The 125,265-nt window shown below is 41.1% G+C and overlaps 1 protein-coding gene and 1 long non-coding RNA gene across 2 annotated transcripts; one reads left to right on the top strand and one right to left on the bottom strand.

The window, feature by feature from the left end:
* The first annotated feature begins 14,953 nt into the window (after positions 1 to 14,953).
* Positions 14,954 to 121,410, top strand: LOC121718450 (ethanolamine-phosphate cytidylyltransferase-like). The gene is made up of 13 exons (XM_042103464.1): positions 14,954 to 15,238; positions 18,170 to 18,258; positions 18,430 to 18,591; positions 19,969 to 20,035; positions 20,110 to 20,194; positions 20,277 to 20,318; positions 20,693 to 20,831; positions 21,007 to 21,089; positions 52,131 to 52,208; positions 72,366 to 72,431; positions 72,695 to 72,760; positions 113,301 to 113,389; positions 120,303 to 121,410. Exons 1-13 carry the CDS (start codon positions 15,126 to 15,128, stop codon positions 120,421 to 120,423), a joined length of 1,200 nt encoding a protein of 399 aa, XP_041959398.1. The 5' UTR covers positions 14,954 to 15,125; the 3' UTR covers positions 120,424 to 121,410.
* On the bottom strand, positions 96,020 to 115,416 carry LOC121718451. Its single transcript, XR_006033954.1, has 3 exons — positions 115,055 to 115,416; positions 112,453 to 112,455; positions 96,020 to 96,030 (listed from the first exon to the last, which is right to left on the bottom strand). It is a non-coding gene; the product is annotated as an uncharacterized LOC121718451 (long non-coding RNA).
* Positions 121,411 to 125,265: the final 3,855 nt, after the last annotated feature.

Raw genomic sequence — 125,265 nt, 5'->3', positions numbered from 1 at the left:
TTGTGACGGTCTAAGGCAGGACCTTTCTTGATGCACTTACAGCGTTAGTTTGAAGTGTTAGACAGACGTTGGAAAGTGGCAAACACGCTTGCTATTATACATGACTTATTGTTTTTAGCATGTGAGTTTAGGCCTACAGGCTACTGCTTGTGCTAACATGCAAAGATATCTATTAACCTATCGCATCTGCCAGTGCCTGTTTATCTAATCACACACACAAGTTGCGTCTGTTGAATCATGTCATCCTAGACTAACTTTCCTACCTGCTTATATTACCTAGCCTACCCAGTCAACATTTGCTAGGTCATTAAGTGTTAACTGTGGGCCTAAAAGCGTTTAATGATAATATTGTCCTAGTCAAGGTTTGAAAATCGGAGGTTCACAGGCTACTATGACCTTGGTGCCCCCTTCTTTTTTAATATTCTTTGCATCTGACTAATAGCGATTTCAAAATTAATTTAGTCTTTTACGCAGTGGAGAAAGTGACAGCGCACGCAAGAAAGAAAGAGCGTCCAAATTCACCCATTCTTCTCTGTTGAACTACCGTACTCGCGAAGTAGCCTACTCATCATCACACAGACATTACATGTATCACATCACATGAAAGAGCCTTTTCTCAGCTTTTCAAACGATGTTAGCCAATAGTTGCTGTGGTAAACGGTTCACGAGAAAAGTAACTTTAATTTAATCATATTATTATACAGTTCTGCGCCCATCTCCCTACCCATTCATCTCGGTGGAATGCTTTGCGAACTCTTCCCATATACAAACAATACATACAAACCATATATCAGAATAAACAGCGGACCTTACCGAACACAAAGGTGTAAAGCATCCCTCTGTACAGATAGCCATTCCAGAGTAATCCGGTTTTGAATTTGCAGCAAATTTCTACATGTCTCCAACTTTGGGCTTTACATTTCATAGCAGGCCAAATAAAACATCAAATGTTAAATATAGCCTAGATATTTGTAAATATTAAAATCAGAGGATTTACAGTTCTATGTAATATGTCATGTTTCATGTTTTTGTCATGTTTCGTACAGTGATGCAGGTCTACTGTACTGTTCATCAAGTTCACCCATTATAAACACTCGTCGCATAGGCTAGGCTACAGGTAGCTATAAGAATTCTGGTGACCATTCAACCAGTCAAGGATTTGTTGTGAAATATTTACATTTTGGGAAGTTTATGTAGCTTAGGCTAAACTGTATATTTCTTTCGTCCCCCATGCCTGTTTTATTCTTCCCGACCAGGAGGGATAAATGAAACATTGCACACTTTCCACTTTTGCTATCCTGAACGGTTTTGTTCAGAGCTGAAAGTGCAACTGTATTTGACAAAAGACGGATGTAAGTTATTGCTAGTGACAAAATATTAACTTTCGGTGTGGTCTCTTTCTAAATAACGTTTAATTAACATTGTGTTTTGATCGTCCCAGCTGTCCCCTACTGTATATAGGCTAGTGGTGTCCTATATCCAAGTGGAATATTCTCATCCCTATTGCCACTCTGTTTCGAGGGACAAGGGGTAGGCTAGGGGAAGGAGAAGAATGACAAATGGGATTGAGCCTTGGGGTCTGTAGCATTATAAATGTAACATTATGATTAGATTAAGGTTAGTCTTTAATTGGTGTTTATTTCATTCATGTTTCTCTTTGCCAGCTCAGACAAAAAAGCAGGTCAAATTATTTTAACAGCTACAAAAATAGATGGCCATAGATAGCCATATAATAGAATAGAATATATTTTAATGTCCCCATGATGGAATTTGTTTTAGCACAGCATAACCCATTGATAGACAAATTGATAGATATATTTGTTTATGTGTATCTGCATTTTATTCAAATACAAAAACATTTTATGTGAGAGTATGGTCTTTGCCCTTCAATTGATGAGTATGGTGTTTGGTGCATGGTTTTCCTAATGTATTTGTGCTAATTTAATATCTTGAGCCTGTTTCTGTTTATCTGGATGTTTTGCCTCTTGCCACCCTTGAATTAATCAGTGCCCCACTAGGGCCACCCTTGTTGAAAATGTCTAGAATCGCCACTGTTTATGTCAGACAAACATTCGCACCCCCAGTCAACAGTGAGATTAAATGGCAGATGAAAGATCTCCTTTCCTTTTCCCTTTCCTGCAAAGCACACAAATACACAAATGCCTCCCTTAGAGCTTTTAACATGAAAGTAATATTCCTCAGCAGGTATTACTCCGTCTGTGATGTGTTTAGTGTGTATATATATATATAAGCACAGTCAATTCAGTTGCTTTCTTGTTTTACTTTGTTGATGTGATCTGATTTGTGATGGATGGCAAATAACACAATTACCAGTTTGCAAGTAGCCTACTCTATGAATGATGTCAATAGTACAAGGAAATTATGTTGGAAAATAATGCCAGCGCTTTGTCAGAGAATTAGAGAGTTCTCTGACAAAGAGAGTCATAATTATAAAATAAAAAGTCAAAATTATGAGATGCTAAGTCATAATTATGAGATACTAAGTCATGAGATAAAAAAGTCAAAATTAGCATAGATGGCAGCTTTCATTGAAATTTTGATGTACCAAAAATGTTGGCTAAATGGCATTATTACCGACAGGGAAACAGTATGTGTTGTCATGCAGCTGTTGGACAGTGAGGGAGTTGACCTGAGGTCAAGAAATAGACTACGTTGGAGAATATATCAAAGCCGGGGTCCCGTCTTTGATATATGTCTGGCACATTGATGGCTATGATAAACTTAAACCATATGGGATCGGAATAAGTGGATGCATAGATGTTTTTTCTAGGAGACTCATCTGGCTGGAGGCATACAAAACTAATAATGATCCGAACGTCATTGCTGGTTATTTCATGGATGCTTTAAGCAGAAGGTTGCCCTGAAAGATTACGGGTAGATTTAGGGACAGAAAATGTCCGCCTGGCTGACATGCAAAGATTTGTGCACTTTTCAGAGGGTCAACTTGAAACCAAACATGTTACATATAAGTATATATACTCTTTTGATCCAGTGAGGGAAATTTGGTCTCTGCATTTATCCCAATCCGTGAATTACTGCACTCAGCACACAGCGAACACACAGTGAGGTGAAGCACACACTAATCCCACCGCAGTGAGCTGCCTGCAACAACAGTGGCGCTCAGGGAGCAATGAGGAGTTAGGTGCCTTGCTCAAGGGCACTTCAGCCGTTCCTACTGGTCGGGGTTCAAACCGGCAACCCTCCGGTTGCAAGTCCAAAGCACTAACCAGTAGGCCACGGCTGCCCCCTTTTGCTACATTTGGACCAAGCATTGGCAACCAGCGCATTGAAAGATGGTAGCTTACATTACGCAGTCAGTGCGCTCAGTTTTGGATGGACTTGACAAATTGAGATGTGATGGATTCTTCTCTGACACCTTCCTGGACAAAGTTCCAGTTCTGTTTTCTTCCCACAATTCAGGTAAGCATCACTATTACAGTTTTTTCTGAATGCTTAAACCCTAACCGTGATTATTATAGCACAATTTCTAAAACTATTAATACTTATTGCAAAACCACTCACTGAGTTTACAAAACAAACACTGCTTTGCACTCAGGTTGCAATTTTGTAGACTGATTGCAAAGTGAACTAATTATCTAAAAGAGTTTTCACATGTGACTGTGTGCCAGACAGTAATAGCCAGGCAAAATAGTGTAAATAATAGCCATACAGTGAGTTGTGTTTACAGTTCCGCAAAAAGAATGCTGTGCAGTGAATTGTACCTACAGTTTGTACAGTGCAATGTGAGCATTTCTGTATTATGTTGTGTACTTGCCTGCAACAGAATCGAATGAGACAAATCCACAGAGTCCCTTTTGAAAGAAACAGTGAACGCGATATGACTATGTGCAGGTAAGCTATAGTATCATTGGTACTGAATCTGGAAGTGCATACTGTAGTGCTGTGCATGGGGGCAGATGTCATGGGTCATGAGCTGCTTTTTGTGGATGAGGCAGGTTTTACAGTAATTTCACTAAAACAAGGAGACGTGGCAGACACATTACTGGACACCGTGCCATAATCAAAGTCCCAGGACAATGTGGTGGTAACATAACTATGTATGCAGCTATAAGTCAAAATGGTGTTGTTCACCATAATGCAACCCTAGGCCCATATAACACTGCACACATTATTACATTCCTGGACACCTGACATAACCTTCAACATGACATGCTCACTAATGTTCAGAGACCAGAGCAGACCAGTCATCATATAGGACAATGTTAGTTTCCATAGGGCTGCTTTGGTCAGCAACTGGTTTACAGAACACCCACTCTTCACGGTACTCAGAGGCGCACCTTGTCAATAGGCAAGGCAGGCAACTGCTTGGAGCCCGAGCTTCTAGGGGGTCCCGAGACCTGGTCTCAGCACGTTTTCCGGTGCACAAGCGAGAATTTCATCCAGTATGATGGATTACGTTATTTTACGTGCTCCTGTGCTGTTGTATAACCAGTACACCTGTACATGTTTGGCATATAACTTGAACTTGACACTCTGCTATCCTCCATCCCTGAGCATGACTGTCCGCTTCTTGTCCTCGGTGATATGAACATCCACTTAGATGCCCCAGGCTCAGCGGACTTTTTGGCCCTGGTCCACTCCTTTGACCTCGAACTGGTTCAAAGCCCACCGACTCACAAAGCTGGCAAAGAGCTTGACTTGATCTTCACTCGGAACTGCAGCACAGACACCCTCATGGTGACGCCTCTCCATCTTTCTGACCACTTCTTCATCCAGTTCAACGTCAGCCTGTCAGAACAGCCTCCGGCTCCTCAGCCGATGGTCACGTTCCGCCGCAACATCCGGAACCTGTCTCCAACGCACTTCTCCTCTGTGGTTGCCTCCGGTCTACCTCCACTCAACACCTTCTCCTCTCTGGAGGTTAATGAAGCCACTGACTCGCTCTGCTCCACACTGACCTCGTGTCTAGACGAGCTGTGCCCTCTTACCACAAGGCCAGCTCGATCCAAACATTCTCATCCATGGCTAAATGATACCCTCTACATGCCCACTCAACGCATCTGACTCAGATACCGCACTCCTACAACCTCTAGGGACTGCTGGAACTTCCTTTTCAGCATTCACGCCTCTCTCCGAGAGTGAAGTGTCCAGACTCCTGACATGCAGCCGTCCTACCACATGCTCGCTGGACCCTATACCTACGAGCCTACTTCAGTCCATCAGCCCGACCATCGCTCCAGCTATCACACATGTGATCAATGCCTCGCTAACCTCCGGCACATTTCCAACAGCGTTCAAAATGGCCCGGGTAACACCGTTACTTAAGAAAGCTTCTCTCAACCCTGCTCAAGTCGAGAACTATCGCCCTGTCTCACTACTGCCTTTCCTATCCAAAGGCATTGAACGAGCAGTCTCCAAACAGGTCTCTGACTTCCTTTCACAGAACAACCTTCTGGATCCAAATCAGTCTGGGTTCAAAAGCGGCCACTCTACCGAAACGGCTCTGCTGTCTGTAACAGAAGCCTTAAAAGAAGCCAGGGCGACCGCTCGGTCATCAGTACTCATTCTGCTTGACTTATCGGCTGCCTTTGACACGGTTAATCACCGTATCCTTCTCTCTATACTCGCTGACATGGGAATCTCCGGTTCTGCTCTCTCCTGGTTTGAATCCTACCTCACAGGACGCTCGTTTAACGTATCATGGTTTGGTCAGCTATCTGCACCTCACCATCTCACCACAGGGGTCCCCCAGGGCTCAGTGCTGGGCCCCCTCCTCTTTGCTATCTACACCACCTCCTTAGGACAGATTATCCGTTCGCACGGCTTCTCATACCACTGCTATGCAGACGACACACAGCTCTATCTGTCCTTTCCACCTGACGACCCCCTGGTTTCAGCACGGATCTCGGATTGCCTTTCAGACATAGCTACATGGATGAAGGCACACCACCTCCAGCTGAACCTCTCAAAGACTGAACTGCTGGTCATCCCAGCTAAACCTACCATACACCACGACATCAACATCAAATTTGACTCCCTGTCTGTTTCACCGACCAGGACTGCAAGAAATCTAGGAGTTGTTCTCGACAACCAACTAAACTTCTCAGATCATGTTGCCTCAGTCGCCCGGTCATGCCGTTTTGCACTATACAACATACGGAAAATCAGGACTTACTTGACTCAAGATGCTACCCAACTTCTGGTTCAAGCAATAGTCATCTCACGACTCGACTACTGCAATGCCCTCCTGACAGGTCTCCCAGCCTGCGCAGTGAAACCACTTCAGATGATCCAGAACGCGGCGGCGCGCCTGGTCTACAACCAACCCAAAAGGGCACATGTTACCCCGCTGCTCATCCAGCTACACTGGCTACCTATGGCGGCCCGCATCAAATTCAAGTCTCTAACGCTTGCCTACAAAGTAGTCTCCGGTTCTGCTCCCACCTACTTGAATGCCCTCATACAGACTTACACTACCTCCAGACCGCTGCGCTCCTCTGACGAACGACGTCTAGCTCTACCACCGGTACGCTCAAGCCAATCCAAACTTTTCTCATCTGTTGTTCCTCGTTGGTGGAACACACTGCCAGTTCCTACAAGGGCAGGGACATCCTTTTCCACTTTCAAAAAACTCCTGAAGACCCAGCTCTTTAGAGAACATCTGCTCTCATAGCAACACTTACAACAAGTCTTACTGATCCTAGCACTCACCAGCCGTTTAAACTGACAAGTAACTGTTAAAAACAGCACTCACCGACGCACTTATTCTTACTGTACTCTAATGTTTTTAAACTGTCCTAAAATTGTGAGAATTGTTCTAAAACTTACTGTTTACCATGTTGTTAGTCGCTTTGGTTAAAAAGCGTCAGCCAAATGTAATGTAATGTAATGTAATGTAATATAAACAGTGGATCTGTGTTCAAAAGAGTTCCAATATTCTGCACATATTAAGGCTATAGCCTACTGTGGTTAACGTCAGTCGAGGGTGTAAAGTGATGATAGAGCAACATTGGAGTTTGGCATTGATTCAATGAAGTTATAGTAATGCGATGGTTTGCTACATCTAAATGACAATATACTTGAGCTAGCTAGCGATAGTTAGGCCTATAACTAGTTAAGCAAGGAGATGGTTAACATTGTGCATTATTAATCGCGATGCAATAAGGACCAAGCATAATGTGTTCATTTTTTAAATCGCATTAATCATGTGCCACCAAAGATTTTTAATTTCATCGTCACTTGTTCTGTTATCAACAATTCTCTTTTGGCTGCTAATATTTTGACCCTTTGATGTATCGTTTCTTGTCCTCAAACTGACACAGACACTTGCTAGAAGATAATAAACATTAACGCAGTTCTGAACTCCTGGTCGGCTGAATGGGCGTTTTACTTTGTAAAAAAAAAAAAAAAAACTCCCTGTCGGCTCAGTCAACATGGAATTGAAATATAACTGAAACACCTCAAGTTTAAGATATAATCTACAACATGGGTCGGCAACAGGCAAATTAGGCCTATGGGTCGGCCTAGCCAAATTATTGTGGCAGTCCAATTTTTACAAATATTTTATTTTATTTACAATATCGATTTACAAATAGTCTATTCACCAATCAGACTGCGAATAGGTGCTTAAACAAATATTATGAGAAAGAACACCAGAACGCACTGGATCCTATAGCCTACTCTGTGCATAGCCCTCGGCCAGCGCTTCAATGTTGGGCTTTTGTGCCTCTGTTTGGAGCAGATAGACCACCTTGAAGGTGTTGCTGCGTTTTGTAATGCGGTATGATATTCTTTTCAAACAGCGACAGCGTTGTTGCATATCAGATACACAGGCTTTACATTTGTGAAACCAGGTAAGATGAACGCAACATTTTCTTTCCATTCCTCTTTATAGGCCCAGCTATTTTTCTCCCAGCTCCAACTCCTGTAGTTCGCTTCTCACTCTGCATGCTAATATTTCTTTTAGGCAAACAATAAACATTGTAACATTGTCAGGAGCTGGGTCAACCAAGTAGCCTATTTAAGAATAAAAGTAAGATAGACTTTAGCCAAAGAAGTCATTAGAATAAGTAAGGCTCCGTGCTAAACTGTCCATCAATACCAAACTTACAGTATAGTAGGCTAGACTAGTGCCTAGTGTTGTAGTGCCCACATTTACTATTCACAATATTGAAAGGGGAGATAAAATAGAGTTCATCAAGAAAAATTGATTACAACGAATTACTTTGGGTACTATAGGACCCAAATAAAACTATTTAATTTCTATACCTTATATTTTGTACAAAGTTCATATTGGAGTTTTAAAATATTTTTTAGTTATTTATTAACTTTTTTATTCTTTTACATTTATATTTTGAAAAAAACAATTTCATGTTTGGAACATTTGGAATATTTTCTTTCTTAAATTTTTCGTCGGTGTCAGATTATTTATAGCCTGACATACTTCAGTGCTCACATACTCTCCCTTGTGAGGCATGTGGGGATATTGACCAGGCATCATGTCAGGCCTGGGGCCTCATTTATAAAGTGTTCTTACGCACAGATTTGATCTTAGACCGTGCATACGCTCAAATCCATGCCAACGCTCAGATTTATAAAAAACGTCTTTGACGTGGAAAAGTGCTTGGCATGGATTTGAGCGTACGCACCTTCTAAGATCAAATCTGTGCATAAGAACGCTTTATAAATGAGGCCCCTGAATACGGCATTCCAGAAGAAATTTTCCCGGTAGCTTGGACTAGAGGACGTTGCATGTGATGTAAACAAAATTGTGTTGCCAGAACCCAGGGAGACGACACTATGTTTTTTTGTCTCAGTGAAATTACTATTTTGTGTTTCGACTTGTGTTCGACTAGTGTTTGTTTTGATGTGTGTAAATAAACACCAATACTTGATGTTTGGATCCCTATATGTTTACAGAACTATGACAAAAGTATGACCTCAAACTGACATAGCCTACCTTGTGCACAGAGAAAGCAAAAGCCAGATGTGTTTTTGTTCATACCATCAGTGTGTAGTTGCCGCATTGTGTGCTTATTAATGTGATGGCTTGTGTTAACTGTTTGATACGAAAATACAATTTTTACGAAGGTGTGAAGAGTTAAGCAAGGTAGCTTTTGCAAGAGAACTGCAATGTTTTTTGGTGAAAGGTTTTCTTATTTGTCTGTAGAGTTTTGCAAAAACAGCCAATAGTTACAAAAAATATAAGTATATATACTCTTTTGATCCCGTAAGGGGGGAAATTTGGTCTCTGCATTTATCCCAATCCGTGAATTAGTGAAACACACTCAGCACACAGTGTACACACAGTGAGGTGAAGCACACACTAATCCGGGCGCAGTGAGCTGCCTGCAACAATAGCGACGCTCGGGGAGCAGTGGGGGGTTAGGTGCCTTGCTCAAGGTCACTTCAGCCGTGCCTACTGGTCGGGGTTCGAACCGGCAACCCTCTGGTTGTAAGTCTGAAGCGCTAACCAGTAGGCCACGGCTGCCTCCGTGCTTAAGCAATCAGAAAAAACTGTAATAGACTATTCACTGTTTTAATGTTTCATGTAGTTTAATGCATACACATGCAGTAATGGATGTGTTGGATGAGGTTACACTTGCCTGGAATGAGCACAGGATGTGCCGAGTGCACAACTCACAAAGTCCTCATGGTTGGCCATTAGTGATGCGCGGGTCAGGGTTTTATATATCCCGCGCCCACCCGACCCATTTTGGAGATCCAATCCGCCCTGCCCAGCCTGACAATATATACGTTTAACATCAACCCAAAACTGACCCGACCTGCAAATTCCTAATTTTAATGATACATGGTTGCATCAATATCATGTAGCCAAAATTAATGTTAGCCTACTTTACTTTACAAGTCATACATCCCAGCAAACAAAATAAAGTCCCGGCGACATCCCCTACAGGTCCCCACCGAACGTCCCCTCCTCGACATTGTGTAGGGTACCTTGACGTCCTGCGGACGTTTTTTCGGGACGTCTAAACCATCATGCAATTTGCAGTCCCGGCATCATCCGCCGATCTGTTTGCCCTGTAGGCAAACTGCAGGGGATCCAGCAGGGGTCCTGTTATGTCCTTCAGATGGCTCAACACCAACCTTTCAAAGGATTTCATGACCACAGACGTCAGGGCAACGGGCCTGTAGTCATTTAATCCTGTGATGGAGGATTTTTTGGGGACTGGAATGACGTTGGAGCATTTGAAGCAGGAGAGCGCTTCACACAGCTCCAGGGACTGGTTAAAGATCCGCAAAGATTGGCCCAGCTGTTCAGCTCGGACACGCAGACAAGAGAGGGGACACCATCAGGTCCCTTCTTGATCTTCTGCTTCTGAAAGAGGAGGCACACATCCCCAAACTACGGCCCAACAACTCATTTTGGGTGGCCCCCCAAAACATGTCCGTGGTATATAGCATCTGGCCCGCACAGGAGTACGACATCGTCAAACTATAACCTCCGTAATTTCCCCATTCATTCTCAATGGCGAGTCTTAACAGTACACATGTAATACTCTTTTTGTCCACTGGTGGTTGTTTTGGCGCTGTTTCGCGTTTGCCATCGAAAACGGAATGAAATGTAGGCCTACCTGCAAACAATGTAAGAGGCCTATGCTGACTGCATCAGTGCTCAAAGTATTCTAAAGTTTATCAATTATTTGTTAATAACTAACTAACTTCTATTCAAGTCATATTTCTGGGACTTTCTGGGATAATTATTTCTATTTTTTTATTCACACGTTCAAATTTTCATACAGACTTCAAAGTTCTCATCAGGTGAGTGAAAGTTAGAATGGTGGTCATTTCAGATGTGTTTGCCAGCACTTTATAAAACTCTCATAGTTTGATAACTTTAAATTATTTGTAGGATATTGCTTGTTCACAACTTGAGCTATGTATGCAAAGAAACAAAGAAAAGAGTCTTTTTATTAGTATTATTTCATTTGAGCTACATTTTACACTGATATGGCATGGTGGCAACATAAACACAGCTAGCAATGGTATTAAATTGCAGTGATGATTAAATGTAATGGAATATTCAACTAAGGTAGACTGCTGTTGTTCACAGCACTAAGCTATTTATGGTTGATATACTCCGAGTCTCTGGCCCTCTCTTAGGCATAGTGAGCTGGCCCTCGGAAGAAAAAGTTTGGGGACCACTGTTCTAGCAGATTGTTAATGCAGGTGGGGGGAGGGGTTAGGAGTTGAGGGGAAACCTATTGTGTGTGAGGGGTGTGATAATGGATGCTTTTCAAACCTGCAGTAAAAGTAATTCAGGTCATCAGCCAGTCTGGGATTTTCTTCAGGATGGGGGGATGGTCTCTTATAATTTGTGACCTGTTGCAGGCCTTTCCAAACTGTTGCAGGATCATTGTCCGAGAGGCTATTTTTTTACTTCTCACTGTAGCTTCTTTTGGCTACCCTGATCTCCTTTGTCAGCTTGTTCCTGGCATGCTTCAAAGGTCACGTTGATAGCCTATGACATCACGTACCGGCAGCAGCGCAGGTGGACGAGGCTACCACCTTAACTTCTATATTACTTATTATATTCTCAAATAATTGATTCACACATTCATTTTTAAATGTTTATGAGTAATTTTACGAAGCATTGATAATTTAAATGACCACTCAAAAGGGCACTTTGGCCATTCCACTTTGGTTCCAGTTCACCCTAATAAGTTGTGAAATGTTTGTTCCTCTTTTCATTGTCTTCGTTTTCATTTTGTTTGTCCCAATGGGGCAAAGCCATGCACTGTATTGTTATTTGGTGGCTTCTTTTTATTATTACGTTTCCCTCTGGTTACCAGATATTACCATTGTGTTACTGACTTAATACTTTAATATACTGTACCTTCAGCAACAGTTCCCAGCCTTTGATCTGAAAGACCATATCTACATAAAAAAATATTCATGCTATGGCATATATTTTACATTGGCTAGTGTTTGCTAAAACATTAATCTTTTTACTAAGTAATTCTCTGACATTATAGACTTGTCTCAACTCAACCAGTGGGAGACACATACACCCTGAGGTGAAATGCTCTTGCCATTCCAAGAGCTGTCATAAAGGGTGTTTTCTGGCTCAGACTTAGCCACAGACTGTCACAGCAGGACAGAGAGGGCCTGTCCACACAAATAACACTAGACTATATCCCCCTCCATTGTGCAGAGGGTAAGAGGAGGTAAGAAACTGTCAGACTCATGCAGCTCTTTGCTCCTCTCATCTCACTTCATCTTTTCCCCCACTCTGATGTTTCCTTAATTCTGTTACAGAAAAGGCCCCATGCATCCCCCCACTCCTCCCATCCATTCATACATGCTAACAAACAAACAAACTACTGCAGACAAAGCACAGCAGACATACAGATATCTGCTTCTCATGCACATTATTTAACACGGATAACAAGGATAACACAATAAAGCTGAAAACACTGCTATTGTGATCCTCAACGGGGTTGGAAGTGAGATTGAAGGAGGGAGAAGTCAAAGAGGAACCATGACAGTGATAACCACATAGCACAATACATTATCACAATAAATATCACCAACCACAACATCAGCATTATCAAAAGATATTTTAGTAATGATTTACTATTAATAGCATAAATGACAATGACAATCAGTAAAATGTCCTGTTATTTTCAAGTCCCTAGGCAAACTGTTCCAAAGGACAGCTACAGAATATAAGAATGACTACTTACATGTTTGGTACAACATCTGTAGAGCTATGTCTAGTGGAATATAAATGTGTGTCCCAAAGATGGTCAAAGTAGCCCCTAACATAGTTGGGAATATCACAATACACAATCATATGTACCCAGTATACAGTAGTTTTATCTGCTTCACTCTGTCATTCACCTTGAGCCATATTCCTAATGTGAGGGTGTCAAGGAATGAACCAGTTGGGAGCCCTGACAAAAGCCTGACTAGCTTGTGTTATGTTTACAGTTTGTTCTTTAGATCTTTAGAGGCACTGCTAAACCAGGAACTACCAGAACAGTCAAAATGGCACTCTATAAGAGTACCTGATATTGTTTTCATGGCTCATTGTTCAACAAACTTGGATATACTGTCATGAAATTTTATTCTGTTGTTAATTTGAACAAAAAACATATGATCTCCAGACAAGTTGTTATCAAGCACACAACAAAGGTAATTCACAGATGTCTTTGCTATAATCAGCTCTGCAGTATGGGAAATAGGGTTGCCACATTTGATTTGTGAAACTCAAACTGTGACTCTGACTGGGCCACTCTAAAATATGACATTGTTCTCTGTTAACCATTTCTTGACTTGTTTGGCTGTATGTTTTGGATCATTGTTTAATGGTCCAATGATGCCTATTGGGGCAGGTCTCTTTGCACACTGCCTGATCTTTTCCTCCAGAATCTCAGTGTAGCCTCCTGCTTTAGTGGTACCGTTTACTTTGTGAAGGTCACCAGGTCCCCCTGGCTGAAAAACATCCCAAAAGAATACTTTTCTAACCCCCACAATTGAAATGTACATGGTGTCATTGGAATTTAATGCTTCTTTTTTATGGCAATCTCAGGCCATGTCCCTGGGTCAACAAAAAATCAGCAAAAGCTAAATTCTTTGTCCAGGTGTGCCCTTATTAAGGTTTAACTGAGTTGTGGATGTTTGGAGAAGAGTGATCCATGATCAGCATCCATGGTGACCAAGTGATCCATTTTGAGATGGAGTGAACATTTCAACCACCAAAACACCATCCACAATGTGGAGAATAGCTATAGAAATGTATTAGTTTTGGGTGTTTTTCAGACAATGGGACCTGGTGACCTTCTCAAAGTAAACATCTTCAGTATACCTTCCTCATGGACTCTACTTCTTCAAGGTTTTCAGATTGTAAGTTCAAAATGGCTTGAGAACAAAAATATGCATTTTCCAGTTGCTGTAAAACATATCTGGGTTTCTTTCAATAATACAACAGTGGTGGATAGAATAGGATAAGCAAAAACTGCTCATCTAACAAAATCTAACCAAGTGCTTGTTGATTATGTTTTCAGTATAAAGAGATTTACCTAGAGGTTTCTCATAGAATCATTTGATTTAAGAAGAGTTTGTCTTATTCTAATCTCATCCTGAAAACAAGCAAATATGTCTGCTAGTGCGTTAAGCAAATTAAAAATAAGTACATTTGTCTGCCAGTGTGTTTTTTCAGTGTTCTCCAGAGTGTACATTTTTGGCAAAAAATGGTTTTGCTGAGAGATGAGAGGAATATTTCAAAAAGTGTTAGGCTACACATATTGGCATTCAGTGCGGTTTTCTATGCAGTGTCAATACATAATTGAAAAGGCATATCTCAGCAACGAAATAAGGTGTCAGGCTGAGAGTTTACTATCATAGTCTTAGACATGGGGGACTGTTAGAACAAACATTTTAAATCTTAGACTAGGATGTCGAATCCAATATTTTTTTATATGAATTGATATGAAAAAAAAAAAAACTCAGGCATTATCTGAAATAAGAAAGTTCATTTGAGAGAGAAAAAGGGTTCTTTTTTTCCACATTTGAAGCTTTTTAAGAAATATTGTATATATTATATTACTGTATATAACGTACTGTGTAAATAAATGTCAAACAGGGAACTTGATGCATTTGATATTAATATTCAGCTTGAAACTAAGAGTAGCCTATTTCCTACATTTGCATGATTTGGGCCCATAGGGCAATAAGATTGTTATATGAAATTGCCATAGGCTATAATAGGAAATTGCCTAAGGCACCCTCCTAAAAAGTTACCCCAAGTCTACAAGATAAAGCAGAAAAAAAAAAACTTTATCCGACAAAACCAGGTTCAACCCCACGATTTCTGGGTTGAAAACCAGGTTCAACCCTATGGTTCAACCCCACTAAAAAACTGTTCAACATCTTTCAAGTTTTATTTGGAAAAAGTTTCTACTTTTATTTTGAAAACTAATCCGTCAAACTATCTTTGACGGAAGTTCTTCGTCCCCGGAAGCTCAGGAAGCTTGCCCTGTCCGGCTTATACATTTTCTGTGAACTTGAGTATAGTCTGACCAAACTTAAACCGAAAACTATTGTGTCGGTCGGTCTGGCCCATCTTACTTGAGTACTTATTTGTGTATTTAGAAATAAACTTAAACGTGAATCTGACAATGATCAAGAACGGCCATCACGGCGCTACTGTTAGCGAGGAGACAGTCGCAAATCCAGCAGTCACTGGTACTGAAAAAAGAAAACGTATTGTCCAGTTGTGGTGCGATGGTTGGTAAGTTACCTATGGCAGCTAATATCAGCTCTCTTACTAATAACTGTTAACCTTGTCTTGTTCAAGTCCCAAAATAAGTTGTGTTTATGTGTTGTTGTATGTTAACATTAACAGTTGCTATCGTAGCTACACCTTAATCAAGAATTTAGCTAGCATTCTAAAGCTGCAATCAGCGATTCAAATCCAGTGCAATTTGTTTTATAGATCGATAGATAGATAGATACTTTATTGATCCCCAAGGGGGTAATCAAGACACCACACACAACAACATAAACAAGATGATAAAATAAACGAAATCCACAAGACTAAAATGAACAGTAAAATGCACTAAAGATACTAAAACAAGGATCCTGAATGTACTGTAGGCTACTGAATGATGAATGTAAATGTAAGCATGTAACTCAGTAAGGTGTGTGTCATGGTGGTAGTGCAAATAAGTGCAACAGTGCAGGGTTAAAGTCTAGCGACCAGCAATAAATGTGGACAATATAAGAGACCAGTATTAAATATGAACAATATAATAATAAAAAATTAAGCATAGTAATATAACAGTTATAGTATAATTATGGACAAAATGGAGAAAAATGTAATAGTAATATAAGAATGATAGCAGCAGTGCATGGATAGCTTTGCAGTAATAGGGTATCAGCCATTGGTAAATGTGATGTTAGACCAATGGCTGATACCCTAGGGAGAGGGGTTGTATATGGGCTAATATAGCCAGAAAACAGTGTAGACAGTGTAACACAGTGGGCTAGTGGACAGTCAGTACAGTCAGAGGTCACAGAAGTGAAAGGGAGGTGTGGAGGCAGATAGACTATGCAGAGAAGTCTACCTCTCCTCTTCCTTTAAGTGAAGCATTGAAGAGTTGTATGGCCCTGGGGACAAATGACTTCAGTTGTGCATGGCAGAGCGTAGTCTCCAACTGGTCAGCTTTCCTTACCAGCCTGTTTAGTCGCCCAGCATCCTTCTTCTTAGTGCTTCCTCCCCAGCATACCACAACATAGAAGAGGACGCTGGCCACAACAGATCGATCGATAGATAGATTAGATATATAGATGGTATATATATATATATATATGGGTGGTTGACATGACATGGCCATTTTTTGGTCCAATGTGTCAAAGATAGCTAAATTATAAAAAAATATATCAAAAACAATGGTGATATTGTTCAGAAAATGCTGTTTTATATGAACATACAGAGCATTCATGGGATTAATCTTCCATTTTTTCACAATTTTCAGCCAAACCAGAAAAAGCTCATATGGAAATGTTCATTAGTGAACGCTTGCAGATTCAAACATGCGCTCTTCCTCCATGAAGAGGCGACTCGGAGCTCAAACACGCGACAGCACTTTACCTCGGGAAAGCCACTTTGCCTCGCTGTGAAACAGTACAGCCTTTTGGTCAGCTCCCATCTCCTCTCAAAGTGCGGAGAATAGACACGCTTTTAAAGGCCGGGTCTTGATGAAATATACCACTCTCACAACCTCGTTCAAAATCTCATTCAGGTCGGGACTAACTAAGCTGCTTGACACGAGCGCTTCCCTATGAATAACACAGTGCGTCCATTGCGCATCGGGTGCTACCTGGGCCTAGGCTACAGATAAAAAAAAAATAAATAAATAAAAATCCTGTTTTTCACGTCAGTTCGCCCCATCTGGCATGTCTCCGCGACCCACAGTTTGAGAAACGCTGTTTTACCCTCTCTGTCTCCACTCTCGAATATTTTGTTAATGCGGAGAAAATAAGTTTTTAATGTGCAGTGCAAATGCGGAAGTTAAGTTACCAACATGGGATAGAGAAAACGTTTAAAAAAAGGCATATGACTTAGATCTTTTTTCGTGTACCCCCTGAAATCAGTCCACGTACCCCTGGGGGTACGCGTACCCCAGTTTGACAACTGTGGGCCTACATCATCTGGGTGATGGCTTCGAATATGTGTAGCATATATTTCCACTCACATACCATATAACAACTGCTGAACAACGCCGACACACAGTTTCATCTTATCCACCACTCTCTCGCTTGTACTACTGTAACTGAAGTTCTCAAACTTGCGATCTTAAAGAGACCAGCGGATCCTCTAACTCTTGTGGGTCGCCACCTTAGTGCTGCTAATGACTGACTGACTCGACCGACGACCTGACAAAAAAAACATAGGCGCCAATCAGAGCTAAGGCGAGGCTACAGATTAGGTGTCGCTAAAAATGTCCCGTAACTCTCGCTACTTAACAGTAATTGCGCATGACATTAATTAATCAGCACACGAGTTTTATGTATTTTTATACCGTGTATTCTCCGTGTAAATTCATGCACCGAACCGTGACGCCCGTACCGTTTCGGTTCAATACGAATACATGAACTGTTACACCCCTATTTATTATATTTCAATACATTATATTTCAGTGTGAAAAAAAAAATGTATGCCTGAGGTAGGCAAATATGATTTTTTTGGAGGGTTATCATGTATTTAGTGCAATGGATAAATTGAAAAGAAGTTTACTTTTAATGAACATTCTGAAAATGTTGTGGAATAGTGGAAAAGGCACCCATTTCTTCGAATTACCCAGCATCAATTGGCGGGACAACTATTGATTTAGCTCAGTCACTTTAGGGGGGGGGGGGGGGGGGTATTTATGCAATGATTTATTTTGCATTACATATTTTTAATTAATTAACATTACTTTGTAGACATTTGCTTTGACTTTGACATTAAAGATGTGATTGTAAATGATTGTAAAAAGGCCAAATTAAATTGATCGAGGTTCCATTTATAAAACTGTAAAAGGGGAATTATCCAAGGGGGATGAATACTTTTTACAGGCACAGTATATTGTATGTTTGTATTTACACAGTATGTGATGCAGGTCATCTCTAGAACTTTACAAACTTATATCATTGTCACATACCCCCCATTGTTTTACAGTTACGACATGGTTCACTACGGCCATTCCAATCAACTGAGACAAGCTAAAGCCATGGGAGATTACCTTATAGTGGGGGTGCACACTGATCGTGAGTTATGCATCTTTGAGTGCTTACATATGGACATGCTCCTGCATTTGGTCCTCTCTATATTTCACTGTTCTTAATAAATACTTTGTACTGAAATTCACACTTTTTATCTGGAATGTAGTTGTGAATTATGTCTCCCACTCTGTTTCTTCCACTCTTTCGTTTCCACAGAAGAGATTGCAAAGCATAAAGGGCCTCCAGTTTTCACACAAGCTGAACGGTATAAGATGGTGCGTGCGATCAAATGGGTAGATGAAATTGTAGAGGGGGCACCCTATGTTACCACCTTGGAGACCCTGGACAAGTACAACTGTGACTTCTGTGTACATGGAGGTTAGAAAAGTCTCTGGATTTACACTTCTCCTCTAATTACACCATACCTCCCAAACACACACACCATTCCCAAACACCCTATTACCCCCCCCCCCCCCCCCACACACACACCAAGAAGAATATTTGTGTGTTGGTTGAGTTCAGATACCATCAGGTTTTCACCTGGATTGAGGACTGTACCATTAACATACCAGGGCTCTACAGTGCGCCCATTTCACTCGCACATGCGAGTAAAAATTATGCCGTGCGAGTGCAAAAAAATATTTAGGCGCACTGGTGCGAATGACTTCTAACCATGTCAATGTTTGTCTGCAAAATACACCGCAACATCGAGAAACATTACTGGTGCAAACCATAGAATCACGTCGCGAATGCAGCATAAAAACTACACCTCCCATCAACGTTAGCAGTTTCGCTAGTAGTCGCTTCTATCAAATCCAAGAGCGCGCAGAAAAAGCGGAAAGTTAGACTAGCCAGCCAAGATGCAAAGATTGAAGAAATTAGTTCTTCTATCCACCGAATTCATCGGATATCGGAGGAACAGGATGAGATTCTGAGAATGCAGTGAGAGAAGGAAAGGTAACCTAACATGCCTTTCAGCCCAGTTGACGTATTGGCTGCAATAAGCAAAATATAGCTGAGCGAACCGGCACAAAAGTAACCTCCCGTAATACTCCCATTTTATTCAAAGGTAGAACGCTACTGACAACTCCAGGCTTCCACGCATGCTTGTTTGTTTACACCGAATACAAGCTGAAGTGCAAAACGAAAGTAGGCCTAACATTTGCCTACTGCCCCTATCAATGCAGATATTTCAAATAAAAACTAAAAGTATAAAACATATATCCTTGATTAGCCTATGTTGGGTTTTGTGGAAGAGAAAATGGACTGTTTTAGTAGTAGTATTAGGCAGTATGCAGTCAGATAGGTCACCATGGGCATATTTGGTTTAGCTATAGATGGATTCACAAATAAATAAATTAGCCTACATTTGGCAGGATACTTGATGTACAGGCTAAATGCAAATATGGCAATGTATTATATTATTTTACATTAACAAAATGTAGGAAAATGAAACAGACTGAAAATAAAGTAGGCACTGATCTTTAAAATCCTGTTTCCTGTAGCCTAAATGTTGTCAGTCATCCTTAATGTGACTTAACTGACTGTGCGCCCAAATTTTTGTCTGTGCTCCTAAATTTTTTAACTTGGGAGCACAAGTGCTCCTGAAAAAAAATGTTAGTGTAGAGCCCTGCATACATCAAATGTGCATTTTTGTTGTTTTTTTTGGGAATGAAATGTCTTCTCCTGTTTAATTTATTTTACAATTATCATTCTCCACTGTATAAAGATTTATGCTATGCCATGTCTCCTCAGATGATATCACACTGACTGTGGACGGGAAGGACACATATGATGAAGTAAAGAAGATGGGTAGATACAAGTAAGGACATCGGACTAACTTTTTCATGGAAATATGCCATGTTATCCTAGGTAATGATTCTCCCTCTTCTGCAGAGAATGTAAACGAACCCAGGGTGTGTCTACAACAGACCTGGTGGGACGTATGCTTTTGATGACCAAAGCACATCACAGTAACATGGTAAGCAAGTGGTCTCTACTTCCTTATGTATGCATTTCTGCATTTGTTATTGCGTCATTCTCTGTCTCTGTCTCCTGCACAGGATAATTCAGATTATCAACAGCACACTGACAACTTCGGAAAGGTGACGTTTATTCATTATTTATATGATCAAGCTACGCACATGAGTTAAATAATGTTATTGTTTCACAACGCTACAGCCATGACTAGTGGATGTTAATTGGAATTGGATGTGACAGACATTAGAGGCTAGAATTTATTCTTGAGTAAGAATCATAATATATAAATAAACATATATAAAAAAACAGAGCATGACTGTGGAACATAGGATATACTTGATGTTGAAAGTAACTTTATGTTACCCGCATTGTACTGTACATCTGGTGCTGATGTTTACTTGTATATTAAAGTAAGTGAGTTGCTCTTATTGGAGGAAGTAATTTGTTATTAATTGTGTTCTGAAATGGTTCTGAGGTGGTTTTGTTACTATTTGCCCAGGGTCCTAAAGGCCACAGTCCATGGACAGGCGTGTCACAGTTTCTGCAGACATCCCAGAAAATCATTCAGTTTGCTTCTGGGAAAGAGCCACAACTGGGAGACACAATCATATATGTGGCTGGAGCATTTGATCTCTTCCGTATCCTTTTTATGGGAGGAGGGGGTCTGCTTTAAGTTTCCATTTCACGAATTTAACTGACAACAAAGGCTGAGGTGATTGTGAGTGATGTGGATCTGAGAGCTCTTGTAATGCATGTCAGTTCATTCTGTGTACCTTTGAAATTATGTAGCTTTCTTGACTGTAACATTGTGAGACATTGGTCATGTTGACTTCTTGGAAACTGTATACAAGCAGGCAGAGAGACCATATGTCATTGTGGGGTTACACTTTGATCAGGTAAGTTCCATTTTGGGTCAGTTTAAATGTATTATGAACCGGTTGATGACCCGATTTGAAAATGACTAATACAGGCCTGATTGCGCTCACCGGATTTCCGGCCGACCGCCGTGTCTGCGAAAAAAACAAAATCAGGTTCGCGTTCGCGTTCACGTGAGAAATGAGAAATTTCACGTGAGAAATTATTTTGTGTTTCCCATACACTACAAATGTGTTTCACACTGGCAACGCGAAACATAGCCAATGTCATAGAGTGCAACTTTATGAAGCCAGGGGAGGACACCAAACTTGTCGATAAAGGTAGGCTATAAAGGATAAATGGTGCTGGTCTGGGATAGAGGAGGTGGGTAGAGACGAAAAGCCCTTTTGAAGCTGGTGTCAAAGGCAACCAGGAGCATGTTTCTGCACTTTGTGCACAAGGAAAATATTATATGGAATTAGAGGGGAAAAGTGCTGCCACGTATGGCACGAGTTAGACCCTAGTCATCAAGCAGCTGTCCAAGCAATTCAACACACCTCACGTAGGTGGCTGTTTACTCGGCCGCTCCTCCGCTCGCGTCGGGTCGCTTGGCTCAATTCCGCTCCCTGCTTCACTTAAAAATCATCCCGCTCCAGTGAAATCGCTCCACGCTCGCTCCAGTTAAAAAGAGGGAGAAATAAATACAAGCCAAATTGTCACCTTAAACAGAAAAGTTAAACCCCAAAGAACTAAGAGCAACAGCAATTTCACTCATAGAACATTTATTTTAAAACACCGATCAACCAACGGTGCATCAACCAACAAGCTATAGGTAACGTCAATACACATTGCGTAAAACTAAAGGGATCAATTGCCTAAAGAATACAGGCTTAGCATCCAAGTCTTACTCTCAGCTTTCTACTTCATATGAAGCATATTCAAATTGCTCACGTTTTTCTTTGCTCTCCATAGCACACTCTCCGCGAAATGTGTCTTCGTGAATCTTTACTCACTGAAACAATGTCACCATGGTCTACATTGTATCTACCGTATTTTCCGGACTATGAGTAGTCAGGCGTGACTTATATATGAAATTTACCGATAACATTATTTTTTTTTTATAATTCCGAAATGAAAGAGGAGTAAACATTACCGTCTACAGTCGCGAGAGGGCGCTCTAGGATAACCAGAGACAACGTTTCGCCGGACCATATTGTCAACATGGACGAGGTCCCCCTCACGTTTGAAAAGGGCAAAAAAGTGTGAATATAGTGACAACTGGTCATGAGAAATCACACTTTACAGTGGTGTTGGCATGTTGTGGAGATGGATCGAAATTGCCACCGATGGTCATTTTCAAACGGAACACCATGCAAAAAGACGAATTTCCACGCTCAGTTGTCGTGACTGTGAATGAGAAAGGGTGGATGGATCAAGAAATGATGAACATCTGGCTTAACTGGTGCTACACTCAGCGTCCTGATGGCTTCTTTAAAACACGCAAAGCCCTGCTTGTGATGGATAGTATGCGAGCGCACATAACGCCACAGTTTAAAGATAAAATAAAAGCTTGCAACTCCATACCTGCCATCATCCCTGGAGGCTTAATCAAAGTACTCCAGCCACTCGACATCTCCGTGAACCGGAGCTTTAAGGCAGTCTTGCGTCGCCTGTGGGAGGAGTGGATGGTGGATGGAGAGCACAGCTTCACGGCAACCGGGAGGATGCGACATGCAACTTTCCAGCAAGTCATTGGATGGATCGACACAGCATGGGCTTCAGTGACCACGAAACCATCCTGTCGGGATTTAGAAAGGCCGGAATAACTCCAACTGATGCTGAGTCTGACGACAGCCCCGCAGAAGAGGAGACGGCGCTTCGTCTTCCTCAGGAGTTGGCGGAGATGTTCAGAAGCGACACGGAGGACGAAGAATTTAATGGATGGTGAACTGCTTGCCGGTGGCGTGTTATGTTAATTTATTAATATTAAATACTGTGATCTATTGTGTTTATCTTGCATTTATGGATTAAATGTCTGTTCTTCTTCTTGGATTAAATAAATGTCTAAATAAGCCTCCCGCGAGTATTTGATCCACTGCCGGCTTGAGACTCCACCTCGCCCAAAATGCTTGATTGCATTGCATTCTCCACATTTTTATCTACATTTTGGTGTACCACATCAGCATTTTCATTCAGTGAATATTTTGTAAATTGCTTTACAATTACCGTCGGGCCCTCCTCTTATCGCCTTACACGCCGCAGCTTAATTCATCCTTTGTGCACGTCATTTTAAAGGAGAATTCCGGTGTGATATTGACCTAAAGTGTATTGAAACATGATACCGAGTGTGAACGTATGTCTCATAGCCCATCTCGGCTTGTCCCCTGCACTCCAAAATCTGGCGCTAGTTAGCCGATGCTACCAACAGCTTTTTCAATAGTGGTGCTTCGGCATTGGGCTAGCCATGCAAATAAATCACTGTTTTACACCCATTTACGAGGCTCAATGTATCTTCACACTTCATTGGTAGACTTCCGAGGGCCCTGACATTTAAAACGAGACACTGAGAACTTTGAAAAAGCACTGGTAGTTTACTTACAAGACGATTTATACAGACAGTATCTTCACGAAGTTTAGCGTTTGCAGCCATCTTGAATTTAGTCACGATAAGTCGAGCAACGAGTAAGAATGAACTGTATGATAAGGAATCAGATTCCAAAAATAATTCAGTGGAAATGCATGGATTCCAGTTGCTGCTACTGGAAGAAACTGGAATCCATGCATTTCCACTGAATTATTTTTGGAATCTGATTCCTTATCATACCAGTTCATTCTTACTCGTTGCTCGACTTATCGTGACTAAATTCAATTCAATAAATGCAGGTAAGTGACTAGTTAAAAGCAGGGATGGATTAATGAACAGGCCTACCAGGCCCAGGGTCCCAGGGGCTCTGGTGCTCTAAACAAAGATGCTACTGTAATATAGGCTTGTATTGGGTTTGTTCATATCATTTCTGAATGATGTCCATATTTCCACAAAAGTCACCAGAATCTATCATCTAAGGGACTATTTATCAAAATCTTCTCCCAGGGGAGCACACCCCTGGATCCCGCTTGACAATTATGTTGATAAGTACAGGGTATATCTTGGTTTAGGGTCCCGCTTACCTCCCAGGGAAAAAAGTTCAGGCTCAGGATTTTTTTCTACTATCACCCCTGCAATCGGTTGCTGCTAAGCAGTCCTGCAGCTGAAAGCCTAACGTTACAAATTATGTTACTTTCATAATGATTCGACCGACTCTGATTTGTTAACACATCTATAGAGCATCTGGTAGCCTTTAAGTAGTGTCAACAAATTAGTTCAATTTGAAGCTGAATTTAGTGAAACGCACTGTTTTGCTCAACATTGGATGACAATGTATGTGTGTGTGACATTAATGTGTGTATTACAGTATCCTAAATTAAGTCATAAATTCAGTCAGTCTATGCTCCTTAAGCACTAGCCTCTAACCTAGCTTCTTAGGCTGCAACAAACACCCCTTTTCTGTGTAACTTTGCTCAGCCTCCTTCTGCATTCCCCTTCCTGTGGTGGTCTCTCCCTCGCTCCGGGGCACGGCTAAAAGGGGAATTCTGTCGATTTTTCACATAGATCTCCGGTTTTACCTTGCTCGAGTTGCAGCTAGGTAGCTACAGTGCTACACTCTGGGGGCATGGCGGCTCACGAACATTACATTACTCTGAGGAGTTTTGAGCTAGACTACATTTACATTAGCAACAGGCATGGAGCCACGTCAAAATAAACCGCTATTTTCAAACTACTGACATTGCTTAAAATAGCCTTACACTTTGGTTGTAGCGTGGAGAAGATCTTTACAGACAAATTGAAGTATCGACTTCTGGCAGTTCTGTGCAGATCTTTTTTTTAAAGTATATTTTTGGGCTTTTTATGCCTTTAATCAGATATGACAGCGGGAATCGAACCCGGGTCGCCGGCGTACGGTGCAGGTGCCCCAGCCAATTGTGCCACAGCTGGGGCCATTCTGGAGTCATTGGAATGGTTATATGACTTTTTTCGGGTTGAATGGTGGCCGTCTCGCTTCCCCCTAGCGCCTGTGAGTGGTAAAACCATCCTTGCAACTGTGGGCCGGCGGGCCGACGGCCTCAGTGTCAGGAAGTATAACGAGTATAACAAATTGCTTTACTGCATTCAAATACACACACCAGGCACCGGCTAGAAAAAGGAAGCGATGGAGTTTCTCAGACCTTTTAAAAGCAAGAATTTCCACAGGCTTATTTGAAACCGAGGGTTAAGAGAAATTACCCAACATACACCGCTCACACCGGAAAAAACAAGCACACGAGAGATTCATTAATGTAAAATGCCATTTTGCATTACCCTTACGTGCCCAACCGTTCTACCGGTCGAAATTTTAACGATGACCAAATGTGTTATATATCAGCCGTCCAATGACTGATTTTTAAGTGTGCTTGCAAAGCACACTTATTGTTCTTCTTAAGTTTTATTATGATTATTTTTCCCGTCTCCCTAATTTTTTGTCAGCCCTAGCGCCTAGGCCCTTTGAGACAGAGACACCGTTCCAACTTTAAAACGTCCGGTCAGTACCGGTGTAAGTTGCTCGCGAAGATGACGTCAGGTGGGCGTGTCGTTCGTCCGCCATATTGGATAGAACAAAAAAGCGAAACTAAATTTTCACAGGTCACAAATTTGGTCCGAACGCCACGAAACTTGACGTACATTATCCTTGGACCAAGCCTCGCAAAAGTTACCAGAAGGATTTTTGATTTTCGAAAGCGTTTGCCTGTCACAGCCAAACGATATCGGCGGCAAAGCTCCGAAACAGGAAGTCGTCCATATCTCAGGAACACTGTCACATATCGATACCAAATTTTGTATTTGAACCCGGGACTCCAATGTGAGGGTGCATAAGCTAAAAAAAAAGAAAACATTCCAAAAGTTTCCAGCATTTGGCAAACCACCCACCCATATTTGGTAACTATCACCTTCCACATTTGCAGTTGTACTGGTACATCTATCACAATGCCTTCCAAGTATGCACAATGTCTCTGGGCAGCCACAATGTCTCCGGGCAACCTTGCCCAATCATGAAATCCTTGCTCTGCCATGGGATAGTATGGACTTATGAACTGAAATGGTAAGGAGAACATTAGCTATTTATTGCTGACATAGTACAGTTATTTTCACATTGACGGTATTCAAATAAAATTTTTCATTATTGTTAAATATCATGATGGGAGAGTATTATTAAAAATGTTACAAGTATGCAAATGCATATGTTTACGGGCATTTAGGTTTTACTGTGTTGTTTTGTTATAAAGACATGCAAGGCATTCTGGGCCGTAATGAACAGTGGTCGGCAGCACTCCATAGGCTACGTATTAATATGAATAGGTGTTTCTGTAAACCTAGGGACAATAAACAGCTATCTCTGTTACAAAAACGAGCTGGTAATCGCTCATTGAAGAGGGAACTATGATAAAAAGATTGTTTTCCTAAAAACATGGAGTTGACGAAAGAATAAGCAAGCAATGTCACGTTAATGTTAAATAGCCTACATCTGAACGCTAGGTGGCAACGTTGTATTACATTTCACTAGTGTATTTGAAATACGGTGTGAGCTTCACAAGTAAGGAAGGTGCAAATATTATGTAATTTATCATGGGAAATTATTGGAAATGTTATTTCTTGTTTATTCTAATTGCAAACCACAAACATCCATTCGTAATCACACGTACACTTTTAATACCTTGAAAAGACTCTCATTTTGTTTATTTGATGTTGCCTAGCAACGGGAACAGACTTCAGAGCAAAGATTCTAGAACAGAGCTTCAGAGAGACACGTTTTGAGTTCGTGGCCAAGTACCTAAAATATCGGTTTCCATGTGTATGTGCTGGATGGTGTGCTTCCTTTATGAAAGTAAGTGTTTTATAGAGTTACAGACATAATGAGTCATGTTGTAGTGGTCCACATAAATGTGCCCCTTCTGTTATTAGAATGCTAAGCGGAGATTTAACATCATTCATTTCTTGTGTGGCTAGAAGCTAGCTAGCTAGGTCATAGGGAGGAGATGTTGCTGTAATGTTATGGGACTCACTGTATGGAAGTAGGCTAAGTAAAATAGAGATGTTTAAAATAAGATAAAGTTAGGATATGCCTGCTTGACAACGGCAGAGATAACTGGCCTTTGGCCGTAGCAACCATCCATTTAGAACGACTGGCCTTCATAGCAACCAAGGATCTTAGCTGTGATTCATGTAGCTACAGTATGCATGCAATGTGATGCAAAGTATAGAAAGGTGATGAAATATACAGAGACAGGTCAAGAAATATAGTGCAATGTAGACAGTAGTATACAGTTGATTTACAGAAGATGGTTTAGAGTAATATGAATTAAATATAAATATGTGCAGTGTATTAGCTGTTATCTCATACAATAAGTAGAATAATGATGTAGATGTAGCAGTAACATTATAAAAGTAGAAATAATAATATAGATATATACAGTGTATTAACAAAATATAATAAAACAGAATAAATGGATATTCAATATGACAAATATATAACAGATATGTACATAACATACAGCTATGTGCAGTGTGGAAACAGTGTCATTGTAGTGCAGAAACAACATTATAAGAGTAGTAAGAATAAGTCTATGTGCAAGATGAATAGTATAAAGATCAGTAGAATAACTATGTATAAATGTAATTACAGTAGGCCTATGTACATTTGTAAATAAATAGAAAACTATGGGTGAGAGGGATACATTAATTTTATTTAATCGTAAAAGTAAATTGCATTCAATTAAATTGCAATTAAAAATCTTTCTAGTAGGCTTTAATGTCACACAAAAAGTACAGCCAAAGCTGAGCTTGATCAACTAGAACGTCTAAAGAACCAGAACTTGAGTGTAGTTTTTTGCTGGGTCCCAGGCCATGTTGGTCTGAGGGGAAATGAGAAAACGGACAGTGCTGCTAAGCAAGCCACAGAATGTCAAATCCCTGCCCCAGACCTTAAACCTATACTGAATTCTTACATCTCAGATAAGTGGCAATCTGAATGGGATTCATGTACCAACAACAAGCAAGGAATGTGAATTCTGCACATTTTCATGATCCACTGGGTCTTTATGGGCCACACAAAATACGGTGTTGCTAAAATTACTCCTATTGTGGCTATTAGAGACATCCAGCTACATTCAATGTGTTAAGTAAAATACATTCACACATACAAAAAAAAAAACATCACTAATGTTGTGGACATTACTTTATTCTGAGATACATCAATAGGCTCACAAAACAATCCCAAACAGACATAAGGTCTTTATAGAGCAAATCCATATAGATTATTTGTCAAATAAACCTGTAAAACAGAATTAGGGGATGGAATATATAACATTCACACTCATAGCTCAGTGAAAAAGTATCCTGACAAACAAGCAGCATTTTAATGCCTTAAGTCATATTTCATAATTTCAAATTTTTCTCTAGGTTACCCGATAGCCCAGTTTGAGAGGTGCAAGACGCGTGACATTATTTATTTTTGCAGCCAATCACTGCTGTTGTTTTATTTTATTGATTTGATTTTAGTCATAGAAGCTAAATTCGAAGGCAGGCCACAGGTAAAATCCAACAAACCGCATTCACCCGGCAAGGCAATAGTTGAATAGAGCTTTTGAGGTATTGCCACTGCTCCAACACTGAAAGGCACTGTTAGAATGCTTGGATCAAGCCAGGTTCAGCATAGCGTATGTCACTGTCTGCTCACGTTGGTGACCGGACCAGGGCAAGCACACTTTCGCAGTTCCCGCCGGAAATGCAGTCTAGTTTTTTCTGAAATCTCCCCCCTAGTGTTGACAACATAAGCTTCCATTTGATATGATTTGTTAAGAGGTTTATGGCACATTTTCTCTTGGATACTTGAAGATGAGTCATGAAAAAATAGTGTCACTTCAGTCAGTACATTTGACGTGGACAGCCGGACACCACCTGCACTTCGTTGGAGTTTACATCGACTGAAAACCACACAGCTGGATAAATTGAGGTAATTGTTAATATGTTTTTACATCAGTTCTAGTTATGGTTTATCTTAATTTGTAGTCCTAAAATCCTTGTTGTTGTTTGTTTGACAGTAATATGCTTTCTCATCAGCGTCAACATTATGGCATAGCTTGGGCTAGTGTACAGTCATGTAAACTTTAGCTAGCTGCGTTACTCTGAACTGCTTGCAAAATTATTGTTTGCTTTTGATGTCAGTTATTTTCATTTAACAATTTCATTTAAAAAACTTTAGTATACTGTATAACCTGTACATTTGTTTTTCTAGTACCAATTCGCATGTTAGGTAGGCTAAGCATTATGTTAGTAAGTCAGTAGGCCTATTAGCCAAGCAACTCTCCGTTGGCTTGGAAAAACCAAACTCTGGTCAGGCCAATCACATCGTGTCTAGAGTCGATGGGCGGGCTTAACACATAGTTGCAACGGTTCCGTGTGAATTCCCTGCTACTTGAAAACAAAGGAGATGGCTGCTGCTGTTGGCGAACAGCGGTCTTTCGAATCGGCTTTGGCCACGACGCTTAAAGACTTGGAGTTAAGCTTTTCTTTGAGAAAAGAACAAAGAAAGGCACTGAAGTCATTCCTAAAAAAAGGTTGGTTTTAGCACTATCCTATTGTGTGCAGAGGGAATTTGAAAGATAACCTGCCCCTCGGATTGAGCCCTGCCAATAGTGTGTTCCCAGACCCAACATCTTAACTCATTAAATGCCAAGCTGTTTTCGGAAGCTTTGTCCTAGAGTGCCAGCAATCTAGACCATTGTTGATGATTTTTGTACAGCCACAGCATATTCTGTGTTATAGCTATGAACACATACAATGGCTCGTTTGAAAGGTGAGACTTTAAGCTCTCAGTGGGTGCAAACCGTGTTTGTTCCTGAGAAATCCCAAGCTAAACAGTGGCTAGTTTTCATCAAAATCGCTGTTTTTTTTTCTAGAAATGGAGATATAACGTCTTTCATGAAATATGAAGTGTTGCCTGTAAAGTTTCCGGGAAGTGACCTGGCGAGACTGCCACCTAGTGATAGACCCCCGAAAATGGCCTGGTTTTGAGCTGACGTGCATGCGTCACTGATTTGACCAAAGCGGCAACCGAGTTATGATAAAATATCCAGATAAAATGTCCAGATTGTGCGTTTTCATGAGTTTTCGATCGTCATATATTTAATTTCCATTCATCACAGAGTTCCCAAAATCACATATAAGGTGTGTTGGAGTGTCTAGTTTCGTAATTTAAAAAAAAAGCTAAAAACTTAATATTACGTTTTTGGCACTCAACGCGTTGGCACTCAATGAGTTAATGTGGGTCTGGCTTGCCAGGCTATAGGCCTATTGATGATACCTAGTTGATGTCACAGACGCAAGAATTCTAGTGTTGCCATTTTAGGAGTCAACTAAGCATATTGTAACTTAACTCCAAGGTTAGCGTCCAAGTTTAAAGGTCTCAATTAAATTTAGCCTAACTCTTTATTTTTCAACCGATTTCATTTTAATATGCTGTGTGCGTGCGCAGAGGTGTCTCCTTTGGAGTAGTGTAAAATCTATTTTAGAATTAGACAAGGCAATTGCAGCAGCAAATTCGTCACTAGGCTACCACAATTTTGTCAACTGTAATCTCTATATATATAGCTTACAGTGATAGAAAGCCTATCAAACAATGTGCTTAGAATGTATGACAGGGCACAAGGAAAAAAATTACTGCCTATGTTGCAAAAGTAAACATCCCCCGGCCCCCATGTTCGAGTGTGCAGTCATTTTTAGTCAAATATCAGAAATGTTGTCTTCCTGGCAGGAGGTAGCCTGGAGATTCCAGACCCTGGTAATCTAGAAAGATTAAGGGTCTGGCTACGAATAATGTAATGGTCCAACTCGAGGGGCGGCATAAAGCGTGCATTTGAAAATCTCACTGCACGAATTGGATAACACAATACGACCAACGTTTACTGACTGATTCCGGACTTCGACGCAATTGGATAACACTACAACTGTCATCTGTTTAGCTCGCCTCTGACCCGCCTATATCAGATACACTGATGTGATTGGCTCTCCACGATACAAGTGGCAAAAGTAACGTGCTTCATTACTTCTTGCCAGAGTGTCTCGCAGAGACAATTCAAATTGTGCTCTTGCGAGAACTCTGGAGTTTCCAGGGTATGCAGGAGGCGTACTTTTAGAACATTTCTGGGTCCAAATAGTCCAAATAAAACAAAATTTTGCTGCTGTTGCTATGATATAGGCTACCTGTGTTACAATAAATCGCGACTTTAGCCTAAGAGACATCTCTATGTTGCCATGGCGCCGCCGCGTTCAGACGCCTTTTTGGTTGCTCCGCCTAATTTGTGCTTATATTTACTCTTTTACCTTTTATTAACCCCTAATTTTTTGCACTTTTCCACTGCACTGATTACGTATAATGGCGTTACACTCAGAAACATCGGAAATGAATTGCCTTTTTTGTTTCGGGATGTTTTAATCGACGATTCTACCTGGCTGACTGAGATTCTCCGAGATGCATCATGGAACCATGGAGACGCATCTCGGCGCAGAAGGAAAAAACACAGAGGAAAACGAGCCGGGGCCCGTAACAGATTGAGGAATAAAGCTCATAGGCCTCCATTGCCTAGCATTCTCCTAGCCAATGTCCAGTCTCTTGTGAACAAGATGGATGAACTAAGAGCGAGAATACAGTTTCAAAGAGACTGTAACATTCTATGTTTTACTGAGACATGGCTAACTGAACTTGTACCGGACTGTGCCATCACTCCGGTGGAGTTTTTCTCTGCTGCTCGCTCTGACAGGACTGAGGAATCTGGAAAATCGAAAGGTGGCGGTGTTTGCATCATGACGAACAGCAAGTGGTGTGATCCTAGAAATGTCACCGTTCTCTCAAAGTCCTGCTCGCCTCATCTAGAACATCTAGCTATCGTCTGTCGACCCTTCTACCTGCCCCGTGAGTTTACTTTGGTAATATTCAACGCTGTCTACATTCCTCCACAAGCCAACACAGATGCTGCGGTTTCAGAATTGCAAGAAGTGTTAAATAGACAACAACACACGCACCCTGAAGCTGTGCTTATTGTGGCCGGTGATTTCAATCAAGTACATCTGAACCGGTCCATGCCTGAATTTATTCAACACATTCACTTCCCTACACATGGTGACAACACACTGGATCACTGCTACACACAGTTCAAGAACAGTTACAAAGCTAAGTCTCTACCAGCTTTCGGAAAATCAGATCATGCCGCTGTTTTCCTACTGCCTATGTACAAGCAGAGAAGTCAGAGGGACCCCCCAGTGACGAAGGAGGTCAAGCGCTGGACTGACCAATCGGAAGCCAGGCTACAGGACGCCCTTAGCAACGTTGACTGGGAGATGTTCAAGACGAACTCTGCTGACATCAATGAGTTTACGGAAGTATCATTGAGTTACATCAGTATGCTAACTGATTCCATCATCCCAACTGTAAAGATCTGAAGCTTCCCTAACCAGAAGCCATGGGTGGATAGAGAAGTGAGAACGGCATTAAAGACACGCACCATCACTTATAATGCTGGGCTTATTTCAGGGGATATGACTGATTACAAAGCAGCATCTTATAGTTTACGTAGAGCTATTAAAGATGCTAAGCGGCGCTATAGAGACAAAGTTGAAGCTGATTTCTTGGAGGGTGATCCAGCACGAGTGTGGAAAGGACTGGCTTTGAAAGAAAGTCCCCTCCTATGATGAATGTGAGTAAAGCCCTCCCTGATGAACTTAATGCTTTTTATGCTCGCTTTGACATGAAAAACACAGACTATCTTGCACTAGCTGCAGCATGTGAAGCAAATGAGGATGCACCTTTCTGTGTCTCTGAGGTCGAGGTCTGAGGTGTGAGCAATGCCTTTAGGAGGTTTAATTGTAGAAAAGCTGCTCGACCGGATGGAATTTCTAACAGGGTTTTGAAATCCTGTGCTGCTCAGTTAGCTCCTGTGTTCACTTATATCTTTAACACATCATTGGCTCAAGAGACAGTTCCTACTTGCCTCAAGCAGTCTGTTATTGTTCCAGTACCGAAAAACAAAAGTCCATCATGTCTGAATGACTACCCCCCAGTAGCCCTGACGTCTACAGTGATGAAGTGTTTTGAGAAGCTTGTGAAAAACATTATCTGCTCTTACAGAGCCAACAGGTCTACAGATGATGCCATCTCAAACCTCATGCACACCACCTTAACTCACCTGGAGGAGGGAAATGGGAATTATGTGAGGATGCTGTTCATTAACTTTAGTTCAACATTCAATACGATAGTACCTCTCACCTTGGTCACAAAGATGAAGGCCTTAGGACTGAACACCACCCTGTGTCACTGGATATTTGACTTTCTCACCAACCGTTCACAAGTGGTTAGAGTGGGGGGTCTGACATCTGACACATTAACCATCAGCACTGGTGCTCCCCAAGGCTGTGTTTTGAGTCCACTGCTGTACAACATCTACACACATGACTGCAAAGCCAACAGTAGTCATACCTCCATCATCAAGTTTGCAGATGACACCGTGATCTTGGGCCTGATTAGAAACAACAATGAACAGCTCTACTTGGATCAGGTTGATGTGGTGGCACAGTGGTGTCAATCTCAACAGCTTGACACTGAATGTCAATAAAACCAAGGAAATGGTAGTGGATTACAGAAGGCAGCAGCAGAACTACAGTTACACCCCACTAATGATCAGCGGGCAACCTGTAGAGAGAGTCACAAGTTTTAAATACCTTGGTGTCCACATTACTGAAGACTTAACATGGACTGTTAACACTCAATATGTTCTGAAGAAGTCCAGACAACGACTCTACTTCCTTCGTCAGCTAAGGAAATTCAAAGTTTCTACATCCATCATGAAGGCCTTCTACACTTCAGCGGTTGAGAGTGTTCTAACTGGTAGCATCATCACCTGGTATGGGAACTCCACAGCAAGAGATTGTAGTACTCTGCAGAGAGTAGTGCGCTCAGCTGAACGTACTATAAGAACTCAACTCCCTGCTCTGCAAGATATCTATTCCAGAAGAGTACTCCTAAGAGCCCAAAGGATCCTGAAAGACTCTTCTCATCCTAACAATGGATTATTCCTACCACTGAAATCAAGAAGACGCCTATGTAGTCACAAAGCCAGAACTGAGAGACTCAGGAGAAGTTTTTATCCCTAGGCCATCCGAACTCTGAACTCACACTATACTGACTTTGCACACATTCACTCCTCAGCACTCTCAAACATTTCCCAACTCTGAACTCACACTATACTGACTTGCACTCATTCACTCCTCAGCACTCATGACCCCCCCCCCCCCCCCCACACACACATACACCTACATTACTTTTAGCACTTTTACATCCCTCTCCCTATGCTACAGACTTTTTATTTATTTTCTTATTTCATCACACGTCAAAACACACACACACACACACACACACACACACACATCTGACTTTCTCCCACTTTTGCACATCTCCATAGAACTTTTTATTTATTATTTTTGATTTCTCCTCCATCTATCTACCCATGTCCTTGATTGCCTAGCCCAGGGGTTCCCAAACTTTTCCACGACAAGGCCCCCCAAATACTACTAGTTTCTGGCCAAGGACCCCTTGATGTGTTATTAAACCCATCAACAATACTACGGCAAATGTAAAATTACATTAAGCTAATTCTAATAATTATTTTAGCCACAAGCACTTTGCGATTGAGCATACAGTGTGTAAAAATTGCATTTGGAGCTTTCTGCTATATGAGAGCTATCACTCTACTATTATTCCCAGTCATTATCATGAAAAATATAATGTTCAGATATGCGACAAATTATTCTAATGGCATTGTATAACAACCCTCATAGTAATAGGTATATTTAAACATTTTCAAATTTATTTATTTGTTGCTTTTATTTTTCCTTCCAAATTGCTGAGGCCCCCACTTTGAAAACCACTGGCCTAGCCTTTCTGCCCCCCCACCCCCATCCCCAACACACACACACACAAAAAAAACAACACACTTACATCATCACTGTCATCACCACACATACATACTGTACAGCACACTGCTTGCTACAGTAAGCCTCCTCTACATACTTGCTGCACTGCCCCCCCCCCCCCCCCTACATACACAGCACATTGGGATCTTGGGATCTTCTCCAACACACATCCTCTACATACTTGCAGTACACTGCGCCCCCCCCCCCCCCCCCCCCCCCTACTTACACAGCACATTATTTCATCAGGAAGCTTCTCCAACACACATCCCCAACATACTTACAGCACACTGCCCCCCCCCCCCCCCCCAATACACAGCACATTGTCTCATGAGGAAGCTTCTCCAACACACATATTGCACACTGCCCTCTCCCCACATACACAGCACACTATCCCATCTCCCTTGTCATCCCCCCAACACACACCAAGACCCCTGGCAGTTGGGTTAGCCCCTTGAGCCGTGGATCTGCCCAAGGTTTCTTCCTTGGTAAGGGAGTTTTTCCTTGCCCCTGTTGCTCTTGGGTGCTCCTTGTTGGTGCCTCCCCCCCAATCCCAATCCTCCCCCACCTTTCTTATGCAGCCCTTGCCACTTAATCTACTAAACCCCTCTTCTACTGCACTTTTTACCCCCCCCCCCCCCCCCCTATAAATGCACAAATAGGCTGACACCAGACATAATTTCACTGCATTTCTTACTTCCAGTAACTATATGTATGTGACAATAAACTTCCTTGTATCCTTGTAATGGCATAAATCGAGGTGTTTCAAAGAATCACTGGCTTATTAATGCATCTAGGCCTAAGCTATAGCCTAATTAACTATGTATTAAGTAAATGTAAATGTTTGCAAACAAATAAATAAAGTGTGTTGCATACCATCTTAATTCATTTCAAAGACTATGATTAGGCGGTCTCTATGCTGTTTCCATGGATAGTTACAGGAATCCAAGTCGGTGTTGTTTTAAATATCGTTGATGGCACCAAATAAAAAGTATTTCCTGATTGGAGAAACTTTTAGTTTCTTTTCTAGTTGATATAGACGGTTTACTCAATTTAAAGGTAATTGATAACAACAACTGGATTGCAATAGCCTGCCCTTGCTAGCTCACTGGGAAAAAAAGTTAGAGGTATCTTACTCAGGTTCTTACCTTGTCTGAAAGCTAGCCAGCTGAGCTGACGTTCACAAATCAGTTCTAACAGCTGTTCTAGTGCTAACTAGTCAACACATTGTCAGTTTTGCCTAACAAAAAAATAGATGTAATCCGGATTTCACTTAAAAATCAGAGTAGCTCCCGTTGATAGGCCTACGTTATTAGCTGCAGACGCAGACAGCTGCAGACAACACGTAACAGTTTGCTTGAAGGATCCGTAGCCTAGGCGCTGCCAGCTTTGGATGTGACTTCGTCTTTGCTAACAGCCCCTCACATCGACTCATCCAGGCACTTAGGCACATATTTTGTTTATTGCTGTAGGCTACTGCCAGTCATGTTCAATAATGTGGTTACGGGGTCTTGGTGAAATTAAGAAAATGACAGCCTGTCCTCCGCTTCCTAGCATTCTCCTTGCTAACGTACAGTAACTCGATAACAAACTGGATGAAATCAGAGCCAGCCTGGCGTTTCAGCGGGAAATTAAGAACTGCAATTCATTTGTCTTTACTGAGACATGGCTGGACCCCTCAATATTAGACTCTGCCATCCTACCCCAGGGCCTCCTCATTCATTGACAGGACAGAACTACTGACTCGGGGAAGAACAGAGGAGGTGGTGTGTGCATCCTAATCAACAAGCTGTGGTGTGGATGTGCAAACATCATCATCGGGGTGCTCTCCTGACCTCGAACATCTAATGGTCAAGTGCAGGCCCTTTTATCTACCCAGGGAATTCTCTGCAATTTTTTAGTCGCCGTTTACATTCCACCGCAAGCTGAAAGGGGCTGCTTTCATTGTAGCTGGCGACTTTAACAAAGCCGACCTCAAGAAAGTCTTACCGAAGTACCATCTGCACGTTAACTTTCCAACTCGAGGTGAAAACATCCTGGATCACGCCTACACCCGCTCAGCCTTCAGCAAAACGGATCATTCCTCTGTCCTCCTAATGCCAGCCTATAGGCAGAAGCTGAAACGGAGATGCTGGAACGAAGTCGCAGATGGGACCTCTGTCTGTCTTGCAGAGGAGCTGAACTCTTTCTATGCCCCTTTTGAGACACCCACCATGTCAGAGGTACTGTTAGAGCAAGACTGCTGCCCTTTTCAGGTATCTGTGACCGATGTGTGCAAATCCTTCATAAGAGTGAATGCATATTCACAGACATCTTCAACCTCTCACTGGTACAGTCTGTTGTCCCCACATGCTTCAAGAGGGCCACCATCATCCTAGTCCCTAAGAAACAATCCCTAAGAAACAATCATTTCAGTCTAAATGATTACCACCCTGTCGCTCTGACCTCTGTTGTGATGAAGTGCTTTGAGAGCTTAGTCAAAGACCACATTACATCCTGTCTAACTACTGCATTAGACCCTCTCCAGTTTGCTTATAGGTCTAACAGGTCTACAGATGATGTTGTAGCTTTGACCTTGAATACTGCTCTCTCTCACTTGGATCAGAACAACACGTACGTACAGATGCTCTTTATCGACTTCAGCTCCGCCTTCAACACCATAGTACCATCTGGATGGATGGATGGATGGATATATACTCTTTTGATCCCATGAGGGAAATTTGGTCTCTGCATTTATCCCAATCCGTGAATTAGTGAAAGACACTCAGCACACAGTGAACACACAGTGAGGTGAAGCACACACTAATCCCGGCACAGTGAGCTGCCTGCAACAGCGGCGCTCGGGGAGCAGTGAGGGGTTAGGTGCCTTGCTCAAGGGCACTTCAGCCGCTTTCTACTGGTTGGTGTTCGAACCGGCAACCCTCCGGTCACAAGTCCGAAGCGCTAACCAGTAGGCAACGGCTGCCCCAAATCTAGGCTCCTCATGAAACTGCAAGACCTGAACATCAGTCCCTCCATGTGCAGCTGGATACTAAACTTCCTAACAGGCAGGCCACAGGCAGTACGGCTAGGTAACATCACCTCCTCCAGTCTAACACACAGCACTGGTGCTCCACAGGGTTGTGTGTTAAGCCTCCTGTTGTACTCACTGTTCACATATGATTGTGCAGCCACTGACCGCTCCAACACCATCATTAAGTTTGCTCATGACACCATCATAATCGGCTGCATCAAGAATGGTGAGTCTGCCTACAGAGCAGAGGTGGCAACAATGACATCTTGGTGTCAGGATAACAGTCTGCTGCTTAATGTAAAAAAAACAATGAGCTGATAGTGGATTACAGACAGCTGCAGGTAGAACAACATGCACCCATTCACATCGGGAGTGCAGCTGTGGAGAGTGTCAAAAGGTTCAAATTCCTGGGTATAAACATCAGTGAGAATCTGAGCTGGACACTGTATGTGACCCTGCAAGGCGAAACCAGTCAGTTTGAGCACAGTGCTATTTTGAGAAGATCCACGATAAACAAACGTATGGGATAAAATGTCGAATTTCACGTTTTCGCATTAGATAGATAGATAGATAGATAGATAGATAGATAGATACTTTATTGATCCCCAGGGGAAATTCAAGGTCTCAGTAGCATACAGACATCACACACACAATCACTAACAGCAGAAAAAAGTAATTAAAAGTATGTAATAAAAAAAACACAACTAAGCAATAAGGACAGTAGAAGATAAAGAATATATTAAATATACTAAAATACAAATTATACTAAATAACACTTAATCTAAATCAATTCTAAAAACAGTATCCACATAGTGGGTGATACATCAATCAAGAGGCGCTTGCAATGACTGAGGCAGGGACTGAGCCTGTGATTCTCTGTGCATAGTAAGGTAAGGTAAGGTGCTCTGTGTGAGTGAGTGTCATGGTGATGGTGCAAATGAGTAAGTCCAACAGTGCAACAGTGCAAGAATAAAGTCAATATATATCTGTATATCTATATATATATAACTATATTAAGAAAAGGTATAAGTGTGGCCACAGTTCGGCTGTGGCATGCGGGGAGGGTTATGCATATGTGCTAATATAGCACGCAACAAGTGAGGCAGAAAGACAGTGGTAAAAAGTGGCTAGTTGACAGACAGTATCCAAACATGGAGGTGGTGAAGAGGCAGACAGACTATGTGGAGAAGTCTATCTCTCCTCTTCCCTTAAGTGAAACATTGAACAGTTCAATGGCCCTGGGGACAAATGACTTCCTCAGTCTGTCTGTTGTGCAAGGCAGTGAGCGAAGTCTCCAGCTGATCAGGCTCTTCTGCTTAACAATAGTGCTGTGGAGTGAATGATGTTGATCAGTTTGTCAGTTGATAATTCGACAGTATACAGTGACAGTCTACACTTTCATATTGTGAACAAATTTCACGGATAAACATACGTTTTGACTGTTAAATCCTGACTTTATTTAGGTGAAGTCATTAGCAGTCATTCCCTTTGTCCACGCCGCTATAAAAATTTACTTATTACTTGTTACTCAATGTGTCAGCTCTCTATCGTTCTTGGCAGATGTAACCGAATATGAATTTGTGAAAGACTTGCACGAACGGTCAAAAGCACAAACTTGGACCAGTAGAAGTTTTCCATTGACGTAGCGCATTTTAAAAGTAGGCCTATACACAATCTGTGTAAACAGAACTCCCCTTACTTCCCCTGAAATACATTAATTATATTCTATAGTGACACCTAATGACCGTCCCAGGTATTAACTAGGGGGCAGAAAAAGACACTCATTCGGTTGATGAAACTGGACATAGTCAGTCAACCACTTCAAAGTCACGCTACCGTAAGGCTAATAATAGCGGTGTCCTCACACTATCGCACGTGACAATTTACTTTAAAAAGGTGATTTTCTCCTCTTCTGGCGTATTGTGTCAGGAGAACCATGCCAACTTTGGATGCGGTTATCTTAGCGATACTTTTTGCAATACCCTCGATATACATATTGTTGGAAAGCTTAGTTAATGGTCGTTCATGTGAGCACGATAACTTAATTTGGTAAATTTTACCAAAGCAACTGGTTTCGCCTTGCAGGGTCACTACTGGTGTGGTCACAAAGACAGCTAGACAGCGGCTCTTCTTTCTGCACCGTCTGCGGAAATTTGCCATGGACTACAAAATATTGGCCAACTTTTACCGCTGTACAATAGAAAGCATTCTGACTGGTGGCATAACAACATGGTATGGTAACCTGCACTGCCCAGGATTGAGAATCGTTACAAAGAGTTGTCAGATCAGCACAGCGCATTACAAGGACTGAGTTACCATCCATCCAGGACCTCTACTGCCAGCGCTGCAGAAGGAAGGCCAAGCGTATATTTTCTGACCCCAGTCATCCCAGCCACTGTCTTTTTTTACCCTCCTGCCTTCTGGCAGACGATACAAGGGCATAAGGACCCGTACCAGCAGACACAGGGATAGTTTCTACCCGTAAGTCATCAGGATGCTGAACAGTCCTTGGAAATCCCCACATAATGGCACTTAGTTTTTTGAATTTTGTTTTACCCTCTTCCTCCTTCTCTCTCCATCCTATTTTTATAGTATTTTTAAAAATTATTCTTGAAGTTGAATGGACACTTGAGCACAAGGAATTTCAATGCTGATAAATGCTTATTTATGAGTACATGATAATAAACTTGAAGTTGACATTGCTACAAATTTAAAACTGGATTACTCTGGAATGGCTAACTGTACAGGGAAATGCATTACACCTTTGTGGGGAATACTTTACACCGTTTACCACAACAACTAGCGGCTAACATTGTTTAAAAGCTGAGAAAAAGCTCTTTTGTGTGATGTGATACATGTGATGTCTGTGTGATGAGTAGGCTACTTTGCGAGTAGTTCAGCAAAGAATGGGTGAATTTGGAGGCACTTTCTTTCTTGTCACTTTCCCCACTGCGTAAAAGATTAAATTAATTTGCAATGTTAATGCTAACATGCAAATTATGCTAATGCTGCTTAATTTGACAGGCCATAGGCTAAATAAAAATTGCTAGTCAGATGCAAAAGATAATATTGAAAGAAGGGGGCACCAAGGCCACAGTGGCCTGTGAACCTTTGATTTTCAAAGGGGCATCACGGCCAACGCAAGGGGCCATGGCCGTCTGGCCACTATGAAATTCCCACCCTGCATACTTTGATAATAGATGCAATGTGCTGTTTCAAATTCAGTGCATTTTTTAACATGTCACGGCATACTCTCTGCTTGAGGCTAAGATTGTGTTTAACTAGTGTATTGTGTTTAAACTGCGAAGTGCCTGCACTGTCTGCAAACTTTGTGTTCCCCGCAGTTCTAGGGTAACAACTACAAAGTTCATGGAGTCTCCTTATAGTACCTCAACCAGCTGAATTCTCGCAGCCAGTCTTCCCATAAATGGTGGGTTTGGGCCTTTTTCACCACATAAACCTCTGACTCTGAATCATCATCCGACTGTGACACTGTAGACTCTAGTACTAGCACACAAACCGCAGGTCGGAAGAACGAGTCAATAGTTCGCTTGCTCATTGTTCAGACGCACATAGCAGGTTGTGATATCTGTCTCCTTCCCACAGACGTTTACGTGTGCTCGATTAGGACCCTCCTCCTCCACACATTAGCCACTGACAGAGGCCATTCCCTATCCTTCTCACACTCATTGGCCTGCCACAGATTCCAGATTCATTCCAGATTCAATAAATAAGGGACAAATTTACTAGTTGCACATGTGCGACTGGATTTTGGTCGCAAGATGCGACCATTTGGTCTCAGTCTGGAGCCCTGATCTGTAGCACCTGCCAGAGGGGAGGAGGTTAAAGAGGGTGTATGCAGGGTGTATACAGGGTCTTTGATGATATTCTCTGCCCGCTTCCTTGTCCTACCAGTGTACAAGTCCTGGAGGAAGGGCAGGGGGGCACCAATTATTTTTTCAGCTGTCCTAGTTATTTTGAGTAACTCAGAATGCTTCAATAGTTCAGGCTACCTCTTTGTGTGTGTGTGTGTGTGTGTATACGTGTGTGTATACACGCACGCATCTGTAGTTTTGGCATTTAATTTTTTTTTATTTAAAAAAGTATTACATTTGTATGGTTTTGCTGTTGTTTCAGATGGAGGATGACAAGACCTACACAGACCTTCTTGCAAGCCTGAAAAGGAAGAGGCAGCTGACTGCTGATGAGCTTGCGCTCACAATTCTGAAGACCATGAGGGGATGGAGGAAGTAGGTATAGATTTAGATGGTGTGCGTAAGGCAGTGCAGACTGCCACTAGACTTTTTAATGTTGTTTTTTACTCACGTTATTGTCCCAGGCATATGTGGTTTTACAAATCGGTAGGGGTGGGAGCTTGTGCTTAGTTGTGCGTCGTATGCAAACAGTGCAGGGGCATGGGATAATGAGAAATGTTTCTGGGATTGATCATTTACATGGGGTTCACTTCCCTCCCTAACGTCCATTGCTACTGGGGAACCAAGTCTCTGCAGGGATCGTGGGCCAAATTGTTTGCAGCTGGATGGCATTTTGCGTTCGCGGTAGCCTAATGGGGTTCTTTAGGCTACAGCCCTGTTACTTCAGCATTGCATCTCACTAGCCAGTGTGTGCGGCGCTACAAAGCTGCAGGAATTAAACATGCAATAAAGATACTGGTCATGATGAGTTGAAGAAGAGCTGATTAGTAATTGATCAGGCTATTACATTTACAGGATTTCAATGTGTGGAGGGTATTTGTCTACAGTAGTCGATCACATGAAGTTAAATGCACAACTTTAATTAACTTCAATTTAATGTAGGGCTGAAATATAGCCTAATGTGCCTGCTGGTGTCAGTGTTGGCCTACATTTTTTATGTATTATAAATACATAGATAAACTTTTAAAATAAAATTTTAAATAAAATTTGAATTCAAATTTCCCAACGACTGTTTCAAAAGAATGGATTTCTATTCTCGTAGGCTAGTTGATGTGATGTTTTAGGGAATATAAGGTCATGAAAATTTGTCAAGTAATTATGGAAAAGTCATGGAAATTCTCTGGTGGAAATGTGTACAAACCCTGAACAATGCTGTGGGGACATGAGGTAGCATAAAATAGAGGGTAATGCAGTACAGTGTAATTTCCACAATGCGAATGATTTGATTGACGTATTTAGACTAGTGAAGAAAAATTCAGTTTGGGACAAAAGACATGTACATCAGCCTATTGTGGTAAGTGATTACAAATACATGGAGGGCGTTGTGTAGCAGACCTCTACAGATTCTTTATAATAACATAACTATTACTATAGTATTCACTGGGCTTATCCAACCAGGTTTGCTTAAACGTAATTGGGGTGTTAACGTCGCAGTCAGCTGACAATAAAAGACTGCTTGGCCAAACCTACGTGGAGAGAGCACTAATTACCAGACACGGAAGCTCTATCGGAGAAAGTGGTTACTAGGAAAGAAAAGGTGGAAAATTTCCGAAGACTTTACATGGGAAGTTAAGATGGGGAATTTTGTAAATATTCCAAATTAGCAACGTTCATGGAATTAAAAGAAATTATGGGATTTAATGGGAATTTACGGGAATTAACTGGTAATTTTGGGTAATTCATACAAACTGTTTCATATACAAACATTAACATTTTGTTTTGTAATAAGGAATATGTTTGTTCATATTTTCACTTAGCTTAGACTACAAAGCTAGCTAGCATACTAGCGGGAATCCCATTCTCTGCCTAAGGTTTACTAGTGTGTTAAACTAGCAACATTGAAACCACTGAACTGCCCAAGATGCACAACGCCACTCAACAACAAAATCCGATTGGTTGGCTGACTATCACTTAAAATGGTAAAGCAAATAAAAAATACATAATTACGCTCATTTTCCACTTTCGTGGAATTACGCTCTTATTACAGTTTCGACCGAAGAGACAAGTTTTAAATAGGAAAATTAACGAAAATCTTTTAAGCGTGATGCTAGCAGGCGAGATGCTAATGGTCTAATCCGATTCAATGATCTATGCTAGGCTGGAGCTAAAAGTGGTATCGCCAGACTCAGAGAACGGCTGGATGAACTGGAGAAAGGTAAAAAGCAATTGTTTAACTCAGGGAGGTGGAAACTGGGCGTAATTCCCCAAATGGTGGAATATCCCTTTAATCAGACAGGCAATATGCACATATGGTTATTAATCGTCCCGTTAGAGTTTATGCAAAATTACGTACCCCCATTTGAATGAGCCCATAACTGGGCAACTGTGTTCGCAAACTTCCCCCAGTTTCAAATAGAAATTCGACTGAAACTGCATTAAATCAGGTTGTAACTATATTATGCTCCAAGATGGGGGCTACGTTTAAGTTTCCTGTTATAGACTAACTTGCCATATTAAAAATTCCTAGTTTATTCCGACGTGGCGGGAGCATTTTAAATAGAGTATTCACACTGGATAAGTAGATACATGCAGAGGCCTACTAGTTTCCCTGGCTAGTCAACCACTGGTAACGCTCAACACTAATCTCCGAGTTCACATTCCCTTTCCTCCAGTATACAAGCAGCCGTGGCCTACTGGTTAGTGCCTCGGACTTGTAACCGGAGGGTTGCCGGTTCGAACCCCGACCAGTAGGAAGAGCTGAAGTGCCCTTGATCAAGGCACCTAACCCCTCACTGCTTCCCGAGCACCGCTGTTGTAGCAGGCAGCTCACTGCTCCGGGATTAGTGTGTGCTTCACCTCACTGTGTGTTCACTGTGTGCTGAGTGTGTTTCACTAATTCACGGATTGGAATAATTGCAAAGACCAAATTTCCCTCACGGGAGTATATACTTACTACTATACAACTAATTTAAACTCTTCCACAACTCACTTTCCTTCTGAGACTCATTCTGACTTTCTTTTTTTTTCACCACCACCCCCCTCTTAGGAGGACAATCTTTATTTTTTATTCCATATAAGTACAAGTAGTAGGAGCCGCTCCAAATCCACCCACCTTAGTGTACAAGTACAAATCACAGGTGTGACTAAGGCACCGTTCTAATAAGGCACCGGTGCCGACGCAAACGGTAGTAACTACATCGAATAACAACATGGATTTTGGTGCCTCATTTTAGTGCCACTTAAATCTCTGCCGTTTTTTTTTTTTTAATACGAGGCATCACTGCATGTCATGTGCCATCTCTAAGGTCTTGCTCTGATAGCAACACATCCAGATACAGCTAACATAAACACTAGATGTAGCCTAAGATTAAACCAGAGGGGTGCACCACCAGGGGCGTCACTAGACCTTTCTTGAATTTCCCCTGGGGATCAATAAAGTATCTATCTACCTATCTACCTATCTATCTATCTATCTATCTATCTATCTATCTATCTATCTATCTATCTATCTAATTCACTGGGGCACGCGCCTTAGTAAAAGTCTCCAGTGCCCCAGTAAAATTCTAGCGCGGCTCTAGCTGGAAACGGCATTCATGAGCGCATCTCTGTGCCTGCTTTAATCATGGCTCGAGCCTGTCACTTACCAGCCAATAAAAGGAATAAAGAAAGGGGCCATAATAGCCAATCAGGAAATAGCACCTCTGTAGCTGGGTAAGATTGAATGCAACAACCAATGAAAATCGTTCACATGATTCTTCCGAGTGTTTCGTTGTACTGCACACACATACACTGTGGAATCCGCTGGAGTTCGTTACATCACTTTGAGCACAGAGTAAGTCGTCCCCTGTTTAATGTTACAACAAATTCACAACTTGTTTGACAGAAAAAAAGTTGATCGCTGTTACCCACATAACTAGCATCTGTTTTTCAATGCTTAGCGTCGTTGTAGCCTAAATTTAGCAACAGTTTACCAGCTTGTGCTCTCTCACTCACACACACACTCACACCATGCGTAGGCTGCATGCACACATGCAGACAATTAATAAGGATTTATACGTATACTGTAGAGATAGTAGAGATGGACATCAGAAAATTCTTCCTGAACAGAGGGAGAGAGGAACAGTGAGGAGGATGAGGGAGGTATGATTTTGCCCACATTAACGGTAACATTAACATTTATGCTGGTAATAGCCAGTGCTGTGATTTGATCAATGGTTTAATGGCAAACTTAAATAAGTTTGCTGCATTTGCAAATGTAGCCTATAATAATATGCACAGAATCAGAGTAGCCATCTATGTAGATTATTATAGGCTACATTTGCGAATTATCACCAAAAGTCAGTATGAAGGCTTTAGTAGGCTATTTAAGCTACAAAGAACTGCAGTATTGCCAGGATGTCTATAGGACCCTTGCCTGGGAGGGAAGTATATCTCAATTTGACTAAAAATAAGCTTCCCTTGTGTTAGTAGGAAAGCCTATTAAATTCATGCAGTGAGTATAGGCCTACTTATGCCTATGTGTTTGGATGTTGCTGGATAGTGGCTGCTACAACAATTGAGGGAGAGTGTGCTGGAGGAGGAGGAGGAGGAGAAGAAGGTCGAAGACAGGGGAGAAAGAGCACAGGCTGGGCAGTCCAGTACCAGGCAGGGGGAGGAGGAGGAGGAGAGAGACAGGCAAGAAACGGATGAGGACATGATGGGGGCTAGACGTAAAACTATTCAGAGTATGGAGGAGGATGTCTGTGACCTAGGGGAGATATGTGATGGTCCAAATCAGGCTAGCCATTTATTTCATATTGCGCGCACAGTTAATTTTTTTTCAAAGCGCTAGGTCTAGAATCGCCCCTCTGCACCACATAGGCTAGTGGACAGTATTTGACAGCTTGCGTGAGCCCAAGTAGCTTACTTTAAAGGGGAACTTGGCAACTATTTCAACTTAATAAACCCATTTAGAAATCATTTTGAAGGTTAAATGACCTGTTCCGGTGAAAATAGTGACTTTCCCCGCTCCCCTCGTCCCCGGGTGGAAAACCAACCTTGCAACATTGGGACTACCATCCCGGTGAGAGAAGTGAGAAACAAGAAACTTGTTTTAAATTGTGTTTCTTACCTTGTAACATCCACATTGTTCTGTCAAAGTTATGCTAACCGTTTTGCTAGCTTGTAAACAAATCCATGTCCTTTATCATTACCTTTTTCCACAGTTTGAAATAGCATAATGCACAACTCCAGCAGAGGGGGAAATATAGCTAATCCTGCCAAGTTTCTCTTTAAAGCAATATCACAAGCTCATCTCAAAAGCAGTAGGCCTAACTACACACAAGCAAAAGGCTATGCAACAACATCAACAGTATACTTATACAATAACCTTGCTTATACACTAACTGGCATTTATTACAGTGCATGAAAATGCACTGTACTGTTCTTCCTAGGCAACTTCAACAACTTCTTATTATTATTCCGCTTACCACTTTTTCCGTACGCAATTTCTCTTGAACAGTTTAACTTAGAAACTTCATTCAAACTTTGTAACGTAGGTCTTCAAACAGATCGGGTTGGTATGACTTTTCAACTTTGAAACTTTTATACTTTTTAAACTATTAAAGAAAAACGTTTTTAAAAATCCCCATAGACTTAACATTGCCGATTGTGACATCATAATACGGCCGTTAAGCAATTAGAATCCTATGGCAGGTGTTCAGGCATCCTGGATCAACTGCCAGTCTCAGGCTTTAAGCATACAAACTGGCCCTATTAAGACTACACATCCTGTTCAACTGCTTCCTCTGCCAAAAACTGTTTCAAAATAAAATTCCTCACTACAATATTTCACTATTAAACAATTTAACCCTTTAAACTACTGAACTTTTTAACTGTTCAGCCATTGTAACTGTTACTTGTCATCGACTATGACTCCTACCCACTGTAGCTAGTTAGCATAGTTAGCATCTTAGCATAGTTAGCATGCTAGTTAGCGTTTTTAGCAAAACTGCTAAAAATGATTAGCTAAGTTAGCTAAGTAACATGGTTAACATAGTTAGCATGTTAACATTGTTAGCATGCTAGTTAGCATAGTTAGCATAACTACTAAAAATGATAAGCTAGGTTAGCTAAGTCACATGGTTAACATAGTTAACATGTTAGCATTGCTAACATAGTTAGCATGTTTAGCAAAACTGCTAGAAAACATTAGTTAAGTTAGCTAAGTAACATTGCTAGCATAGTTAGCATGTTTAGCAAAACTGCTAGAAAACATTAGTTAAGTTAGCTAAGTAGCATTGCTAGCATAGTTAGCATGTTTAGCAAAACTGCTAGAAAACATTAGTTAAGTTAGCTAAGTAGCATTGCTAGCATAGTTAGCATGTTTAGCAAAACTGCTAGAAAACATTAGCTAAGTTAGCTAAGTAACATGGTTAGCATGTTAGCATTGCTAACACTGCTATAAAACATTAGCTAAGTAACATGGTTAGCATAGTTAAAAATCTTAGCATAACTGCTAGCAAACATTAGAGCCATTCCAATTTTCAGTTATCGTCAAATATCTACCTATACACAGCCATTAAACTATTTGAATATCAACATTCATTAAACTGCTAGAAAACGTTGGCTAAGTTAGCTAAGTAGCATGGTTAGCATGTTAGCATTGCTAGCACTGCTATAAAACATTAGCTAAGTAGCATGGTTAGCATAGTTAAAAATCTTAGCATAACTGCTAGCAAACAGTAGAGCCATTCCAACTTTCAGTTATCGTCAAATATCTACCTATACACAGCCATTAAACTATTTGAATATCAACATTCATTAAACTTCCAGTCTGTCAACAACTTTTAAACTATTTACCTTCAACTTTTAAACAGTCTACTTTTAAACTATCTATTAAACTATCATTAAACTATCTATTAAACTAGCTGCCTATCAACAACTTTTAAACTATCTACTGTCTATCAACAACTTTTAAACCATCTACATTCAGCTTTTAAACAGTCTACTTTTAAACTATCAACTTTTATTAAGCTATGCAACCACCATGTCTATCCTAGCATCACCGTAGTAACCATCTCTGTATTATCTGTTTTAACTATACATGATATTTTACATCACAACTTTAGCATTTTCATCCACTGGTAATTCCTTGGAATTGCATTTCTAGTTTTAAATGTTATCATCAAAGTTCTAATGTGAAAACTTTTTCACGGTGTGTTCCGAACAACATAATGACATTAATCATTCATGTGCATGAGGCCCATATAGCATCACAATGAATATGAAGATCATGCTAAAGGTTAGCTGGCAAAAACATAAATATGTAGATTACATACCGCATTGATATCACTGAGCTGTCAAGAGGCTATGGAACCATCTCCGTACGTTATCGCTAATTAAGCTGCTCAGCTGACGGGGGTATTAGCCATAGTTGCTGTTAAAATGCCTAATAGCGCTGGCAATCTAAACACTACAACACCGGCATATGTATCATGTTTAAAACTATTATGTGTTATGGGGGAAGACACCAAATTTCTTGAAGCATTTGGGAACACACTGAATGAACTTGAAAGCAGAGTCCCTGACGTTAGATTAGGTTGCTTGCAAATGCCGTTGTCCATGACCTGGCAGTTCCATGGCGGTTTTAACATAATTTATGGCAAACCACCTACACTGGATAAACTTGAAAGCAGAGCTTACCATTGTGAGTGCATCCATGGCAAGCTGTTTTAACATTTAAATGTATTATGCGTAGAAGCAATACGATATCGATAGTAAATTGAATAATTAACAGATAATTTAAAAATATATCAAATTGGTCTTATCAATAATAAAAAAGCAATTCATGCTGTAGACCATTATATTATAAAAGCAAAGTACCAGTTCAGGCACCGTTTTGGCACCGGCACCGTTTTAAAACGCTAAAACCCAAACAATATCCAACCCTATGTGTGACATACTAAGACAGACAGACAGACAGACAGACAGACTGACTGACTTTATTTTGTACAAAGTATATTTGCCTATATAAGTTGTTGTATGAATATTTTTGGTTTGAATTATTACAATATATTATTTGAAATTTATAAAAGTTTTTTTTTGTTGTTTGATTTGTGATCGGCTAGCTGTAACTGTGTCTTAAGGTTGAATTTGCTGCAAATACTGCCTGGCACCCCAGAGACCATTTCATCTCTAAATTTACGTTACAGTTACAGTTGATCAAATGATAAATACATATTGTGTACTCCAAAAAATACAGAAGTGGTGTAAAACACCTTTTTTCCATTTTGTGGACATTGCTGTTGTCAATAGTTTCATATTATTTCAAGTTTGGCAGTGCAATGCAGAATCTGGTGTTGAACCTAGGTTAGGTAGCTACAGCCAGATAGACTTTCGAGAAAATCTATCACGACAGCTGGCAGGCATTTTCTGTTGATATAGTTTTTCAGCCTCGCCTTCAGCTGCTCCAACTACTACTCTGTCATCTTTCCATCAAGTACATATTCTTGTACAGCAGGAGCCACAGAGAAATTGTTGGCTTTGTTATGAAAAAGGTTAAAAATGGAGTTTGTGTGTATATGTATGTGTGTATTCTCCACAGGTTTGTTCTACTATGTAATCTACTTTCAAATGTTTACAACACATTGATTTTTGAGTGATGTTGAAGTTGATTGTATTCCTAGCTTCTCATAAATAATAATATGTGTTATATATATATATATATATATATATATATATATATATATATATATATATATATATATATATATATATATATATATAGTTTTCATATTATACTGATATTTATATAAGGAAGTTGTATCTGTTGAGTCAAATGTATTTTATGTCTCTCTTCTGAAATGGTCTTAAATAAATATACAGTTTTCACTTCCTGTATTACTGGTAATGTATTTTTATGTCATTCTTATTGGCTGTATCATTTGCTCATATACAAATAAATGGGTTATTCTTATACACCACATAAATCTAAACCACTCTGTCTTGACTTCATTATTAGTATTTTTGCATACTTTTATGTTATTGGTGAGAAATATTCTAAATCACATTTCCTGCATTTTTTTACACTGATCACTAAATTTATCATAACATTTGAAAGGTTAAGGGTATTCCAATTCAGTTTTTTTGTTAAATAACTCACAACTTGCTGAACATGTTGTATATCAACATTATCATATGTATTTTACATCATTTCATAGATATGATCCTTCTGATTAAAATGGTATGTATATATATATATGTATAACACTACCGCGACCGTGATCTGAAATATATCATGTGTTCCTTCCTTTGTATCAGCAACCAATCGTGAAAGTTCAAAGGCGATGATTCTAGGCTGAGAACGGAATCTCATTGGCTGTGTTTCAAGGCTGTTTTCTCAAAATGAGACCGCTAAATTCTTATCATCTCAAACCTGATGTAAAGCTGCAGCTGACACATCAAGAATTAGAAAGAGGTAGAGCTGTTGGAGCCTATTGTAATAGTAACAGTAGCCTACCTATAATATCTGCATAAGGTGTGCTGTCATGGATAAATAATCATATAACAATATCAGTAGTTTATATAATAATAGTTATATTAATATAATATTATATATGTATAATGTAATTAATTAATATTATACAGCCACTACCCTAACTAACACATTTTCTGCGGGGAAACACTGTAATATGAAGAGAGAGCCTAATTGCTCGGTGTTCATTGATTTTCTTTCAGACTTATGTGTAGGCCTACATTTATTTATTTGAGTGTTTGTCATGGTTGTGTTGACATTTCTTCTCTTGTTTGCCTTGATTGATGTGGTAATTAAAATCAGGGGGAGGTTAAGTTTTAAATAAAAGTGTTTAAATTGAAAATTTTTCACTTGGTCCTTATTTCAAATTGGTAAAAAAAAGCATGATATGAAACAATTCTATCGTGATACAGTTTTCAGCCACATTGAGGCACTTGAGTGGAAGCCAGAGGTTTATTTAAGCAGCTGTGTGACCTGAGCCATTTTAAATAAATGTTATAAAGAACTCCTCACAATAGGAAATCCAACCACATTACATTACTGTATGGATATATATGTAATATTGTTTTCCCCTGTTTCTGTCTTTAGGAAGTGAATCGCTATAAAGGAAAGAATTATCCTATCATGAATATTCATGAAAGAACTTTGAGCGTGCTGGCTTGCAGGGTAAGACACACATGCACTCTTCCTGTCTAAGGTTTGCCTAACTAATACCTAATGTCCTTTGCCTGTATACATTCATACCTAAAGTTGTATAGAATATGGGTTGACCAGTTATTGCATAGGCACAAACATTCCAATCCTTTTGCCTTATGTAACCAACTTTAGATTGTGATTCCAAAGGCAAATGTGTTTACTTGGTACAATGATATATGAGGTAGGATAAGCCTGTATTAAACCAGTGTTTTTCAAAATGGTGGTCTGGTGGTCCACAAGCTATCCCAAGTGGCCCCTTAGCAGTGGGAAAATATAATATAGATGAGTTGTTTGCAATATTGAAACAACTTGTATTTAAATCCAGTTCTGCAACACTGCCTTTTGTGGATTTCCGGTCTACCAATGTCATGCGGGGAAAAAATCAGGTTTGCGTTCGCCTGATCTCATGTGAGAATTTCTTTTGTGTTTCCCCAAACACTACGATTGTGTTTCCCACACTGGCAAGGCGAAACGTAGCCAAACTCATAGGCCCCTATTTTGCACCCTGGCACATGGCGTAAAACTTGTTTTCCACCCGGCGCAAAGTTTATTTTCTTATTTTGCACGTCATTTTTTAAACAATGGGGGGGGGGTGGAAATTAACAACCATGGGAGTGGCCTAGCGCATTGTCTAAAAATCGCTATTGTACACCACCTAAAACGCATTACGCCACTGACAAAGAGAAACCTGGTGGGTATTCCATCAACCTCGCTAAAGGCCAAACCTGGCTTATTTCGATAAGTTTAGCTAATTTTAGTGAAATCCCGTTCCATTAATAAGGTTAACGTTACCCAGCTTGGTAACTATGGGAATTTATGCCACAAAACTAACCTGGTCCGTAGCAGGTTAACTTTCAAGCTAAATTAAGCTGTGTTGCAAAAAAACCCAATCACTCGGAAAACTAGTCAAAAAAGATGGTTCCGTCAACCTGTGCTTTCATCACCTGTAGCATACAACTTCAAAAATAGAAGTAGAAATGTTTTTTTTTCCAACAGTGTCACCAAGCATGGATTTACACATTCACTAGCTCCAAAGAATTTATGAAGATTATGTGACTGTGAGCGACCGAGGCAGCCAGCCCACCAATTGGGATGTGAGCTTGGGGTTGTAGGTGGAAAAGGAGGTGCAGGAGAGGTTTTCAGCGTGCAATTTCTATTTATTAAATAACCAAAAGAAAAACTTGCAGGAATAGCAATCGGCTATTATTTAACAAAAAAACACTTTCAAACAAACAAAACAAAAATAAGTTCCGTATTCCAGTTCAGTATTCCAATTATCAACAATTGCAGAGCATAAAGCTACAGTAAGTCTCTACCTCACAACAGGAGAGCTGCTCTCTCTTTGCTCTTTCAGGGGAACTGAGCTACCCCTCTTAAATAAGCCTACCAATTGGCCTAAATTAGCCCAAATGGGGATATTGGCTCAAACCACTCAACTAGGTAACCACTTTCACTGGACATTCACTATTATAACAAAATAACTACCTATTACAAATATATACAAAATGACAATGGTGCATATTACTATGAAAATACATGTTAATTACCATAACCAATATTCCCCACATACATAATAATAACAACAAGACGACCAACAGACAAGGCAAACACCCCTCTATCATAATGCCCCACTCCCTCCCCCTGTGGGATGTTGGTAAAAGCACTGTCCCAACGCGAAGCGCGCTTCCGCAATGGGACAGTGGCTGGGAAGCCGAAGCACCAGGAAGTGTTGTGAGTATGGTGAATGTTAACCGGTTTACAGGCGTTGTACAGTGAATGCAAATGGTAAATGGATTGACAGTGGGTACCACACTATGTGTTTAAGTTACCGGGAACAAAGAAAGACAGAACTAAAGGCAAAACTAAAGAAAAATCGCGGCAGACCAAACATTTGGTCTGACGCATGAATGAACGCCAAACTGGCGGCAAAACTCCCGACACTAACGATTAGACAAAACTATACACCAAACACACTTTACACAACATGAAACAATACTTCAAACAAACACACAACATCGTTTATACGCCAGGGAGATGTGGCGGGTGACTGTGTGCGTATGGGTGCATGTACTGTATGTGTGTGTGCAACCGAGTGGAGTCTCTCCCTCTCTCGCATTTCAAGAGTGCACCGAAACGTCTTTAAAGTCCGATATAGGGAGAAGGGGGAAAGTTCAACTTCTCACATTTCCCTCCACCTCTGAAGTCTCACCACCAGGGTGGCGAGACAAGAAATCCGCAACCACATTTTGCTTTCCAGGCCGATACTCAACCTGGAACCTGTATGGCTGCAGAGCCAGGAACCATCTGGTAATCCTGGCGTTAGAGTCTTTCATCCGGCCAAGCCACTGAAGAGCCTGGTGGTCAGTTTGTAGCAAAAAGTCTCTGCCGAGCAAGTAATATTTGAAAGTGTCTAGGGCCCATTTAATGGCCAAACATTCCAGTTCAACAGCAGCATACCGTGTTTCACGGGGGAACAGTTTGCGGCTAATGTAAGCCACAGGCCGCTGGTCCGATCCTTCCCCTTGGAGCAAAACCGCCCCCAGTCCAATGCCAGAGGCGTCAGTCTGGACTGTGAACGGCTGGTCAAAGTCTGGGCTCTGCAAGACTGGGCCCTGACACAGAGCCCCCTTCAGGTCATTAAAGGCCCTCTCCTGCTCTGCCCCCCACTGCAGTTGACCAGACCCGGATTTCCGAGTTAGGTCCGAAAGGGGTGCAGCGCGAGAGGCAAAGTCTGGCACAAACCTGCGGTACCAGCCCGCCAGACCCAGGAAGGACCGTACCTCCTTTTTAGTCTGCGGCTGGGGACAGTCCCGTATGGCTTGTACCTTGTCGGTCTGGGGCCTAATCAGCCCCCTACCCAGCACATGGCCCAGGTAACGGACCTCTGCTTTGGCAAAGTCACATTTCTTTGGATGCACTGTAAGTCCAGCTCTTTGGATGCGCTGCAGCACATCGGAGAGATGGCGTAGGTGGTCCGTCCAGCTGGTACTATAAATTACAATGTCATCCAAATATGCTGCGGCGAAGGATTCGGTACCTTCAAGAACACAGTCCATGAGTCTCTGGAATGTGGCTGGCGCCCCCTGCAGGCCAAATGGCATAACCATGAAGTGGAACAACCCTTGCGGAGTTCTGAAAGCCGTGTAGGGTCTGTCCTGCTTAGCGAGGGGCACCTGCCAGTAACCCTTGCACAAATCAAGGGTGGTAATAAAGCTGGCCTTACCCAGCCGTTCAATTAGATCCTCTAGCCGTGGCATGGGGTAGGCATCAAAATGGGACTGGGAATTTACCTTGCGGAAATCAATGCAGAATCTGATCGTCCCATCCTTTTTAGGCACCAGGACGACTGGATTGCTCCACTCACTATAGGACCTCTCGATGACCCCTAGGGACAGCATCTCCTCCACCTCTTCTTTAAGCAGAGGCAGTAGACACTCGGGGATTCGATACATCCTTTGCCGCACCGGAGTGGTGTCCTTCAGTGGGATGGAGTGCTCCACCACCGTGGTGAAACCCGGTTTGTCTTGGCACAGTCCTGAGGGAATGATGGCCGCTAGCTCCCTCTGCTGTTGTGGAGTGAGGTGCGCCAGGTCAAGAGCGGCGGGTGGTTGAGTAGCTGGAAAAAACTGCTCTGTACTGTCACTGTCTTCCTCTCCAACAGTTTGCACCAGGAGCTGCAGGCTACCTTGGGTGACCCGCTCTCGCCACTCCTTCAACAGGTTGACGTGGAACACCTGCTTTGTCCTCCTCCGGCCTGGCATGTTGATTTCATATGTGGCAGGGCCCATCTTGCGGGTAACAGTGAACGGCCCCTGCCACTGTGCAAGCAACTTGTTCTCCGACGTGGGAAGGAGCAAAAGGACCGTCTGCCCCGGCTCGAGAGTCCGTTGTCTGGCAGTCTTGTCATACCAGACCTTCTGGCGATGTTGCACCTGTTCCATGTTGTTCCGGACCAGCTCCGTCATCTCCTCCATTTTCTCCCTCATTTGAAGGACATGGGAGAGGATACTGTTGGTCTGGGGTGCTTTTGGCCCCTCCCAGGCTTCTTTTAGTAAATCCAAGGGCCCTCTCACTGGTCTTCCATAAAGCAGTTCAAATGGGGCAAAGCCAGTGGAAGCTTGGGGCACCTCACGGTATGCAAACAGCAAATATGGCAGCCAGCGGTCCCAGTCTTTCCCATTGGCAGACACATACTTTCGGAGCATACCCTTGAGTGTCTGATTGTATCGCTCAACCAGACCATCAGTCTGGGGATGATAGGGTGTGGTCCTGATCCCCTTAATCCCCAGTAAACTATAGACCTGTCTCATCTTTTTGGCTACAAAGGCTGTTCCCTGGTCAGTGATGATCTCTTGGGGTATCCCTACCCTAGAGAACAGCTGTAGGATAGCTTGGGAGATGGTGGTAGCTGTCACTTTACGAAGGGGAAAGGCCTCTGGATAACGGGTAGCGTAATCACACACTACTAAGATATACCGGTGCCCTCTCTGGGTTCTCTCGAGTGGCCCAACAATATCCATTCCTATCCGTGTAAAGGGGACTTCAATAATGGGAAGGGGCTGGAGGGGAAATGGACTAGTCTTCCGCTTACTAGTCAGCTGGCACACAGGACAGGATTTACAAAGGTCTTGGATCTCTTTATACATTCCTGGCCAATAGAACCTGGCAGCAACCCTCTCGAAAGTTTTGGCAGTACTGAGATGTCCTGCCCAGGGGATGCTATGACCCAGGGACAGCACTCGTTCTCTCAGCACCGTAGGCACCACTAGCTGCTCTGGCATATTCCCCTCTGACTGGTGGTACAATAAGCCATCTCGCAACACATAGCTTTCTCCAGACAGGCTAGCTGGAACACCCGTTGCCACACCATCCACACTGCTAACTTTGCCATAGGCCTCCTGCAATGTAGGGTCCTGGTTCTGTAGCTGTTCCATGTCCTCAGTAATGTCTTCCCAAGCTCCACCCCCTATTTGAATGTCCTCCCCATCCTGTTCATTCTGAAGTGTCCCCACTAGTCTCTCCCTTCGCCTTTGCCTGTGACTTTTCCTAGTCTTTAGCTTGGGAGGGGGTACTACCTCACTTCCAAAAAAGGGCATCTCTCTCAGGGAACCTGGTTCTAGGGGCTCTTCTGTCTGAGCTTTTGTCCGAGACCTAGTGACTACCACATTGACAGGCTTATTGGCTTGCACCAACTCTGGCAGTACCAAAATATCCTGTCCTAAGACTACTGGATGACTTAGTCTCTCCACAATTCCAACAGTTAGTCTATAGGTCTGACCATGCACTTCCACATATACTTTGGCCACGGGGTATTCATGTTCATCCCCATTGACACAAATTACTTTTAGGGTTCTACCAGATATACAGTCCTTTTTGTCCACTAAGTGGGGCTGAACTAAGGTTTGAGAGCTCCCTGTATCAATCAGAGCCCTCGCCACCTTACCACTCACTAGCACTGGGACAGTCTGTAACCTACCCATAACCCCCTGTTCTTGCTCCTCGCACCCTGGGAGACAACAGTGGCTACTACCTATGGGCTTTCTCGCAGGGCAGTCAGGCTTAATGTGACCTTCTTGGCCACAATGGTGACATATGACACGTGAGCGCTCTGGTGGGCGTTCTTTGGGGAAAGTGGCATGTCTAGGGGGCATGTAAGAACTTTTATCCCCCATCCTACCTCGTTCACTAGGTCTAGGACCACCCCCGCCACTAAACCCATCTGACCTACCACGGGTCAGGGGCCTGGAACTGGTCTCACTTCGGAAGTTCTTTGGACCTCTGCGGGCAGCGACAAAGTTCTCCACCAGTTCTGCAGCCTGCTGGCCAGTCCGTGGGTTGTGCTCTTTCACCCACACTCTGACATCAGGAGACAGAGTACGAAAAAACTGTTCCAAGATGAGGGCTTCTCCTATTTCTTCAACCGTCTTGTCCTCCGGTCTAATCCATTTACGAAATAAATCCTTCAGACGCTGGTACAGTTCTTTGGGGGACTCCCCAGGCCTGGCATCTGGCTCCCGAAACCTTCTCCGGTAGACTTCTTCATTTATTTCGTACTTTCCCAGGATTGCCTCTTTTACCTTGTGATAATCCATTGAGTCATTCATGTCCATGGCCACATAAGCACTGCGGGCTTTGCCACTCAGGTACGGCACTAAGTACACGGCCCAGTCCTCCCCTGGCCACCGGTAGGCAGTCGCAAGCCGTTCAAACGTAGTTAGATACTGCTCGATATCTTCCCCTTCTTCAAACTTGGGCACAGCAGCACGCGACCATGCTACTGGAGCGGCTGGATTTGCTGGCGGTGCCGGTGAAGCTGGCGGCTGAGCAGGCAGTGGCGCTTGTGGCTGAGAAGGCAGTGGCGCTTGTGGCTGAGAAGGCAGTGGCGCTTGTGGCTGAGCAGGCAGTGGCGCTGGTTGCGGCGGCGATGGCGCTGGTAGCTGCGGCGGTGGCGCTGGTGGCTGAGCAGGCAGTGGCGCTTGTGGCTGAGAAGGCAGTGGCGCTTGTGGCTGACGGCTTTCATCAAAGTCATCGCGGAGCTGGTTTAACTGGACCTGCACACTTCGCCAGCGCTGTTCCTGCTTAAAAAACTCTCGCTCATGGGACTTCAAGGATTTCTGCAACAGCGCATACAATCCGGCCAGGTCAGTCTCTGCTGGCACCTCTTCATCTGGCTGCCCAGACACTGTTGCTCCTAATGCTGCCTCTAGCGTCTCCTCCTCCCCCTGTGGGAGCTCCCCCTGGCCAGCTCGTACTAGCCGCCGGAACGCCATCCTCTGCCAAGTATGGCTTTGTTTGACACCCCGTCCACGTTTTCCACCTCGTCCTCGTTTTCCACCTCTCTTATCCAGTTTCTCAGGCGGCGCTACACATCCCACCGCTGCCACCAAATGTGCGCGACCGAGGCAGCCAGCCCACCAATTGGGATGTGAGCTTGGGGTTGTAGGTGGAAAAGGAGGTGCAGGAGAGGTTTTCAGCGTGCAATTTCTATTTATTAAATAACCAAAAGAAAAACTTGCAGGAATAGCAATCGGCTATTATTTAACAAAAAAACACTTTCAAACAAACAAAACAAAAATAAGTTCCGTATTCCAGTTCAGTATTCCAATTATCAACAATTGCAGAGCATAAAGCTACAGTAAGTCTCTACCTCACAACAGGAGAGCTGCTCTCTCTTTGCTCTTTCAGGGGAACTGAGCTACCCCTCTTAAATAAGCCTACCAATTGGCCTAAATTAGCCCAAATAAATATATACAAAATGACAATGGTGCATATTACTATGAAAATACATGTTAATTACCATAACCAATATTCCCCACATACATAATAATAACAACAAGACGACCAACAGACAAGGCAAACACCCCTCTATCATAATGCCCCACTCCCTCCCCCTGTGGGATGTTGGTAAAAGCACTGTCCCAACGCGAAGCGCGCTTCCGCAATGGGACAGTGGCTGGGAAGCCGAAGCACCAGGAAGTGTTGTGAGTATGGTGAATGTTAACCGGTTTACAGGCGTTGTACAGTGAATGCAAATGGTAAATGGATTGACAGTGGGTACCACACTATGTGTTTAAGTTACCGGGAACAAAGAAAGACAGAACTAAAGGCAAAACTAAAGAAAAATCGCGGCAGACCAAACATTTGGTCTGACGCATGAATGAACGCCAAACTGGCGGCAAAACTCCCGACACTAACGATTAGACAAAACTATACACCAAACACACTTTACACAACATGAAACAATACTTCAAACAAACACACAACATCGTTTATACGCCAGGGAGATGTGGCGGGTGACTGTGTGCGTATGGGTGCATGTACTGTATGTGTGTGTGCAACCGAGTGGAGTCTCTCCCTCTCTCGCATTTCAAGAGTGCACCGAAACGTCTTTAAAGTCCGATATAGGGAGAAGGGGGAAAGTTCAACTTCTCACAGTGACTTAAAATGTTTTCACTTGACATGCGTGTGGTTCTAGGAATCTCGCTACTCTGTGTCATAGTGTAACGCGGAGCGTGTAACGCGTAGCGAGACAGCATTTGAAAGGAATTATATTCTTGCATGTTCACAGGTTCGCTTCACATGGAGAGTATGTACAGTACTCTACATTTATCATCTTGAAAATGGCACTTTTAGTTATACTCTTTAATGAAAGACATTTCCTACTGTTGATAAAGGGTCATGCACATTTGTTTGGTAGGCTGTTCAGTGACAGTAACTTATGCTTTGCCACTGGGCTATATTATATCTGATGCAAGCCAAGATAATTCTGTAGCCTGTAGGCCTATAGGCAGCTAATAATTAAAACTGCTTCATGTGTCGACGATTGTTCATGAATGTCAAATCAACTGTGTGCTACACAGATTAAATATTAGGCCTAAATGACAACTTGAAAGCCATTGCATTTCAGATATATTTTTTAAACACTTTGGGACTTAGGGGAGACAATAGGCTATATTACATTGATACTAATTTATTTTATGACCACCTACACCTAGACAATAATTTGGAGTGAACCCTTTTAATCTTAGAACGTAGGCTATACAGTAGATAGTTTTGAATATATGCCAAAGTTGTTTTTGAGTTCATACTATTAATTCACTCGTTTTGTTCAAGAGTGAAGACAATCAAACTCGCAATTGATTTCAAACCATTAGCATTGTTTAAATGTATGCTTTCATTATTTTCCAATTTATGTAGCCTAGTCCTAGGCATAGGCCTATCTAATTGTTTTCTGTCAATGTTTAATTTGATGACTTTCGATGAAAATCCTGTAAATCGAACAGAAATCGTCTAGTATTGCCTTCATTTTTTTACGACACATATCCTCTTTTCGTCAATCTACTGTTTTGGTCTACTTTTCTACCTCGTGCACGAGCAGAGATGAAGCTGACCTAAACCAGAGAATGTCTAATAAGGGGGGAACCGCCACTCTCGGGAAACTTCTGGTTTCTGAACTGGTTGCAGTTCCTTTTCTGGTTCCACATGAGGGCGCTCACAAATAAGTGCAGAATGAATGGAGGTCTATGGAGCTGTACCCCTCAAATCCACTTCTCGGGATATCATTTTTTGCCCAGAAATTCAAATGTTGCAGTCGAAAGAGGGGGCAGAAAAAATACAAACCGCTGAGTATTATATTTTTTGAGTCACTTATTTGTTCTAAAAAGCCTTTCAAATGTGTCAATGATGTTATTCATTAGCAGAAAGCTAGTGTGTTGTGGGCAACAACGACCCAATCTGTAAGAAATCGAAAGGACATGACTACCGTAAAACTCATCGACTAAGGGTATCTCATGCTGCACGAGTCCAGTACACCCAATGTCACCATCACTCTGACTAAACACAGAACTATATTTGTGGAGGAGGGCCCTACCCTCCTGCTCTTGACTGTGACTGAGATTGGGCCAGGATACTTGTGATAGGTCTAGGGGACCACTCTGCACTTGTAATGACTGAACCTGAACAGTGCACCCATCCTCTCTCGACCTCTCTAGTGTGATTGTGTTGCTGTTTGTCGGTAATTGTGCTGCATACAACTCACCAAGGATGACTCGACGTGGAAGCCAGATATCTTCAGATGCAACATTAACTACCGGCACCCATACTTTCCCCTGTATTACTGAAAGAAAAGCCCTCGAAGCTAAAAGGCCATCTGGCATCCTGTTGATGGTGGGCTCAAACAAAGCAGAATGGAGAGCACGGCCAAATTGTTGAGTGCATGTGGCAGCAACCATTTTCAGTGACCCAGCTGGTACGCGGACAGGAGAGCGTCCATTCAATTTAACACATCCTAGTAAGCCAGATTCGGACAAACAGTCCAATTTGTGACACTCTGACAAAGCATCCTTCCAAACTTCGCTAGCTGTTTGTACAGTAGAAGACTGAAACAATGCTGAGCCATGCTGATAAAAGAGCTCCTCATAGCAACCACTTATCACATTCATGCCTAAGAGGCCAGGCACCTTGGCTTTGTTCGCTTGACTAACTGGGTGAGGGGGGTCGCGGACAACCAGGACACCCCTACGTGGGAGGGCCTTTCCTAGAACTGAAATGTCTAGCTCTAGATACCCCAGATATGGAATCTCTAGGCCATTAGCTGCCCTTAGTTGGAGCCAACTGCACTCTTGCAACTGTTTGTCACCTCAAGACTGAAAATGTTGTTTAAAGAAACTCTCTGATATAGTGGTTACCATTGACCCAGTATCAAGTAAGCAGGGAACTCTGACACCCCCCATCCCAATCTGTACCACAGGACAAGTCCCAATGAGTTTTAAGTGCTTTGAATTTACAACTGAGCCGTTGAAATCCCCTTCTGACGGCCGGCTCGCTACACCAGAGGGGAATAGTTTCCCTGTTGCTCGGAACCCTCAGCCGCTACACCCGTTTCCACCCCTTGGACAGCCACCCTTCCCCGCACATTAGACCCAGAGTTTCTAGGCAGTTCTACATGACAAAAACGGGCAATAGGCTGCTCACAAGTCAAGTCAAGTCAAGTCAAGTTTATTTATATAGCACATTTCATACACAGAGGTCATTCAATGTGCTTTACATAAACAAAACCAAACGATAATAACAAATAAAAGCATAGAAGGGCAATATAGTCAAAGAATAGTTAAAAGGTAAAGATCATAATAAAAAGAAAACATAAAACACAAGGTAAAATCATTTAAAAATAAAGAATAATTAGTAAGCAAAAACAAAGGCAAAAGTAGTAAAAAAAGTAATAAAAGACAAAGTAGAATAATTATCGAGGCAGATTCAGAATTTGTAACTCGGCACAGTTAGCAGAAAGCGTCTGAGAACAGTTTGGTCTTAAGTCTAGATTTAAAACTGGCTACAGTTGGGGCCTTTTTAATGTCATCCGAAAGTTGGTTCCACAGCTGAGCCGCATAGCAGCTAAAAGCTGCTTCACCATGTTTAGTTCTAACTGTAGGTTTTACTAGCAGGTTTTTCATCTGGGACCTGAGAGGACGAGAAGGTGTGTACTGCTGAAGCATGTCTGACAAGTATTTAGGTCCTGCTCCATTTACTGATTTATAAACAAGCAATAGTGCTTTAAAGTCAATTCTGTGACTTACTGGAAGCCAGTGCAAGGACTTAAGAATTGGAGTAATGTGGTCAGTTCTTTTAGTTTTTGTTAGAGTCCTAGCTGCTGCATTTTGTATCACCTGAAGCTGTTTAATAGTCTTTTTAGGAAGGCCTGTGAACAGTCCATTGCAGTAATCAACCCTGCTGGAGATAAATGCATGAATGAGTTTTTCTAAGTCATGTTTTGACATCAGCCCTCTGAGTTTGACAATATTTTTGAGGTGGTAAAAAGCTGATTTAGTTATCGCTTTCATGTGGCTGTTGAAATTTAGATCACTGTCAATTAATACACCAAGATTTTTAACAGTATCCTTTGCCTTCAACCCTTTTGTGTCAAGGAGAGTGGCAACCCTAAGTCTTTCCTCATTTTTACCAAATATAATTACTTCAGTTTTTTCTTTGTTCAGCTGAAGAAAATTTTGAGACATCCAGGTGTTGATTTGTTCTATACACTGACACATAGATTCAAGAGGACCATAGTTGTTTGGTGATAGAGCTAAGTAAATTTGTGTGTCATCTGCATAGCTATGATATGAAATCAAATTATTTTGAATGATTTGTCCAAGTGGGAGCATATAGAGGTTGAATAATAGTGGCCCCAAGATCGACCCCTGGGGAACACCACAGGTCAAGGACGTTGGTGTTGAGGTACAGTTTCCGATGGCAACAAAGAAGCTCCTTTCTTGTAGATATGATTTTAGCCAGCTGATAACTATGCCTGTAAATCCAACCCAGTGTTCTAGTCTGTGTAGTAAAATATTGTGATCAACAGTGTCAAATGCTGCACTAAGGTCCAGTAGCACTAGGACTGATGTTTTACCTGAATCTGTGTTGAGGCGTATGTCATTGGAAACTTTAATGAGAGCTGTTTCAGTGCTGTGATTTGCCCGAAAACCAGACTGAAAGTAATCAAAATACCCATTTGATGTTAGGAAGGTGGTTAATTGATTAAAGACTACTTTTTCAATAATTTTGCCAATAAAAGGTAGATTGGATATGGGCCTGTAATTGTTTAGCATGGAGGCATCCAGGTTATTCTTCTTGAGAAGTGGCTTTACAACAGCTGTTTTCAGTGACTTAGGAAAAGTGCCAGACAGCAATGATACATTTACAATTTGAAGGACATCCGCCGCTATGAGGTGAAAAACAGTTTTGAAGAAATTGGTAGGCAGAGTGTCTAAGACACATGTGGAAGGGCTGAGATTCTGTACCGTTTTTTCAAGTGTTTCGTAGTCTATCAAGCTGAACTCTGACATCAAGTTTAGTTTCCCTCTGTTTGTTGCTGGAAGTTCAGGTTGTTGAATTTGTAATTGAGCAGATATGTTGAGTCTGATTTTGTCAATTTTACCTTTAAAAAAAGATGAAAGCTCATTGCATTTATTAGTTGAGAGAAGTTCAGGCGCTAATTGTGAGGGGGGATTTGTTAACTTATCAACAGTTGAAAATAGAATACGAGTGTTATTTGAACTTCTATTGATAATGTTAGAAAAGAAAGACTGTCTTGCTTTGCATATTTCAGAGTTATATGTGCGGAGCATCTCTTTATGGATTTCATAGTGGATCTGAAGTTTGTATTTACGCCATTTTCTTTCAGTCTTCCTACACTCTCTTTTTAGAAATTTAACTGCTGGATTTTGCCTCCATGGTGCTTTCTGTTTGGCCTTAACTTTCTTGAATTGTAATGGAGCAATGTCATCCATAATGTTTGCCATTTTTGCATTAAAGTGATCAAATAAGTCTTCAGAGTCTGACAGTTGACTTGACTTTAGTGAAAGTGCTTGCTCAAAGAGAGCACTTGTCTGATCATTTATGATTCTCCTTTTTACCATCATAGCTGTGTTTTGAGTGTGTGGGGACATAGACACATCAAAGAACACGCAAAAATGATCAGATAAGGCCAGGTCTTTAACAGCTGTAGAGACATCGAGACCCTTTGTGATAACAAGGTCGAGGGTATGGCCGAGAGAGTGTGTTGGCCCCTGTACATGCTGTGTTAGGGAGAAAGTATCGATTAGTGCAATGAATTCCTTGGCATAATTGTTTTCAGGATTATCCACATGCAAGTTTAGATCCCCTGATATAATAAGACAGTCATACTCTATGCAAACAACTGATAGCAGTTCACCTAGCTCTTCAAGAAAAACTTTAGCTGAATGTTTTGGAGGCCTGTAAATTGTCAGTAATAAAATCTGAGGAGAAGACTTAATGCATGCACACAGATATTCAAATGAAGTAAAGTCACCGAATGACGACTGATTGCACTGAAAAGACGTCTTGAAAATTGTGGCTATCCCCCCACCTCTTTTATTTGCTCTGGTAGCACTCAAGAAACTGAAGTTTGGGGGAGCTGATTCGATGAGAGTAGCAGCACTGTTTGCTTGATCTAACCATGTCTCAGTTAAAAGTAAAAAATCAAGGTTGTGTGTGCAAATTAGATCATGAATTAAGAATGATTTGTTTGAAAGAGATCTGATATTTAGGAGTGCTAGTTTTGTTAGTTTAAGTGTTGGGGAAATATGATCCATGGGGGAAATCTGAGGTTGATGTGGTACGGGTAGGAGATTGGACTGGTTTACCCTATAAGCTCGATGCATTTGTGTTCTATTTCTTGTCAATACAGGAATAGAGAATGTCATGGGCTTACTGGGTCCCGGCATGTTCTCAAAACTACTGTCAGTACCATTTATATTGCAGGGACCCTGAGAATATCATGCAATACAGTCATCATATAATTGTCCCCTGCTGCTGCCATCTGTATTTTCCACTGCACATTCCATGCTATATGCCGGCTGAGAAAATGAACTAAGAGGTTGCTGCTGCTTAAGAGATCCTTCTAAACGGGGAGGGGGAGGGCGAGGGGGTGGAGGTGCCCTTCGCTTCTTTGGTGCTAATGATCTTGGGCTAGTAAAACTCTGCATGGCTACTGGTAGCAGTCTCTCCATTCTTGCAGGGAACATCATGTGCTTGGGTGGGGATGGTGATGGGTATTCAGGGGATCCTGTGGAGTTTGAGTGGGTGGTGGGATGAAGGGGTGGGGATGGGGATGGGAGATTAGGGGGGTTTGTGTGGCCTGGGGAGTTTGATTGGGTGGGGACGTGATTGGGTGTGGGTGATGATGGGAAATCAAGGAGGTTGGGGTTGAAAATTGATCCAGAGTCTCCATCTGCCTGCTGAGGTTCTGGGAAGTTTGTTGCAGACGCTCCGCTTTCAGCATGTATTCCAGTAGTGTATTCCATGTTGTTGTGTCTTTGTGGTGACAAGGAGACGACAGAGGTGGGGAGGGGTATTGGTACTGGTGTTACAACATGACCCTTCCTTTCTGATATCCTCTCAGCAGCTTTGATAGGTGCTATCTCCTCATGCTCATCACATCCATTTGTTTGCTGAGATTCCAGGGAGTTTGACGCCAGTGATTGACTTTGAGTCATTTTAGCAGCACCCATCTTATCTTGTCCAGTGGACATGGCTTGGCATTGTTGAGCTGGTTGTTTATGTTTCTCCAAGGTCTGCATTTCAGTGGAGGCTAGCGGGTGGTTATCAGAGGGCCCCACAGCAGGGGAGGTTGGGCATATCTCTGTTTCAGCCTGTGCAGAGTGTTTTGGTTTAGCTGAGTTGTTGATGTCATCCGCTTGTTCCGTCTGTATGGCCACTGAGCGCTTATCAGAGGCTCGGCTCAAGGTTGGCAGAAAAAATGTTGGGTGCAGGAGAGAGAGGTGATAGTATTCGGTTAAGATCTTGGCCCCAGTCCAACTCAGCTCTGTGCTATTTGGTCTGAAGTATTCCCTGCGATTCCAAAAAAGGTTAAAATTGTCAATAAAATTCATCCCAACTGAAAAGCATGTTTTTGCGAGCCAGGTGTTTAAACTGAATAGTCTGGAAAATACAAAGCTTCCCTCTGCTGGGAGTGGGCCACTGATGAAAATTTGTATTCCAAGCTCATATAGGGCCGAGAAAAGTTCCTTGAAATCTTCTTTGACATACAGCTGTTCTCTGTAGATGTCATTTGCTCCAACATGCACAATGATGCGCTTGATAGTTGCATATTTTGACACCAGTTCAGAGCAAGCCTTATTCCTGTACAACGTAAACATATTGGTTTACCATCTGGTTGAAAACTATATGGCCTACGAGGGGGTCCAGTAGGGTCCCGATTCAGCATGGTGGGTGAGTGGGAGGAGGCCAATTGTTGTAAAATAGCATCTAATTGCGTTTGCTGTCTCCGTAAACACTCCTTCACTCCCTCTGACAATTCATCACTAGGTTTCATAGTAACTGCATGGCTGTCAGCTCGACACTCACCCACCACCTGAGCTTGAAAGTCACAGGAGTAAGCACGAGCCCTTGGAGCACCAACCCGTTCCCCATCTTCCACCCAACGAATGGCTTCACTGCGTATTGTAAGAAAAGAACACTCAGGGTTAAGCCTAACCGACTTTTTAAGTTCTCGTCTTAGCAGCCCATCACGCACATGTTCAATGAATTGATCCCGAACCAGAGCATCCGGATTCGGGACACCTCTGGGGTTGCTACGTTTTATAGACTCCATCAATGACAATAAGGCATGAGAGAATTCCCGAATTGATTCCCCCTCTAACTGTTTACGGTGAAAAAATTGCTTCTGGAGAGAGATAAAAGATTGGGAACACCCATAAATTTCAACCAAAATCTGCAATACTCTGTCCGGGTCAACTCGATCAGTAGATGGGCGGAACCGAATTTCATTTTTTGCTTCACCATCCAACAAATCATACAGGAATAAGGCTTGCTCAGCACGAGACATATGTCGTACTTCTAAGGACCTACGTGCCTCTTCCACCCACTCCTCTACAGACAAAGGGTCAGTACTTTTTCCAGAAAATCGGGGACATTTTCTCTCTCTAGGCAAGTAGACATAACGTTCAGGCCTATCAGGTGCTATTGGGGCCGGAGGAGTACCAGACCCTGATGTAGTAGCCCCCTGTTCCCCTTCAGAGCTCATTTAGCAGTCTAAGCTGTTCTTCACTCTGAAAGTACAAACACAAATTGCCCACCTCAAGATAGAGAACACAAATCAGAGTTTGGTACAGATGAGCAGGTTTACTTCTTTGTCGTAAGCTGACTCCAATATCGTGTGGCTAGAGGGTCTTTCGTCGAATGGGGGTAACCACTGTTTTTCCCAATGTATTCCCACAAAACAAAAAGAAAATCAAAACCACATGCACCGGCAAAACTATGAGCTCTGAAAATCAGTGACAGCTGTAACCACTCAGTCCTGCCCGACTACGCCAAATGTGGCCTGTAGCATAATGTTCTAAACAGTGACTACGCCACTCCCAGTTAGAAGGGTGGGAGAGCCCTATACCATACACCTATGTCAATTCCCCAGCAAGTTCACTAAGAGAATAAACTGATCAGGATACAGCTGTCATGTATTCAAATTCTTATTTATTTCACAAAGTTGTTTTTATACACAAGGAAGACAATGGGCTATAAATCGCCACCAGTAAGGGTAATAGTAGGCAATGTGCAAAATGCAATCTCAATATTGTGCAAAATGGCAGTAAGTAATATCTCAGATATTGTGCAAAATGGCATGAAGTAATAAATATGGCAGATATTATTATGCAAACTAGTAAATAGGAACAATAACTGAAATAAGTTACTATTAAAGGATTATAAATTACATCCAACAGTCAGACAGTACACTGCAAATTCGCAATAGTCCAGGACTTCAGCTCAATACAACCAGTACTCAACAGCTAGTACTGAGGCTCAGAGATGTAGTGATGGTACCAACCAATAAGACACACCACACAGCAAAGATGTTTCACAGCAAACACTAAACAAAATCAAACAAAACACCTAATGTAGGCTACAAATGAAAATAAATGCAGCTGTCACTTTAAGAGAAGATAACTTCTATTCAGAGTGCCCAAGATACACAGCACACAAGGGTGAGAATAACTGGGGTTGGCTATACACACACACACACCTTAGTTAAACTGTGTACTAACATCAAAGACTGAAAGATATTGCACTTAGCCCATATAGCCACTGATAATTGCACATAGATATAATTGCACAAACCCGTTAAATATTAACACAACTAATGCAAATCACTAGACGCACATTAGAAATCACCTTAGATATTGCACTAGCCCAATACGCCTCTTCAGTTTGCGACAGCACACACTAGTCAGAAGCCTAGGCCTAGTCAGATATTGCACATAGCCCACTAAATTCACGAAAGCTCAATAAGAAACAAACTTAATGAAAAAACAATAAAATCAACATGGGAAAAACAGTGGTGCCCCCCTCTATCGTAGCAACACCAATTAGGACCACGGCCGCGGCAAGCCACCATGTAGTAGTATAGACTCGTTCCTGAGAGTAAAAATGGGAGCGTTACCATGCGAGGAAATTACCATAGTTCATCTCATGTATACCCAACACCCGAAGCATTAAGTACACTCACATAAGTGACTGGTATAACGTAGCTTAAACCATGGAGGCTACCAGAGAAAGAGAGCAACATTACCTTGGTTGACTCACTTAACCCCGAAACTCGTCTCGTTGCGTGTACGGCGTTACAGCTGGGCTCACACCACCAGCGACGCTGCTTGACTTAACAATCCAGTATGAAGATAAAGACTTAAAACGCACATCCGATACAATCCAGTATGAAACTCGTCTCGTTGCAGGCACGGCGTTACAGCTGGGCTCACACCACCAGCGACGCTGCTGGACTTAACAATCCAGTATGAAGATAAAGACTTAAACGCGCATTCGATACAATCCACAAACATTCCAGTATGGAGGCAAAGTAGGCCACGCTTGCCAACGACACCGGTGCACTCAGATGAACAATAGGCTCGGCATCTCGTGCTAGGTGATTTACAGATGACGTTTTAAGGCCTAAGTGAGACCTCATTAACCTAACCACGTTCCCGCTGGGCCCTAATGCCTGACCGTGAATGTGCACAGACAGAAAGGGGGAGGAGGAAATGATCTAATATAAAAAAAACGTACAAAGTACTGCCATGGGCTACACTAGCATTAAAGTGGATTCGATCCCGCAAAAGCAACACACGCGTGACTCTCTCCATCCTGATTCCCTACTCTTTGAGCCAACTAATATGTTACGCGAATCAATTAACTATTGTAGGCTACCATTAATTAATACACCCAGGTAACATGTTGTCCAGGCTATCTGAAACAAGGGGTTGCCTCTCATCTACAACAACTGGTTACCTTGGGCTGCTACAGTCGTCAGTGCACTGTGCACAGTAGGCCTATGCTACTCTTTGTGGTTGATCAACTAAAAATAAAAGATGTATTTGGTGATGACGTTATTGTAGGCCTAGTAGACCTAAATTCTGAGAAATTAAATGGTACGAGAAACGATCTACATAGCGCACCAGACCGCGATGTCTTCAAGGGTTGAATGAAGGGAGTTTGCAAAAATTAGTGTATTTTTCAAGTCAATAAACATTCTTAATTCTTAATTTTCGAATGTCTTTGTCAGGAAACATCTGACTTTTAAAAACCATAGGCCTGGTAGTCGCTTAGACAAGGAGTTATAAGATAAAGGCAATACCATTTGTGTCACCTAATGCAGTTCAGTGAATTAGCAAGATAACATCAGAAGCCAACAATCATAAGCACCTGTGCGCGCGCGCGCTCTCTCTCCTGCGCATGAAGCTGTCTGCGTGTTGTAGGCTAGATTTGCGTGAGTTCTTTCTATCTGCTTTACTTGTGAGTTGCGACCACCTAGGCTATGTTATAGACGTTCTATGAGGTACCAGTGTTTAGCTGTGTCACAAAACAATAAGCTTTGTCAGACTACTTTTAAAATGATATTCAGGGCTATATACATTTTAAACATTCGGGGCTGAAGACCCGACAAAGCCTTGCGTTAATTCTTCAGGTGGGAAGTGTCAGGAATTTTCATACGAGAGACGCTCTCATTGGTGGTTAGTATATGGAGTAGGGAATTGACAGCAACATATCCAATCACATTATGAGAGATGCTGAATTTAACATAAACTGCAATGTTTGATTTTAAATGAATGTAAATTTAGCCGGGACTGTAAGCTGGCACATGTGGGTGCTCGATGTTTTCAGTGGGTGCCCATGGTATCGGCGCCTATATGACAAGCGTATCTCGCGGTTGCATCCATTACAAACAGACATGCAATGTGAACGTCTGGGATTGGGGAGAGCACTAAATGCTCTTCGGAATAAGCACGAATTCAAGCCTTTAAATGAAAAAACACTCTTTAATAATCAAAAAAATAAACGCTAATGAAGTAAACTTGTGACCATCAAAAATCGTTTATTGCCTGTAACTCCGTGATAACAGGACGTAACAGGAAGGCATTTGGCTGAGCAACGGAGGTTAATATGCTCTATATTTTGTCCAAATGATGTCTGTCTATCATCGTTGCACTCGGAGAAAACCAGAATGTTTAATTTGTCCTGCATTTCTTCTACGGCTGCAAACGGGATTCACTCGCCGTTAACCAAGTATTTCTTTATTAGGGCAGGGCAGGCATATTTCTTGCTATTAAATTATTTCAAAACCAGTCTGCTAAAGTCTGTAGTGAAGTCTGTGTAGGGTTTTCCAGCTCCATTTCTTTTTACGAGACACCCTGCTCACTTGAGACCTCTGCCGGTTGTTGCAGCGTCGTTGCAGCGTTACTGGAAAAATACAAATTAAAGTCGCGTGATGCCGCGTGATCCCGCGTGCGGACCGCGAGGGAAGCTGGCCAAGTCGAAGCACTGCCCACTGTACATGTGCAATGGTGCTTAATACAGACCTTGTTGAGCACTAATACATACACATATTAATTATGTATTAATGGCTAACATAAAATATAGTGCTACCATTTAAACGTAATAGTGAAAGCAGGATAGCTTCCAACTCTTCCAACTTACATATGTAATCATTATTCTTTTTCAAACGTGGTAGTTGCAACAATACTTTCTTTCTTACAAGATTTACCACTTTTTTGCGGATGCCATGTTTGGGGTTGTATGACATTTTTCTTCTTCCTCTTTTAGTATGTGTCTGAGGTCGTGATTGGAGCACCGTATGCTGTGGGAAAAGACTTGCTGGATCATTTCAAGGTATGCAACAAGTACTTTTAGAGGCCCAGCATTTCAGTATAATGCAGTATCACCACATTGAGTAATCTATACAGCATCACCCAGAGGAATTGTCCCAGATGTCACACTGTTTTTTGCTGTAGGATGTGCTCAACGTGAATGTGAAATTTTCTTTCAGAAAACCAGCTAGACTAATTTTAATAAATGTATGCATTGACGCTTTTCACACATGAAGTTCCTAATGGAAAAATAAAGTTCTTTGAATTTGAATTTGAATTTTACAGGTGGACCTTGTGTGTCATGGGAAGACTGAGGTGTTTCCAGATAAAGACTCCTCTGATCCTTATGCTGTAAGGAAATTGTCATTGTTACACTCTTTCTATTTTTTTTTTTTTGTGATTATGTTTTTTATTCACATTTTCTGCAAAAATGGTACAAACAGTAAACGCAACATACATAAAATAACAAAAAGGAGGGGAAAAAAAATAACCAAAAGGGCAGATCAAGCAATAAACAAACAAAAAAATAAGCAAATACATCATTAATAAAGGAATATTTTCAATTGCACAGAGTGTTTTTAATAGATAGGTAGAGTCCCTTCCATGCATTTACTGTGGATAAGCTAGCTTTATTCAGTCTAGCAGTAGTCTCTTCTAATGCTGCAATATTAAGCAAAGAATTAGTCCAGTAGCATTTGAAGTTTGTATCTGGTTTAAACCACAACTGAAGGATTGATTTTTTGGCAGCAGTAAAACCTGCAAATGCCATACGCTTTTCCCGTAAAGGGAGCTCAAGTGAAGAATCATCATTCAATAAACAGAGACAAGGATCTAGTACAAGATTAGTATCAAGGAATTTAGACAGCATATGAATAACACACTTCCAGAATTTAGCTATGGTGGGACAATCCCAAAACATGTGAAGAAAGGTGCCTGTGGAATTTTGGCATAGAGTGCAGTGTGGGCTCTGAGAGAGATTCATTTTAAAACGTCTGTAAGGTGTTGCATAGGCTCTATGGATTACCTTATAGTGGATTAATTGATGTGCTAAACATTTTGATGTCAGTGGTAGGTTAGTCCATACATTTTCCCAGTCGGGCTGGACACCCATCAATCTTAGCTCCCTTTCCCATATTGACATAATAGCAGGGGTGAAAGTAAGCCGGTACTGGCCGGTACGGAGTACCACTAAAATATTTGGAGAGGGTACGCCGTACCGGAAAGAAAACTATACTGTCTCTGAAAAATATAGCACTTTCAGCATGACAACACAACTGCTAACGTCAAATTACCAGAAGCAACACGTTTCCCCCAAAATATATTTCATATACATCGTTCTGAACTGTATCTGAATTGTGTCTAAACCTCCCGTGCAGCTGGACAGACAACGAGCAAGCTATAGCGCGCGTACAGTAGCCTACAGTAATTGCGCCAACATGCACTGGTATCCAAAGTGTTTTAGCAGACGGACGTTTCTTGGAAAGTCTCCCAAATAAAAAAAAAAACATACAGGCTAAAGAAAAATATGTTGATGTTTCAATAGCCTATTCTGGTTTTATGTGTGCAGTGTTTCGCTGGAGAGGCAGGAGACAGACAGTGCGTGTACGGCTTAACCAGATCTTGCGCAGCAATAATGAAAGTGTTTTAGCGGACAGAAGTATGTTGCAGTCTCCCAAATAAAAAGGCATGACTCAAAGAAACGCGTTTCATGATATACAGTAGCCTATATAAAAAAAAAATTGATTGGAAGTGGGAGCGAGCAGAGTAACTAGGTTAAATAAATAAATAAATGTTTTTTAAGTGTTTGCAATTTATTCATAATCAAAAACAGATGCAGGTGGGTTAAAGAGTGATACTAGAGTGATAAGAAGTCCTAGTGAATGCTTGATAAGTAGACTATAATACAATAAATAAACAAATAAATAAATAATAAATAATTAGGCTAAGTGAAATTTTTGGCGCGCGCTCTGGGCGCGCATTATAACTCTATATCATAGTACCACCAAGAAATAAAAACTACTTTCACCCCTGCATAATAGGCAGTGATTTCATGGAGCCTACTAATAGAAGATTATATAGCTTTGTGACCAAGCCTCGAGAGCCATTGTTGGGGTCAACATGAGTGGACAGGGGATGAGGACTTAATGAATGCCAGGGTACTCCATATGCCTGCATCGCTGACCTCAGCTGGAGATACAGAAAATAGGAAAAGCCTGGTAATTCATACTGAGCTTGAATGCCTTGGAATGTGCGCAGCGTGCCATTGTCGCAAATATCACAAAGTTTATGAATGCCTTTTGATGCCCAGGTGGAGGAAGTAAAAGGTCAGCCACCTGACAACAAACAAGGGTTGTTCCATAAAGGAGAGGACAAAGTAAATGTGTAATTCTAGCCTGCATAGAAATAGGTAAAGAGCTCCATCTTTGCAGATCTGCAGTTACTTTTTGCATGAGACCATTGTAGTTATCTCGTAGGATAGTTGGGAGAGAGCCACTTATTTTAATACCGAGATGGACAAAGGAGTTTACCACTGGAACAAATGGGGGTAGTGAGATATTGTCTTTATTCTGACCTATGAGCATTAGTGTAGTTGATCTTATAGCCAGATAGGTTATGAAATGTATCAAATAACTGTAAAACACAGGAAACTGTTTGCGTGACATTGGACATATAAAGCTAAATGTCATCGGCATAAAGCGAAATATGGTGAGATGTGCCTAATAACGTGATTGGTGAAATAGACTGGCTTTGTCTAACTGCCTGTGCAAGGGGTTCCAGAGAGAGAGCAAAGAGCAAGGGGGATAAGGGACAACCCTGTCTTGTACCACGCTGAAATTCAAAAGGGAAAGATTTGCAAGACCCAGTTAGTACAGAGGCGGTGGGAGAGCAGTACAGAGCTTTGACCATCCCTATGAATGTTGATCCAAATCCGTAGTGTTCTGAAAAAGTAACCACAAGTATTCCCACTCAAGACGATCAAACGCCTTTTCTGCGTCGAGTGAAAACACTGCAGCAGAGTTATGAGAGGCATCAGTTAGGTTAATTATATGGAGTAACCTCCTCAAGTTATCTGATGCTAATCGTCCTTTAATGAAACCAGTTTGGTCATGGTGAACAAGTTTAGCAATAAGGGGCTCTATTCTTCTAACTAACACCTTTGCAAATATCTTTATGTCAGCACAGATTAAGGAAATGGGTCTAAAGCTTGAGCAATCCAGAGGGTCTTTGTTTTTTTTTTCAGTAATAAAGAAATAATAGCTGTCTTTTGGTCCCTGTGGAAAGATCCTTCTTTAATAGCAAATTCAATAGACTCAAGAATCAGTGGGCCAACAATCTCCCATATTGCTAGATACAATTCTGGTGGGATGCCATCTATACCTGGGGATTTCCCCTTTTGCAGTGATTTTGCTGCCTCATATAGTTCATGTAAGGATATTGGATTATCTAAACTGGTTCTATCTGAATTGTTTAGTTTAGGTAAATGGAGGTTATTTAAAAAGGACTCACACACTGTTTTGTCAAACACTACCTCGGAGGAGTATAGTTTGGCATAGAATGATCGAAACGTCTGACTGATGGTTTTTGGGTCTGTAACCATCTTTCCCTCTGCTGTTCGAATTATGTCAATAGATGACTTGGATTCGCTCTCTCTTAGTCTCAGCGCAAACAAGTGGCCGGGCCTGTCCCCTTGATAGTAGTATTTTAGCCTAGTCCTATGAACAATAAAAGATGCTTTAGAAATAGACAGTCTATTATATTCTCCATGTAAGGCAGAAAGAGAGGTTTCTATCCTCGCTGAAATGCTCAGACTGCTGTTTTGAGATTCCAATTCTGACATCCTATGAATGCTCTGTGATTTCAGTTTAGAAGAAAATGCAATGCTTATGGTCTCCCATAATATTTGTGGATTGGAGCACCCATGTTTGTTTAAATTGATAAATTCATGTAACTGTTTTTTAAGTGTATCCATACATTCGGAATTATACAAGAGAGTATCATTAAAACGCCATCTACGGAACTTCGGCAGCGAAGAAGATGGCTTAACATGACACTGGATTGGAGAGTGATCAGATATCAATCTTGGCAGTATGTCTATTTCATAGATTTGATCCAGTAGGGCAGGGCTAATGAAAATATAGTCAATTCTAGACATTGATTTATGCCTCGAAGAATAAAAAGTAAAGTCCTTAGCACTTTCATTCCTGGCTCGCCAGACATCCACCACGTTCACTTCCGTAATAAAACGATTTAGGGCGACGGTGGAAGGAGGAAAGGAATTAGACGCTGGCGATTGGTCTAGCAAGGGGTTAACTGTTGCATTAAAATCCCCACCTATCAACAACTGACAATCGTGAAATGGCAGCAGCGCATTTGTGATATCAACAAGAAACGCTACATCGAAATCGTTTGGGGAGTAGATAGATGCCAAAAGAATCTTTGTAGGCCTGCTGTTGACACTAATGACAGCATAAGCAAACCGACCACTCGTGTCATTTCCCGTGAAATGCGCTGTTATCTGTGTGGATCTTTTCACTACTATTAGAACGCCCTTGGATTTATTACTAGCACATGAGCAGGCTACGATTTTGTATCATCTATTTTGAAAGCGATGGACATACTGTTGTTTTAAATGAGATTCTTGAATTAATGCGACGTCTGCATTACTGCGGTGTAAAAATTGAAGGCACCGTGTTCGTTTAACGGGGTTGTTCAAGCCACGCACAGTCCAACTGATTATGTTCAGGTCAACCATCTGAGACGTTTCTATCACAATGTCGGCTCATATAATGCCAAGAAAACAGGCAACTCCATAACAAAGAATTCCACAGTACTATCACATACAATAATGTATTGCTCTTAAAACTAAACACACGTTTACGATCTGCCACAAAACAGAAAAAGTACATCAAACACTGTAACTATGAACACAAAGTAAAGAAACCGCAAGGGAATAGCAATCCCTTTGGCTTGGTAACCATAAAGAAACTCTAGAGACGTGATTCTCATATAGCAATGCAGCATTTCCACTCACAACTCGCAGTAAAGCGGATATTAAGCAAACAAAATAATATAAAGTCAACGGATAATCAGGAGCCTAGCCTTGAATGTTGCTAACTTAATGCATGCAGGCCTATTGGACAGCTGTATGCTAGCCTAAATGGCTGTAAAAGTGCAGTGAACTTAACTGGAAGCTGGCATACCTCAATGTCCATTCAAAAAAGAAAAGAAAGTTTTGTTTAGGAAGAAGGATATTGAAGTGTGGCTCGTGGGGATGTGATATCCATACTGGAGTGGTTTTCATCCATTGGAGGGTTGACATTCTCCCGTTGGGCACCAGTTGTGTCGGCAAACTGTGATGCTGGTCTGATGGACTGTAAGAACAGCTCGGCCTCCTCTGGGGTGTTGAACTCAATCTGTCGGCGGTCATGTGTCACTTTCAGTATAGCTGGGAAACATAGAAACGACTGTATCCCTTGCAAATTAAGTTTCTTCTTAACATCGGAGAATGCCTTCCTTTTCTTTGTGGTCTCCAAGCTGTAGTCGGGGAAGAAGCTGATTTTGTTCTCACAGTAGTGGAGTGACTCAACGGCTCTCGCAGCATTTAGAATTTTTTGCCTGTCCTTGTAGTTCAGCAGTTTAAAAATGAGTGCGCGTGGTGTGCTGCTCAGATTGGAGCGAGAGTAAATGTGATGCGCCCTCTCTATGCTAATGTGGCATTCAGTCAGTGATGGGAACCACTTTGGAATGTTGGTTTCTAGGAATGAAACAGCATCCCCTCCTTCAGCCCCCTCTTTTAGACCAACTAAGCGGAGATTGGGAGGAGCATCTCGCTGCAGCCTGCGGGAAGGCGAGGCTTGACATCAAGCCCAGCCCACATCCAAGTCAGCCATGTTTTTTTGTATTACGTCACGCAGTTTAAAATTGCTGGCGGCGAGAGGGAGGGAGGCAGTCGGCAGAGAGAGCCAGGACTCGCAACGAGACTGGGCGAGCAAACCAGCAACTTACTGCAAAACACGTTTTATTGTGTAATTCAACACGTAAACTGTGGATTCAAACCAGTGACAAGTAGCCTATCTACCGGTGGTCGGATAGCTGCTTGCTATCTGGGCAGTAGCCTATATTTGAGATGAGGATGTCAAGCTTGATCTAACCGGTTAACGTTGCATGTTTCTGGTTCACCTGTTGTTAATAAAGCAAAATCGCCCCTTTGTAGGCTATTTGGTTGTAATGGAGAATTCTTGCTGTTAAACTGATAGTCCATGATAATGAAACACACCATTCTACTTTTGAGGGCTAAATTAAATTAAATATGGCTCGTTTTCTGTTTGAACACATTGTCATCAATATTTAAAATGACCAATTTTTGTGAATGTGCATGGTTATTGTTTCAAAACCGGAAATCAAATGAACGAAAAAGTAGGCCTACACGAACCCAATTACAGTAACTAGCCTAGGCCTACATGAAAAAATCACTGTTGTTGCATGAAATGTAATTTGTGTTTAGCCTAAATCATCAGTTTCTATCATCTAATATGAAACAATATACTATATAATTCGCTACCGGGCTGTCGGTAGTAGGCCTAAAGCCAAAGCGTATGGGGAGTGATGTAGGCAAAGAAAACATGGCTGAGTTGGATGTGGGCGGGGCTTGATGTCAAGCCTCACCTTCCCGCAGGATGCAGCGAGGTGTACTTGCAGATTGGATCGGCGGCTTCTGTCCTCCATGTCAGCGATCTTGGTGGACAGTTCTCTTACTGTTGCTTGTAGGGTGCGGATAGTTGTTTTATCAGAGCGAACTGAGGCTTGCATGTTGTCGCATCTTGATTCCAGCAATTTGATAGATTGAGCTTGTTGTTCCATCTGGTGGCCAATGGAGAAGATTTTGTCACTTGTAGCCTCAACTTTAAGTTTTAGCATGTTCATCTGGGGTGTTAGTATGCTCTCAATAGCCTCTCCAACAGATGCCTTGACTAGCTCTTGGAGTTCTAGCCTTTGCTCGCTGAGAACTAGCTTAGCCGCAGAACGTACAGCACTGTCCAGTTCCTCTTTCGACATCGACATGGTTTCTTTGAACTTCTTTTTAGTTGGGGAACTTTCTTCCTCACGCAAGTGAACTAATTTAGTCTGCCTGGACATAATGTATAACTAAACACTGTAGGATTAGGTTTGCTATTGAAAAATAAATGAAATATACGGATTGCAAGCGGAGCTGAAGTTTTAGTGTTGCATCGCCATGTGCAGGTCACGTGATCTCCTGCCACTCTTTCTATTTTTACACTTTCAAAATTGTTTAGTGACTAGAATCAGAAATGGATCAAAATCAGATAAGGTTGTTGCTGCACCGTCTCAAATTTTGTTCAAACCTTGTCTATTTCATCAATGGGTCCTAAAACCAAGGCCTGTGAAATATTTCTGTGCAAATCTGTTGTCTTCATATCTTTTTCAGACCTTGAAATTCTTTCATTTTTTACGGCTTGAAAAACATGTGCCATGTTTGGGCATTAATATTAGTGATGCACGATATATCGGCCGCCGATATAATATCGGCCGATATGGTCATTTTTTTACACATCGGTATCGGTCCGATGTCAAAATAGGGCCGATGTGAACAAGCCGATAATCATTCCTGTGTATTTGACGTGTGTGTAGCGATCCAAGCGTGTTATCTGTCTACACTGAATCCGTTAAATATGCCCTTCTATTGCATCATATTTCTTATTTAAAATAGCAGGGCAAGAAGACACTGCAGCATCTGACAAAAGTTATTTAAAAAAGTTGCGTTGTATCGCGCTGCTCGCATTGCTTGCAGTCAAGTTGATGGCGGGCTTGCATGTCATGTCACGCCTAGCACATCTCTCGCGGTAGGCTAAATATAACTGTGTATCAGGCAGAATGTAATTATATGGTCGTAATAGGAATTTAATAGGGCTGTAACAATATGCGATTCAAAACTGAAATCGCAACACTCATATCCACAAACCTGTGTCGCGGTGTGAAAAGGCAGAACCGACACACCCTTTCTAGTGTCTAGCAGTGCTTTGCAGCTTACGCGGCCGCATAAACAACACACATCTCCCGCTTTACTTGGCGGTAGCCTACGTTGCTTTCATTGTAGACTTTACCAAACCGTATAAACCCCCTGTTAACCTTTCCTGCTTTGTTTCAGACCGTAGTCAGAAACGCAGGGGATTCGTTATTCGAGGGCCGATGTTATAAGATAAAATAACGTCGGGGTCACGGTCCCATTTCTGATGAGCAAAATACACGAGCTGAACTTTATGGAGTTTTATTTCGGACAGTAACACCGCTCACACTGTGTACAGACTCCAACTTGAACTTCCACACTCTCTGCTCCAGTCGCATGCATACACTTCCTCACTCTATCTCCCTCCTTCCCAGCTTCCCCCACACACACACACACACACACGGAGCTCTCTTAAAGGAGCCGCAACACCATTTTACAACACCCCTCTCTTTGCCCCGCTCTCTCTCGCTCACTCAATGGACTCGCGCAACTCTGCCAACGCAATCCAAATAAAACATTACAATCGTGAAAGCAAGAACTCATACAAGACGACTAGCTAAATTACTATTAAATCTGCTTAGCAACATTAGCATGCTGCACATATTTGTTTAAAACTCTTGGTTTCAAGTTGACTGATCATCTCAATACCAATGTTTCCCAAAAGTGCCTGTACCAAGGAGAACAAGTATTACCTTTAAACTTAAACACACATGGGGAAACTGAACAGTCCAATCAGTAGACTATGATAAGCTAGCCAACTATGCTACTATGCTACTTTGTTTACAATATTTCCAGGCTTCAACCACACAGCTGAATTAAAGAGGGAGAGTTGTAATATAAATAGTAGGCCTATAGTGTGCCATACCTATAGGCTAATCTGCATAAAGTGCTGTCATAAATATCAGACATTCAGTATTCTCTCTTTTTATATCAGGATATAAAATAATACAGATATATTCTATTATATTGTAATCCTCTGGTGTTCTAAGGTAGGCTATTGAAACGTTATTTAAAACAAATATTTCCATTTTGGAAAATAGCTCTTTATTTGATTATCATAAGAATGTGTTTTCTATACAGATATATCGACATCGGTAAATATCGATATCGGCCATAACAGCAAAATTAATATCGGTTATCGGTATCGGCCACAATTTTCACATCGGTGCATCACTAATTAATATCATGACATATTTTCCCTAGCCTCCTCAAATTTTTTTAGGGTGGAAGACCAACTCATAAAAAGCATGTGTAAACAATTTAAAGTGTGCATTAAAGGTTTCCTGACTTTCAAAAGATCCCTAGATTTCGGAAAAATAAAATGTCATATAAATCAGGCTTGGAATAATATATTAACAAACCCCTCTGTAAAAATCTTCTAAATATAGTTAAGCATAAGACTAGAAAGGTTGGTGTATGTAAGTGCTTCTGAAGTGGAGATTCTGTGCTCAGAGTGGGAGAGGAAACTCATTTTGAGAAAACAGCCTTGAAACACAGCCAATGAGATTCTGTTCTCAGCCTAGACTCACCTTTGAACTTTCACGATTGGTTGCTGATACAAAGGAAGTGTCCATATATGGATCACAAAGCGTGATACAGGAAAAACAGAGCTTTCCAACGGTACTACAGATGATATGTTTTGGATCACGTTTGCGGTAGTACATGCAAGGTTAGAATGCTAACTTTTGGTGAATTTAGGAGAAATATACAGGCGTGAGTAAACACAATGTAATGAAATAAACACTTAAATGTGTAAATAAGACTTTTTTGTAGTAGTAGTGTGACAAAATACATGCTAAGGTAGCAAACTAGCACAAAATCTTGAAATTAACCAGTGCATGAAAAAACTGTTTTCACCCGCCGTGTCTCGCCTTAAGTGTGATATTGAGGGTATTAAAAAACAGTTTTTTTAGTTTTTTATTTGGTATCAGTCACTATTTCCTCTTCAAATACATCAGTTTATTATGTTTTCCCACAATTTGAAGTCTCCACATCAAATGACCATGACAATAATAAGGATAAAACAAGGTCCTTGTGTCATTTTCAAGCAACTGAAATGGTATGTGGCTAGCTGGTAGGACCATAAAAATCTATGTGGAAATAGCTAAGTATATGGACATTTAGTGTGTAAAGTACGGATATTGTTAGGGCTGGGCGATATGGACCAGAACTCATATCCCGATATATTTAGGTTGAATATCGATATACAATATATATCCCAATATTTTTTCCGCAAAGTTAGAGCTGTAAAATGAAATGTTCAGTCAAATATGAGTATTTTTTTCATAGACTTATAGTCAGGTGCGACTTATATATGAAAAAATATATAATTGAACATGCTTTTAAATGTTAATTCATATTAACTGACATGAACCCTACATGAAACATTACTGTCTAGCCGCGAGAGAGCGCTCTCAAATGCACAAGTTCTGTGCACTTTCAGTCAGAGATTAGTGGTTGCGCTATGCCTGAAATACACGTGCATACAGTACCTAAATCCTCAAATTACCGGTATGGCCAGGATTCTGTTTGGGCCTCAGATTCGGACAAATAAAGGCCAGTAATAGTTTTGTTTCAATTTAATTCATAAAAGAGCTCTTCTTAATATTTTATATTGTTGGTTGGTTTAATATTGTTGCCAAAGAAAAGTTATTGTCTTACACCATGAGTCTCTGACACGTTGCTCTCAAGCTACCAGTTGCATGCCGCCCCCGCTTGCCAGAGGCTGAAGCAGTAACCTACATTTAAACACAATTGTTGCTGCCAGGCATCAGCCTACGAATTTTATAAGAAAGTAAATCATGCTTAACTCATTGAATACCAAGCTGTTTTCGGAAGCTTTGTCCTAGAGTGCCAGCAATCTAGACCATTGTTGATGATTTTTGTACAGCCACAGCATATTCTGTGTTATAGCTATGAACACATACAATGGCTCATTTAAAAGGTGAGACTTTAAGCTCTTAGTGGGTGCAAACCGTGTATTTCTACACGCCTCTGTTCCTGAGAAATCCCAAGCTAAACAGTGGCTAGTTTTCATCAAAATCACTGTTTTTTTCTAGAAATGGAGATAAAACGTCTTTCATTAAATATGAAGTGTTGCCTGTAAACTTTCCGGGAAGTGATCAGCGAGACCTGGCGAGACTGCCACCTAGTGATAGACCCACGAAAATGGCCTGGTTTTGAGCTGACGTGCAAGCGTCACTCGACCCAAAGCAGCAACCGAGTTATGATAAAATGTCCAGATTGTGCGTTTTTCATTAGTTTTCAATCGTCATATATTTAATTTCCATTCATCACAGAGTTCCCAAAATCACATATAAGGTGTGTTAGAGTGTCTAGTTTCGTAATTAAAAAATGAGTTAATTAAAAACATAACTAAATTTAGGCTGAATAAGGTTTCCATTTCAGCACAACTCACGTTTACATGAATAAATGAAAGCGGATGCCTTATCTCGCAATAAGTGGATGGAAATCCCAACACCCTTTCATACATGAAACTTAAAGGAAAATTCTGGTTTTTAGCACTTTAAGGCCCTTTTCTGGTTTGTTTTGGATGAACTAGAGTGGTGGACACCGAAATTTTGACGATTGGTCCTGTCTCGACTTTTATGACTCGTTTTGAATCGCCTTTGACTTCTCAGGGTGGCTGGCAATGGGCATACTGTAGTAGGCTACAATCATGTCCTAAAACAACCCTTAACGTTCATTTTCAAAACTGTGCAAAACTGGTTAGTGGTGTTCGTTGATGTTCCAAAACAAGTAGCGTAGCGAAATACAGTTTCTGTCGTGTTTTATTTGGCATTTTGTAAAATCCCATTGATTTCTGTTGGAAGACTCATTGCACGTTGATAGCTGCGCCACCGTCTATGCTTCAGGTTCAAATATTGAGTGGTTGTGAATAGTTCCAAAATAGCAAATAAGACGGCTGGAAATCAAAAATTGCGCCGATATATTTGCTTTTAATAATCAACGAACACCACTAACCACTCGGTGAGTTGCACTGTTTTGAAAATGAACGTTAAGGGTTGTTTTAGGACATGTTTGAGAAGCCTACTAACATTATGCCCATTGCCAGCCACCCTGAGAAGTCAAAGGCGATTCAAAATGAGTCAGAAAAGTCGAGACAGGACCAATCGTCAAAATTTCGGTGTCCACCACTCTAGTTCATCCAAAACAAACCAGAAAAGGGCCTTAAAGTGCTAAAAAACGGAATTTTCCTTTAATAGTGAACCATCAAATACCCCACAGATTTCAGTGGTCATCAGTCCCGATATTTAGCAATATAATCAAAAAGTAAGCCATGCCCCAAATAAAGGTGCTGTGTTTTGCGCAGCCTAAATAAAAAGACCCCAGCCATAATTTGAAGATTTACGATTGTCTGTATCCTAAACATTCCTCACCCGTTATCTAGACATGCATGAAAACATTTGAAAACAAAACTCATTGCCATGTAGGCTAATATTTGATTGCTGTTTTGCTACTAATTATCTTTCACGTACTGAATACGCACACTAGAAAGTGAAAGTAGGCCTACTATGCACTCCGTGTCTGTATCTGTCTGTTTACGTCCGCATTTGATCATAACGTTCCTCAAATGGAGAACACATCCATGTTCTCTCGCGTTATAGCGTTATATTATTTCCTGTCGATCGCGGTTGATGTAGAAGCACCTCCTCGGCTATAATTTGACTTCAGCAATGAGAGAGGGAAAGAGAGAGGCAAATTGGTCCATGCGCGCGCGCGTGTGTCCGTCCAGTAAATAGTCTCACATTCAGGCGGCTCTATTATTAGATTAACGTTATCAGACAGCGCTGTAACATGTGTGGGAATTTCTCTCATTATGATGGAGTTGTGGGACTTTTATTATTATGATCAATACTTAATAACTTATGCGCAATACCCGCAATCCCGCGCTGAAATTTAGGCTATGCGCATATTTTTTTCTCTCGCCCTCTCGGAGGTGGCCAGCCGAGCAATTGTTCTGCTGCTAGCTTGTGCCAATATATCGTCCAAAATGCTTGATTGCATTGCATTCTCCACATTTTTAGCTACATTTTCATGTACCACATCAGCATTTTTGTTCAGTGAATCTTTTGTAAATTGCTTCACAATTAGCGCGGGCACTCGTCAGCAGCCTTCGGCTTGCCTCTTGCCACTATTCACTCCTTCGTCTTCATTAACATTCCCTGCAGAATTCTCAATATTTTTGACTCTATGTGTCCAGTTACATCTGTCTGTTCTTGGTCTTGGATTTTGTGAAATAAATGTCTAAATATCACCTGCTTGCTGCAGCTTTGGTCTGCACATCCTATTAAAACCGGTCTGTGCACGTCTTTTTAAAACGCATCTTATTCTCTCTCGTGGGCATTTAATCTGCTGCCGGCTTGTCACTCCACATCGCCCCAAAATGCTTTATTTGCATTGCATTCTCCACATTTTTAGCAAAATTTTCATGTACCACATCAACATTTTTGTTCAGTGATTTTTTTGTAAATTGCTTTACAATGGCTGCAACGTGCTTATGGCACTCCCTACATATAGCTTGTTTTTTTTGCTCATCTGAAAATTTGTATCCAAAGCTCCAAATTATTGAGCTACTTTTCTTTTACTAACCAAGAGACTCCCCTCCGCACGCTCAGACATTGTTGCTTTCTCCATGTTTGTTGAAGAGTGCCAGAGTGTCTCTTCCTGCCCCTTCTGTGCATGAAAGAGGAGGGGCGGGAGTGCGGGGAGCAGTGCAGAGAGCTCCGGTCAGCGGCTTGCGTGGAGCAAGGATCACGGCGCAAATTTGAACTATATCGATATATGCGATATGGTCTAATTCCATATCACATTTTAAAATATATCGATATATCTTTTATATCGATATATCGCCCAGCCCTACCGCTAATGAATAAACTTGTTACCATCAAAAATCGTTTATCGCCTGTAACTCCGTGATAACAGGATGTAACAGGAAGGCATTTGGCTGAGCAACGGAGGTTAATATGCTCTATATTTTGTCCAAATGATGTCTGTCTATCATCGTTCACTCGGAGAAAACCGGAATGTTTCATTCGTCCTGCGTTTCTTCTACGGCTGCAAACGGGATTCACTCGCAGTTAACCAAATATTTCTTTATTAGGGCAGGGCAGGCATATTTCTGGCTATTAAATTATTTCTAAACCAATCTGCTAAAGTCTGTAGTGAAGTCTGTGTAGGGTTTTCCACGCTCTATTTCTTTTTATGAGACACCCTGCTCATAAGAGACATCTGTCGGTTGTTTGGGTTGTTGCAGCGTCGTTGCAGCGTCACTGGAAAAATACAAATTAAAGTCGCATGATACCGCGTGATCCCGCGCGCGGACCGCGAGGGAAGCTGGCCAATTTGAAGTAATGCCCACTGTACAGTATGTAAGTGACTTTGGTCAAGAAGTGTCTGCTAAATGTAATGTACATGTAAACTCTTTTGCAAGAACCATTTTCACGGTCGTCACAAAATCCAGGATACATGGTCTGGATGGAATTGGCACACACTATAAGATCAAGCCGTATGGGGAGGAGGGCCCCCTTAAGACATTCCACTCATAATACTGCCGGACAGCATTCAAACCCCTTCCACCTCCCACAGTCTGTTTCACATGAGTTCTCTGCCAGTGTAGCAGAAGTAAATATTTTCCCCGTCCCCTTCAGGCCTTGGCAGTAGACAGTGGCGGTTCTAGGATTTTTTTTTTTAGGGGCCACATCATACACTGAGGGGCCAAGAACCGGTCAACATCCATACACAGAAAATCCCTTGTTCAGTAAGGCAGAGGCACGTAGTCTACGTGATATGCAGGACTATACGCAGTATACCTAAAGTCCTTTTAGGCAAGTCCCTCCACTCAACGGCCATATTGCAACGCTTTTTGGGCACTCATCGGGCATCCTATTCGGCAGAAATGTGCGTGCGCAAGGCTTCACGACACCAATCTTGCTCCAGCGGCAAGTTCACAACACATGATTGGCACGATGTCTTCACATCACACCACATGATTGGCTCAATGTATTCACATGTCGAAGTTTTGCCGAGGAAGGGGTGGGATATGTGTAGACAACGGCCATATTGGCGTTACAAACTAGCCCCATGCATTTCTATGGAGGATTTGAGTGCTGTGTCTCCTCATTAGAAAGTCTCTGGTATACCCACTTAAAAAGCATCTCCATCTCAGTATACCCACTTAAAACAGACAAGGATAGGTATTAATATGTGGGGTTGATCACAGTATACCCACTACAGCTAACTAGACTACATCACAGCAGTAAGGTGCATACATTTCACCAGTCTTACCTTGTTCAAATACTTGAATACTAAATGCTAAAAAAACAAAAAAGCCAATACAATTCTTAACAATTTTCCCATTTATTTATAATGTGCATTGAAAACACAATATAAAGCTAAAATATAATAGACACTTCAGTGGAAATACATTTTTAAACGGAAATCATACATCATCATACACACATTTTTCGTTCAATTAAACAAGTTTTACTTTAACTCTTTCCCCTTTTGTTGATAAGAGAAACCACTTTCACTGCCAGTTTGCGTACATTAAAACAAACACACACGCACAGTACACACACATGGCATGAGCAACAACTACATCATATTTACACAATTTTTTCAACAACTATTTTTACAATGGTTTGATTTGGAATTGTCTTTGAAGCCACCGTCTTGCTTCCAGTTAGAAAAGCCTGATTCTGATTTGAAGACTGACGATGGGTCATTTGAAAGCGAAAAATTATGGAAGGGGTAGCAAAACACTAAAGATGGAATATTCCTACCATTTGAAGTCTTTGTATCAGAAGTCATTGAGTGGCCTCTTCCTATTTCCGTGCTGCATCTTGCGGAATACCAGTTTAGGAGAGGTTGTACAGAACAATCTGCTCTAGAATGGGAAATGTCTGGAGAGAAGAAAATGAAACAAGTTTGAGTAACTTAATTGTTATTAACTTTCATAACCCACTGTCAACCTGACGTTTCTAAAATGAATGACAAAATATGCTCACTGTAGTGGCAATAGGAAATAGCATCATACCATTAGGAGCAGCTATGCTTGGTGGTTCTGAAGACTGTGGGTTGAAGTCACCAGCTCCTGCGCCATCCCAGTCTGTAGGTGAAACACAAATGCGTGTCACAAAATCCATGCTTGTATTCAGCATGTCGTCTGGCAACTGTAAAACCAGTTATTGTTTTTTTTTTTTTATCATATAAAGCTTGAGTGAATAGAGTAGAAAGTTTAACCAATTTATCTCAATGAAACTCTCCTTGTCCTAACACTTTGAGACAGAATTCATGCGAAGCCCATGAATCAAATAAACTCAGAATAGTGGTTAATAACTTTGCAATGATAGCTCACATTAACTACAAAAACGTAGCGTTAGCTATTAGGCATGTATTCTCATGTTCATGTTAGCAGCTGCCAAACTTTTTCCTCAAGCAAAAAAATCGAGCGTTATTTACATTTGGTAAGGTGCACTAGCGCATGTAATATTATTAATTTCGGACCCCAAACAAACAGGATGTCCATTTCTCTGCATTTCATATAACACCATTTCAAACACTTCATACATTACCTTACATAAAATCTATCAGCATGCTAACAATGAATAACAATCAAACCTCAACTCAAGTAACATAACGTTAAGTTAATGTTAACAGTTCACTGACTAAGTCAGTTAACAGTTCACTGCAAGCTTGCTGCTGCTTCGTAATTTAATTGAAAAACTTAACATATTGGGACAGCAACAAATAAACGTCCGTTTCACATAATGATGATAACCAACATAGAGATTTGTGACTCACCAAGAAACTTCTGTGGAGGATGAAACGCTGCCATCGGTTCTTCACGTTAGAATTCTAGCTGATGCTTTCGTTAACAAATGTATCGGTTCTTCACGTTAGAATTCTAGCTAATGCTTTCGTTAACAAATGTATCGGTTCTTCACGTTAGCTGATACTTCTGTTAGCCAAATGTATCCTTTCTTCACATTAGCAGAGACACATTAGCCAAATGTATTCTTTCCTTTACAGTTCACTGTGTGCTTTAGCTTTCAGGCTTCATAGGTGCATTACTGCCACCAGTTGTTTGGGAATGGAATTGCATCTCTGATCGTCGTTCTCAACAAGTTTGACACTTATTGATGATTGACGGTACAGGGGCCAGTCAGGGGCCAATGAGATTTCAGATGGGGCCCAGGCCCCTGTGGCCCTGCCCCTAGAACCGTCCCTGGCAGTAGATAGGTATGCTACCAGGACAGTGAACTTTAAAGCCAGGTGTGTATGTGGAAAGGCTGACCTGCAGCGCTGGTGCACACGCCCACCCGTGGGTGGTGATCATATACGTAGCTTCCTCTCTGGGAGAACAATGCCGGTCATTTGAATTGTTTGGCACATGGGTGCTTGTGGTTGTTGTTGGAAGAACATGGCTTTATTCTTAATTCTAAGACTTCATTGCTTCTCTCGCACGCCCGGCCTGTTGGCTGTGGATAACCCGTTGCTTTTAAAGAGAGCAAATGCACATGGTTTAGTGAGAAAACCAAGGAATTCCAAGGCACTCTCAATTCTTAAAGGTTAAAAAGCCTTTATTTTATTGGCTTGGTTACATTAAACCTTTTTTAAAAAACTCTGACGCGTTTTGGCAGACAAGGGAGTCAAACAGTTCTTAACAGGAAAGGAGAGTTTTTTAAAAAAAATAAGTCAACCAATCATTTTTTGGGAATTTCAAAGAGCATCCAAAGAACATCCAAAGAGCACCTTAAACAAACAATTTTTGAATCCAGGAAGCGCTCCTAGACAGACGTGAATTCTACAAGCACATGGTTCAGTGTCTGAGCAATGTTTTCCCTTGAGTTATTTGTTTTTTGTATTAGTTCAGGCTGTGAGAGGGCCATCCGTGGTTTGTCTGTTTGTTTGACAAATTTCTCATAAGGTAGACAATAGAATGACATGGCAGGTCAAGGAAAGCATCAAGAAAAGCAAAGGTTAAGAAATCGTTTTTGACATAGGCAACAAGGGTGGAGGTGTTTTTACACTTTTCAGACCCTCAAAGTTTGAAAACTATGGATATTGTTTTAGAACCAACAACCTTTCTACATTATCTGGGGGTTTTGTGTGCAAAAAGTGGAATTAATTGTCAAAAAATTAGAAGAATAAAAATTAGAATGTGAAAATCACTTTTCGGACTAGATATAATCGCTTATTTTAAAACATACAGATAAAAACACTAAAGATGGATCGTGAAAATTTGAAGACAAAAAAAATCTTGTTCCTTAGACTCTATATTAGCAAAATATGTAAATCAACATGAAAATCCAGCGGGACCCTATTTTCCAAACACAGCGTACTGTACTATGTGCACAAAACTTCACACCAATAAATCATCAGAAATATTGCTGACTAGTGCGTCTCAAGCGCCCTCTTTATGTTCGTCCTAATGCTTGTTAGTTGTCCGTGGATTGACCTATATTTGGCATTGAAAATGGAAATATCTTTAAACATGGAAAATCGATTTTACAATCGATTCAGTGAACACTTACAGTGGGCATTACTTCAAATTGGCTAGCTTCACGCGTGATTCGCACGTGACATCACGCGACTTTAATTTGTATTTTATCCAGTGACGCTGCAACGACGCTGCAACAACCCAATCAACCGCCAGATGGCTCTAGTGAGCAGGGTGTCTCGTAAAAAAAAATGGAGCCTGGAAAACCCTACAGACTTTAGCAGACTTTAGCAGACTGGTTTAGAAATAATTTAATAGCCAGAAATATGCCTGACCTGCCCTAATAAATAAATATTTGGTTAACTGCGAGTAAATCCCGTTTGCAGCCGTAGAAGAAATGTATACACCCTGGCTGTCAGTAGACGAAGGAGGAGCGAACAGTCTAATGCGTGACGCTGCAGCTCAGCGATTTAAAATGGCTCAAAACCACTTTGTATTAAGTTTTAATTACTCAAATAACATTTTTAGAATCAGAGAATGAAGAACACGTCAGGTTCATTAAAAAGTATTTTGTATGTGTCAGGAAAGGCTTCAGAGGGTGGGTTACAGTTAACACGGTAGTACCCAAATTTCAATTGCCACAGAATGGACTTAGTTTGGTATGTTTAAGGAATCATTAGCCTACATGCTTTAGGCTACTTCAGCAGATTTCGTTAGTTTATTTGGAGCTCCTTAAAATAGGCCAATTGTTTTTCATAAGGGTTATAGGTTTTCAGAACAGACAAGTCACATACAAACCACTGGGGCAGGTAAGAGCTAGTATATCCCAAATATACAATCAGACACGTTGGCATTTGTATAGGCCCTGACGGTTAAAAGTAAGAGTATCGGACAGATCATGTAATGTGCAGTAGCCTATAAGGATAAATCGCGCTGATTTGAAGTGACCTATAATAACTATCAGTGAGCCGCAGTCTCCCTGCAGCTGGCGCAGCACTTCACTTTTTTTACACAGCAATATGCATAAAGTGCGTCCAAATTCACCCATTTTTCTCTGTTGAACTCAAACTCAGGCAAAGTTATCACTAGGCCTACTCGCGGTCACGGTTAACATTATTCATCAACTGTGACATGATATGTATGCGCCGCCAACACTCCCCCCCCCCCCCCCCAATAAAAAAAATTGTGCCCCCTTGAAAATACTCTACAGCCGGGTCTGTCGGCCAGAGACTTTAGTGCAGCTGCATACTCCTCCATTGCAAACGCTAACTGGGTAAGACGTAAACACGGAAGTGAGTAGCCTAGTTCCCGCCTTGACGAGTGACTTGACAGTTTACAGATCGAATTGCCATTTGAATTTTGCAACACAAAGAGCGTGGCAAAGTGCAATGCAATCACGGGGGGCGCTAATTCTTTTCCATTTGAATAAAATGCCTCAAAACAATGGCAAAACGTTTTGCCCAAAATAATCCAAATTGTTTTCAGGCTGGCATTGTCAGGTTTGCCAAATATGTTTTCAATGTGCAACTTTGAATATTAAATTGCAAAACGAATTGACAGTTGATGATGAAACTGAATATTGAAAATTGAAATGCAAAATAAACTGCCATTTGAATTTTGAGACTGAAGTACCATGGCAAAATGGAATGCAATTCAATCCATGTTTATTCTATTTTTTAACCAAAATTATTCAAATTGATTTTAGGATTGCATTGTCACTTTGCAGATTAAAATACAATTTGTTAGAAATTATTGCAAATTGCAATATTAAATTACATAATGAATTGGCAATTGCATAATGTAATGTCTTTTTGAATTGCATATTGGAGATTGCATTCTCATTTGAATTAAGCTACACATATGCTTCCATAAAAAGGTGCTTTCTCTTCATCCTTCGCAAATTGAGCAGGTAGTTCCGTAGAGATACATTAGAATAAATTAGCGTTTGCGATTGACAACGTTGTGATAAGTAGGCTATAACACTAACTTTGCAAAGTTAACTTGAATGCATGCATTTGAATGCATTTGAACAAAGTTGCGTAGGCTACACCGCGCCAGTTGTAGTCTGCATGAACAGTTCTTGCACAAGACACGTTTTGATTTGCGTAGGGGAGGTGCGGGCTGAAGCCAACCTGTTTGAGGGAGAGCGTTGCAAGAAGAGAATGCGTGCTCTATCCTGCGAATTATCTCTACAATGAAATAATGTGTCTAGGCTAATCTATTTTCAATAAGCAATCACTGTAAGCCTATGGAAACAATATTAAAGAGTGTTTTTCATTTAAAGGCTTGACTTCGTGCTTATTCAGAAGAGCATTTAGTGCTCTCCCCCCAATCCCAGAAATTTACATTGCATGTTTGTTTGTAATGGCTGCAACCGCGAGATACGCTTGTCATAGGCGCCGATACCGTGGGTGCTCTGTCTCTCGGGCACCCACTGAAAACATCGAGAACCCACGTGTGCCAGCTTACAGTCCCGGCTAAATTTACATTAATTTATTAATGAATTAATTTACGCAGTTTATGTTAAATTCATGATCTCTCATAATGTGATTGGATATGTTGCTGTCAATTCCCTACTCTATATACTAACCACCAATAAGAGCGTCTCTCGTATGAAAATTCCTGACACTTCCCACCTGAAGAATTAACGCAAGGCTTTGTCGGGTCTTCAGCCCCGAATGTTTAAAATGTATATAGCCCTGAATATCATTTTAAAAGTACTCTGACAAAGCTTATCGTTTTGTGACACAGCTAAACACTGGTACCTCATAGAACGTCTATAACATAGCCTAGGTGGTCGCAACTCACAAAAGTAAAGCAGATAGAAAGAACTCACGCAAATCTAGCCTACAACACGCAGACAGCTTCATGCGCAGGGGAGAGAGCGCGCGCGCGCACAGGTGCTTATGATTGTTGGCTTCTGATGGTATCTTGCTAATTCACTGAACTGCATTAGGTGACACAAATGGTATTGCCGTTATCTTATAACTCCTTGTCTAAGCGACTACCAGGCCTATGGTTTTTAAAAGTCAGATGTTTCCTGACAAAGACATTCGAAAATTAAGAATTAAGAATGTTTATTGACTTGAAAAATACACTAATTTTTGCAAACTCCCTTCATTCAACCCTTGAAGACATCGCGGTCTGGTGCGCTATGTAGATCGTTTCTCGTACCATTTAATTTCTCAGAATTTAGGTCTACTAGGCCTACAATAACGTCATCACCAAATACATCTTTTATTTTTAGTTGATCAACCACAAAGAGTAGCATAGGCCTACTGTGCACAGTGCACTGACGACTGTAGCAGCCCAAGGTAACCAGTTGTTTCAGATAGCCTGGACAACATGTTACCTGGGTGTTGCCTACGTTATTAATTAATGGTAGCCTTCATTAGTTAATTGATTCGCGTAACATATTAGTTGGCTGAAAGAGTAGGGAATCAGGATGGAGAGTCACGCGTGTGTTGCTTTTGCGGGATTGAATCCAGTTTAATGCTAGTTTTCAAAACATATATTTTTTTACATGTCTTTTGTCCGAGTGGCTGTAATGTAGCCGAGCGCTCATGGCGTATGAAAAGCGACTTCAAACCGCCTAAAACAACTTGTTTGTGAATGTCTGACAACTGCTGCAAGGAAACCAGTAGGTGGAGAAACCAGAAGGCACACCGGAACGATTTTAAGGCTATTTCGCATAGGCTACTCAATGGTGCTATTTCACACGCATTATATCGTTCTGTTAGGTTATATCTGTTAGGTGGAAGGTGTTAATAGACGATTGGCGTAGCCTACAGTAGACTAGGGCTGTCAAAATTGCTCAAAAATGACGTTCGAATATCCCTTCTAAAATAAACACATGTATTCGAATATATTGGAATATCTAGGCTCTATTATTTGCGCATTATGTCAGTGACGCGAATCATGTCATCTGTTTTTAACTTTTTGTATGGTTATTGCTTGACAGGGGGGATCTCAAGCAGCTTTCAGCCATAAGGCATTTCCTAATTCACCCGACACTGATATTCAAAATGTTGAAACTATTTCGGCATAGCCTATAAGCCAGTGGTCTCCAACACGGTGCCCGGGACGGCTATGAGACGCCCCCAGCGCACTTTCTAAAAATAGTCAACAGGTAGCCTGCAGATCACGCTCTAAAAACACGCTCCATTGTGAAGTTTTCAATAGATATTTAAGTCTAGACCAGAACCATTTTAAGAATGTATGTAGCCATACATCTGTAACATTAAATTGATATTGGTGATATCTTACAAATTGTAGCTGCGTTAAATTTTAGCCTTTGGCTCCAAATCCGTTTCCCATTCAATCTTTCAACAACAACGAAAGCGAAGTGCATACACGCTGCTCGCACGCATAGACAGTAAAGGGGGAAAAAACTTGCTTGTCTGGTGTAGCCAATGGAAGCATATCTTTGCAAAAGTTCTGTGGCCATTCCATGTTCGTCAAGTACGGTTCTTGCATGATTGTTCAAGGACTGAAAAACAATTGCTTTAGCTCACAGGCCTTTTCTCCTCCGTAGGCAACTGCCGTATAATAACGCTGAAAATGTTATAGCATGCATGACTGAGCAGGACTGTGCATTACCCTTTTTTGTCAGATCATGGATTATTTCAGGTGTGCAATAACTTTAAAAGGAGTTTTCATATGTTAGGGTGGTGTGGGCGATTACTATTGAAATGTTAAAACCGAATTGTCCACTGAAATCAGAACTTAAACAACCCCTGAATTCATAATGGTGGGTGGGTATAAATTGGGTACAAATTGTAACCCAAATTATTAATTGCACAAAAAGATAGTTTTTTTTTTTGTAAAAAAAAAAAAAAAAAAAATAGATTAGATTCCCCATGCAAACTTTGAAATGAACAAACTGAACAAAAATGTTGGTAGTGTTGCATAGGTTGTTGATATTAAATTTGAAAATACAGTTGCTTAATATATAAATACGTATAGGCCGGCACAATATTGATAATTTAAAAGTAAAAATCACATAGGCCTATTATTTAGGAGGACTACCCTCACAAACAAGGGGTGAGGGTATGTTTGTTTTAAATGAGTAGCCCTCCATATGATTTCGGGTCTTCAGGTAGCCCTCATTCCCAAAAAGGTTGGAGACCCCTGCTATAAGCAGTTTAATTAAATGTAATGTTAGTTGCAAACAAACGGGCTACTTGGTGAGGCTTGGCCTCACAGATGCGCTCGTGCCTTAAATGGGCCTATTAACTGACCGCCCGATTCATGTTGGCTGGGGGGCAGGGGGGCCATCAGACATTTGTTCCCAAGGGTCTATGAATTGTTAATCCGGCCCTGCCCCCAACGAACGCAACTTTCCACCTCTGAGACAGCTTAAAAGAAGTCCAGAGGACTCCTAACTCACTAAGACCTACTTACTGTAGGCTGCGCAAACCACAGGCCTTTTTTTTGGGCAAGCCTGCATTCGAGGCAGGCCTTCTGTTGAAGAATTTTATAAAAATCCTGCGCCAACAGTAATCCTCCTACCCCCGCTACCACAGCTGTGGATAGTGTGGCATACTCACGCTTTATGTCTCCTTCTTGCAAACTAGGCCTATAGTCTTCAAAAAATAACAACTTGCCAGATATGCCTTCATATCTTTGGGCTTCATTCAGCATTTTGTTCTTCCACTGGAAATGACTCTTCTACATTTGCTGCCTGCTGCATCCTTTCTGTATTGTTTTGAAAATGTTTGACGTCTTGAGTTAATGCATTAAACATGGTTTGCGGGGTAACCAGCCACAAATAGCCTACAGATTATTGCGTACGTACATTCTCTATTCTCTCCAAAATGTGCCCGTTCTATAGGCTGGCCAAGTGCGTAATTCTGCGGCATAAAGCAGATGTATTTGTTTATTGTACAGAAAAATTAAAATAACCTCAAGCAGTCAATTGACTACATTGCAGTCAATAAGTAGGGCAAATTACGAAAAAAAAAAACTCACAGCCGAACGAGTCATAGCACTGATGGGAGAGGCAACTGGCATGTGATCTCCCCACGGGCCAATGGATGTACAAGTTTTCTCCTGTGCCTACGATATTTAATCCAGTGTTTTGTCAAGTTGCAAAATGCTATTCGTTTTAACGAATTTTTATGATAGTATGAAGTACTTTTTGTATAGGGTACTATCTCTTAATTGCTTTATACTCAATACTTGACCAATGGCTATTGCATCTGTCTATTGAAAGTGAAAATGTGGCATGTGATCTACTGTGTAGGCTTCATAAAATAAAATAAACAGATTGCTAATGGCCTACAAGCTGATCTGGGGTGTGTTTCCCGTACAACTACGGAGGTTAGCTTTTTACTAACAGGATGCATCGTTCAACTAACCAACATGTAAGTTACGACTGTTTCCCAAAACTGTCGTACTTACATAGTACTGTAAGTTTGGACCATGATAGTTTCCAAACTTCAGTAGTCTGGTTAAGGTAGTTAATGACGTTTAGTAGCACTTGAACGGGCACCAGCACATTCTTCTGTGGCGCATTGTGTTGAGGCCGGCAGATGACAGCCGCCGTTGCACAGCAGTTACCAGTCCCCTGTCCAAGAGTTCGAATCTGGGTTAAGATTTTGACAACAATATTGACATCGTTGTTTACTTATCTTTTGTGCAGATCATATTATCAAAATCAGAATCAGCCTTCTTGGCTTGGTTTGCGTAAACTAACAAGGACCCCCCCCCCCCCCCCCTCCATGAAAATCAAAGGCTACATATTCTCAGCTGACTCGTCAAAAAGTGCACACCACCTTATTATCTGCAGGTGTGTGACTTTTACTTACACTGCACATGACTGCAAATTGACTTTTAATTTATGTATTTTCTGCCTTGGGCATTTTAAAATATGGACGTCAGTGACGTCTTTGACATGAAGATCCCTGGAACTATGCTTCTACTAGCATTCTACCACAGGTCGAGAGGTGTAGTTGTAACTACACAACTTTACGATAGTGGTTACGAATGTCGTTGCTACTATGGTTTTGGGAAACGCTAACGTAGCGATGCATTAGACTATGTAAGTTCCAAATATGAATGTAATTCTGCGGCATAAAGCAGATGTATTTGTTTATTGTACAGAAAAATAAAAATGACATGTCAAACAGTCAATTGACTACATTGGAGTCAAGAAGTAGGGCAAATTAATTTACGAAACCAAAAACGTGGGTCATAGTTGTCTAAGCCTCTATAGCGTAGCCTGTTAAAAACGTCGCAGAAGCCTACCCAAGGCTACAGATTAATTCTGAACAGTTATTTCTCTACTGGCTCAATTATCACACCACTGTTTTGATTGCGTAGTTGCGTTACCCCAACACTGACAATAATGTAGACAGCAAATTTCGATTTCGATTTTCGTTACCACCGTGTAGTCAAGCCTTAAGCCATACCCAAGTAGCCTAAATCGAGGTAAATCGAGCTTTTTCAGAAGGGGCGGCAGGCAGAGCGATGTACAGTGGCAGAGCGACGCACAGTGGCTGAAAGTGGTACTTCATGCCTCCTAATGCGCGACTGAAGTGGCCATTTTTGCCCACTGTAGGACCATTAATGGCTGTATTGGAGAGTCACTCACTACAGAGTAGATATCCAGGGAAGCCAGATGACCCATGCTGATATGATACACCAGGCCTTATGAAAGAAGCAAAATGCTTTGTTGTGTTTCACCTGAGGGGGCACTACAATCTATTTTTTATTGTAAATGTTTATTTTGGTGTTCCCAAAACACCTGTAACTACATGCATTTATTTTGTGAATGGGACTTGGGACAATATCTAGGGCTGGGCGATATATCGATATAAAATGATATATCGATATAAAAGATATATCGATATATTTTAAAATGTGATATGGAATTAGACCATATCGCATATATCGATATAGTTCAAATTTGCGCCGTGATCCTTGCTCCACGCAAGCTGCTGACCGGAGCTCTCTGCACTGCTCCCTGCGCCCCCGCCCCTCCTCTTTCATGCACAGAAGGGGCAGGAAGAGACACTCTGGCACTCTTCAACAAACATGGAGAAAGCAACAATGTCTGAGCGTGCGGACATTGAGTCTCTTGGTTAGTAAAAGAAAAGTAGTAGCTCAATAATTTGGAGGTTTGGATACAAATTTTCAGAAAAAAACACGCTATATGTAGGGAGTGCCATAAGCACGTTGCAGCCATTGTAAAGCAATTTACAAAAAAATCAATGAACAAAAATGTTTATGTGGTACATGAAAATTTTGCTAAAAATGTGGAGAATGCAATGCAATCAAGCATTTTGGGCAATGTGGAGTGACAAGCCGGCAGCAGATTAAATGCCCACGAGAGAGAAAAAGAAGCGTTTTAAAAAGACGTGCACAGACCGGTTTTAATAGGATGTGCAGACCAAAGCTGCAGCAAAGCAGGTGATATTTAGACATTTATTTCACAAAATCCAAGACCAAGAACAGACAGATATAACTGGACACATAGAGTCCAAAAATATTGAGAATTCTACAGGGAATGTTAATGAAGACGAAGGAGTGAATAGTGGCAAGAGGCAAGCCGAAGGCTGCTGACGAGTGCCCGCGCTAATTGTGAAGCAATTTACAAAAGATTCACTGAACAAAAATGCTGATGTGGTACATGAAAATTTAGCTAAAAATGTGGAGAATGCAATGCAATCAAGCATTTTGGACGATATATTGGCACAAGCTAGCAGCAGAACAATTGCTCGGCTGGCCACCTCCGAGAGGGCGAGAGAAAAAAATATGCGCATAGCCTAAATTTCAGCGCGGGATTGCGCATAAGTTATTAAGTATTGATCATAATAATAAAAGTCCCACAACTCCATTATAATGAGAGAAATTCCCACACATGTTACAGTGCTGTCTGATAACGTTAATCTAATAATAGAGCCGCCTGAATGCGGGACTATTGACTGGACGGACCAACTCTGACTTCAATTGAACCCCATGCAGAGACACACACGCGCGCGCATGGACCAATTTGCCTCTCTCTTTCCCTCTCTCATTGCTGAAGTCAAATTATAGCCTGGGAGGTGCTTCTACATCAACCGTGATCGACATGAAAGGAAAACAAACGTTTAGTGATCAGGAACCATCAGGAATGTTGTAAACACAGAAGCATGACCGCCTATAACGCGAGAGAACATGGATGTGTTTGAGGAACGTTATAATCAAATGCGGACGTAAACAGACAGATACAGACACGGAGCGCATAGTAGGCCTACTTTCACTTTCTAGTGTGCGTATTCAGTACTTAGCGTACAGTGGGTCCCAGTTAAGTTTGGACGGGTTCCTTCAGGAATCACGCACCCCATTTTCTCAGCAGAAATGGCACAAACTGCAGTTGACACAAACAACCACAAGGTGTCACTTTGGAGTTCTGCCACTACTATTTTTGATGTGACTTGACTTACTGCTTCCATGATGCAGTTTCCAAGTCAGTAGAACAATCAGAGAAAGCTGAGCCATTACCAAACATATATGATAATACAATAGCATATATCTTATACCCTATTTGTCACGGTTACTTATAGATTTGATAGTGTAACGATAAGCGCATGAGACTTTCAGCGGGGGCACGGGAACTTAAATTGATCACGGTAGTTTAAGCTTACACTTGACAAAACATTCTAATATGAAAATGTAGATGCAATTGTTGTCAGATGGTGCAGCTCCTTTAAGAAAGCATTGTGCGCAGGGATGGAGAGAGAGAAAGCGAGAGGGGATATGTGTGTTAGAACTTAGATGCGTGTGGAAAAAGTAAACGTGCTGTTGAGACTGGAGCGAGTCATATTCAAAATAATGCAAAAAATAAATCCGCAGATAAAACCAATTACCCTCATTCATTGCAACCGCAGCATGCCTGCTTGCCGACGTTCAAACGAAAAAGATATCAAAGCACCTTTTGCGTTTGAATGTAGCACGATTTTTTTTTAAACAGCTAGACAAATGATTTAGCTAATGGATTATAGCCTGTACACCAGCAATTGTTGAACATTTACCTGTACATTGTACATAAGTACATTGACAGTAGCCCAGCCTAACAAGCATGTTGCATGTTGTAGGCCTACTGTAGAAATTTCACTTAAATTGCAACCGCAACATGCCTGCTTGCCGACGTTCAAACTACAACGAAAAAGATATCAAAGCAACAAGAGGGTTGAGTCTGAATGACACGACTCATATTGCTCCTCATAACCGTCTATAAAAAATAGTGTTTTTTTTTTCTTTTCTTTTTGAGCACGTCCGAATCCCAGGACATAACGCACTGACCTTATAATAGGCTCGAGATATAATTCCAAAGGGGGCAGATAGGGGCCTACTGCACTTAAAACTTAAAAAGATTGAATAAAGCTTCCCGAAATTTGAAATTGCGATCAGTGACTGGCATCGGGTGAACGAAGCTTTTCGAAGTTGAACAGGCTATTAAAAACTATTTGCGCACCTCAATGTCACAGGAGACACTTAATTGAAAAAGACGTTATGCTACCTGCAAACTGGCTTATGATTTCATTGCTAAGTTTGCGGCAAATCAAGATATGGCGAGTCAGTGTCATTTATTTGTCCAATGTTAGCCTACAGACCAGTTTCCATAGTGCACATCTTATCAACAGTTTGAATGTTGTGTGTGTTTCTGCTCATTGACAAATACCGTTCAGCACAATGAATTAATTTCCCCTGTTAAAGTGTTCGCCTTTGTTACACTATTTGGTTTCGTGATGTAGCCTATATGATAAACACCATATGGCCAAATATGTGACTCAGCTAATGTTATAGGCTATACAATTTCCCCTCTTACAGACAAGCTGGTGTAGCTTATTAGACTAGGCTACTATTATGTGTAAAGTAAGCTATCGCATGATTTCATGCACGTAAGTTCATGCATCTGTCAAGTTCGCACATGGCCTCGCACCCCCTTGCGACGGCCCTGCAGCTCCTCCTAAGACAGCGAGGAAAAAGTTAAAATACGCGATAAACCCGGGAAAAGTTGACAGGTTTGTTTCGGTCCCAGTGATTATTGTGAAATTGTGCAAACGACAGCCTTTTCAAGGCATTTCAAGGAAGGAGTCGTAGCATGCAAGCTCCCAAATTGACCCAGTAGCCTACAGAAGGCATCAATAGCCTAAATTGTTGGGACTGGGGGAGGGTCATGCGTTTTTTCTCAATCACTTGGGTCATAGAAAAATTTCTTGCTGGCGAGGGAGGGTCCCAAAAGTTTAACATTATTTAACTTTGACTAACGTTTCGATGTGTCGATGTTTTTGACTAACGAACATCTCTGCTTATTTGTACTTTTTTACTGAGTTTCAGTACTTCCTCCACCACTGCGAATCAGTGACGCTTGCATGTCAGCTCAAAACCAGGCCATTTTCGTGGGTCTATCACTAGGTGGCAGTCTCGCCAGGTCTCGCTGATCACTTCCCGGAAAGTTTACAGGCAACACTTCATATTTCATGAAAGACGTTTTACACTGTATCTCCATTTCTAGAAAAAAACAGCGATTTTGATGAAAACTAGCCACTGTTTAGCTTGGGATTTCTCAGGAACAGAGGCGTGTAGAAATACACGGTTTGCACCCACTGAAAACTTAAAGTCTCACCTTTTAAACGAGCCATTGTATGTATTCATAGCTATAACACAGAATATGCTGTGGCTGTACAAAAATCATCAACAATGGTCTAGATTACTGGCACTCTAGGACAAAGCTTCCGAAAACAGCTTGGCATTCAATGAGTTAAGCATGATTTACTTTGTTATAAAATTCGTAGGCTGATGCCTGGCAGCAACAATTGTGTTTAAATGTAGGTTACTGCTTCAGCCTCTGGCAAGCTGGGGCGGCATGCAACTGGTAGCTTGAGAGCAACGTGTCAGAGACTCATGGTGTAAGACAATGACTTTTCATTGGCAACAATATTAAACCAACCAACAATATTAAGAAGAGCTCTTTTATGAATTAAATTGAAACAAAACTATTACTGGCCTTTTATTTGTCCGAATCTGAGGCCCAAACAGAATCCTGGCCATACCGGTAATTTGAGGATTTAGGTACTGTATGCACGTGTATTTCAGGCATAGCGCAACCACTAATCTCTGACTGAAAGTGCACAGAACTTGTGCATTTGAGAGTGCTCTCTCGCGGCTAGACAGTAATGTTTCATGTAGGGTTCATGTCAGTTAATATGAATTAACATTTAAAAGCATGTTCAATTATATATTTTTTCATATATAAGTCGCACCTGACTATAAGTCGCAGGGCCAGCCAAACTATGAAAAAAAGTGCGACTTATAGTTCGGAAAATACGGTACTCATATTTGACTGAACATTTCATTTTACAGCTCTAACTTTGCGGAAAAAATATCGGGATATATATCGTATATCGATATTCAACCTGAATATATAGGGATATGAGTTTTTGTCCATATCGCCCAGCCCTAATTAGCGGTTTATTTTTTTTATTATTAAAGAGTGTTTTTCATTTAAAGGTTTGACTTTGGGCTTATTTAGTAGAGCATTTAGTGCTCTCCCCAATCCCAGACGTTCACATTGCAAGTTTGTTTGTAATTGATGCAACCGCGAGATACGCGCTTGACGGCAATGAGTTGTTAACAGACATGAACCAAGACATATAGCCCAGCAGCAATCTATCAAAAAAACATATACTTGAAGTACTGTACCATTCATGATATGTTGTCAAATATTGAAGTCGTGGGAAGTTTACATAATTTAAGCTGTAGGATGTACAGCTTAATGATACCAGTTACGTTTAACAGTAACATAAGTGTAATGAGCTTTTCATTGTCGAAGGTGCATGGTGAAGTGAAATTCTTACTTTGGAAAACAAACATTTGCCGATATCATTGGATGGGGGATACTTGTTTATTTTTACGTAGCCTACAATGGCCAGTTCAGACAAAGCCGAAATTACTCCTTTTGAAACAATGAGTGAGCAGGCCGCGCATTTGTATGGTTATATTGCTTGACTTAAATCTCAGAGGCTACCGCACCACACAGTGATGGGCCTAGCGGTCTTACGCGTTCAGTGTGGGGTATAAACAAGCTGAGAATTTAGCGGTGTCACGTCTGCACGTCTATTTTACTTCTTATGGAATAATTTTTTTTTCACTTTTATAAAGGCTTTGTTTGAATGCTGTTGGAACAAATAGTAGTTGATTGTAAAAGCAACTTTCTGTTGCAATATTATGTGTGTTCTGGACTGCAGGTAACTTGTTAAGCTAGTGGTTCTCAAACATTTTCTTTCATTCCCCACTTTGATCAAGGGGGCATTGACTGATGATAGTGGAAATAACGTGTTATCCCGAGGCCTTTGCAAGTCAGCATCTCCGACGGTAGTCTACCCTATTAAAAATAAAAGTTTTCGATGTCCCAAATGGAGAGCCATACTTTATTGTTTTTAACAATCTCTATGCTACTCACCAAAATGTAGGCATGTGAACATGATGAAGTATCCAACTGTCGTGTGTTAAATTATTGTGATTACGAGCCAGTGGTTTTCAAACATTATGCGTGACTCGGACATCTAACGAAATGCAACAGGCTCATATCGTCCTCGCATTCGCAAAATGAGGACATACATGAGACTGCTCAGATAATAACAGGTGTACCTCCAGTTTTGCACGGTTTTAGTCAAGTTATAGGTCGGTTTTAGTCAAGTTATAGGCCTGTTTACCTTTAAAGGTTCTGCATTCTGCATTTTGCAATGAGCAGTGCTTTCCCTTTTGAATTGGAAATGCTCTGTGTCATGGTGTGTGTGTGCGTGTGTGCGTGTGTTTCTATGAATTGTTAATCCGGCCCTGACCCCAACAACTCACCTTTCCACCTCTCCACCTCTGGCCTATTGTCCAGGAGGAGGAGTCATAGCACTGAAGGGAGAGGCAACTGGCATGTTCTCCCCACGGGCCAATGGATGTACAAGTTTTCTCCTGTGCCTACGATATTTAATCCAGTGTTTTGTCAAGTTGCAAATTGCTATTTGTTTTAACAAATTTTTATGATAGTATGAAGTTACTTTTTGTATAGGCTACTATCTTAATTGCTTTATACTCAATACTTGACCAATGGCTATTGCCTCTTTCTATTGCAAGTGAGAATGTGGCAGGTGATCTACTGTATAGGCTTCATAAAATTAAATAAACAGATTGCTAATGGCCTACAAACTGATTTGGGGTGCGTTTCCCGTACAACTACGGAGATTAGCTTTTTACTAACGTGGTACGATGCATCGTTCAACTAACCAACATGTACGACTGTTTCCCAAAACTGTCATACTTACATAGTACTTTGTAAGTTTGGACCTTGATAGTTTCCAAACTTCAGTAGTCTGGACTAAGGTGGTTAATGACGTTTAGTAGTATGTGAACGGGCACACCTGCACATAACAGAGACTTACAGTAATGATGGACTACCTTAGTTTAATACGTGAAATCTGTTTTTCTCAGGGTCATCAAGTTAATTCATTGGTTCATATAGACTGACCTTGTAAATGAACCACTGCTTTGAATTAACGTTTAACACGTGTCATTTAAATGTGCTGGTGAAACAGTTGTGTACTCTATTGCTAATGTTATTTATCCCCTATTCACCCATACACACCGTCAATTCTGTGGCGCAGTGCGTTAAGGCCAGCTGATGACAGCTGCCGTTGCGCAGCAGTTATTAGTCCCCTGTCCAAGAGTTTGAATCTGGGTTAAGCGTAGTTAGCTTTTGGGAAATGCACCCCTGATGTGTGATCAGTGGAATATGGGGAAGGAAGTAGCAGTGTTTTTTTACGTGTCTGCAGAAGTCAGCCAAATATGAATGTAATTCTGCGGCATAATGCAGGTGTATTTGTTTATTGTACAGAAAAATAAAAATGACATGTCAAGCAGTCAATTGACTACATTGCAGTCAAGAAGTAGGGGAAATTAATTTACGAAACCAAAACGTGGGTTATAGTTGTCTAAGCCTCTATTGCGTAGCCTGTTAAAAACGTCGCTAGATAGTATTAAATCGCCAACAACATTGTTTTCTGCAGAAGCTTACCCAAGGCTACAGATTAATTCTGAACAGTTATTTCTCTACTGGCTCAATTATCAAAAAGGTGCTTTCTCTTCGTCCTCTGCAAATGAAGCAGGTAGTTCCGTATAGAGACGTAAGAATAAATTAGCGTTTGCGATTGACAACGTTGTGATAAGTAGGCTATAACACTAACTTTGCAAAGTTAACTTGAATGCATCAATTTTGAACAAAGTTGTGTAGGCTACACCGCACCAATTGTAGTCTGCATGAACAGTTCTTGCACAAGACACTGTTTTGATTTGCGTAGTTGCGTTACCCCCAACACTGACAATAACGTAGACAGCAAATTAAGATATTTGTTCGTTTTGTGGAGCGGAAATACAGGGAAATACAGGGATCAGTTCCTTGCAAGACTTTCAGGTCTCTTTTGGTTCGACCAGGGATGGTGTCCACCATACAAGATTCTGTCATCCAAGAGTCTTGGATAGGTGCACTCGAGGCTTGCATGTTGGCTATGGCAAGCGGCAGGGGGACGTCCAGGCCATATGACACAGATCGCAAAGTGTTAGTGGGGCTTGTGGGAAGCCTATAAAGGGTATCGGCATCGCGATTAGCTGTCCCAGGACGATATTTGATGTTGCAATGAAGAGGGCAAGCTGAGAAACCCAACAATGTTCCAGAGCGCCCAGTTTCGCTGACTGCAGCTGTGATTGCCCACTTGACTGCAAGGAGTTTGAGTTTCATGGCACTATAATTTGACATGTTTCTCGGCCGCAAGCCCTGGCTAGCAAAGGCTATTGGTCGCCGTAACCTATCCTTCTCCTGTGACAGAACTGCCCCCAATCCTGCATGGCTTGCATCCGTCTCTAAGATAAAGGGACGACTGAAATCGGCATAACCTAGGACTGGCGCTTGAACAAGCCATTCTTTTAAGGCTCTGAATCCAGAAAAAGTTCTGAAGGCAAACCTGAATGTTACATTTAATGGCTACATTTAATGTTAACTATCCAATATTCAGATGTCTGTAATTGAAATGTATGCAAATTAGTGCATCATTAATGAGATATTGTTAAATTACATCCATAAACATATATTTTCAGAAAACCCATTTTTACCCTATTCGCCCATTCTATGTTGCCTATGGAGGCCAGTTTTAGGCCGCACATGCTAATTAGCAGGTTTAAAACTAAAAAATCAGCTAAGTAAATATGATATTCAGAATCAGCACCCAAAGAATTAGGCAAAAATACCCTCTTTACCAGTGTCTGTCGCAGTCTACAACAGGGCTGCATTTATGATTTAGGCTATTCAAAATTCCAAAATTATTTCACATAATGATTTGATCCATTATAGACAACTGTTCAATAATGAAACTTTAAATTGACTTACTTGATAACAGGCCATGTGTGTTTGTTTTTTTTTATTGAACGTAACCGACACTTAGCCTAGGCTAGACAGTTGTATAATGAACAAGTTATTGGACAGGAAAATAAGTCTATAAACATTTTTGGGTCCACAGCAGTCAGGTACACTCAGGACACTCAGGTACTTCTAGCCAGCTGCGCAAGGTGGGGGTATTTGTACTTCCAATCTTCCACCACAAAAGCTGATCACTGTCAGCTGGCAATGGTGGCTTCTTTTCATAAGTCATCATCTCTTGTAAGAGGTTGCTTTCGACGTCATTCACTCTTGTGTAGATGTCTCCAAACAGATCCCCCATTGGTTGTCTTTCCCCTGCTTGATTCCGAGCTGCATGGCTCCACGGGTTGCTCAAATCTGCCTTTTAGTGGCCATTTCCCTCAAACATGCTTGTTGCTTAGATGCCCTACAAATCACCCTTTATTCAAGTCTATAGGGAAAAAATACACATTTAATTGCATTACATTTAAATATCTCAAAAAGTATGAACTTCTCAACCAAGTTTGTACGTTAAGCGGTTCAAGCTGAATAGTGCGCACAAAATAGTTAAAAAGAATAATATAATAATAATAAGAAGAAGCCATCGGATTTCAATAGAGGGGATGCATCCCCTCTAATAATAATAATAATAAGCCACCGGATGTCAATAGAGGGGATGCATCCCCTCTAATAAAATAAATGAGATGTTTCGCAGAGCGGTACAAAATATGACCGCCGCCCAGTCCAGCACATTTTTTCCACAAAAATAAGTCACGCTGAAAGGCCTATATGATTCTAACTGTCTCACTAAATTGCACTAGCCACACTCAATTCTCACTGGTATCTGCTAGACCAGTGTTTCCCAAACTTTTTTTCTGGGGACCCACTTTTTAAAAACGACAGACCATCGCTACCCAATTCACTTCAGATCTAACATGCAACCACCAAATACTGCCCAAATTGTTGATGTTTTAGGCCCTGGCTTCTCAAACTTTTCTATGTTGGGCCCCTTCAAACCATTCTACAATGGATCAGTAAAGATCAGAAAAGATCAGTTTTAATGCGCATCCGAGAGTTTGGGGATCTTCTCGCATGCTATGAGTCACTCTCAGCATAATAAGTTGTTCCTCAATTTCTAAACAGAGATGTTAGTCTACGTTGTGTTGCAGACATTTGGATCCATACCACCGTGGACGTCGATTCCGATGTAAACATATGCAAATAACTCGTCGTTATATTGTAGCCTAATTGTGGAGGTTTCTTTATTTGGAATTTAAATCCGCATTTTTAAAATTGTGATTGTTTGTGCTAAGGCTGTATTGGTGTTGTGATAGGCTATGTTGTAAGACTGAAATGAATCAATATCAGAACAAGAGGCTTTTGCGCAATAGGTGAAGAATACAGAAAGATCAACGATAATGCGCCTTACTGTAGTGGAGTTCGTGAGACGGAAAAGGTCAGGAAAACAGCGTTTAAAATGTTCATTTAAAAGGTACCCTAATCTGATGCACTGTTGTGCATTTTAAATCAGAACTAAGGAGGAATGTGAGGAGGCTGCTAAAGAGTGCATCTACAATCAAAACTATCAATAGCATAATCCGGTCTATGGATGTTTGCTTCGTTGTTGACAGCGCGGTCTTTGAGATTTTAAATGACACATTTTAGTTTTTATTCGGCCAAGCTGAAGAGCTGGTATCTGGTATTGTTTGTGCAACTATACTACATGCAAAAATGCACAGATTGAGTTATGACAAAAAACATGACACCACTAGACTGTGGTAGTAAATGAACTAGATCCTAAAAGAATAGCTTCCCTGGCTGAATGGTAGGCTATAAGCTATTAGCCTACACAACATAAATTGTGACTATGCTGGCGACCCACATAAAATCTCCTGCGACCCAGTCTTTGGGAACCAATGTGCTAGACACCAAGTACCAAAACATGATTAGTTCATAGATTTCACATGTAAAATTCATTTTATACAACCCCACCCCCATCTTGCCTGTTCATAATTCTGAGAAATTCTTGAATTGTGTGCATGTGTGCGTGTACACGTTTATGTTTATGTGTGTGTGTGTGTGTGTGTGTGTGTGTGTGTGTGTGTGCGTGCGTGCTTGTGTGTTTGCCTGCGTATGTGTGTTTGTGCATGTGCATGCATGCGTACATATGTCTACTGTGTGAGTATGTGTCATACGTATTATTACTGTGAATGTATGTGTGTGCGTGTGTATCTGTTTATGCACATGTGTGCACATGGAATGGGTTAACATGACCCCTGGAGGCAAACATACGGAAAAAATTGGTCATCCTAGGCCCTACGGTTCTCAAGATATTCACAGAAAACTGTGTCTACCCTACCCTCCTTTCGGGGGGTCCAGTACAGCGGGGGGGCTACAGATCAAAACGAGAAATGATGGTTCCATGCTATCCATGTGGGGTTACATGCCCACCAAGTTTCGTGTACCCCGGTCTTTCAGTGTCCCGGGAATCCTTGTTGGTGTACGGTCACTAAATGTACACATAAATTATTTTATTGTAAGGCCCCCCATGAACAGATTGAAGAGCAGACCATGCACAGTCACTGCTCCACTCCCCTCCCGCCCACACACACATCTTCACTGTCATCACTCACATACATCATACATACAGTACTCTGCTTGCAATAGTAAGTCACTTCACCATACTTGCAGTACATGCCCCCCCCCCCTCCCCCCCAATACACAGCACATTGTCTCATGAGGAAGCTTCTCCAACACACATATTGCACACTGCCCTCTCCCCACATACACAGCACACTATCCCTTGTCATCCCCCCAACACACACACCAAGACCCCTGGCAGTTGGGTTAGCTCCTTGAGCCGTGGATCTGCCCAAGGTTTCTTCCTTTGTAAGGGAGTTTTTCCTTGCCCCTGTTGCTCTTGGGTGCTCCTTGTTGGTCCCCCCCCCCCCCCCAATCCCAATCCTCCCCCACCTTTCTTATGCAGCCCTTGCCACTTAATCTACTAAACCCTCTTCTACTGCACTTCCCCCCCCCCCTATAAATGCACAAATAGGCTAGTGACACCAGACATAATTTCACTGCATTTCTTACTTCCAGTAACTATATGCATGTGACTATAAACTTCCTTGTATCCTTGTATCCTTGTATGTACTTCTGATTTGTGCAAAAACATTTTTTTGAAAAAGTGCAGATACTGCTCTTAGCCTTTGTAGGGCAGAAGTGGTGTAAATAGAGAAAAGCAAGGGTCCTAATACTGATCCCTGAGGCACACCTGTGGTGAGGTCATGAGACTTAGATACCTGTCCCTGCCAAGACACGTTGAAAGAATGCCCTTTAAGGTAAGATTCAAACCAGTCAAGAGTTTTTCCAGAAATTCCCAGTTCAGATAGTATAGAAAGGAGAATGTCATGGTTAACAGCATCAAAGGCTGCAGATAAATCTAGTAGAATTATTACTGATGACTGAGCAGAGGACTTGCATAGGGTCTAGTACTTTTACTCATCTAATTTGCATATTATGACATCATAACATATTTAAGCAGTTTTCATTTATTTTTTGTCATTTCACCCACATAACAAATGAACAGGAAAACAATCACATGTAAACCAACAATAGTAAACTATTGTTATAACCACAAACCCTATGCTACTATACAATAAAGTAGCCAGGTCAAATCAGTTCCTATCGCAGGTGACTTTGTAGTTCTTCAGAGCCCTACTTCTACAACCCCTGCTGTCTGTATCATGTCCATTACGGACACTATTATCACTATTACCACTGGCACCTCCAGCTATGTTGGGCAGAGGGTCAAAATAAGCATGGTATGCTTAGTGGACACTGTTGCAAAGACGCACCTCCATTCACAGACGTACCGTTAATTACTGTCAATAGACAATCGATCATATTCTCCAAAAGGCAGATATTCTCCTTCAGAATTAGAATAGGTAAATAACAGACCCAAGACTTTATCACATGTGAACTTTTTTTCAACATTTGGTGTATTTCTGCTTCAATTTGTGCAAAACTGTGGCTCACATCACTTCCGCGTTATGGAGGATATGCACGTCTTTGTGTGTTTTTCGCGTACTTCCTGAAAACTTTTAGAAACAAACATGAGCTTGAATTGAAGCTCTGGATGTCTGCCAACTAGTGGTAAAGAGTACAATTGAGATTTTACATTGTACTCGGCTCTATCATCTGTTTTATTCAGTAATAACACTTGTCGCAATATTGCGACTTAAACTAATCTTAAACTGTTTACCATGTTGTTAGTCGCTTTGGTTAAAAATGGCATTTCACCTACATGCATAAACTTTTGTAGGTGTGTGTAACACCCCAAGTTAAACAATTTTCATTGTACACTGCATTAGCTACACCCAACAGGAAGTGAGGTCATTGGAATTTTGTGCTTTGTGAAATATAATCAATTTAGCCAGTCGTTTTGCATGATTGTGAATGTTTGGATTACATGTGCATGCTGAGAGGGATGCGCCTGTTGAGAGGGAGAGAGAGAGAGTGCACGGGGCAAGGACTCATTGAGAGTCTGTGTTGAGGTAGGCCTACTTCTATGCCTACTCTGGTAGAGTTGCATATACTAGCTACAATACAAGATATATTTAGCCTATTTATTTATGGACAACATAAGGCGGGAGGTGTGTGTTGCTATTAAATATCGAATGTTCTATCGAACATATTTTTTATTGATGTCATTACATGTCTATTGCGATACATATCGTTATCGTTTTATCGCCCAGCCCTAGTGGTGATATCCGTGGGTGCATCGCTTTCTGCCATGTCTAGATTGTGCATCACATGTGACAAAAGCATATTGTTTTCACAGATCCAGAATTTTTCTCCTCTGCAGATCTCATGGTGTTGTTGGCAAATTTGTATAAATTTGTATAAAAAGCATTGCTGTTAAAATGCATTGTAACGCTCATTATTGAAATGTGTAAAATATATTTGAATGCCTTATATTACTACGCTACTCTGTTGGCCAATAAACACCCTTACTCCCCTCTCACTGGTAACTTCATTAACTTCTCCAGCTGACTATTCACTACTATTTAGGCTACACAGCCATTCGCTGCAAGTCTCGCTGGTAACTTCGTTCATCCAACTGACTATTGGCAGTAGAGTATAGTGGTAAGAGGGTGCATTTGCAATCTCAGAGGGAGGTGGCGGCGCAAACATTTCATATCATGGAAATATTGAAATTTTGGATAATATCTCAGAATAATGACAAGTTATCTCAAAATATCAAAATGTTATCTCAAAATAATCAGATACTATCTGTAAATAATGAGATGTGAAAATAATGAGTTGTGACCGGCATTCTTTTTCTTTTACACGGCGGAAATGGGCTTCCATACATGTACTACATTTAGTTAAAGGAGCCTATTACCAACTGCTAATGATAATGACCATGCTAAAGGCCCATTCACACCAAAAACGATAACGATAACTATAAATAAATATCGTTCTCGTTAATATGAATGACGACGTTCACACATAAACTATAACGATAACGACATGAAGAACGATATCGTTGGGGATCACTTTCAGAGCGATTTTCACAACGATAAAATGCTAATAGCCAATCAGAACCCATCGAATTTTAGCCCTCACATTTATTAACACAATGAGAGACTTTGTTTATCGTTGTTCAGTGTGAACTCTTTTATCGTTATGGTTATAGTTATAGTTATCGTTATCGTTCTTGGTGTGAATGGGCCTTAACACTAGCTGAACTAACTGATACACAAAAACTTAAATGTCCTTTGGTGTGACAGAAAGAGCCCTATAAAATGCCATATCACGTCAACACATTTCCATATCACTATGGAAATACCATATCACGTCAACAATCCAGTTACAGTGTAATTAAATGCCTTACTTGAACATGGAAAAGGTTTCACCACAGAAAAAAATTACTTTACTTAATGCAACCCTTTCCTTCCTCACACAGGAGCCAAAAAAAAGGGGAATATTCCGGACAGTGGACAGTGGCAATGGCTTAACTACAGATGATATTGTTCAGAGAATAATTGAAAACAGGTAAGTGATGCCTCCCTACTGCTACACACCTCTCCATATGACGAAGATACCCAGAACATGCAATCTAATCACCCTTCATATTAAGAAAATACATGCAAATTGACAAAGCACAAAGTTTTTTTTTAAAGTCATTTTCATTGATTTGACAATGCATACGCAGCATTTGGAAAACGTGCATATCCACACAACACAACAGAAGTGTTTCTGGACAATATTTAAAAGTAATGGACACATCTGGACATGAGCAAATGAGCTCAAACGTAAGTGAATGCCATTAAGATATTAAAACCAACACAGTTACATTTGCCTTTTGTAACAGTAGGTGGCAGTGCAGGATAAAGAATAATGCAGTTCAACTAGCTTACTTAAATTAGAGGGAGAGGTAAACAAAGAAACTAGCAGGTAGCGTGATCAAAAGTGATCTGTGCATGTTATTAAATAAATTACAACAACCTTCCAGAATACTTGCTGTAGACATTTTTGGCCTCAAGTGTGCATGTAACATGCCCATTTAATTAATTTGCACTAAGCTGTATCCAGATGTGTTCATCACTTTTAAGTATCCTCTGGAATAGGGATGGGCATTCGATTACATTTTCTTAGTCGATCGTCGGGAGAATTAACGATCGACTATCGAATAATCATTAATATTTCTAGGCCTATATTAAATTTTAATTATTTATTTAACTTTTTATAAATTTAAAAATGCAATGAAAATACAAAAATTCAGCGTGTTTTTCCTCGATGAGATCTTTATCACAAGAAGAATAACTTGTGGCAGTTAAACTGGACGTTCGGTTAGGCTAAACTTGAAGATATTAAGTGCTGCGCTGCGTGCTCTAAAGCAGCGGAATGCGAGCCAGAGTTCAGATTAAACAGAAACCCTCGTTTGTTCCAAAATAATAAATTATAAAAAAGAATCATGTTAAACAATAACTTAACCAAAAACATAATAATGCTTAGAGCTGACGGGTTTTGTCAAAACATTCTCTCTCATTCTTTCTCAAAACTATCCAAGGCAGGGAGTCGAGAAAGAGGGTGAGAGATTAGCCTATAACAATTAATTAGGCTATTTAACAAAGACTCGTAAAAAAATAACTGCCGTAAATCCTCAAATTATGGCCGGGGTATTTTATTTACTTAGGCTGCGCAAAGCACAGGGCTTTATTTGGGGCAGACGTAGGCTATATTGAGCAGGCCTTTATTTCTATGTTCGTTTTGAGACATGCGTTTCGTTTGGAGCGCATACCGCTATCAAAAGCAGAAGATTTTCCGCTTGGTTTGGGATTTAATTTACTTTTGGACAGTTTGATTATATTGCTCAATGTTGGGACTGATGAGCACTGAAATCTGGGGGGTATTTGATTGCTCACTATTACATTTTGTGTAGTTGAAAGAGTCGAGATTTTCAGCCGCTGTTTATTGCGAGACAAGGCAGCAGCTTTCATTCATTCAAAAAGTGTGCTGTGCTGTAATGGAAATCTTATTGCGTAGCCAAGTAGCCTAAATTGAGTTTGAATTGCATGATTTACTTTATTAAATTCGTAGGCTGGAATGCCTCCAGTCGCGGCAACAATTGTGTTGTAGTAGCTTAGGCCTACTGCTTCAGCCTGCAAGCAGAAGGGTACGGCAAGCGACTGAGCTTGAGAGCGACGTGTTGGAGACCCATGGTGTAGGACAACGACTTTTCATTGACAACAAGGTATTAAACCAACCAACAATATAAAATATTAAGAGCTCTTATTTCATTGAGTTAAATCGAAACCATGTCTTCTATTGCTCGTGCACTGATAGCCCTACTGGTAGGCAATTATTGCATCGCAGTGTTTGCAGTGAACTAACGTTATCGTTTTTTAAACGATAAAATGGTCCCACGCCACACTTCACACTTCATAAATCAAAACGGAAGCTCGTAGATAACTGAGTAGCCTATATAGCGTCAAATATTATTAACCAATAAAAATATTAACCAAGTTGCTAGGTTACGGGGACGCTGGCGAGACGCCGCTCCGTCTGGCATCATGTTTTTGTTTGTTTTTATGCAATGTTCGTAATTTTTTGTATGTCATGTTTATTTTTTTGTATTGGTTTGTCTAGTTAAATGTTTTACCTATTTATTTACGTTATTTTTGATAGTTTTCATGTTATTCTTAGTCCTTTTTCCTGCTTCTAAGTCAGCTGATGTCGTTGACGTTTGTCTATTGGGAGCTTGCTATGGCTAGCTTTTGCCCTAGCTGGGCCTCTGACATCCTTCCATCCATCCGTAAGCGGTGCTGCACTTCACTGTCTGGTCGAGGGGATCTCTCAGGACAGCTGGACCTAGGCTACTCTGCGAAAGATCTGCCGTGGCTGAGCTGTTGCTGACCTGCGAGCTGCCATGCCAACTGCAAACTAACGTTAACGGTGAAGAGCTGTTAAAAGTCCACCGAATTGCGGATCTACACGATCGCCCACTACTTCAGACTGTGCTTCCAGTGATCTCCAGACTGAAGTCTACAAGGCCTAACGTTAATGTTATCTCCAGACTGCCAGTGAATTCACCGGGTTGGTCAGTTGCTAAAGAACTTTGTTGGCGTTGCATCGGTTGTGAAGACACAGCTCTGTGCGCAGTTTTCACGGGTCATCATTGCCCTTAGACATTTTCAGCTGGTTTGGAAATTGGACTAATTTTAATCACTTTTCCCCCTTTTTAAATTTATTTTCTTTTTCTTTTCTTTTTTTGTTTACTTTTTATTTGTTTATTTGTTTTGTTGTCTGTCTTAGCTGTATGTCTTGGTGTCACGGGTATGCTGGCGACTACGCCGCTCCGTCCGGCATTTTTTGTATTTGTTATTTTTTGAATGTATTTGTCATGTCTTGATGTCATGGGCACGTTGGCGACTACGCTACTCCATCTTTTGTCTTGTTGTTATGTGTCTTGTTTGTCGAGCGCTTTGGGTTGCACTCTGTGCATGTTAAATGTGCTTTAAAAATAAAACTTGACTTGACTTAAAATATTGTTCCCGGGTGGTATAATGTTTAATTGCTGCCACACAGTGATTCATTTAATTGCTTCAAGACTATGTAACGCAACCTGTATTAGTTTAATCGACAACAAATTAACGTGATCGACGAAATTCTTAATGATCAACTATCGATCGTCGATTAATTATGCCCATCCCTACTCTGGAAACACTTCCGTTGTGTTGCGTGAATGTGCATCGCGTTTCTATAATGGGTAGTGTTGTCTGAATTTACTGTGCGTTTTCTAAATGCTGTGCATGTGTTGTCAAATCGATGAAGAAGATGTTTTCTTAATATGCAGTCCGTCGCAGACATTGACTTATGCGCCTCCTCCGTTCTGGAACCAATCACCATAGATGAACAGTGAGACTGAAGGCACGCAACATAGCCTTCAGATCAGGTGATGCTTAGCCCTATAGCTCATCCAGGGCTAACAAGAGGGGCATCAAAAAGGCCAAGCACAACCACAAGCTAAGGGTCGAGGATCACTTTAACCCTTTCGTGTCCGTGCCGAACATTCCATTTTTGGTGCTGGATGACCTCACACAAAAACCTTATTTCTTGAGTATAATACATACCATCAATGGGATATACATACCATTGTAATCAGAAGGATCAGTTCTATGAAATTATGTAACATACATATGGTAATGTTGATATAGTCATGAACAGTCTTTGAAAATCCTCTCCAAATGTATATCCAACATTTGTCAAAATTTAATTTCATTCACATAAAAATGAATTTTCATAATATTTCTCTACAAGATGGAGAAAAATATAGTGTGTATAACATGTTCAGCAAGTTGTGTGCTATTTAACAAAAAAGACTGAATTGGAATATCTTTAACCTTTCAAAAGTTATGATAGATTTAGTGATCAGTGAAAAAATGCAGGAAATGGGATTTAGAATGTTGACAGAATTCACATTCTCTTTACCACCAACAACATAAAAGTATGCATAAAAACTAATAATGAAGTCACAATAGTTTAGATTTATTTGGTCTATAATAATAAACAATGAAGAAGTAGCCTAAACTATTGAAGCATTCTGAGTAACTCAAAATATTTAGAAGTATGAAAAGTCATTTTATTACACATGGCTTTAGATACCCTAAATCTGATTGACTGGCTGACACATTTCACCTAACTGCTGAAATGCAATAATGACATTTCTGACAGAATATGTGATTTCACATCATATTTTCTATAACTACATATTGTGTGGAGTAGAGTGCTATCGTCTATTTCAAGTCATGCCATCTTAAAAAATGTTGGCACAAACATGTCTGATGTTTGTCATTTAGAAGTTAAAAAATAGTTTGTTAAAATAGTTTGTTACAAACTGCCTTACCCTAGGAAAGGCAATGAGTTAATTACATTTCTCTTGTATTTCACTCATTATTCAGCTTTGATATGCTACACTGACTTGCCTAATATAATGCTTACCTAACAAGCAAATTGGTACTAGAAAACAAACTTACTTACAGGTTATATACTAACAGGTTTTTAAATGAAATTGTCAAATGAAAACAACTGACATCAAAAGCAAACAAGAATATTGCAAGCAGTTCAGAATAATGCAGCTAGCTAAAGTTACATGATGATGCACTAGCCCCAACTATGCCATAATGTTGACGCTGATTAGAAAGCATATTACTCTCAAATAACATGATTTTAGGACTACAATTAAGCAATAAGCCCCGAGAGGCCGTAGGTTACTCTGATTCTACAACAGCTAAGAGGTGTTGGTAGGCACGACACGCTAGCGGAGGGCCTAAAACCCCCCTTAGCTGTTGTAGAATCAGTATAACCTACGGACTCGAGTGGCTTATTGCTTTTCTAAAACTGCTGCTATAAATACCTGGCAAAGTTTCATAAAGTAAGAAAATGCAACTGTATTTGACAGGGGACAGACGTAGGTTGCTAGTGACAAAATATTAAAAACAACAATATATGAAAAAACAACTTTGCAGCTCCTGTGGCTGAGAGAGCTTGGTTGGATGAGAACAGCTTCAATGAGCTTAATTAGGCGATAGTAACGCGGCACATTTTATTGTCAGTAACAGAAATGGCGTTGTAACAAAGTTGAAGCAGCAATTCGTTAGTTTACCTGTTACTGAAAAAAGGTAGTAACGCTGTTTATTTGTAACGTTGTTATTACGATCACTGCCCACAAAACAACTGAAGTGTAACGCTATTTTGAGCCCTGTCATTGGTTTGAAAATTGTGATTTATTTTTATGTGGCTCCATGCCTGCTGCTACAAGCTATACGTCATTTTGCCATTTTATAATCCTGTAATTGTTTGTAATGCAAACAATAATCTTACTCAAAACTCCTCCGATTAACATAATTTTGCTACCAAACCAAAGTTTGAACTCATTTTCAGTTTTACATAACATTGGACATAAAAATATAGACATTTACACTGAGATTTTGATTTTGAGATCAAATGAAATTATTTTGCATGTGTGACCCCTAGGGGGCCTTTTAAAAAACAGTCACAGGTTGATAACCTGATAAATCTGAGTTTTAGATGTTACAAGCAGGCTATACCAATAAATGGAGAGAGAGGGACTGGAGTATTATAAAAGTAAAAACAGTTTATTTTGTTCTTCTTCTCAAGTTAGATGTACACATTAAAAACAGACAGGCCTCTGGGCAAAAAACTCAGGGATGGGGACAACAAAGTGCAAAATCAAGGTGTTTGAATAAATAGCACTCAATAAAGATTCAGCAAGTTTCAATAAGCAAACACAGAATATATAGGGCACATAACAGGTCACACGCACAAATCATTTATACTCAGCAATCCAGTGACCACACAAGATTGTTACCCCTCCAGAATATTGCAATAACCCAATGGCCTAGAATACAAACATTACATACAACATACAAACATGAAACATACAGCAACACACACAAGGGAGAGACTGATGGGCAACACGGTGGGCCTCCCTCCCACACACACGCTCACACACACAACTGAATACTAACAAACAGGGCACAGGAAAAACAGTGGCCAAGGTGGCGTACAACGGTCCTCCTGCAAAGAAAACATGGCTACGATATCATACAAGCAATTATATAGGTCAAATCAAAGCTATGCCTAATTTGCAGCCTATGCATCAATGAGCTTAAGCCGCAAAGATCTTCAATTGGGTATAAGCAGTCGGAACAGGGCAAGATGCTAAAGTAGCCTACATTACCAACCTGTTTGAACGCAGGCCGTGGCGTCGAGCCAGGAGCTTGTTTAGTTGTAATTATGTAGCGATCACTTTATGCCGTCTGGTTTTTACTCGTACATACACCTATACCTATAATACAGACGTGGTGAGTCAACACTGCTACATACATATGACCAAGCGTACACACAAGGGAGAAAGGAAGCCAGTGAACTTATATTCTCGGCACAACAAACAGCACTCAGCAAGTTTGTGGTGATCATACTCTAAACCGGTGACTGTAATATAGACAGAACGCGAATGAATGTGAATTCATTACGGCCAGTGCCTAAGGATAAAAAAGCTGAACGTTGCTCATGTGTAAAAGCAGGCAAGGAGCTGGACGTAACCACGGCACTGAGTAACCGCACAAACACCAGGCCAAGCCACAAAACAATGCAATAGTCTGAGTCAAATCAGATCCATGCCAACCATGTTTTTACAAGGAAGCTAAAATACATTCAAGCATGAGGAACTCACATCAACTTGTACAACCAACCAAGAGTCCAAGGAACCAAGAGTCTGGGTAGCGAAACACACTAGACATCGGAAGTTTGCTGGATTTAAAGGTGTAGCGCCAAGCGGCCACCACCTGATTCAATCAAGGCGCAATTCCCACTGCCTACGTCCTACCCGCTACACACGTAAATGTTGTTACTTACAGTTTTGTTTATTCACTTTCACTAGGCTCCAGTTTGAGGCTCGAAACCAGAAGAAGGAAGCCAAAGAAATGGCAGTGATTGAGGCCATGCGCCGCAAAGAAGAGGAAGAACAAACACAGAACGCAGTCCAGGCTGATGTACTTTAGTTGAATGTTTATGTTTCAACAAGACCAAGCCAGACCAGCACGAGGGAAACCAAGCCACAGACTCCACTATCAGTTGCTCAATATCTCAGCCTTTGGCAAACATCTATACTCCGTTGTAGTTCAGACATATGTGAGTGAGTGAGTCTTAGACCACCATTTAATTTAGTGTTTTAGTATGACCACATATATTTATTCTCACTGTCCTTATTACAATACAGCCATAAGATACAGCAAATATGTATACAGTATTAACAAGCACAAAAATATGACCTTTGTATTGGACAACCAATACATTTGTTGTGCATTTGTGCATTATTGACCAATCTAGCAAGGTAGAGACTGTTGAGGGAGCCAGCTGATTCTGGCCATGATACATTGGTGTCAGAACTGGGAAGAAGACGAATACCTCATCAATTAGCTACAGCTGGACAAGCTCATTGCTCAGGTACATTATGAAAGGCACAGCCATATGTTATATTCAAAGCGTCTTCACCTACATTTTTTGTGGGTGTTTTTAAGTACTGTTTACATATTTCCTGTATTTGGTTGTATTCTAATGAAGACAATGGCATAAATGTCGTCTTTGTGACGTTGATAAAGCAAAACATATACAACATAAACATATAAGGTGGCCTAACACTTGCATAATACTACACACCTCTTTAACTGTCCATGTTTTCAGGTAATTTTGTTTGAATAAATGTATAGATTTGAAATTTTTACATTTTATGACAAAGTTGAAGTTTTACTGTTATGTTTTCATGTAGAGTAGATGAATGTTTCTTATTATGCCTGAAACACTGACTCTAACCCAAAAAATATGAAATCACAAATTGTTGGGCGTTTGATACTCTTGTCTTGCAAAGGTTGTACTGCTTCTTTTATTATGATCTATGCGTAATAATAAAGAAATTGTATGTAATGTCTGATAAAAATGCAACAGGTACATAGTAAGGGAATGGAATAAAATCATAATGTTACTGGCAACATTGTTATTCGACAGTCACATTGTCATTTCCATGTCTTCGGACATTATTTCTGTTAGACTGGCAATATGCATAAGATATTACAGTACTGGACAGGGAATGGTTAATGAGTCAAGTCGAGTCAAGTCGGCTTTTATTGTCAATTTCTTTACATGCACTGGTCATACAAAGAATTTAAATTTCGTTTCTTACTTTCCCATGCAGACATAGGCATGCTTTAAATACAGACATAGACATACTATAGACATAGCCATAGACAATAAACATTAAATTAAAGTGCAAGACTGAAATATAGAACATGTATGTATCAAAATAGAAATATAGGACATATATATAAAAAAAATTAGAGGTAGTTGTGTTGTATATTTATATAGTCTTAACAGTTACATGAAGTTTAAACTTGTGCTTGTGTGACCTGTATATTTACATTGATATGCAGTAATTTCAAGTATATCAGGCTTGATGTGAAGCAGCAACATGTTAGGCTGCGCAGTCACAGTGCAGTTCCACAGGGCGGTGTTGGGGGGGGGTTAGGGTAGACAGGATCCTAGTTTCCTAGGTTCCTGGCTGGCTGGCTGGCTGGCTGGTGGGTGGGGGGGTGCTGTCAGTGATGGGAGAGTGGGTAGAGTGTTCAGCATCCTGATTGCTTGGTGGATGAAGCTACTTGCCAGTCTGGTGGTGCGGGAGCGGAGGTTCCTGTACCGCTTTCCAGAAGGCAGGAGGCTGAACAGTTCGTGTGCAGGGTGGGTTGTATCCTTGACAATCATTAGTGCTTTGCGGGTGAGGCGGGTGGTGTAAATGTCCTGCAGGGAGGGGAGTGGTGCTCCAATGATCCTCTTAGCTGTGTTAACAGTGCGCTGGAGGGTCTTCCTGTTCTGATCTGTGCAGCTTCCGCCCCACACTGTGATGCTGCTGGAGACGATGCTCTCGATGGTCCCTCTGTAGAATGTAGTCATGACAGGAGGTAATAGGAGGAGGAGACAAGAGTATAAGTAAGGTTGTTTTGTTAGGAGAATGAAGCCATACAGCTTTTCCGGACTATAAGTCAATCGGGAGTATAAGTTGCATCAGTCAAAAAATGCCTCATAGGGGGACTTACGGTATGGCGTTGTGGGGTGAGACATGCATTACAGAGCTCCCAGTGAACTTGTGAAATTATACTGTTTTAACATCACCCTAGTCTTAAATTTTTGGTTTTGTGGGATCATACATTTGCAAGATAATGTTTACTAGGCCTACGCTTTATGTTACTGCTGAAATGAGTGGCAAACAGAAATCCTCACAACAAACACTGTTGACACGGCAGGCTAGTCTTGCTAGCAAACCTTCAGCTACGGCGGAGGACAATGCTAGTGGCAAGGTGGAAGATATGGTATCCATGCCTCAAACTTGTGACTGAACTAGCTAAGCAGAGGTCTGTTCTAAAAGAGGACATCTCCATGGAGGCTATAACTTTGAGCGCTTGAACACTGCTGAAACAACTATAAAAACGCTGAAAGTAGCAAATCAGGAATTGTTAGATCGGGTGGATGATCTTGAAAACAGATCACATGTTCAGAATTGTGAACATTCCGGAGGGCAGTGAGAAAGGCAAAGATCCAGTAAAATTCATGGAAGAGCTACTTCAGCTACAGTGGGCAGTGCTTCGACTTGGCCAGCTTCACTCGCGGTCCGCGCGTGGGATCACGCGGTATCACGCGACTTTAATTTTTATTTTCCCAGTGAGACGCTGCAACAACCCAAACAACCGGTAAATGGCTCAAGTGAGCAGGTTGTCTCGTAAAAAGAAATGGAGCCTGGAAAACCCTACACAGACTTCACTACAGACTTTAGCAGACTGGTTTAGAATTCATTTAATAGCCAGAAATATGCCTACCCTGCCCTAATAAAGAAATATTTGGTTAACTGCGAGTGAATCCCGTTTGCAGCCGTAGAAGAAACGCAGGACAAATTAAACATTCTGGTTTTCTCCGAGTGCAACGATGATAGATAGACATCATTTGGACAAAATATAAAGCATATTAACTTCCGTTGCTCAGCCAAATGCCTTCCTGTTACGTCCTGTTATCACGGAGTTACAGGCGATAAACGATTTTTGATGGGCACAAGTTTACTTCATTAGCGGTTTATTTTTTTGATTATTAAGGAGTGTTTTTCATTTAAAGGTTTGACTTCGTGCTTATTCAGTAGAGCATTTAAAGCTCTTCCCAATCCCAGACGTTCACATTGCATGTTTGTTTGTAATGGATGCAACCGCGAGATAGGCTACGCATTTGACGGCAATGAGTTGTTAACGGACATGAACCAAGACATATAGCCCAGCAGCAATCTAGGGACTGTTCGTTATTTATTGAAGGGGCCACCGGAGGAATTTTGAGTACTTCAGTCAAAAGTTGCATGACCCTCCCTTGCCTGCTAGAAATTGTTCAATGACCCTCCGACAGAATTGTTAAAAAAGACATGACCTGTCTGTGGAATGTGTGAGGTCGAGTGTTTTCGCTGAGCCACATGAATTGGAGAGAGCTCATCGATCCATAACTCATAAACCAGTGCACAGGAAGCCTGCTAGAGCATTTATGGTGTGTTTTCGAAGCTTTCAATGAAAAGAAGCAGTGCTACGTTGGGCAAGGAAGCATGAGGTTCAGTTCCACGATACTAGCCTTTGGTTTTATCCCGAACTGAGTGCTATCTTGGCGAAAAAACTCAGGGCGTTCAACAAAGTTAAATAAGCGTTGTATGAGAAGGGAGTTCCGCCTGGTGTATCCAGCCCAACTGAGACATGTGAACTGCATGAATTATGTGAAAAAAAGTGAAAAAAAATTGGTCTGATTTTTTTCGTACTTTTCAGATTTTCTTAGTTTTCACATAAGGTCCGGGGTCAGGAAAAAAGACAGATTTTTGACAAATTTCAAAATCTGTCAAATATTGTCCAAATTATTTTTTAATTCACGTCTAGACATGTGAAATGCATGAACTATGAGAAAAAAAGTGAAAAAAAATTGGTCTGATTTTTTTCGTACTTTTCAGATTTTCTTAGTTTTCGCGGTCAGGATGAGAGACAGATTTTTTAACAAATTTAAAAGTCTGTTAGATATTGTCCAAATTATTTTTTATTTCACGTCTAGACATGTGAAATGCATGAACTATGGGAAAAAAAGTGAAAAAAAATTGGTCTAATTTTTTTTCGTACTTTTCAGATTTTCTTAGTTTTCACATAAGGTCCGGGGTCAGGAAAAAAGACAGATTTTTTAACAAATTTAAAAATCTGTTAGATATTGTCCAAATTATTTTTTATTTCAAGTCTAGACATGTGAAATGCATGAATTATGTGAAAAAAAGTGAAAAAAAATTGGTCTGATTTTTTTCGTACTTTTCAGATTTTCTTAGTTTTCGCGGTCAGGATGAGAGACAGATTTTTGACAAATTTCAAAATATGTCAGATATTGTCCAAATTATTTTTTAATTCACGTCTAGACATTTGAAATGCATGAACTATGGCAAAAAAACGTGAAAAAAAATTGGTGTGATTTTTTCGTACTTTTCAGATTTTCTTAGTTTTCACATAAGGTCCGGGGTCAGGAAAAAAGACAGATTTTTTAACAAATTTAAAAATCTGTTAGATATTGTCCAAATTATTTTTTATTTCAAGTCTAGACATGTGAAATGCATGAATTATGTGAAAAAAAGTGAAAAAAAATTGGTCTGATTTTTTTCGTACTTTTCAGATTTTCTTAGTTTTCACATAAGGTCCGGGGTCAGGAAAAAAGACAGATTTTTGACAAATTTCAAAATATGTCAGATATTGTCCAAATTATTTTTTAATTCACATCTAGACATGTGAAATGCATGAACTATG

The sequence above is a fragment of the Alosa sapidissima genome, chromosome 9, assembly GCF_018492685.1.
Source record: "Alosa sapidissima isolate fAloSap1 chromosome 9, fAloSap1.pri, whole genome shotgun sequence".
Taxonomy (NCBI): domain Eukaryota; kingdom Metazoa; phylum Chordata; class Actinopteri; order Clupeiformes; family Clupeidae; genus Alosa; species Alosa sapidissima.
The sequence above is the reverse complement of the archived record's forward strand: the minus strand, read 5'-3'. Positions and strand labels throughout refer to the sequence as shown.

Bases quoted from the DNA above. Each gene is read 5' to 3' on its own strand.
- LOC121718450 (XM_042103464.1), top strand. From the start codon at position 15,126: ATGATCAAGAACGGCCATCACGGCGCTACTGTTAGCGAGGAGACAGTC. The intron at 15,239-18,169 runs GTAAGTTACCTA...ATTGTTTTACAG, and splicing joins CAGTTGTGGTGCGATGGTTG to TTACGACATGGTTCACTACG. The intron at 52,209-72,365 runs GTAAGACACACA...TTCCTCTTTTAG, and splicing joins TGAGCGTGCTGGCTTGCAGG to TATGTGTCTGAGGTCGTGAT.